The sequence below is a fragment of the Eptesicus fuscus genome, chromosome 17, assembly GCF_027574615.1.
Source record: "Eptesicus fuscus isolate TK198812 chromosome 17, DD_ASM_mEF_20220401, whole genome shotgun sequence".
Lineage (NCBI taxonomy): Eukaryota > Metazoa > Chordata > Mammalia > Chiroptera > Vespertilionidae > Eptesicus > Eptesicus fuscus.
The window spans coordinates 39,978,246-40,100,141 of NC_072489.1; the positions used below are offsets into that span (position 1 = coordinate 39,978,246).

Sequence of the window (121,896 nt, forward strand, 5' to 3'; positions counted from 1 at the left end):
TTCAGCTCCCAGAGACATCCAAGGAGAGATCTTGAGCGCAGGTGCCGGCCCAGGCAGAAGTGACCTGATTTGGCCTCGGGCTTTCACAGAGGAGATGCAGGAGCTACGGGCTGCCACTGATGAAGGTGGTGGGGAGGGGTCTAAGAGAATTCTATAAACCTGGCACTTTGAAGCAGTGCTTTTCCAGTTGTGGTCCCTTGACCTTCAGCATCAGCCTCCCCTGGGAACTTGTTAGCCATGTAAGACCTAAGACCTCCTGAATGAGAAACTCTTGCGATTGGGCCTCCCACATACACAAACTGTGTTTTGTTAAGTCTTTCAGGTGATTCTGATGCAAAAGTTTTGAAACACTGCCTAACACGATACATAATTGAAGGCAGTCCTGCCTCCATCCCAGGCACCATCTTAGTGGCTACATGTATAGCTTCAGCAAGCCTCTGGGAATGATTATTAGAAGCATTCTCATTGTCTGGCTTTGCCAGCATATTTTCCTGTGTACAGAATGCTGCCTGTGCTGGGCATCAGAAAGAACACACAATTAACCACAGCCCTTGTTGTTCAAGATTGATGTTGTAAAGCCCAGCACACAGTAGTTGCAATAAAATAAGATGTTATATCTATACAGTGCTATACACATTGAATCTCATATACACAACATTGAATGAAAAAAAAGCCAGATACAAAAGATGACATATCCTGTGACATCATGTATAGGAATACCAAGAAAGGGCAAAACTAACCACGATAGAAGTCAGAAAAGAAGTTACCTTTGATTGGGCATTATTGACTGAGGGGAGGAAGTATTGACTGACAGAGGGGTAAAGGGGTGTCTGGGATACTGGAATAGGTTGCATGGGTGCATAGGCATTTTCGAAAGCCATTAGGTGCTACACTTAAGAAAAAAAGAAAAAGCAAGTCTTCCTACTTAGATGATTGAAAACATATTCCGAGGAGAGGGAGTGAGGTGAGGTGGGAAGCTATGGGCCTGTACAGAGAGTAATGACACACTAGTTTGTTGAGAGTAGAGTATGGGTGAAGAGGAACAAGCAGCAAACAAAAATGGATATGTCTTTAAGTCTACTGCAAGAGACTGAGACAAGAAAAACAAACCATAATAAGGATCATATAAACATAGGAATGAACAGAAGAGGGGACCTAGCACCCAACTCAGCTTGGCTGGAGGTAGGGTGGGAGGGTTAAAGAAACTTGGGAAAAAAGGTATTTAGTCATGAGTCAAGGAGCTGATCTGCCATTTGTTCTACGTCTGCACAAATCCCCAACAAATGGTTGTGAAGTTTCCTATGAAAGGGAATCCAAAAATCTAGAAACTGATTCCAAGATCCATCAAGGAGCAAAGAAGGGGTTAATGAAGCAGCTGTCTGACCCAGGAGGGAAGGAACTATACAGAATAGTGGAGTTTTGTGCCCTAAATGGTTATCCACTGGTCCTTTGGAACTGAAGCAGCAGAAATTTAAAGGCTTTGGCATCAGGCTTGAATCTCTCAAAATTTAAACTCTTACCAAAATTTATATATTTTTCTTAATGTGGCGTTCTTTATGTAGTAGATCAAAACCTTTGAATATATCATTTATAAAAACCTACTTTTTTTTTAAAGAGAGAAAAGTAAACATTGCAGATGAGAGCTTAGCTGGAAACAAAGGTAGGAATACAACTATAAAAAAAATGAAAATAAGATAAAGAAAGAAGAAAGAAAGGGGAGGGGTAGAAATAGAATAAATGCAAATGACAGTCATTTATATAGTTGGGTCCCCAAGAAGAAAACAAAGCAATGAAACACAACCAACATTTAAGTGCTCCCTTTGGCAGCACATATACTAAAAGTTGGAACAATATAGAGATTAACATGGCCCCTGCACAAGGATGACACACAAATTCACAAATCACTCAATGTGTGTGTGAGTGTGTGTGTGTGTATCCTATATAATAAAAGGCTAATATGCAAATCAATGGAATGGCAGAATGACTGGTCGCTATGATGCTCACTGACCACTAGGGGGCAGATGCTCAATGCAGGAGCTGCCTCCTGGTGGTCAGTGTGCTCCCACAGGGGGAGCACTGCTCAGCTTATTGCTGGCGGGCGTAGCAGCTGAGGCAGGAGCCTCTCCCGCCTCCACGGCAGCGCTAAGGATGTCCGACTTAGGCCCATGGGAAGCGGGCCTAAGCCATCAGTGGGACATCCCCCAAGGGCTCCTGGACTGCGAGAGGGCGCAGGCCAGGCTGAGGGACCCTCCTCCCCTAAGTGCATGAATTTCATTCCCCGGGCCTCTAGTATAAAAATAAAGCCCTGGCTGGGTAGCTCAATTGGTTAGAGTGTCATCCTGATATGTCAAGGTTGCTGGTTTGATCCCTGGTCAGGGCACACATAGGAATCAACCAATGAATGTATAAATAAGTGGAACAACAAATATTTCTCTCTCTCTCTCTTTCTCTCTCTCATCAATTTTTTAAAAGGAGGAACTAACATTTAAAACTCTAATTAAGAAACATTTTCAGAAACAACTGAATACCTGAACCAACATATTGAAAAGGCCTATGAAGTATCTGAAAAAATTAACCAGAAATGATTACATCTGAGATGTATCTGGGCAAAACTATCAGATTTTAAAGTTAAAGAAAAAAATTCTGAAAGCCTGCAGGCAAAAAAAGGACTTAATAACTTGCAAGTGCAAAAGAATGAGGATAGTATCACACTTCTCAAAAGCAAGGCAAAAATGGAGCAGCATTTTCTAGAAACTGAATTAAAAAAGTGTAATCCAGGGCAGCCTAACTATTATTCAAGTGTCAAAACAAAACAAAACAAAACAAAACAAAAAAAACAAAAACCCCACATTTTCAGCATATGGGAACTAAGGGCCTTTCTTAAAGAATCTCTTAGAGCTTAAGCTTTATCCAACCAAGAAATGACTTGGAAAATTTTAACAAAAGGACTGATGGTGAATATTTCAATATAGATAACTTTAAATCAAAGACTAAAAAAGGTGAGAATGAGGTAGAAGACCAATGTACAAATGTAATATATTGTGGCAAAGTAGAAATAATACACCTGAAAAATGGGGGAAGAAATGGGAAAGAGGAAAGTAGAAAAAGCTGATTGTTGCATTGGCAACAGGTAGGAGTTAGAGGATGACATAGAACCTGATGATCTTATGGATATATATATATAAATATTTATATATATATAAATTTTCCACCCTGAATACACCTTCTCGTGTATTAAAAAAATTCTTAAAAATTGATCACATAGGGCATAAGAAAAACTTTAGTAAGTTCTATGAGGTGCACATTTCACAAACAACACTCTCTGGTCACAATGCAATAAAACAAAACTATTAATAAAAAAATTTAAAGGATCCTATACCCAGAAATCTTAAAAACTTTATATTAAATAATGTAATGGTTTAAGAGGAGATGCAACAAGAAGAAAACTTTTTGTAAGTATGTGTGGTGATGGGTGTTAATTGCTTTATATATGGATTGTAGTGGTGTTACACTGATATACACATTTGTCAAAACTCATCAAACTGTACACTTAACATAGGTGCATTTTCCCCAGATATATTGAGATAATTGACAAATAACATTGTGTAAGTTTAAGGTGAATAATGTGATGGATTTGTACACATATATTGCGAAATGATTACCACAACAAAGTTAGTTAACACATCCATAACCTCACATAGTCACTTTTTCTTTTTTTCTGGTGAAAACATTTAAGATTAGTCTCAACAAATTTCAAGTATACAATACAGTATTATTTAGGTACATATTTTATTCGGATCATATATCAAAATTGATTAAAAGGAAAAGAGGCCCAAATAAAAACCAACCCTTCCTCAGATGTCTGGAGGTCTTCATTGTCTGCTCATATCTAAGAAAGGAGCAATGAGATTGTAAGTTCTGTGTGAGGAGGGCTTTTCAGCTGGAGGTTTCATTGTAGAGTGATCTGGATGGGCTGTTTTGTGGGAAATTCTTGATATAAGTATCTTTAGATCTTTCCTAACAAGAATACAGTAAGGCAATTATTAAGAGTATAGACTGAGACTAAAAGAAAAGAAAAGAAAAGAAAAAAGAGTATAGACTGAGGCCTGATTACTTAGGTTCAAATAAAGGGTCTACCATTATTTGCTAAATTCCTAATCTTTGGGCCTTAGTTTGTCTATAAAGTGAGGATGATTATAGAGCTTACTTCATAGAGTTAATGTGATAATTAAATGAGTATATATATATATATATATATATATATATATATATATATAAAACAATATCTGACACGATAGTAAATACTAACTAAAATTAGCTATTGTTGCCGGAACCGGTTTGGCTCAGTGGATAGAGCGTCCGCCTGCGGACTCAAGGGTCCCAGGTTCGATTCCGGTCAAGGGCATGTGCCTTGGTTGCGGGCACATCCCCAGTGGGGGGTGTGCAGGAGGCAGCTGATCGATGTTTCTCTCTCATCGAGTTTCTAGCTCTCTATCCCTCTCTCTTCCTCTCTGTAAAAAAAAAAAAAAAAATCAATAAAATATATATATTAAAATTAGCTATTGTTGCTATCCAATCTGGCTAAAGAAACATAAGGAAAAGTCTCCCAAAGAACTTGTGGGAAACTTTTCTTTCCTAATGAAAAGATCAAGCACTGTCTTTATGCTTTCTTCCTGCTTTAAGCACAGATACAATACCTATGGATGAGACACTTTGGACTGTCTTAACTCTTGCAATTCCTTGGGATTTAAAATATTTTCCCTTAAATGCAAACCTGTAGTCCATTTAACTGTATGTCCTAGGGCTAATTGCTCATCCACACAAATACTGAATTTTTTTATATCTAAAATGAAAGTCCTAATAATACCTATTTCATAGTGTCAAGAGCACCACATGAGAATCTGCATATGAAAGTCCTTTGTAAACTGTAATAAAACTACATTAAGGATAGCTGGGTGTTTATTTACATGTGCTTTTGTATACACTCATTTTTTTTTTTTTGTAGAATGAGTAGGAGTTAATTGGCAAAGAAGAGAATATATGAGTCAGTATGTGGGAAAAATGGTATGATATGGTAAAGAGCAATTAATCTAAACTAAATACAATTAAAAGAGAAACATGAGGCATTCCTTTCAAAATAATGATGTCACCATTATTATAATTATCTACTGTTTTGAAAATTCTTCCTAATGCAGTAAGATATGAAATATAAATAAAAGGAATGAACATCAAAAGGAATAAACAAAATTTATTATTTGTAGATGATGTCCTTTTGTACTAGAAAATGAAAAAGAACTAGTCAAAAGTATTGAAATTAGTAAGAAGTGGATTTAGTAAAATAGCTAGAAGCATATTAACATTTAAAGAAGCAATAGCTTTTCTCTACCCAGTTGAAAAGGAGTGAAATTTTGCCTACATGTGATTCTAAATACACATAGCCTTGACCTTCCAGACAAGTTCATTGTCCAAACCAGGTCTCCCCATTGTTCTCCTTCCTTCCCACCACTGGGATATCCCCTTTAACCCACACTGACACTACCCTGAGGATAATGTCATGAATTATATATATTCATGTTCATTAGTACTAATGAGAATAAATTTTATTTTAAAGATTCTGTGTTAACAATTTGGGTGCACCAGAATTCTGAGAAGTATGCTTAAGAGAACCCCTTTATAAAATGGCTTGTTTGGGGTTTTGGTTGCTTTTGTTGATGCTTATCTCCCTTTCAGTTTCTTTTAGGTCTCACTCCTTCCATCCCTCCAATAACTGTTTGTTGTGAAATATAATAACTTGTGGACTTTTGTGATAAGCTTGCAATAAATGCCAGTCTGTCTGCACATGGAAGTAAGTAATTACTTCTCTCTCTTCTCCACCCATTTATCACCCAGACACAGGCTCTGGGGAGGCACCACATCCTCTCAGCTGAAACATTCCTCTCCCCCAATCTATCTGCCTTGTCCACCAACACCTGCTGAGGATTTTATGGCCATAACCTGGGCTGCCTGCAGCTCTCTGCACTCAGGTGAGCACGCTCAGCTCCTTGGTATAGAAAACTGTGCCCTTTCTGGCCCCAAGGGGACTTTGGCCCTAAATTTAATTTGAAGTCGAGGAATGTTATAGGGGCTAAGCTGTGATTGAGAGATCTGAGTAGCCAGAACAGAATGTAGGAGGTGGGGGCAAAAATGCCCCTCCTTTCATTGGGCCAAAATTCATACCAACAAAGATATATGGAAGGGCCTAAGCAAGGGTTTGGTGAGGGAATGTGATTCCTCTTTCTCTTGAGTTCAGCTAAGCCTTTGTCCTTTTATGCTGAGCGCAAGCAAAAGAGTGGGTAGGAAATTTACCAGGCTTGGTGGATATGCCACTGGGCGGCATAGCTCCATACACTGCCTGCTGACACAGCTCCTGACCCCAGCACCTATCGTTAACATCTTACCTCACCATGATGCAATGCCAGAACTAAGAAACCCACCTTGGTATATTATTATTATTAACTAAACTCCAGACTATATGTCATTAGTTTTAACTAGTATTAACTAAACTCCAGATTAGATTTCACTAGTTTTTTCTAACTAATGTCCTTTTTCTATTCCAGGATCCAATCCAGTATACCACATTGCATTTAGGAGCTAATGTGCTTTTTCTTCATCATCTCCTCCCCCTCCTCCTCCTCCTCCTCCTCCTCCTCCTCCTCCTCCTCCTCCTCCTTTTACTTCTCACACCTAGTTCTGATGGCTCTCTGCCTTCTTCCACTCCAGGGGGAGAACTTGAATTTGATTCTTTGTCAAAGTAAACAGGTACAAGTGTTTTCTGATTCCCAGCTATCATTGCTGCCTACACTCCAACTCCTACCCACGAACCAGGTATCTGCACTTTGTACAGTTCTTCCTAAAGTCATGTTATTTTAAAATTTAATTATATTTGAACAAAAGGGTGTGGCAAGAGGGGTGCCTGCTGTTAATGAGTAATAGAGAGCAACAGATAGACAAGGTGCTTCCAGCTGGGCCAGGTACTGCTCGGCTCTCAGTTCTCTCCAAAATGGCCTCTGAAACATGAGTTCTTGGTTCAACTTATGCTCTTGGCAGTCTTCTCATCCCAAAAGGCCACGCCACAGGTACCACTCTCCTCCATATGGACAGTTGCTTAATGCCTTGAGTGGATTAGACGACATAATGCTCACTAATCCCACCCAACTGTTTTCTTTTCTTTCTTTTAAAAAAAATATATTTGTATTGATTTCAGAGAGGAAAGGAGAGGGAGAAAGAGAGATAGAAACATCAATAATGAGAGAGAATTATTGATCGGTTGCCTCCTGCACGCCCCACACTGAGGATCGAGCCCACAACCCAGGCATGTGCCCTGACCGGGAATTGAACTGTGACCTCCTGCTTCATAGGTTGAAGCTCAACCACTGAGCCACACCAGCCAAGTAAGGTTGTGGGTTTGATTCTCATTCTGGGCACGTATAAGAAGCAACCAAAGAATGCATAATAAATAAGTGAACAACAAATGGATGTTTCTTTTTTTTTTCTCTCTCTCTCTCTCTTCCTTCCTCTCTCTCTAACATAAATTTTTTTAAAAATGTTAAGGCTTACTATGTTCTTTTCCTGAAAGTCAGTTCATTTAATTTGGATTCGCCTGATCTTGTCAGAGATAGATTTATTTATTTATTTATTTATTTATTTATTTATTTATTTATAGGGTGGTCTAGGGTTCCTTTATTCAAACTAAAATTGTTCTGTTCCTAAGGCATGGAACTTTTGGGATCAAGCCCCAGAGTAAACATCAAGGTCTCTCTACTTTTTCTGGTCAGAACTTTAATGTCTCCCAGTACCCTGTGACTCCAGGGATCTCTGTTCTTACAACACACAAGTAGCTGTTTTCTCCCAGGCCTTGTTGGATGTTTTCCTGTGCACATGAAGCCTAGCATTTAGCCAAAGACTGAATTTCCATGAATGGAATCCCTTTGTATATTTTTTGGCTACTTTTTTTGTGCATATCTCTCTTCTCTTCTATCCTGCCTCACAAATTACAGCCACTACAGTAGTCTGGAACTCTGACCACGGCCTCTTCATCTCAGCAATATCTTCAGCTCTGCTTAGACTCCACCTCCTTTTCTCCCTGTCAGGGGGTAAATGATATCAATATGACGTATCATAAGAGGATGGTAACTTTGATCACTTCATTAAGATGACATCTGCCAAATTTGTTTATTCATGTATCTGTTGATAGACATGTAAGTTATTTCCAGTGTGGGGATTACTAGTGTATTCATTTGCTAGGGCTGCCATAACAAAATACCACAGACCTGGTGGCTTAAACTACAGAAATTTAATTTCTCAAAGTCCTGGAGGCTTCCCACAAATTTTGATATGTTGTATTTTTAGCTTAAGTTCAAAGTTTTCTAATTTCCCTTTCAATTTCTTTTTTAACCCATTATTATTTAAAACGAGGGTCAGACCAGCTGGTGTGGCTCAGTGGTTGAGCGTAGACCTATCAACCAGGAAGTCATGGTTTGATTCCCCTTCCAGGCATATGCCCAGTTTGTGGGCTCGATCTCCAGTGTGGGGCATGCAGGAGGCAGCTGATCAATGATTCCCTCTCATCATTGATGTTTCTCTCTCTCTCTCTCCCTCTCTGAAATCAATAAAAACATATTTTTAAAAAATAAATAAAATGAGGGTCAGAGACCCTGGCTGGTGTGGCTTAGTGGTTAAAGTGCCAGCCTACACACTGAAGGGTCTTGGGTTCCATTCCTGGTCAAGGGCACGTACCTCTGTTGCAGGTTCGATCCAGGCCCCGAATGGGGGCCTGTGCAGGAGGCAACCAATCAGTGTGTTTCTCTCACATGGATGCTTTTTTCTCTCTCTCCCCCTTCCTCTCTTTCTCTCCCTTCTACTCACTCTAAAAAAAAAAAAAAAAAAAAGGAAAGAAAATAATGATGGAAAAAATATCTTTGGCTGAGAATTTAAAAAAAAAAAATGAGGGTCAGAGAATTGAGTGATTTGTTGAAGGTCATAAAACAAATTGATTACCAAGAAAGATGAAGAATTGATTTCAAAGGTTTAATGATGACTGGTATCCTCAACTTTCTGAAAGGGTGATAGATCTAAGAACTGACCGATAGACTTTTTCAGAATTAATAGTGTCAGACAGTATGAAAGAGCATTTCCACAGCAACATCATTATCTGTTTGGAACACCTAGAGTTTATTGGCATCATTAACACTGCATCTAGGAGAGCGTCTGTCAAGAAGAATCTGACTGAGAGGATAAAAGCTTTCAGAGAGATCTACAGCGTAATTTTCAAGAAAAGTTCTACAGGGAAATTTTTTTTATGCCAAGGTGACATCCACTACAAGTAACATGTGAAGATTATGTTTTCTTTTTTTAAACTGAATGTGAGAAAAAGATTGAGATGTCATTCATCACTTTAGTGTACTTATTTTTCCTCTTCTGAATATGAGATGTCACCCATTCCACAAAGAGATGAACTGTTCTTTGTCTTATGTTGTACTGTATCTACAGTATTTCAAGTACTCCACAGTGTGTGCCTTGTTATTGCTGCATTTCGATTGATTTGGGAAAAACTGTTATTGGATCAATAAGATAACGCTTGAGAAGAAATTATAGAACTGTGCTACAGGCAAAATAATGAGTCGTAAGTATACGTAATTATACAAGACATTCAGTATAGCACAGTTTTAGTGACAAATAACAGTGCTTAAATGTTTGAAAAGGCATTTACTAGTACCTTGATCTTTGATGCACTACATAAAAAAGAGAAAAACCGCCAAAACTGGTTTGGCTCGGTGGATAGAGCGTCAGCCTGCGGACTGAAAGGTCCCAGGTTTGATTCCGGTCAAGGGCATGTACCTTGGTTGCAGGCACAACCCCAGTGGGAGGTGTGCAGGAGGCAGCTGATCGATGTTTCTCTCTCATTGATGTTTCTGGCTCTCTATCCCTCTCCCTTCCTCTCTGTAAAAAATCAATAAAATATATATTAAAAAAAAGAGAGAGAGAGAAACCAAATTATTGGAATCTCTTGAGTTCAAATTCTTCCAACTATCTGTTTGTGTGAATTTGAGTAAGTTATTTAAACTCTATGTGCTTTCTTTTTCCCATCTCTAAAATGAGATTTAAAATAGTACCTATCTTACAGAATTGTTTTAAATATTAAATAATATATGAAAGGACCTGGCTGGCGAGGCTCAGTGGTTGAGCATCAACCTATGAACCAGGAGGTTGAGGTTTCACTCCCGGTCGTGGCACCTGCCTGGGTTGTGGGCTCAATACCCAGTAGGGAGTGTGCAGGAGGCAGCCGATCAATGATTCTCTCTCATTATTGATGTTCCTATCTCTCTCTCCTCTCCCTTCCTCTCTGAAATCAATAAAAATATATTTAAAAAATAGTAATATAAGGAAAGTAAAGTGCTTAGCTCAGGACGTAGCTTGGAGTCCCCACTCAATAAATAGTAACTCCTATCATTATTCCACAAATTCATATGTTACTTTGATTCCCCCCCCCCCGCAAACTGATAGGTACTTAAGATGTCTGTATTATTTTTTATAGTAATAGTTACTATGTTATCTACAAGGAACATAATTAAGATTCACTCACAATGATGAAACCACTCTTTATGATAACCTAGTATCATATAATATTCAATACTCCGAAAGGCCAGCGTTGGAAGACCATTGCGTAAAGAATGAGCAGATGTGAATTCTGTGCCCAGCTCTATCTGCTCTGCTTCCAACCTTGATCTAAATCTCCAATGACTCTGCACCTGCACCTTCAGACCCTTGAAAATTACTTAGTCTTGGAGTCTTAGGTATCACTTCTGGTCACAAGTAGTTCATTGACCAGAACCAGTCACCCATTTGTTTGTGTAGCTGGCACATAGTAGACTCTGAATAACCAATCTTTTAAAAGATTAAATGAAAACAAGTTTGGGTGGTTGCTCAGTCGGTTTTGTTAGATGGGCAAATCAGATATAAACTGTGCAATGCCCACTTTGCTAAAGCTCAGCAAAGATATAGTATAAGTACTTTCTGTGATTTTACCAAACTTTCTTTTACTTATTAAAAATTTTCCTAAGGACTTCCTTTGGTTTTAAACACTTTCATTTTCCCTAACTCAGATGCATTTTATACCTTTTCAGGTTTCAAAATGAAAATACATTTTCCATGGAAACATCCTTCGTTTGCTGCCTACTTATAAATAACTCCTTTCTGGTGATTCTCTCCCCCACCCCCACCCCCCTTATAGTCTCCTAACAAAGATAAAAGTGAACTGCCTGTTTGTTTTTTCCTGAAAATCAGATGAACCAAATACCATTTGTTCAGGTAAATATAGATCAGCACAGAATATGATATCAAGGGCTATGGAAAAAATACTTTTTAAAAATATCCCTACATCCTCTTGAAACTGTTAATATATATATTTAATTTTTTTCTAAGTAATACATTTCAACTTTAAGCTTTCTTTCTTTTTTAAATTTCATTTTATTGTATTTTTATTGATTTCAGACAGAGGGAGAGAGATAGAAACATCAATGATGACAGAGAATCATTGATTGGCTGCCTCCTGCATGCCCCACACTGAGGATCGAGCCTGAAACCTGGGCATGTGCCCTGGCCAGGAATCGAACCGTGAACCTCCTGGTTCATAGGTCCATGCTCACCCAAGGATATTTTCCCATTGATTTTTAGAGAGAGTGGAAGACAGAGGGAAAGACAGAGAGAAATATTGATGTGAGAGAAACACATCCATTGGTTACCTCCTGCAGGAGCCCCGACCGGGCCCCAGTGCGGGAGGAGCCTGTAACTGAGGTACATGCCCTCCTGGGACTCTGGTCCACAGGCCGTGGCTCTATCTACTGAGCCAAACCGGCTAGGACACTAAAATCCTCTTAATCTCTGTGAGACTAAGAGATTATGTTGGAAGTATTACCATTGATTTGATTACTTTTAAACAAAATATATGGGGTCATTGGAAAATACATTCATTATTAATTTATTTGATAGTTACATGTTGTTCATTTATTTCAAACTTTGTGAAACATAACTTCCTCCAAAAACCATAGAAATTTGGTTAAAAGCTACAAAAGACACAAACCTACCACCTAGCGGTGAAGAAAGGAAGTTTCAATCTTTTATCTCATATTTGTGCTCTCCCCTCACCACTTAGGACAGTTGTATGTACACAGAAATTCAATACTTCACGACTTAATAATAGCTTGCCGAAACCGGTTTGGCTCAGTGGATAGAGCGTCGGCCTGCGGACTGAAAGGTCCCAGGTTCGATTCCGGTCAAAGGCATGTACCTTGGTTGCGGGCACATCCCCAGTGGGGGGTGTGCAGGAGGCAGCTGATCAATGTTTCTCTCTCATCGATGTTTCTAACTCTCTCCCTCTCTCTTCCTCTCTGTGAAAAATCAATAAAATATATTAAAAAAATAATAGCTTGTTCATTTGACAGTACTCATAAGTTAGTGAAGTATTGCGGTATTCTGTGAACTGGGGAAAAGTCACTGCTTTTTAATATTGGGGACCAGAAAGTGCTTTTCTATTCACACATCTCAAACCACTCCAACCCAAGAGGCTCACTCTCTTTATGGGACAGACATCCCATTCCACAAGTTCCTGGTTCGGAGAACCAAGACCATAACCCTTGAAGAGACATAAATCGATGCACCAATGGGATTCCTGATGCCAAGTACTTAAATTTGTTTTACCTACTACAATAATTAAAATTAAGTCTTCGAATTTAAATTTACATATCTAAAAGCAGGAATGCACCGTCTTTAATCTTAAACCCCAAAGGCGAGGAAGAGCCGGCATTCCAGGGTCCTGGGCCTATTGTTAAAGAGGGACCTGTTTTGCGTTGTTTCTCCTCCCTACCCCCCCTTTCTCCTTTCCCCCTTTCATTCTTCTCTTTTCACTTTCAAGTTAACAGTCAAGTAATTAAGGCCAGCATTGTGTTTGCATGGAATAGCCAGTGCCCTACCCAGGATTATTTAACTATTTCCAGGTTTCCACCTGAAAACCCCCCTTCGAAAATACTTCTTTTCCAGTCTTTCCTGGAAGACGGAGTGGAGTGTTTTCCAGTATTGTTAAGTAAGCCTTCTTTTCACGTGCCATTCTCACTTTCAGCACAATTCTTCTTAAATCGCTTTCCACACAACACAGAAGGGGGTTCTTAATCTGTCAACCCGAGAATTTTACCTATGATCAGGCTTGCTAGTAGAAACCTCTTGATTTTTTAATTTAAATTAAAACGCTTGATTTCATTTTTTTTTTTTTACCGGACTTACGAATGTTGTGTAAGCCTCCCAGAGACTTAATAAAATGTATCCTTTTATCTTTTAAAAAACGTCAGGGCTCAGGGCCTCCACGGGCATCGGGTATTTATTCTGAATTTTGCTTCTTACACAGGCTCATGGGAGGAGCAGTTTCCGCCCGAGAAGTTCAGAGAACCAGTTACACGGAACTTGCAACAGTTGGTGCCTGGCCATGGGCAGGCTGGGAGCGATCGCTGGGGCCGGTCCGAGACCCCCGAAGCCTCGGGGCGGGGAGGGAAGGGGCAGCGGTGGCCGTGGAGGACAGTGCGGCGGCGGCGCGGGGTCGCGGGAGCTGCGCTCCGGCCGCAGGACGGTGCCTCGCTGGGCTGCCGGAGGCGGCGGCGGCGGCGGCGGCGGCCACGGCCAAGGACCGCGGGAACGGCAGCCCGGGCGGCCGCGCGCGCGCGCGCCGGGCGGGCGGGTGCGCACCCAGGTCGTCTCCCGGGGCCACGCCGGGGCCACCGCGAGGTGAGGCCGGCCCTGCCCCCGCGCCGCCCCCGGCGGGAGGCGCGACGCCCAGGCCGCGGGTGCGTGCGCGGCCCCGGGCTACGCGGCTGGGCGTGCGCGGGGCCGCGGCGGAGGCTGGGCCGGGCGGGCGGCAGAAGATGGCGAGGGTGTGTAGGCGGCAGCAATGCTCCGTTGAGAAACGCGGCTTTCGGCAAGAACTGGACTCCTGGCGCCACAAGCTCATCCACTGTGTAGGTGAGCGCCTCCTCCGGCCGCCCCGGGCCCTCGGGCCGCCCGGCCACCGGCCGCCCCGGACGTGGGAGGGAGCCGGGGCAGGCATTTGCGGCTCCGGCCCGCCCGCCCTCTTTGGCTCGGGCGTCCCCCCTCCCCCACCCCCCGGAGTGCGGGCGCGCGACCTCCGGGCGGGCTCCCCGGGCTCGGGCCGGAGCGCGCACCCTCCGCGGGGCGGGTTCTCGGGCGGCAGAGCTCGCCGCGCTCCCTTCCTCGCGGGGCGGCCCGGCGCCGCCTGCCCCTTATTGTGGAGACTCGCCCCGCGGTGCTGACACTTGACGGGGGTCGCCGCCGCGCGTCCCGCCGAGCCCAGCGCGGGGCCGGGCCGGGCCGGACCGGGCCGGGGGGTGGGGGGGGTGGGGGGGGAAGACATGCTGGGCCCCAGCTCAGCCCCATCCTCCGTTCTCGTGGGCGCCTTCCCCGTCCCGCGCCGCCCCTCCCCCACGCGCCCCAGCGGCGCGCGCCCCCGGCCCCACGGGCACGCGCGGCGGGCTGGCGGGCGCTCGGGCGTGTGCGAGGCGTGAGGTGGAGATGGGGGCGGAGGGAGCCGGAGCTGTCACAGGCCCGGGGTCCGCCTGACCGAGCCAAGTGGGGTGTCATGGCCGCGGGGGGCAGCGGCTGCACTTCCTCAGCGGGCGGCGGCGGCGGCGGCGGCCGGGGCGTTCATCCTCGACGCTCGGGTCGGTGTGTGTGTGTATTTGTGTTCGGTGTGTGCACGGCGGGGAGGACGGGGGTTGGGGGGGGGGGGCGGTGGGACCGGGTCCGACGGAGAAGACTAGTCGCTCTTGTCCCCTCCCGGGGGATTTGCCGGAGCCGCCGCCTCGCCGAGAGCCTCGTCCTCCACACCCACCACCCCCCCCCCCCCCGCCTCCCGGACCTCGGGCCGCCCGGGGTGGCATTCTCCCCGCGGGGTCGGAGGGAGCGTGGACGGGGGCGCCCCGGGAGGGGCCGCGCGGCCGCGCTGCGCCTCTCACACTCTGTTTTTGTCTGTTTTTCTCTCCCAAGGTCCCGTTTCCCTCTGTGCGGCGGCCGGCGGGACCATAAGGGCTTAACTCATATATTTAACCCCCCTCCAAAAAGTAAGTGGCCCGCGTGGTGGCTCCGCTCCGCCCGCCGCCCCCGCGCCCCGGTCCACCCCCGTGTCGGGCTCTCCCGTCCCCCAGTATTGTGATTTCCCCATCTTGGCTTCGGCGGTGCCGCTGCTGTGCTGGGGGGGGAAATGCGCTCTCGCCGTCCCCCGCCGTCCCCCACGCCCAGTCCTCGGGGAGGCCCAGAATTCCAGCCCCCACCCCGCCCGTGGGGAGCACTCTTGGGAGCCGGGTCTCCCCCGACAGAATCCGGGAGAGTCTCTGTGCGTTCGCTGGGGCCCCCTCATCCCCTCCTTCCCGGCTGGGTTTCGTTGGAGGAATTATGCAAATCCTGCTTTCTGGTGTCCATTCAGCGGCAATTTCATGCGGTGAGAAGTTCTCTTTGTTGTGTGAGGGGGAGAACAGACACTGATTTAATAGACATATCTGCTGGGGGGGCGGGGGAGGGTGAGGGGGTGTCGGAGAGGCTCAGTTTGGAAGAATTACTGCACTGGGTCCGCTCGGTGTCTTTGTGTGTGAGCTTTCTGGCTTGACAGGAGGGTATGCCCTTTGACAATGTCCCACAAGGGATGGGTTCCAGAATAGATTATAAAGCAAAACTGAAACTTTAAACAAGTAAAAAAAATAAATAAAAATAAGGCAGCCTTTACTTAGAGGATGTAAGCCTTTCCATTTCTGTAGTGTTTCATTATGAAAATGGATGTGAATTTTGTTCAAGATTGGGACTGGAACATGAAACATTGTTAATATAAGCAGTGCTTTAAGGTGTCTGATATCACTTTGGTTGTCCAAAGGTTAAAAGTGCCTTTTAAAACATATGCTTGTGTCAATAACAAAGGCATGAATCAGGGTTTTGGTATAATTTGTCGTATGAATGTATTTTAAAAATTCCCTCCTGTCATTCCAAGTCCAGCTCTGCCCTCCAGGAATCAGCCTTTGGTTTATCAGTTTTCATTTACTCTGCTCTGTCTCTGCTTGTTTTATTCTTTCAAACCTATCTTAACACTTGCTAAAATGTTATGTCTGCTTTAAACACTTTTTGAATTATATATTTGTTGTAACCATCATATAGCTTAGCTTACAAAAGGCATTTGGAAGGTTTTGAGATGCATTAATGAGTTTTCTGAATCGTGAGTTAATACAAAATCCTGAAATTATTGTGAAAAATTTTTAGTTTTTGTATTTGCTTCACTTTTTTAGTGATTTTTTTAAAGTAGGGCTTTTTTGTTTTTAAAAGATTTTGAAACTGATGACTATAATTCTAAGGATTTCTTAAGTTACTGTTAACTTTAGATGGTTTCAGTGAGTTGTTTATCTTATTTTAATTGTTTGCTTTGAATCCTAACCTTCTGCCTCAGGCCCCCTTTTTGTCAGTCATTGCTAGTGTTAGTGATTAGTTGCTGCTGCTTTACAAGGCTTTTTAAAAACTTGACTAATAAATCCTTCTGTAAATTATCTGAATTGATTATCAAATTTTAGATTCATTTTTTGAAGGAGGATATTAATCTGGTGATCAGTGTTCTTAAAACATACTTTTGACTCCCAAATTTCCACTTTCGAGGTAGTAAAGTTCAGGAGATATTTAGAGTCCAGAGTGCAGAGCAGTATTTTAATCTGAACAGTAATATGTAGTTGATAGTATCCCAATTAAAATCATTTGGGCCTCATATTTTCTCTTTTATTATGCAGGGTGTGGCAAAAGTAGGTTTCCAATTGTGAGTATGTAAAATGCAGAGTTTATTCTTGTACTTTTATTTATTAATTATTATATTTTCCATACGAACAACTATAAACCTACTTTTGTCCCACCCTGTATGTAATTTAAGGGGAAAGTTATAAGGAAATCAATTGTAGTGTTAACTTTCTGTATTTAAGAGGTCTGGCAGTGATCCTTTTGTACAGTCCAAAAGATAATTATGTATGTTGTTTGTCACTAGCAGATGTAATAATTTCTCTTTTATTTTAGTGGGGTTGGCTCTGAGCAGTTAACATTCTATTTGATTCTGTTGACTCAATGATTATCTTAATACTTTGGGGTCATTTGGTTTCTATATTTAAATTATAGCAGTCTTAGGATTAAAAATGAATTCTTTTTCCAAAATCTAAATTTTTTTTGTGGGGGTTGGGGGGAGGTGGGCATGTCTGTATTGTGGAGGTGGAAGTGTCGGTGTCTCCATTAATTATGAGGTTTTAGTTGAATTGGAGTTAGCAGGTTCACGCAGTGATTATGATCAAGATGAATATTTGGTCACCTGGTGTTTATTGAGGCATCCTCTGGGAAGTCAGTTCAGGTTCCAGGAAGATTGAGCTTCTCTACCCTGCCTGGTGTGATGTGACCTATTGCTTAGCTGCTCCTCATCCTTGCTGTATTCTTAAGAAGCTCTTCCCAATATAGGGGAAAGTTGTGATTTCAGCTTGGTTCTAGCTTGGCTGAAGGATAGCAAGATAAATCTCTTTGACTTACACAGCGTTATTATTTCAGATTGGCCTAATTTCCTCAGATATGCTTGTAGCTGGAGCAATTCTAGGCAGCATCTGAATAATACTATTTAAAAAAAATTTTTTTTTTAAGTCTTATGGACTGCATAGTATGACCTGAAATTTTTTTACAGAGTGAGGATTAGGTGTTCAGTGTCTGTGGGGACTTGCCATTTCTGAGTACTTGCCTAATCACTTAGTTGTTTAGTAGTGCTATTTTTAGGAAGGAAAGGCAATTAGGTAAGTACTTCAGTTAAATATTTATTAAGCATCTGCTTTGTACCAGGCACTATGGGCAAGCAAAGATATTGGGGAAGCTGCCCCAACCTTCAGGAACCTTTTAGTCCTTAGAGAAAATATAGTGTGTTCAGTTACAGTACAAGGCAAAATGTGCCTCCCCATGGTGCAGGCGAGTGGTTGGGGTATTTAGAAATGAAAGAAGTCTCTCAAGATGATGAAGGAAGACTTCATGAAGAATGTGGCAGATTTTTGCTTCATTTTGATGAATATGGAAAAGGCATTCCTGTCATGAAAAATGAGTTGGGGGCAGCTCCCGCCCCCAAGAGGCGACCAGTGGTGGCAATGGGGCGGGGGGGGGGGGGGGGGGGGGGGAGAGCAGGCTGTGCTGGGGCAGTGCCAAGCCACCAGCCAGGGCGGGTGGGGGTAGCCGATCGCCCTGCCCAAAGATGGCCCTGATCGCCCGCCAGGCCTAGGGGCTCTCCCCTATATATTGAGAACAGTCTTTTAGATTTAAAAATTAAAACCTACTCTGACTGAAAAAACAGGATGATGCAGCAATGATATGCATGGACTCTGGCTTGCACATTTTGTGGTCAGCCCTGATTCTGACACTTATAACTGTGTGACAAAGCCAATTACTTAACTTATCTCTGCTTCAGTTTTTCCACCCATAAGATGGGGAAAATGGCACTACTGCCTCAGAAGGATCATGTTATGTACTACTTTTTATAATTGGCAAAAAAATGGAGCTGCCTATACAACAGCAAGATGCCTTTCACCTGTATGAAAAGTATGGTCACTGGTGCATGCCGCATCCCGGATTGTGAGAAGGATGTCCGACTGCCGGTTTAGGCCCAATCCCCCCTAAGCCAGCAGTTGGACATCCTTAGTGTTGCTGTGGAAGCGGGAGAGGCTCTGGACGCCACTACCTCGGCGCTTGCCAGTCGTGAGCCCAGCTTCTGGCTGAGCAGCGCTCCCTTGTGGGAGCATACTGATTACCAGGGCACAGCTCCTGTGTTGAGCATCCGCCCCTTGGTTGTTAGTGCACATCATAGTGACTGGTGGTTCTGCCGTTTGGTCGATTTGCATATTAGCCTTTTATTATATAGGATTAGTTTCAGGTAGTTAGACAAATCATATTTTACTGACTTATCCTTTCTTCTGTTTCATCTAGTCTGTTATTGAACCCTTCTCTTATACTTTTCAATGCACTTCTTGCATTAAACGTGTAATTAAATCTTCATAATAATTGTACTAGGTGGGCATTATTTTATTTTATTGTTTTGTTAATCCTCACCTGAGGATATTATTGACGAGAGAGAGAGAGAGAGAGAGAGAGAGAGAGAGAGAGAGAGAGAGATATCAGTGTAAGAGAGAAAAATCAATTGGTTGCCTCCCATATATGCCCAGACTGGGAATCGAACCCACAAATATTTACTGAGCATCTAGGTATGTGCTCTGACTGGGAATCAAACCTGCAATCTTTTTTCATGTACGGGATGACACTCCAACCAACTGAGCCACTCAGTTGGGGTCTAAGTGGGTATTATTTTAATGTATAGATAGAAAAATAACTGTGTGGATTGATGCTACTATCAATTTATGGTGTTCAGCCTAAACTGGAGTCTCAGCACTGGGAGTTCTTTTGTGTATTCTTGCTCAGTTCCTGCAGTTTATCACAATGGCTCTCTTTTAGCCCCTGTGTACTCCTACTTCTCTCTCAGCTGATGATCTTGTCACCTATAGAACAGTGGAAATTGAGGCTATTGAAAGGAAGTATTTTTCCAACATTCTCCTTTTCATCTCTAGGACTACTTGGAAAACTTGAGGAAAATATTTTCCTCTAAAACATTTTTTCAAATATTGACTGGTTGAACAAAACCACTGAGATGTTTGTAAAAATTGAAAATGTGGGTCCTACCCCAGATCTGCTGAATTAGAATCTTCTTAGGTGGGGCATGGGAATCTGTATTTTAAACAGCGATCTCAGGTGATTCTTGTATACACTGAAGTTTGAAAAACACTCTCATGTAGAACAAAGTTACTTTAATCAACATGCAAAACCCTCCAAGATATTTGAGCCCAGTCAACTTCTTCAGTCTCAGCTCTCTCTATGTCCTGCCCAGTTCTCACTCTTGAATCCTTCAAGTCCTCTAACCACAAAATATAGGACACTCTTCTTCTAGTGTGCAAGTATTATTATACTACTTTACTTACCTTCTTCCCTTTGTTTCTCCAGTTCTACCCCTCCTAGTTTGCAAGACACTTGAAGTCAATGCTCATGTCATGTTTTTTTATTTTTAAGTATTTCATGTTTTTATTGTTTTTACTTTTTAGTACTGGCACACAATGGATGCTCAGTAAGTATTTGTGGAAAGGTAGAAAACAGTACTTTGAAATATTACAGACTAAACAAGTGACTGAAATTAAGAGACAGTGTTCTATTTATAGTGTGACTCAAGTTGCTTAAGCAAAATAAAAATAAAATCAAAATTAGTGTAAGAAAGAGGGAATGTAGGCATTTTGGTCACAATTTGTGGTATCCTTAATGGTTTTAACATAGTGATTTTTTTTTTAAGGGAGGTTGGTGGGGCAAGTTACCTTTTTGAGAACCACTATATTAGAAGTACTGAGAACTCGTTTTCTATGCACATGAATTTTATGGAGACACAAGTAAAACCTGACCTTTAACAGGTAAAACATTATTTTGTCTTGTTTCACCTCAAAATGTAATCTTTTCATTCAGAATATGTGTATTAATTTGAGGTTTCTGACGTACCATTAAAAGCAATAGGAATGGACTAGGAATTTTCCAGAGACAAATGGTTAAAAGTTGCAGGTGGGCAGTAGGTGAAGGAAGAAGAGTGCTTCGATTGTATGTGAGTATAAAATTTGTGTTCTTTTCAGAAACTCAGGGACATTTATTGGCATACCATGTGTGTGACAAAGTTTGCTTGAAGTAGAAACAAATGAACCGTGAACAATGATAGCCATATTAAAGGGCAAGATTGTTGTGAATGTTCTTGATATGGAAATTTCAGTGTGACTTTGTCACCATTCCAGACACTGTGTAGTGATGTTGACCTAGTACTGTCATTGCTTTAGGGATGGTGGTGATATGGCATGTAACTGAGGAGAAAAATATTTTATGAATGCTTTGTTTTTAGGTATTGGTACTTAGGTTTTTATAACTCTGAGAGTTCCTGGTATTGTTCATATTTTGCTATCAGGAGCTCACAGAGTCATACTTGAACAAGCATAAATGAATTTGAAAGTTTAGATTCTAAAACCTTTCATGGCAGATGGCCTGGTGGTAAGAGAATGTATATGAATACAAACTATTCTTTTTCTACTATAGCTTCATGTCTCTGCCAAGTTTGAGGAAAATAACTGGGAAAGAAAATGAGGCCCTGTTTTTAATCATATGGCACATTGCAATATTCTGCCTTTATTTATCAGGACTCTTCAGAAACGCAATTCAAATTAAGTTAAGTCAAAAAGATCATTTTGTAGGTTTATGAACTGGGAAGTTCACAGAGTAAAAAGCTAAAGCTAGGTTCTGACATGACTGTATTTAGAAGTTTGACTTGTGTCATCAGGAATGTCTTATCTTCACCTTTAAACATTCCTTTCATCTTTTGGTTTCCTTCTTCGGCAGATATGATGGTAAAGATGATCAGTGGCAGCTCTAGATTTATGTGATTCTTAAAATCCACGTCTCTCTTTCTTGTAGTAGAACCAGCCAAATTGGGTGTATGGAAGGACTCATTGGCCAGGCTTGGGTCATGTGGCCTATCCCTGAACCAGTCCCTAAGGCCTGTGGAGGGTGATTCTCTGACCCAACCTGGGGGCAGGTACTTGGTTTTGGAGAGACACTTTAAGGAAGGGCAGATTAATTCTTGAAAAGAAAATTGGATGCTGTTATCTAAGAAAGGGAGATGGATGCTGGTTAGGCAAAATTTATAAATATTCCACATATGAAGAAATTGACTGATTTGGACCAGATTATGATTATATCCCTCCAAAAGATATGCTGAAGTCCTAACCCCAGGTATCTGTGGTAGCTTTATTTGGAAATAGGGTCTTTGCAGTTGTAATGAAGTTAAAATGAGCTCCGTACTAGATACGGGGTCCTAACCCAATAACTGGTGTCCTTATAGGAAGAGGGAAATTTGAATACAGACAGGGAAGACAGCTATGTGAAGACAGAGGCAGAGATTGGAGATACACTGCCACAAGCCAAGGAATGCCAAGAATTGCTAACAATCACCAGAAGCTACCAAGAAGCAAGGAAGGATACTTCCTTAGAGCCTTTAGAGCAGGGGTGGGGAACCTGTTTTCTGCCAAGGACCTTTTGGATATTTATAACATCATTCGGGGGCCATACAAAATTATCAACTTAAAAATTAACCTGGCCGGGCCGGCGTGGCTCAGTGGTTGAGTGTTGACGTATGAACCAGGAGGTCACGGTTTGGATTCCTGGTTAGGACACATTCCCAGGTTGCTGGCTCGATCTCCAGTGTGGGGCATGCAGGAGGCAGCCAATCAATGATTCTCTCTAATCACTGATGTTTCTCTCTCTCTCTCTCTCCCCCTTTCTGAAATAAATAAATAAATAATTTAAAAAAGTTAGCCTGCCATATTTGGTCAAACATTTAATTTACTCACCCCTAATGCCTTGGCAGGGCCTTTTGTGGCCTGCGGTTGCATGTTCCCCACCCCTGCTTTAGGGGGAGCATGGCCTTGCCAGTGCCTTGATTTCTGCTTTCTAATATCCAGAACTGCGAGCAAATACGTTTCTGTTGTTTTAAGCCACCTAGTTAGTGGTAATATGTTACAACAGTTCTAGGAAACTAATATAGACCATATGCGGTACATATAAAATTTATTTTTTTATCCGTCCATCCTCTTAAAATAAAGTCCTGACCATAAAATTTCCCAATAAATATCTTTTACATTTTAAATAGATTTTGTAGGGATTTGGAATGACTTTGGAATTTATGGGTTTGGCATTTAAAAATACAGTATGGGGCAAAACTAGGCTTATAGTTGTGACTGTGAAACCCAATTTACTCTTGTATTATTAGTTATTAATTATTGTATTATTTTTCATATGAACAACTGTAAATCTACTTTTACTCCACCCTATATATACTATTTGGTTAAAATTTTCCCCTAGCCATAATAATTTGACATGATATTTTATGATTGACTAGAGGTCCAGTGCACGAAATTCGTGCACAGGGGGTGTGTGTGTCCCTCAGCCCAGCCTGCACCCTCTCCAATCTGGGACATCCCTCTCACAATCCAGGACTGCTGGCTCCCAACCGCTCGCCTGCCTGCCTGCCTGCCTGATTACCCCTACACACTTCTGCCTGCCAGCCTGATCACCCATTAACCACTACCCTGCCAGCCTGATCGACACCTAACTGCTCCCCTGCTGGCCCGATTGCCCCCAACTGCCCTCTCCTGCAGGCCTGGTCCCCCCCAACTGCCCTCCCATGCAGGCCTGGTCGCCCCTAACTGCCCTCCCCTGCCAGCCTGGTCGCCCCTAACTGCTCTACCCTGCTGGCCTGGTCACCCCCATCTGCCCTCCCCTGCAGGCCTGACTTGCCCCATCTGCCCTTCCCTGCAGTCCTGATTTCCCCCAACTGCCCTCCCCTGCAGGCCTGGTCACCTCTAACTGCCCTCCCCTGCAGGCCTGGGTCCCCCCAACTGCCCTCCCTTGCACAGAAGATGGCCGGAAGATGGCTGGTTGACCTGGTCTAATTAGCATGTTACCCTTTTATTAGTATAGATGTGTTTGACTCCCAAATGGCACAGTGCCACGTGAGAATCAGTGGTAAAAATAAAGTGAAACACCCAGAGTAAATATATTCCAGCAGCCTGAGTATAAAAGAAAAATATGTCTAGGGCAATTGGTTACTGAGATGGGAAAAATTAGTATTTTGGTGAGACTAACCAAAAATAAGAATAGCTTGAACAGTATTTCTGGGTTCTTACTCATTTTCTGCAAACTGAGTCAGTTAATATACCTACAAGGTTTGGTTAAACTTTGAAAAAATGTGATCTTACGAATATTCTTCTAGTTTCTAATTTATAGGAAGTGGATATTTTCTATAAGCACTATAATTCTTACTCAAAATCTTTGTAGTAGAGGAAATTTTGTTTTTAAGGAGCTTAAGAATTTATTGGAAAATAGTTTGGGGGAACTATGCAAGCACTTTAAAATACATATACCCTCCCATTTTCACTAGAGTGAAATAGGAACAATAAAGAAAATGTCATATCTTGAATTAGTAATGATAATAGCAATACAGTTTTCATTATAAATATTTTTATAGTATTTTGTTTTTATTACTTTTAAAAAATAAAGATTATTCAGAGAGGAAGGGAGAGGGAAAGAGAGATAGAAACATCAATGATGAGAGAGAATCATTGATTGGTTGCCTCCTGTACTCCCCACACTGGAGATCAAGCCCACAACCTGGGAATGTGGACTGATCAGGAATCAAACTGTGACCTCCTGGTTCATAGGTTGATGTTCAACCCCGAGCCACACCAGCCGGGCGATAGTAGTGCCTTTTAAAAAAAATTTAGTAATAGTTTTTCAGTTTAAAACTCAAAATTAATCTAAAAAATAAAATAAAACAAAATTATATTTAAGTGTACAATGAGAAGTCTTGCTTCCACCCTTGCTCCTTCTGATCTAGTTTTACTTTCCATCCTGTAACCACTTTTATTATGGACTAGAGGCCTGGTGCACGAAATTTGTTCACGGGGGTTGGGGGGTGTCTCTTAGCCCACCCTGCACCCTCTCCAATCTGGGACCCCTCGAGGGATGTCCGACTGCCCGTTTAGGCCCAATAAACAGGCAGTCGGACATCCCTCTCACAATCCAGGACTGCTGGCTCCCAACTGCTAACCTGCCTGCCTTCCTGATTGCCCCTAACCACTTCTGCCTGCCAGCCTGATCACCCCCTAACTACTCCCCTGTCAGCCTGATTGATACCTAACTGCTCCCCTGACAGCCTGTTTGGCCCTAATTATCCTCTCCTGCAGGCCTGGTCACCCCTAACGGCCCTCCCCTGCAGGCCTGGTCACCCCTAACTGCCCTCCCCTGCAGGCCTGGTCCCCCCCAACTGCTCTCCCCTGCAGGCCTTGGTCCCCCCCAATTGTCCTTCCCTGCAGGCCCAGTCGCCCCCAACTTCCCTCCTCTGCCGGCCTGGTCACCCCTAACTGCCCTCCCCTGCAGGCTTGATCACCCCCAACTGCCCTCCCTTGCAGGCCTGCTCCCTCCCACCTGCCCTCCCCTGCTGGCCTGATTGCCCACAACTGCCCTCCCTTGCAGGCCTGGTCCCTCCCAACTGCCCTCCCCTGCTGGCCATCTTGTGGCGGCCATCTTGTGTCCACATGGGTGCAGCCATCTTTGACCACATTGGGGCAGCATCTTATGTGTTGGAGTGATGGTCAATTTGCATATTACTCTTTTATTAGATTAGATAGGATAGAGGCATGGTGCACGGGTGGGGGCCAGCTGGTTTGCCCTGAAGGGTGTCCCGGATCAGGGTAGGGGTTCCCTTGGGGCGTTGGGCGGCCTGGGCGAGGGGCCTGTGGTGGTTTGCAGGCCGGCCACGCTCCCCCTGGTGACCCAAGTGGCCCTGGTATCTGGGATTTATTTATTTTCTATAATTGAAACTTTGTAGCCTTGAGCGGAGCCAAGCCTCCTACTTGCTCAGTGGCCGCAGCCATTTTTGTTGGGATTTATTTATCTCCTATAATTGAAACTTTGTATCCTTGAGTGGAGGCCTGGGCCAGCCAGGGTGTGCGGAAAGCTTGGCTTCCTTCATTGCCAGGGAAACCCAAGCCTCCTGCTCGCTCCATGGCTGCAGCCATCTTGGTTGGGTTAATTTGCATACTTGCTTCTGATTGGCTTGTGGGCGTGGCTTGTGGGCATAGCAGAGTGATGGTTAATTTGCATATTACTCTTTTATTAGATAGGATTCTTTCAGTGTTTCTTTATGAAAATAAAAGCAAATGTTAATATTTACTTTTTCCTTCATTTCATACATAGAATAATACATAGAAATATCCTTGTTCTTTACCTTGCATTTTTCACTTAATATACCTTAGCTATCTTTCCATATCAGTATGTAGAGGACATTCACAGTTTTTCACAGTTGCATTGCATTCCGTTGTGTTGATGGAATAATATATTTAGCTAGGTGGTTATTGAATATCTGAGTTGTTTTCACTTTCCACTATCACTAATTGTGTTGCCATGAATAATATTGTACATAAATTAATTTTTTAAAATATGTCTTTATTGATTTTAAAGAGAGAGAGATGGAAACATTGATTTATCAACATCTCTATTTGCTGCCTCCTGCACACCCCTATTAGGGATCGAGCCCACAACTTGGGCATGTGCCCTGACTGAGAATCGAACCAGTGACCTTTTGATATATGGGACAACACTCAACCAACTGAGCTGTTATACTAGCTGGGCTCAACATGGTTTTTATTAGCATTTCCTATGAGTGAGGTTGAGCTTCTTATTTTTAAGGCCATTTCTGTATATGATCTTGAATTGACTTCCTGCAGTGAAGATCATGATACACTAGAGGCCCAGTGTACGAAATTCGTGCACGGGTAGGGTCCCTAGGCTTGGCTGGTGATCAGGGCCTGTTGGGGCCTTCCAGCTGCTGGCCGGGGCCTGCCTTCCCTGGCTGCCGGCCGCCAGCCGGGACCTTCCTTTGTTCCACGCTGCCCCTTGGTGGTCAGCACACATCATGGCACATGATCAAACTCCTGGTCTCCGAGTTGAACTCCCAAAGGGACACTTTGCATATTAGCCTTTTATATATATATATATTGCCAGTGGTGAAAATAATGTTTTTTAAAATATTTTATTGATTTTTCACAGAGAGGAAGGGAAAGGGATAGAGAGTTAGAAACATCGATGAGAGAGAAACATCGATCAGCTGTCTCCTGCACACTCCATACTGGGTATGTGCCCACAAGCAAGGTACATGTCCTTGACTAGAATCAAACCTGGGACCCTTGAGTCTGCAGGCCGACACTCTATCCACCGAGCCAAACTGGTTAGGGCTGAAAAGAATGTTTTAATGGGGGAGGAAAGGCAGGATACAATTGTTATTAGAAAAAGGACTTCTGGATTCTCTTCTTCCGATTCATGAATTTTCACATATTCAGAATTTATTCTTATAGAATCGATTCTGAAAGTTCATTTGTTTTGTTACTGTTTTGGAGGCCTGCAGTGTGTGATTGATACAGTCAAGGCATCCAGGTTTTTCTACCCTCATGCCTTTTCCACCTTTTTCAAGAAAGCATAGATTGTTATTATGCATTCTCTTTGAACTGCTTCAAAGGATTTTAGAACATTGCTCAAATTTTGCCCAAAGGCTTGGTCTTATATTTACTAGGTATTTGCTAAACTAGTCTTTAGTTGGTATAAGTTGATTTCTAGAAATGTTTTTGCTTTCATTTAGCATGTTCTACAAAATGCTAGACCCTTTCTTTCATGATGCTGTTTTTTGTCTCCAACTTACCTGTTGTGTCTGTTCTTTTTGGCACTTCATTCTTTTTGTGTCATAAGCATTCTGTTTACTGAAGGTTGGGAGAACTGTTTTGAGCTTTTTGGTAGTAATGACAGTTTGTTTGCATTCTGAACTAAAATGCCTCTCCTTAAGCAGTTATGTTTATACAGCTATTAATGCCATTAAATATTGTGTTGGCAATAGTTTGTGAACATTATTAATTTCTCAAAAATCTCATATCTTGGAAACTACAGGAGAAGCATATCCTATATAATAAAAGGCTAATACTCAAATGTCCCCTCGACTGGGAGTTTGACCAGGGGGCGGGGCCAGCCTTCCAACCTCCAGTGTCCCCTCCCCCTGGCTGGCCCGGACTGATCGGCTCCAATGAGGCGGGCTGGCTGGACCCCACCCATGCACGAATTCCTGCACTAGGCCTCTAGTAGTAAAATACCAGAGAATAAAGATAAAAGTAAATGTGCCTAGTTATAAGAACAACAGACAGAATGAGAGTAGAAACTAATTACTCAGAGGACAATGCTATATTCTGAAAGCCAAGTTGACAAGGAAGTAGATACCCAGTGACTCATAAATACAGACGCAAAATGTTCTCTGTCAAATAATAATGGATTTTTCAAACAAGAACAACCTCTTTGCTTTCGGGACAATCTTTATTTAGATGGTTTGGCTGACTTGCATTTTAATTTATTAATTGAGCCAAATGTTCTGTGAGTATTTAGGCTAGCTACCCAGCACTATGCTAGATGCAGGGATACAGTGATGTGCATAGCAGACTCTTCCTGCTTGCATGGCACTTAGATTCTAATGAGAGCAATTAGTCACATGAGGGACCTATAACTACACAATAAAATAAGAACTCTGAAAGGAGACATTGTTCTCTGTGTATGTAATTGTGTTTTTGGTGGGAGCAGATTGGAGTAATAGAAATTCAGAAGAATTTCTAAGAGAAATTTTCATTTGAGAGGTGCAGGATAAATGAGAGTTAACCAAGGGAAGGTAGAGGAGAAGAGTGGTAGGTGGAAAGGATTTTTCCAGGTAGGGTATCAGAATATGTTTTCAGAAGACAGAAGAAGAAAAATTAGACTTTGGTTTCCCTTTTAGAGCTCTGGTTTATGTAAATATTTATATTTCCTTTTCCATACTTGGTGATACTTAAACATGCGTAACTAGGCCCAGTTTGAAATATTCTTGCACTTTTTTTAAAATTAGGGAAACTGATATGTGTGAAAATTTGAGGCAAGGGGAGCACTGAATGAGTTTATTAAGTTGTATGGGAAGAAAAGACAGAGTGTACTCAGGCACCAGATATTTCTGTAAATGAACAGCTGTGTAATCACTCCATTGGGGAAGCATGAAGGCATTCTTTGGCAGGCTTATTTATTTATTTATTTATTTATTTATTTAATTTTTATTGCTTTCAGAGAGGGAGAGAGAAATGGAAACATGAGTGATGAGAGAGAATCATCAATCGGCTGCCTCCTGCAAGCCACCCCTGGGGATTGAGCCTGCAACTCGGGCATGTGCCCTGATTGGGAATCCAACTGTGACCTCCTGGTTCATAGGTCAGCACTCAACCACTGACCCACACTAACCAGGCTGACAGGTGCTTTTCGTTCTTACCCTCTTCTTCCTAAATTCAAATAGGAATGTGTTTTTTAACCACCTTTCTTGTTGTGATATAATTAAAGTGTACTGTTCTTAGTTTTGACAACTGTATGCACCCCTGTGACCTCTACCCTAAACAAGATATGGAACATTTCCAGCCTCCTAGAAAGTTCATTCATGTCCTTTTCCAGGCAGTTGCCCACCACCACAATAACTGATTTTTATCACTATACATTAGTATTGCCTGCATCTGGATTTCATATGAAAGGAGTCATACAGTTTGTACTCTTCTGTGTCTGGCTTCTTTTGCTTAAACATAGTATTTATGTGTGCTGTTACATTAATGGTTCATTCCTTTTTTAAGTGGATTTATTGAGATATAATTCATATAGCAAACAGCCCAGGTAAAGCAAATAGTTACGTAATTTTTACTATATTCAGAGTTATGCCACCATTACCATTCAGATTTTAGAACATTTTTATCACCCCAGTGGGTATCATATTCAGTTTACCGATGAGAAACCATGCCCATTAGCAGCTCCTCCTTATTCTGTTCCTTCTCTTTTCCCCCCTTCAGCCATAGACAATTACTATCTTACTTTGTCTCTATAGATTTGTCTATTCTGGACATAAGTTTATTCTTTTTCTTTTTTCTTTTAAAAGTAATTAAATATTAGAAAACTCACCATTTTGCACTCACAGCTCTGTGGATTATGGATCCAGGCAGATTATTATTGCAGGCTAAAATTATTAGGAGAAAGGTGACAAGTGACTTTATCATGGTGGGATTGACTTAATATCCTGAATTCACTGATCAATTTTCACATCATTAAAAGTCGACAGACAGCCCTGGCCGGTTTAGCTCAGTGGATTGAGCGTCAGCCTGTGGACTGAAGGGTCCCGGGTTTGATTCCGGTCAAGGGCACATGCCCGGGTTGCAGGCTTGATCCCCCAGTAGGGGGTGTGCAGGAGGCAGTCGATCAATGATTCTCTCTCATCATTGATGTTTCCATCGCGCTCTCCCTCTCCCTTCCTCTCTGAAATCAATAAAAATATTTAAAAAAACAACAAAAAACTAGGGTCAGCCCTGTCACTGGGCTGAAACAGTCTCTCCAAAAGCCATTTTGGTCATATTGTTGCCCCAACCAACAAAAAGGTTAACAATGCTCAACCACTGAGCCACGCCTGCTGGACTCAGCTGCACTTTAGACAGTTAAACCTTTCTTCTTTTAAAAAGAAGACTTTTTTTTTCTTTTTCTTTTAGGCATGTTAAGGTTCACTGCAAAGTTGAGGGGAAGGTAGGACTTCGACTTTACTGTGAAAAAATCAGGAGCATAATAGGCTTTTGAGCAGGAGAGTGATGTGATGATTGGGCTTAGTTTTAACAAACTAACTGGCTGCTATGTTGAGAATAGGCTGGGAGTAAGAGGAGCAGGAGTATTAGTACAAATACCAAGTTGGAAGCTGTTGCATTAGTCCAGGTGAGAGATGAAGGTTGCTTGAACCGGGTACTAGTAAGTAGAGGAAGGGGAAAGTGGTTTGGACTGTGACTATTTTAGATTGGTAGAAGACTGTAGGATTGGTAGATCCAACATAATTTCCCGAGGGATTAATGTGGGGAGTTAGAGAAAGGAAATGAAAACTCTATAGTTTTTAGTTTAAGCAATTCAAAGTACAGCGTTAATTACCTTTACCCAAGATGGGAGAGACTGTGGGAGGAGCTGTTTTGGAGAATATAAAGAATTCAGTTTTGATATTTTCCTCATAGTAGTACTCATTGTGACTGTAGTACTGCTGAATGTTAAGAACCAAGGATATGAGACAGCTGCCCTGAGAAGAACTTCCCTTGTCAGGCTCACATTGTTTATTAATTGTGTGAGTTCTCACTTCATCAGCTTGATGTTTCTATGTTGTTTGTATGTTTTCTTTTTCTTCCTTTTTAAAAAAATATACTTTTATTGGTTTCAGAGAGGAAGAAAGAGGGAGAGAAATAGAAACATCCCTCCTACTGGGGATGGAGCCCGCAACCTTGTCATGAATTGAACCGGGACCCTTCAGTCTGCAGGCCAATGCTCTATTCACTGAGCCAAGCTGGCTAGGGCTGTTTTTCCATTTAAGATGTGTATATAGCCCTAACCAGTTTGGCTCGGTGGATAGAGCGTCGGCCTGTGGACTGAAGGGCTCCAGGTTCGATTCCGGTTCAGGGCATGTACCTTGGTTATGGGCACATCCCCAGTAGGGGGTGTGCAGGAGGCAGCTGATGGATGTTTCTCTCTCATCGATGTTTCTCTCTATTCCTCTCCCTTCCTCTCTGTAAAAAAATCAATAAAATATATTTTTAAAAAATATGTGTATATAGTATCTGCTTTATGCCAGGAACTGTTTTATCTAATTTTTCAAATACTAATTTATTTAATCCTCATGAAAACCTTGTAAGTATATTATTATCATGCATGTTTTACAGATTAGGCACTGAAAAGGAATTTGTCCAAGGTCACATAGCTAGTAAAGGTAGAATTAGGACTCATATCCACAAAGTTTGGTTCCAAAATTTGTGTTCTAAACTGCTATGCGATGGTGCTTTCCTTTTTATTATCCCCCATTGATTTATTGTAGTCATAAATGGAGAGAGAGGATTCAAGCAAAGGTCCAAAAGCTTATTTCAAGGCATTTACACATAGAGGTTGTCTGTAGCTTTAAAAGTTATGGTTATTTTCATATTATAAAGTAAAGTGAGTAAAATAAAATAACATGAACCTATGAGGCTGCAGGTGCTGATACAAAAGCCCTAGAAATTATATTTCGAGGTGCTCTTAACTTAGGCAGGGTTTTATGTGAAACCTTCTGGAATGTAATGGTTATCTAAGTTGGAAAATATCTATCAATACTACAACTTTATGATCTGTTTACATGTCTGCTATGTTGCAAAAAGTATTGGTTTGGGATTTATGAACTGATGACATTTGGGGTACTCCATATATTCTGTTTAATATTGCTTGAGCTGCTTGACTGTTAATGTTGAAAATCCTTAAGGAGTTGTCTGGCCTTTTTGCATTCAGGTATTGGTTTTGCTCCATTTGGCTTAGATTGTCATTGCCCCACAAGGCAGGGTAGCTTTTTAGTTCAGAGTCCTCTTCAATAACCTGTGACCTTTACAGCTGTCGTTTTGAGATGATATATCTTGTAAAGTGTTTTAATCATTTGTTTTTCCCTGAGGGTATAATTAGACTGTACAAGGTGACTATGATAGTGGCTGGTCTTTGAGCATTGAGAAAGTAAGTTTTAAAGATAACTTTTTTAGGTTATCAGTATTCTTGGTGAAGACCACCACAGTGCAGAACAACACTGTATTTCTACTTCTCTTTGTTGGTGTTTGTGAGTCATCAACACAATTCTTTAAAAAAGCTCACAGCTTTTTCTGTTGGAGATAGATAAGATGCAGCTGTTGGTATTTGTTTTACTGAATGCAGGTGAAAGTTAGCTGTCCCAAAGATCATATATAACAAATACTATTCCAGATATATAAGAGAGAAGTAAATTTATGACAAACAAGAATGCTTAATTCTCTCATAGAACCTACTTGAGAAAGGCTGGGCTCTAGTCTGTTTTTGTAAGTCCCAAGAGCTAAAAAAAATATATATATATTTTTTGTAAAAGGTTGTTTTTTGTTGTTTTTTGTTATTTGTTTTTTTTTTTTAAAAAGGCAGGGGCAGAGGCTGTATATGGCCTGCAACACCTAAAATATTTACTGTCTGGACTTTTACAGAAAAGGTTTGTCCAACTCTCCTAAGGAGAATACCCAAATTTGAAACCCAGATTCTTATTTTTATACCTGTTTGACTCAGTATCTGACTGTAAATGGGACATAGTAATAGTACCTATCTCAGAATTATTGTGAAGATTACATATAATATTGTCGTTTTACAATATAGCTTAATGAATGTTATCACAGTAGATTTATGCAAAATAAGTGATAATGGTATTTACATATGCTGTTATGAATATGGTATGTAGCATATATCAAATCTGTTCTGTTGTGATGTGATGCCGTGGCATTTCAACTGAGAAGACTAGCTAGTATTCATAGTACCATAATTTATAGACTCTTAGAGTGGGAAGGTCCTCTTAAAAACTAATTTGTTACCCATTAAATGTTAGCGCATTTTAATGTTTGGTAAATCATTTCTCAAGGTAGTCTCTCTTTTTCTCTTTCTCTTTCTCTTTGAATAGCACTAATTTGATTATTTTTGTTTCGTGTACTGACTTTGTATTCCTATAGAATTTTCTCTTACTGAGTTTTGATGTCCTAGAGAAGCAGTTCTCAAATTTCTGGTCGTTGAGAATGCTTTGAAGAGTTACTATATTAAAAATTTCTTTGAAAATAACAGTCAGCCTATTACATATATTTTATTTATTTTATTTTATTTTTCAATTAAGTTGACATTGAATATTATATTAGTTTCAGTGACATTGAAAATTATATTAGTGGTTAGACACTTATATAATTTATGAAGTGATCCCCCAATAAATCTCATACTCACCTGGCACTGTACATAGTTATTATAATATTATTGTCTATATTCCCTATGCTATACTTTATATCTCATGATGATTTTGTAACTGCCAATTTGTACTTCTTAATCCCTTCACCTTGTGTTCACCTGCCTGCCAACCCCACTCCCATCTGGTTATCATCAGCCTGTTCTCTAATCTATTACATTTTAAACATTTTAGTAAGAATCATTGTTTTCCAAAACAAAAAAAAAAAATTAAGTGAGAAAGGAACATTGTTTTTACATTTTACAAATATGCAAATATTTGTTCTAATATTTCTTGATCTAATATGTTCCCCTTAGTGATATTTATTTATTTATTTATTTATTTATTTATTTATTTATTTATTTATTGTTAATTTTCGCCCGAGGATATTTTTTCATTGATTTTTAGAGGGTGTGGAAGGGAGGGGGAGAGCCAGAGAGAGAGAAACATTGATGTGCTAGAGAGACATCGATTGGTTGTCTCCCCCACACACCCCAACCAGGGTCAGGGATCGAGCCTGCAACCCAGGTACATGCCCTTGGCCAGAATCGAATTTGCTTTCCTTCAGTCTATGGCCAACACTCTATCCACTTGAGTCAAACCAGCTAGAGCATCCCCTTAGTGATTTTAAAGACTTTGTCATGTGTCATTCTAGTCCTTTATACTACTGTTCTTGAATGACACAGAATTTCAAGGATCAATTCATTACTGTATAGTAGGGATACCATTTAGTGTACAATTCTCTTCCCAAAGATATCCAACTGTTTGGGTGTTCTTTTAGCTGTAATAAACACACTTTTAGTAATTGTAGAGTCAGAAGATTATACAATGACATTTGATACTTACTGATTACTTTAGGTCATTATATAAAGATATTTTTTTCTTAAATGTATTAACAAGTGCTTATTCACTTGAATGTACTGACATCTATTTTGCACAGTCTTAATAGATTTTACCTGAACTGTTTATGTAGTCTTATGCCATCTGTAAATTCTCCTCTGCATCTCTCTCTGAGCACTTGTAATAATTAGACTAAATTTTGCTGAAGTATCCTAGTGCTTACACTTCTCCTGTCAAAAGTACCCGTTTGAAAAAAAAAAAAAAGTACCCGTTTGTTTACTATCTGTAGCCAAGTAACCCTATATTCTTTTCCTCAGCAAATTGAGAACCAAAGAAATGCAGCAGTATTCTGAAAATATAACTATTAATTCCAGCTATAATAGACAGGGCAAGAAAATTGTGACAAAAATGAATTGACTTGATCATTCCAGTTCATAATGTGGTTCATGGATTCCACTGGTGGTTACTGAGACCCTTTCAGGGATCTGTAAGGTCAGAACTATTTTCATGATGATATTAAGATATTATTTATCCTTTGCACTGTGTTGATATTTGTACTTATGTTGCAAGAAAGTGGTGGCTCAAACTGCTGATGCAGACAGCTGGTGCACAAATCAAGGCAGTGGCACCAAACCACTGGAGTACTCATTATAGTCTTCCACTGCCATACACAATAAAAAATGCCATTTTTACCTAAAAATGCCCTGGATGAGGTAGTAATAAGTATTGTTTTTACTAAATCTTGACCATTGACTACACGTCTTATTAGTATTCTATGTGATGAAGTGGAAAGTATGCATAAAGTACTCATATGATTGAGTGTGAGCTCAACTAGGTGTTTTTTTTTTTTTTCATGGAATACCATTTTACTTGGAAAAAATGTTTGACAAACTATGGTTATAAGTGATTTTTTTTTTTTTTTGTGGGATTCACATAACTCAGTGAACTTTCCAAATGGCCAATACTTGATGTCACAAATCAAGTATTGGTCAGGGATCCTTTCCAAGGGCAATATAGACCAATGGATTATTTTGTAGCAAAAATTTTACTTTTAAATTAACATAGAAAATTGACTATTTTGTGTATAATTCTAGGAATTTTATTACATGTATAAATTTGTGTATCCAGAATAGCTCCATCACCTTCAACAACTCCCTTGTGCTTTCCTTTGTAATCATCCTTCTCCAAGCCTCTGGCAACCTCTCATCTTGTCATCATCACTATGGTTTTGTCTTTTTAAGAATGTATATTAAATGACTCACATTTGAGACTGCCTTCATTCTCTCAGCATAATGCCTTTGAGAGTCATCGAAGTTGTATCTTTCAATATTTGTTCTTTATTTTATTTTTTTATATATTTTTATTGATTTCATAGAAGAAGGAGAGGGAGGGAAAAAGAAATAGAAACATCATTGATGAGAATCACTGATTGGCTGCCTCCTGCATAACCCCTACTGGGGATTGAGCCCACAACCCTGGGGAAGTGCCTTGACCAGGAATGGAACAGTGACCTGGTTCATAGGTCCACGCTCAACACTTGTTATTTTCCTTTATAGCCATCCCAGTGAGTATGAAGAGATACCTCGTGGTTAAATTCATTTTGCATTTACCTTGAGCCACACCGGCCAGGCTCAATATTTATTATTATTTTTTAAATTAAAGTAAAATTTACTGTTTTAATAATTTTACATTTGATCATAGCCAAAAGGACAAGAAAGGATATTTTAACCATTTTAAACTGTGTAAATCAGTAGCTTTTAGAACATTCAAATGTTGTACAGTAATCATCACTATCCAATTTCCTGGCATTTCATCACATCAAAGAGATATCCTGTACCCATTACAGGCATACCTTGGAGATATTGCAGTTTTGGTTCCAGACCACAGCAATAAAGTGAAACCGAGCTGCACAAATTTTTTATTTCCCAGTGCATATAAAAGTTATAAGCTTACTCTATACTATAGTACAGTGGTCGGCAAACTGCGCTCTGTTGACTAATGAGTTTGCCGACCACTGCTATAGTCTATTGTCTAATAGCATTATGTTGAAAAGAGCAATGCACATATCTTAATTTAAAAATACTTTATTGCTAAAAAATTATAATCATCAGCTGAGCCTGTTGGAAAAATGACGCTGATTGACTTGCATGATGCAGGGCTGCAACAAACCATCAATATGTAAAAAAACAACAGCAAAATGCAGTATCTGTGAAGCACAGCAAAGCATAGTACAGTAAAGTGAGGTATGTCTCTACATAGTCACTCCTTATTTTCCCTTACCCATCAACTAATATTCTTTCTGTTTCTATGGATTTGCCTATTCTGAACATCCTATATAATAAAGAGCTAATATGCTAATTAGACCAGATGGCAGAAGGACCTTCCAGAATGACCTTCTAGAAGACCAGTGTGTGGGGGGGGGGGGCGGGGCCAGTGAACCTGCACTGCCAGGCCAGCCATGGTGGTCTGGGTGCCTCTGCAGAGGCAGGATGGAGCACAACTGCGGCGCCTGAACCTCTCATGGCCCCTCCCCCGGCTGGCCTGGCCCCCGATTGGCCCCCCCACACACACACACCCAGTGGGGGTGGGGGGGGTGGGACCACGCTAAGGAGCAGGGAGCCCGGCTTCTGGTTGAGCAGTGCTTCCCCCCAGCTCAGCCAGAAGCTGGGCTCATGGCTGGTGAGCGCAGCAGAGGTGGCGGGAGCCTCTCCTGTCTCTGTGGCAGGCAGGCGGGTGGTAAGGAGCGAGGGGTCCTGGACTGTGAGAGGGATGTCTGTGTGCTGGCTTAGGCAGACATTCCCCAAGGGGGACCCCCCCCCCACTCCCCAGTGCATGAATTTCATGTACCAGGCCTCTAGTTTCATATAAACAGTCATACAATATATGGTCTTTTGTATCTGGTTTCTTTCATTTAGCATAGTATTTTTGAGATTCATCCATGTTGTTGTACACATCAGTACAGTAGGTCCTCGGGTTACATTGGAGATCCGTTCCTACAGTGCGACATATTTTTGCCATAAATCGGAACCCACCTACATAGCACTTATGTCCCTTACTTGGAGCACATACACAGCAGTAATGAAGTGAAACAACAACAAAAATTTAAAAGAAAGATAACAATTCCTGACATTTACTTGTGGTAAATAAATAATAAAAAAAATAAAGCACATATGTACATACGTCAAAATGACGAAACTTTTTTTTTTTAATAAATAAATGGGAGATGGTGACGTAACCATGAAACGACATACGTTGAGTCCGACGTAACCTGAGTACTGTCTGTATTTCATTACTGTGTTAATCAACTCAGGCTGCCATAACAAAATGTTGGATGACTTAAACAGCAGGTATTTATTTTCTCAAGCTTTTGGAGGCCGTAACCCCCAGATCGAGGCTCAGCATGGTTTGTTTCTGTTGAGTACTCCTTTCCTGGCTTGTAGATCCCACCTTCTCACTATGTCTTCCCATGGCCTTTCCTCTGTGGTTGGGCAGGGGAGCTTTTTCATTGTTCTGTAGTTATTAGTGTGCAAGTCTTCTACCTTCTTGGTTAAATTTATTCTAAGTACTTTATTCTTGCTGTTATTCTAAGTGGAATTATTTCCTTAATTTCAGATGTTCATTGTTAGTGTATAGAAATATAACTGATTTTTGTATGTTCTTGTATCCTGCAATCTTGTTGAACTTATTTTATTAGGTTTAGTAGTTTTTCTGTGGACTGTCTAGGACTTTTTTTTTTTTAATCTTCACCCAAGGATATTTGGGGATGTTTTCGTTTTTTGTTTTTAATTTTTATTTTTTAAATTCTCATCCAAGGATATTTTTTCCATTGATTTTTAGAGAGAGTGGAAGGAAGAGGAAGAGACAGAGAGAAACACTGATGTGAGAGAGACACATCGATTGGTTGCCTCTGTCATGCCCCCTATCAGCGCCAGGAGTCTGCAACCAAGGTACATGCCCTTGACCGGAATCGAACTTGGGACCCTTCAGTCCGCAGGCCAACGCTCTATTCACTGAGCCAAATCAGCTAGGGCGGGATATGTTTTTTTGAAATATTTTGGAGAGAGAAGAAAACATTGATTGGTTGCTTTTCCTATGTGCCCTGACCAGGAATGAAACCTGCCACCTTTTGGTGTATGGGACAATGCTCCAACCAACTGAGCCTCTCAGGCAGGGCGAGGATTTTCTGTGTATAAGATACTGACATTTGCAAAAAGAGTTAGGTTTAGTTTTTGCTTTTCAATTTGGATGCCTGTTATTTCTTTTCCTCTTACCTAATTGCCCTGTCTAGAACTTCCAAACAATGTTGAATAGAAATGGCAAGAGTAAATATCCTTGTCTTGTTCCTCATCTTAGTAGGAAGCTTTGTGTTCTGCCATTGAGTATGTTGAGTTTTTCATAGATGCTCTTTATTAAGTTGTGAAAGCTTCTTTCTATTTTTAAATTGTTGAGTGTTTTTATCATGAAAGGGTTTTGGAATTTGTGAAATGCTTTTCTGTCGTTTGAGATAATCATGCTATTTTCTCCCCTTCATTCTATTAACATGATGATTAATTCTTTTCAGTTGATTGATTTTGTATGTTGGACCACCCTTGCATTACTGAGATAAATAAATCCATGGCCTGTAGTTCTCCTAATATGCTGTTGAATTTGGTTTGCTAGTATGTATTTTGTTGAGGATTCTTATATCTATATTAATGAGGGGTAATGGTATGTAGTTTTCTGTTCTTGTGAAATCTTTGTCTTTGGTATCAGGGTAAGGTACCCTCATGGAATGAGTTAAGGAAATATATTTTCCTCTCCTACTTTTTGGAAGAGTTTGAGAAACATTGATGTTATTCTTTAAATGTTTGTCAGAATTCATCAGTGAAGCCATATGGCCCTTGGCTTTTCTTTGTCAGGATTTTGTTTTCTTTTGTTTGTAATCCTCACCCGAGGCTATTTTTTCCATTGATTTCTAGATAGATTGGAAGGGAGGGGGAAAGAGAGAGAAACATCATGTGAGCACACAACATCAGCTGCCTCTTGCACACCCTCTACTGGAGATGGATGCCCGCAACCCAGGCATGTATCCTGACCCAGAATCAACAGGCAACCTTTCAGTATACAGGAGGACTTGGTCAGTTTTTAAAAATTACTGTTTTAATCTCTACTTGTTACAGGTTCATCAGGTTTTTTTTACTTCTTGTTGAGTCAGTTTGGTAGTTTGTTTCTAGGTATTTCCATTTCATCTGTGTGACTATATGTTGGCATATACTTGTTTATAGTATTTTTAAAATTAAATATACTTTCATTGATTTCAGAGAGGAAGGGAAAGGGAGGGAGGAAGGGAAAGGGAGGGAGGGAGGGAGGGAGGGAGGGAGGGTAGGGAGGGAGGGAGGGAGGGAGGGAGGGAAGGAAGGAAACAGAAAAACAGAGAAACAGAAACCTCAGTGATGAGAATCATCTATCGGCTGCCTCCAGCACACCTTCTACTGGGGACCGAGCCTGCAACCCAGGCATGTGCCCTTGATCAGAATTGAACCTGGGACCCTCAGTCCGCAGGCCGATCAGTCTGCAGGCCGATGCTCTAGCTCAGTGGTCGGCACACTGCGGCTCTGTTGCCTAATGAGTTTGCCGACCACCGCTAAGGCATTACCCTTACCCAGAAGTTTTGACTTCAGGTTAAAGACATTAGTACATTACTAAAATGTTTTTTAAGTGTTTTTCCCTAAACAGTGGTCGGCAAACAGTGGCTCGGCTCTCGAGCCGCAGTTTGCTGACCACGGCTCTAGCTACTCAGCCAAACAGCTAGGGCTATAGTATTCTTTTGCAATCCATTTTATTTCTGTAAGTCAGTAGTGATGTCTCCACTTTGATTCTTGATTTTAGTAAGTTGAAATCAATCTAGCTAATGGTTTGTCGATAGTGTTAATCTTTTCAAAGAAATATTGTTTTTACTGATTTTTCTTTATTTTCTACTCCCTTTTAAAAATCTTTGCCCTCTATTATATCCTTTTTAAAAATTGCTTTGTATTTAGTTCTTCTTTTTCTAGTTTTTAGGGTAGATGGTTACGTTTTTTATTTGTGATATTCTTATTTAATGAAGGTATTTACAGCTATAAATTTTCCTCTGAGCACTGCTTTTGCTTCATCCCATATGTATGTTTTAGGTTTTTAGTTTTTTTCATCTCAAAGTATTTTATATTTTCATTGTGGTTACTTCTTTGGCTCATTGGTTAAGAATGTGCTTTTCAATTTCCACATATTTATGAATTTTCCAGTTTTCTTGTTAATTTGAATTTCATTACATTATTTTTTGAAAGGTACATGGTATGATTTCCAAATTTTTAAAATTTTTGAGACTTATTTTGTGATATAACATGTGGTCTACCCTGGATAATGTTCCATGTGTACTTGATAAGAATGTATATTCTGCACTTACTGAGTGGAGTGTTCTATGTATGTTTGTTAAATATAATTGACTTATAGTGTTGTTCAAGTCTTTTATGTGGTTGTTTCATCCATTATTGAAAGTGGGATGTTGAAGTCTTCAACTATTAGTGTTGAGCATTTCTTCCAATTCTGTCATTTTTTGCTTCCCATATATTTTGGGGATGCGTAAATGTTTTAGGTGCGTATATGTTTTTAATTGTTAAATCTTCTTAATAAATTGACTTTTTATCATGTAATGTTCTTCTTTGTCTATTGTCACAAGTTTTATGTTAACACCTATTTTGTCTAATAGTAGTATATCCATTCAATTTCTCTTTCAGTTTCTATTTTCATGGACTCTTTCTTTTCCTTCACTTTCAACCTCTTTGTGTCCTTGGATCTAAAGTGAGTCTATTGGATATAGTTGGCTTATGTTCCTTTTTTCCATTCTTCCCATCTCTGCCTTTTAATTGGAAAGTTTAATCCATTTAAATTTAATGTAATTATTGATAAGAAAGGATCTTTGCCATTTTGCTATTTGTTTTTTTACATGTCTTATGTCAACTTTGTTCTTTAAGTCCTTCATGTTGACTTTTGTGTTACATAAATATTTTCTGGTATTTTCTTTTTATTTCTATTACTATACAATTTTTAGTTATTTTCTTAGTATTTGCCTGGGGGATATATAATTAACCTCTTAACTTTTAAGAATCTATTTCAAGTTAATAATTAGTTTCAATAGTATATACAGTACTTTGCTCTTATGTCTGTCCCCCTACTTTATGTTGTTATTATCACAAATTACATCTTTATACATTATACTAGAGGCCTGGTTCACGAAATTCATGCATGGGTGTAGTCCCTAGGCCTGGCCGGCGATCTGAGTGTGAGCATCTGGCGTGGAAGGGCCCCTATGCACCCTCCTCTGCCCGAGTCCCCATGCGGAGATGCGGTGAGCGTGGCTGGACACCGTGGACCAGGACGCAGCGTGGGCCTCTGGGCCACCTAACGGCGCCACACAGAAGCCAGTCGGGCAGCGTGCTCTCTCCCGGCTGGCCTTGCAGACCGGCTCCTACGCGAACCCACAGGGAGCCCGACCAGTCCCTGCGGTCCTGGCGGCTGTGAGGCCCGGTTTACCCGGAAGAGGGCACGCGAGTGAGGGCAGGTTCCTCGTGGGCACCTGGCACCTGAGCATGAGGGCTTCCCCTGTGTGTGAGCCCTGGCGTCCTGGGGGAGGGTAGCAAGGGGAGTCAGAGTGAGCTTGGTGGACACCCCTCATTCCCACCGCACCTCCGTCCCTGTCACCCTCACCTCTAGGTAGTTGGTAAGAGGTCGCAGCCCCAAGTCATAGCGAGCAGTCAAACTCCCGGTTGAACGACCACCTGAGGGGACAGTTTGCATATTAGGCTTTTATTATATAGGATAGGATGCCCAACATAGATTTGTAATTGTTTATGTAGTTGTCTTTCAAATTATATATGAATAAAAGGAATTACAAACCAAAATACAAACTCCTTCCTTTTTTTCCTTTCTCAAACACTTTATAATATAGTGCTTCTGTTATGCTTTCAGATACTATTCTAAACACTTTGCAAATATTTAATAATTAAACTTTTGAGATCAAATAATTGTATAGCCAAGGAAGATGAGGCATAAAGAAGACAAATAACCTGCCCAAAACTATAGAACTATTAAAAGGCAAAGTTAGAAATTTGAACCCAAGTAGTCTGGCTCCAGAATCAATGCTCTTAACCACTAGTCTCTTTACTTTGTAGAGTACTAGTGTTTCTTCTTTACATTACAACATTGAGTGTAAAATTCAGTTAGATATGTAAGACATACACATTCACGTTTAAAATTCAGAACAGATAAAGTGAAGGATATTGGAAGTCAATTGAGAAGAAAGATAACAGTCAGAAGGGACTTTTGATCTGTGGCCTTGAAGACCGAGCAGGATCAAGAGTCAAGATTTGTGAGAAGGACATTTTAAGTAGAAGGAACAGAGTGAGGAGAAGAATAAAGAAAAGGAAAAGCATGTTATAGTCAAGAAACAGAATAGTTTGAGTTGAATGTAGTTGAAGGCAATTGGACGAGAGACTGTTGAAAAGGTTCACTTTTGGAAGGATTTAAATGCCAGACCTCATAGTTTGGATTTTATTCTGCATGGAGTAGGTAATCATTGAATGTATTAAGAATTTACTTGATATGTAAGTATGTATATAAATCAGAAGGCTAACTAAAACTTTGGTGTAATTTAAATATTTCTCAACAAGCTGAAGCTTATTCTAGTGGAAGCCAGATTCAAGTTTGTTCTTGTGTACAGCCATGTATTAAAGTATATTGGCGGCATGTTATAAAATAATGATTTTAATAATGTAAATTAGATATAGTTAAAGAAATGTGTTTATTATATCCAAAATGATGTGCTTCCTTTCAAAATCATCTCTTGTATGAGGTTGGGGGTATGATTTACATTTTAATTACTTACTCTCTATCTATATAAAACCTAATATGCAAATTGTCCCCTTGGGAGTTTGGGAAACCAGGAGTTCGATTGCTCGCTATGACGTACACTGACCACCAGGGGGTGGTGCGGAACAAAGGAAGGCCCTGGCGGGCAGCTGGGGAAAGGAGGCCCCAGCAGGCAGCTGGAAGGCTCTGATCGCCAGCCAGGCCTAGGAACCCTACCCGTGAACAAATTTTGCTCACCGGCCTCTAGTATACAATAATACAGATCAGCTAGTAATTTTTGAGTGCTTACAACCAAGTTTTTTGTTAGATGCAAATAGACCTAGTCATATTTTTCTGTCTTTTTCTTCCTAATCAGTAAACATTGCAATGCTCCAGTAATCAGTCCTCTACCCTCCTCTCCTTTTTATCTCCTTTTATTAACTGAATATGATCTCATCTAAACCTGTCCTGGATACCTACATGGTTTGCTTCCTCACTTAATTCAGTATCCTTTATTTTGTAAGGCTTTATTTTACCTCTTTTGATGATTTCTAGTTTTATATCACTGATCCCGGTATCTCCTTTTAACTTCATATTCACCTATTCAGTTGCCTCCTACATATAATATCCACTTTGATTTCTGAGATAAGTCAGATTTAACGTGTTCAAAACTGAACTAGATATATCTCTGTTAAACCTTTCTCCTCCAGTCTTCTCTATCTTAGAAAGCTATTATTACCATATACCCATTTCTCAGACCAAAAGCCTAAGTATTGCTTCCAGCTCCTTTCCCTCATATTCCACATTTAAAGCATCACCAAACAAGTTGGTTTTATCTTCAAAATATACTCTATATCCAGCCACTACTCTCTACCTCCATTACAGCCACACCAGTTCAAGTTACCAGTATCTCTTGCTAAAGCTGCTGTAATATAGTAGTCTCCTAATAATGCTTTCCTCATAATTAGTTATCCATATATTCATCTGGAAATCTTAAATAATATAAATCTGATCATATTGCCTCCACTTCCACCTAAATGTAAACCTAGTGGATTTCTATTACATTCAAAATCCAATCTCCTCACCATGATCTTGTTTCTAGATCTCTGATCTTATCTCCTACTTTCAGTCTTAGTTATTTTGCTCAGGTCTTACCAACTTTCTTGCTGTTTCTCAAATGTACCATACTTCACACTATGTATTGCTTTAGTGTTGTGCCCTCTGCCTAGAATGTTCCTGTCCTGGATACCTACATGGTTTGCTTCCTCACTTCATTCAATATCCGAAAATGTTGCCTCCTAGAACCTTTTTTGGGCCTTTAAAAATTCTCCTTACTCTGTCCCTACCCAGCAGTTCTCAGAGTTCTCAGTCAGTGTTTATCAGGGTTTGTTGTTACCCCTACTCTGCTATATTCTTCTGCTTCTCCTTATCACACATTTATCATCATCCTTATTATTTGTATCATTTCTCTCCCCTGCCATAAAGTTTACAAGATAGGGACTTTTGTCTGTGTTATTCATAGCTGCATTCCTAGTGCCTGACTCATAGTAGACACAGTATCTGTAGTCCACCAAGGAAAAGAGTCTTAGAAACAATAGAAATTCTTTTTGCTTCATTAATCTAAAAAACAAAAAAAAAAAAGGCAAAAGAATATGCTGGTCTCCCATATTGTATTGCATTTTTAAGTATCTTTGAGAAAATATAATAAAAGGATATTATGAATTCAGTAATGCTTTTAAAAGAAATATGTATTTTGTTCACAGCAAAATGCGTTCAGTAGAGTAGAGGTTGTATATGCAAGCACATTTTTACTTAATTTACAAACAGTGCTCATATGGATTTACTGACCTTGTAATGACTTGAGTTTCTCTAAGGAATTTTGGCCCATAGATTGTGAACTCCTGGTATAATTGACTCATTCCTAATCAACTTTAGATTTGCATTTAAATGGCTTCTTTTTAGCATAATTACTCTGCTGAAGACAGTTTGATATCACTGGAAAAATGAACCAAAACTGCCCTCGGATTTCCAAAGAACTAAATTCATCTGACCTAGCTATTTACTATTTGTATGATTTTGGATACTTAACATCTTAGAACCTCATTTATGGAATTAGGTATGTAGACATAATTATATTAAATTATTTTGGTAATGTTCCAGCTACTCAATACATACTTCTTTTTCTCCTTAATCTATTAATATCACTGTTGTATAGGACTTCATCTTTCCTAATTTATTTCTGTCTTTGCTGTGGTTACAGCTTTGCACACACACACAAAAGTATCCTGTCATCTCTGTTGATGGGCCAGCAAAGCAAGCCATTAATTATGTTCTGGTTTTAGTTCATAGATACAGGAAACTTGGTTGAGCTGGAGCAGAAAACCATCCTTTTTCTATCAGATATCAATTACCCTTCTGTTTTATTTCTATTTCTGTGGGTTTTCAACATGACAGATACACAAAATGGAGTCATTATGGAATTTCAAACCACTCGTGTAAATATAAGCATATAGGAATTAAGAAAGTTGTGTTTGCATTCATCCAGCAAACAGTATTGACTGCAGTTTAAGGAACAGGCTGATGTTAAAAAAACATGAATAGGCTTCATTTATTTGCTCAATATCTAGTGGATAAAATGCCCCCAAAATTATAGTTTATAAACAGTGCAACTTCACCACTGATGATGTTCCTAACTTTGCCTGGGGCTTGTGGGATGAGATAAAGGATGCCTTAGAATTAAGTAGATTGAGGCTTTCAGGAGAACATTCTAGTCAGAGGACATGCTATGCTTAAAAAGCATGGAAATATTGATACGTATGTAATGACTAGAGGCCCAGTGCATAAAATTTGTGCATGGAATGGTCCCTAGTGGCTGGGGCTTCCCTTCATTCTGCGCCGCCCTCTGGTGATCAGTGCATGTCATAGTGAACATGGTTGGTCAAACTCCCGAGGGGACACTTTGCATATTAGGTAGGTAGGTAGGTAGGTAGGTAGGTAGGTAGGTAGGTAGGTAGATAGATAGATAGATAGATAGATAGATAGATTAATCAGTCTGGCCAGAGCATAGTTTATGTGACAGAAAATAGTGGTAGGGGAGACTGTAAAAGTAGTTTGGGACTAAGAGAACTTGGTGATCTTGCATGTCATCCAGGAATGTGAAGTTTTCAATATTGTCAGTGGAAAGCCATAAAAGGTTTTGGCAGGGCAGTATTCCATTATTTGGATATATTACATTTTACTTATCCTAGATTGCTTCTTAATACAAAATAATTAAAAATTTAGTTCTCTGAAATCATCCTATACTTTATTCTTTGTTAAAGCAAAAAAAAAAAAGTAAGTGAACCAAGCTATCATAACTTAAAAAAAGGATAATAGGTCCACCTGGAGTGGCTCAGTGGTTGAGCATTGACCTATGAACTAGGAGGTCAGGGTTCAGTTCCTGGTCAGGATACGTGCTCTGATTGCAGGCTTGATCCCCAGTAGGGGGCGTGCATGAGGCAGCCAATCAGTGATTCTCTCTCATCATTGATGTTTATATCTCTCTCCTTCTCCCTTCCTCTTTGAAATAAATAAAAATATATATTTTTAAAAAGAATAACAGAATAAATCCAAAGAAAATATAAAGATAATGAAACTTAGAATGAAAATTAATGAACCAGAAAACAAAGATATGATAGAGAAGATTAAAAAAACAGTCAAAAGTGGATTTGGGGGGAAAAAATAAAACCTTAGAAAACAAACCTGGCAAGATTGATCAAGATTGATTAAAAAACACACAAATAATATTATCAAAATGAAGATTATAACTATAGGTAAAAGAGATTTAGGAAATATAGGATTTAGATAGAGGTCTGGATTTGGATGGGTTCCTTTGAGTATCAAAAGATAAGGGATTTATAGCAGCATTATTTGCAATAGCCAGAGGTGGCTGGCAACCCAAATGTCAATCCATGGATGAATGGATAAGCAAAATTTGATGTATGCATCAATGGAATATTATTCAGCCTTAAAACGAAAGGATATCCTGCCCTAGCCAGTTTGGCTCAGTGGATGGAGCATCGGCCCATGGACTGAAGGGTCCCGGGTTTGATTCCGGTCAAGGGCACATACCTCTATTTCACGCTTGATCCCTGGCCCTAGTTGGGGTGAATGCAAGAGGCAATCAGTCAATGTGTGTCTCTCACATCAGTGTTTCTCTCTCTGTCTCTCCCCGTCCCTTCCACTCTCTCGAAGAATCAATGGAAAAAATATCCTCAGGTGAGGATTAACAAACAAACAAACAAAAAGGGAAGGGTATCTGTGGCATGGTACAGCATGGTTAAACCTTGAGGACATTATGCTAAGTGAAATAAGCCAGTCACTAAATGACAAATACTGTATGATTTCTATTTAAGAGGTACAGCAGTCACACTCACAGAAATGGGAAGTAGAATGGTTGTTGGCAAGGCAGGGCGTGGGGAGAATAGAGAATTATTGTTTAATGGGTATAGAGTTTCAGTTTTGCAAGTTGAAAAAAGTTCTGGTGATGGTGCAATGTAAATAGTATATTTAATGGTACACTTAAAGTGATTTATTTTATGTATATTTTACTACTATTTTAAAAAAGATAAGGGAAACTACTATCAACAACCATATATCAATAATTTTGAAATTCAAGAAAAATAACACTTGCCAAAGATCAACTCAAGAAGGAATAAAAAGTTTTAATTGTTCTATAAGTATTAAATAAATTTAATAGTTAAAACTCTTCTCTCGAAGAAAATAACCCCAGATGGTTTTGCATGTGAGTTCAACTCATCTTTTAAGAAAGAGAGAGCTTCCCAATTTTCTGTCATCTTTTCCAGAAAATAGAAAAAGAGGGAACACATACCAAGTCTTTCTAGGAGGCTAAATGACAAACCCAAACAGAAATATAAGGTAAAAATGATAGGTCCATTCCACTCATGAAATAGATTACCCCTTTAGTAATGGAAAAATTCTTTTTCATTTTGTTTTATGCTTTTATCTTCGAATTTTTCTTTGATACTCATTGCCACCTATTGTTTTTTTTTTCTTTTTCTACATTTTTCTTATATCTTTGCCTATACTTCAACATATCTGTCACTTTTATAAACCACATATTGTTTAGCCCTATCTGACAATTTTTTTCTCTTCTACTTAGTTAATTCTGTCAGTTTACATATAAAATATACATGTTTGATATTATTCCTGAAATTATTTTTTGTTTTTTTCTATTTAGTATGCCTGCTTTTTGTTTAATTTTATTTTATAGTTGACCATTTTTACTGTTATGTCCTCTGGTGATTTAAAAATTCTTCTACCTACCCCCCCCCCCCCCCAAAAAAAAAATTTCTCTACTTTACCCATACATTTTAAGCAAATGCATTTTAAGCCCATTTTCTTATCAGTAAAAAAAACTATATAGAAGGCTAAGTGACAGTCTGTCCGACTGGCCGGCTGACCAGTACATATGATGCGCACTGGCAATTGACGCGCACTGGCAATTTAAAAATAAATGTTGACTTGCGCATGCGCAATACATATCTTTCACTGGTGCCAATCTCATGTGATGCCAGAATGTAAATGGAGTCTTTGTAATGGTACTAGATTTATTATCAAAAGATTGTGACCTAACATAATCGCAGCTGAAGTATTAACAGGATCTGCGGAAGGAGAGGAGGTTCTGATTCCAAGAATTGATTTGTCCCCATCTGATATTGGCCTCCCATTTAAATTAACTTGAAGACAGCTTCCTGTGATGCCAGCATTTGTGATGACTATTAGCAAATCATAAGAACAAACTCTAGACAGAGTAGGTATATTCCTACCTGAACCCGTTTTCAGACATGGTCAGTTATATGTTGCTTTCTCTTGAGTTCTAAGAGTGTGTGATGTTAAAGTTAAAGTTGTAAATACTTCATCACAAGGGAAATTAGTCAAGCACTCTGAAAGTGTTTTTACTCTTAATGTGGTGTACAGGGAGATAAGTTTAATCAATTTATCAGTCATTGTTTTTATCAATGTTGTTTTTATATCATGTTTTGTTTTTATATCATGTCTTTGTTGTTATATTAATCACTTTATGTTTATTAATCAATTTATCAATCATTGTTTTTATCAATGTTTTATTTTTATATCATGTTATTGTTTATTAACCAATTTAAATATTATTTTCATATACATTTTACTAATTTTCTTTCATCTCTGACACTTCTATTGTAGAGAAAGGGCGAATAGCGATATTAAAATATTTTGTATTTTAATTTTATAATACTTCTAGAGGCCTGGTGCACGGGATTTGTGCAGTGGTGGGGGGCATGGCCTGCGGGGATCAGCCCACTGTGGGAGCACTGCTCATCCCGGTCAGCTGAGTGGTGCTCCCACTGTGGGAGTGCACTGACTACCAGGGGGCAGCTCCTGCATTGAGCGTCTGCCCCCTAGTGGTCAGTGCACATCATAGCGACTGGTCAAGCAGTTGTTCTGGTCGTTCTACCATTCAGTTGCTGGGCTTTTATTATATAGGATTTTATATATACTACTAGAGGCCCGGTGCATGGATTCGTGCACCAGTGGGGTTCCTTGGCCTGGCCTGCAGAGATCAGGCCGAAACCGGCTCTCTGATATCCCCCGAGGGGTCCCGGATTGCGAGAGGGCGTAGGCCAGGCTGAGTGACCCCACCGGTGCACAATCGGGGCTGGGGAGGGATCACGGGAAGGCTCCAGGGAGAGTCTGGCCTGTCTTGCCCAGTCCCAATTGTGCTAGGGGGGGACCACAGGAGGGCTCCAGGGCACGTCTGGCCCGTCTCACCCAGTCCCGATAGTCTGGACCCAAGCAGCAAGCTAACCTACTGATCAGAACGTCTGCCCCCTGGTGGTCAGTGTGCGTCATAGCAACCGGTCGCATGAATGGTCAGACACTTAGCATATTAGGCTTTTGTTATATAGGATATTTATTATATAGGATGTAATTTTTTGCAGTAACATAATTACTGCATGAATCTTCTAATTTCCTTTCTTTTTAAAAAAATATATTTTATTGATTCGCTAATTCTGTTTCAGTTTGTGCATTAGTTATAATTAAATTATTGTTTCTCTTCAGTATATCTGGTCAAGTTTTTTTTTTTATCACTTCTCATGCTGGGTTATTTTGAGGGTAATAAGTGAGCCAGGTCAGCAAATGGGTTTCTCAAAGTGCCTGGGCCAGGAACAGATGCTCAGAGAGAGAGGAAGAACTCTAAATGAATGTAGTTGTCCAGTGGTGGGATGGATTGCCTAAAGCAGTGGTTGGCAAACTGTGGCTCTGTTGACTAATGAGTTTGCCGACCACTGGATAGGGGCTTAATCACAAGGAACAACAACAGCCTGTAATTATTGGAATCGAGAGTCTAGGTCAGTGGTTGGCAAACTCATTAGTCAACAGAGCGGCAAACCGCGGCTCGCGAGCCGCATGTGACTCACGAGCCGCAGTTTGCCGACCACTGGCCTAAAGAGAAGAGGAGCCTGTTTTTTTTATCATTACCTGTAGAAGTTCATCCACATTTCTTTAGTTACATGACATACTGAGATAGCTGGAACATCAATGAAGAGTTAATTGTCTTATATTATCTTGGATAAAACAGAAAAGATTATAAAATCTGGTGCTTTTTAATTACTTTCATTTTGGGGCTCACTTGGAGTTCAGTGTGATGTCAGAAAGTAATAGCACCCTGGAGTTTTAAGCAAAGAACTCCAGATAATGTCAGTGCCATCTTTGCTTATTAGGACACTAGAGGCCCGGTGCACGAAATTCATGCACTGAGGGGGGGCTCCCTCAGCTCGGCCTGTGTCCTCTCGCAGTCCGGGAACCCGCAGGGGATGTCCGACTGCTGGCTTAGGCCCGTTGCCAGCTGCGCTTGCCAGTCATGAGCCCAGCTTGCCAGTCGTGAGCCCAGGCACTACCCCTGTGGGACCACGCTGACCACCAGGGGGCACTCTTGCGTTGAGCGCCTGCCCCCTGGTGGTCAGTGCGCATCATAGCGACCAGTTGTTCTGGTCATTCCACGGTAATGGTCTCTTAGGCTTTTATTATGTACTAGTAGATTAGTAGGTGATTGTTACTAGCAGGCACCTTTGAACTGATATTTTATAAAGTAACAATACCCTGTTGAAAATTGAGCTCTTTTATACCAAGCATCAAATTGTACAAGGTACCCAAGGGACCTTGATGTAAAAATTGCTACTTTTCTGATCTCCTAGTTTTTCTTCAGCACCCTTTTGTTTCTCAAATTGCTAACCTGGTATCTCAGAGGAGAGGTTCCTAAGACCCAGGAACCATTTTTCATTCAGTAATTTTTTCTTTATTTCTAAAGTACAGGCTGTGTTGCTTACCTTAGTTAGCTTGCATATGATATGTTCCTATCCTGTTACTTTTCATGACCTGCTTTCCCCCCTCTAGTTAGAAATGGAGAAGAGATTCTGATTTAGATTGAAGAGGGAAATATGTGAGAAATTTTAATCTTTTATCTTTCCCCCCCCCCAGAGTTTTCTGATTAAACCAGAAGCTCAAAATCAGGCATATAGAGCCCTAGTATAAGAGAAACATTGTGGAAACAGGAAGACCTTTCCATCCTTTCTGGAGCATTAAATCTCCGTGAGGAGATGAGATACAAATGTATGAAAAATAAAACAGGGTTTAGATAGCCTATAACAAATTTTACTTTACAGAATACTACTTATATAGACAGTACTTCGCACATGACAGAAAACATAAGGCAACTGACATTTACTTAAAAGGAGGAAATGATATGTGAATTCTGAAGATGAAAAAATTAGAAACTGAAGCTCCACGAGGGCAGGCATCATGTCGGCTCACCACTGCTACTCAGTGCCAGCCACTGACCCTTGTTGGAAGGCAGGGTCTTAGTTAATGTATATTGAATAAGCGAGTTGAAGAGTGCCTTGAAGAAGATAATTTATTTGGGCAGAGATGAGATGCAAAGGCTTGAGAAAATATTGGGAGGTAGAAATGATAACTGACTATATTAGAACACCAACCTGACTGAAGCTGTGAGAATGAGCAGGAAGGTTCTGTGAAACTGGCTGCTTTTTAACAGTAGGTTGGGGTCAAATTATAAGCTGCTTTGATTGCTGGATTTAGGAATTTGGGATTTATTTTTTAAATAATGTAGAATTTTTCTGAATAGATGGTAGCATTGTTAAAGCAGTGCTTCAGGAATGCAACCTGAAGACACAGTGCAGGCTGCAGTGAGGAAGAGTCTGGAGACCAGCTTTGAGACCAGTTGTAATGTTGGATAGGAATTCTTGGATAGTGATCATGTTCAGTAAAATTATTAATATTTCTTTATATGTAATATATTACATAAAAGTGCTTTTTAAATCCTAGTGATTGAACATAATGACATGGTTATCTTTTTCAGCATTTATTTAATTTTCCATGACATTTTGTTATTGATCTTGATGGCTTTTCTATGAGATCATGGTATAAATTTTGAATACATTTGTTCTTCCCTTATTTGCCTTTTGTTAATGTCAAGCATGGCACATGAGACAGTCTTTGTTGCTATGCAACTGCTAAATCCAATATTTAATATTAATAAAACTGAGTGGCATTAAGTTCAGTTAACAGGGTAGCAAAATATGGCTTTACAGTGTTAAATCAATAATATTTGTGATGTTTAATGTATTGTTGTAGATATGAGCAAAAAAAAAGTGACTTTTTTAAGTTAGTATTTTGATCAAATACTAGCTTTATGACCAGATTTTTTTATTGTTTCATTTCCGTCTTTCCCTTTCACTGCTTTTTGCTCTGTGATTTGGTTTTTATTACTGTCTGTTGTGTTATTGATGAAGTTTTTTTTCTGTTTTCTTATTCTTTCAGGTTCCATTGTCCTTTGTAATTTTTAAAATTTTATCTTCTAAAGCTTTGTTTTGTTTCCCAATATTAGTTCTTGCTGTATTTACATTTTTCCTTTTCAAGAATTTATGGTTAGCATACAAGTTTAGAATTTGTTATGATTTCTTATAAACCCAGGTGAAAGCAAATTAGATTTGCTCTTCAGGATAAGAGCCACCTATAATCTCATTTAGCTATTTGCAGTGTGTACTTGGTACTTTCAAGATACTGAAATATTTGTAAAATCAACTCCTTTTGGGGGGGGCGGTAGGAGGGTTTTAGAGTTGGAGGCATCCTGTGGGATTTTTTTTTTAAGGCTAGTGTTGTGAATATCTAGTTTGCAGAGATAGATTATATCTAGCAAGTCCTTTTCATTCTCTTACCTACCACTGCCTCTTCACCCTCAAAAACCTCAGTGCAACCCTTTCTCCTCTCTTGTGTGGGGGAGAAAGATCATAGTAATTTAGTACAAAATGTTTTAATTGTAGCAGGCAAATAATAAATAGGCATACATACTTCCAAGTTTCTTAAATGGGTAGTTCGATCTTGCAAATATTCCTGGAATAATTTTGATGGGAAAGAACTAAGGAGAATTGAAAAACAGTTGCTCGTTAATAATAAGTGGAAAATCTAGAATCTAAAAAATAGTGCAGAAAAATCAATTCTCTAACTACAATGTAGATAACACAAACTCTAGAGATTACTCTTTAATTATGGCTTAATGCTAAGGACAAAGAAATTACCAAAATTACAATGTTATTCTTATAACCAGATAAAATACTGTTCCCAGGGACCATCTTATCTGACCCCTTACCTTCCAAACCTTTTATGGTAATTGAATTTGTGGTAAGGAAATGCAACATGTGTGTGAACCTCAGGTATTCCCTGGCTATAGTAATTAACTAATTTCTGAGAGAGGAAGAAAGGGAGAAACAGAGAGGGAGGAACAAAGGGAGGGAGGGGGAGAGAGAGAGGAAAAGAGAAAGAGGAAGAGAGAGAAACATCATTTGTTTGCCTTCCACATGGACCCTGGACTGGGGACAGAAACACAACCTGGATATATGTCCTAACAAAGAATTGAACCCACCACTGACAGACACTTCAACCAACTGAGCCACACCAGCTAGGGCCTGGCTATCCTATATAATAAAAGCCTAATATGCTAAGTGTCTGGTTGACCAGTCGGCCATTCAACCAATCAAAGCATAATATGCTAATGATATGCTAAGGCCACTCAACCACTCACTATGACATGCACTGACCACCAGGGGGCAGGCAGTTGACTTGTCGACCAGTTGCTGTGACGTGCACTGACCACCAGGGGGCAGACGCTCTGGTAGGTTAGCTTGCTGCTGGGGTCTGGCTGATTGGGACTGAGTGAGATGGGCCAAACACGCCCATGGTCCCTCCCTGGCTGGCCAACCTCCCGTGTCTCTCCCTGGCCCTGATTGTGCACCAGTGGGGTCCCTCAGCCTGGCCTGTGCCCTCTCGCAATCTGGGACCCTGTGGGGGATGTTGGAGAGCCAGTTTCGGCCTGATCCCCCAGACCAGGCTGAGGGATCCCACTGGTGCACGAATTCGTGCACCGGGCCTCTACTAGTATTTTAAATTAGTACTTCACTCTCTTTTGAACATGGGAGTACTTTTTAAATATTAAAAATTATAAAGCCTTAGGTGATAGTAGATTGTGACAGAATACATAGTGCCCCTAACTACTAGGAATTCAGTAACACTTTTTATGTTTTCTTAATCATAGTAACATTTCTATGCAATTGAAAAGTAGTATGTACATTGAATGCACAGTACATACTAATTTTTTCTAAAGGTCACACTTAAAGTATACATGGATACATTGGAGCTCCCAGTGAGGCACACAACACGTAATTTGGGCACCACTACTCTAATCCATTGTTTCTGTCATGTTGTATAAAGGTACAGACTGATTCCCTTCCTCTTTTTCCTCCTTACTCTCTTAACCCATAGAAAACAAGATGGCAAAGATATTTTTAAATTGCTTTTTATTGCTTTGATCATCAATATTTGATTAAATCAGAAACTTTTTTGTGTGTGTTTCATTTTCTACTTTATACTGGTACAAGATGATGCTAGTTTAAACATTTATGTATAGATATATTTAATTTCTTTTCTTATTTTAAAAAAGTATATTTTTATTGATTTCAGAGAAGAAGGGAGGAAAGGGAAACATCAATGATGAGAGAGAATCATTGGTCAGCTGCCTCCTCCAGGCCCCACACTGGGCATCAAACCCGCAATCCAGGCATGTGCCCTGACCAGGAATTGACCTCTGGTTCACAGGTTCACACTCAACCACTTAGATACTCTGGCGGGGCTCCTTTTTAAATTCTTTATTAGAGTGGAAGAGAGGGGAGAAAAACAGAGAAACCTCAGTATGAGGCAGACACATCAATTGGTTGCCTCCTGCATACACCCAACTGGGCTGGGGATCCAGCCTGCAACCTAGGTAGGTACCCTTGACTGAGAATCGAACCCGAGACAGTTTGGTGCATGGGCCGATGCTCCAACCACTGAGTTGCACCGTCCAGGGCTCTCATATTTTTGTATGTATAATGAGTGGGTTTTAACTTTATAAAGGAACCAGTAAATAGTTAATTGTAGCAATGTGAAATAATCACAATGGTGTTTTTCTGTTAAAATGTTATGTAGTTGCTTTTTTTCTGTAGTGATATATATTGGTGTTCTCAGTGAGGATTTTCCTTCTTCAAAAAACTATTAGCTTGGCCCAGCCGGTGTGGCTCAGTGGTTGAGCATATCAGACCTGTGAACCAGGAGGTCACAGATCGATTCTGTCAGGGCACATGCCCGATTGTAGGCTCAAACTCCAGTATGGGGCTTGCAGGAGGCAGCCCATCAAGATTTCCCTCTCATCGTTGATGTTTCTCTCTGTCTCCCTTTTCCTTCCTCTCTCTGAAATCAATAAAAGCATATTAAAAAAAACAAAAAACTATTAGCTTGAAAATATGTTGTCTCAGTTGATTTTAGAAACATACTATTTGATTAATCCAGAATGTTGTGGAAACTTTGAAGCAGTTTGACTCTTATTGGGAAAGGTACCTTTTAACCTAGACTTAGAATGTTTTTATAAAGAAGTATTTGGGATTTTGGAAGATGGTAAGAGAACCCATGAGTTTCCATTCCTTTATTAGTTATTTCTAGCATTGTCTGTTTTATGTAGTTCTTGAATATGCTCTGAATTTGTATTGAATGTTAATCATTGACAAAAATGCAAAGCCTTTTTTTAAGATTTGTCATTGACACTCTTCCCTTAGCATCTCTTCAATAATAATCTATGGATCCTTGAGAACTGGAGGAAAACCCCATCATTTTTTCATGCCATAGATTAATATTAAGTTACAATAGGGAATATTATAATAATGGATTTTTTTCCATCCTTTCAGGGTTTGAAAGTATTCTTGAAGGGCTGTTTGGACCTGCATTTTTAAAAGATCTCAGTTTATTTAAAGGTATTCAAAATATTTTTTTGTTATTTAAAAATCATCCTGGTGACATGATACCTTGGTGATTTAAGCCTGTGTCTTCTCCTTTTTATTCACAGTTTTGTGGGTTAAAGCTATATCAATGTAAGCATCTTTTTGTGTTTAGTTAATAATACAAAATATATGTATGAATAAGGTATATTAACTAGTGAGCAGTTATTATTAAGATTTTACATAAATAGGAACCTGTCTATTAAGTAAAGAAATTTTTGTTAATATTTTTGACATTCTTACTTGTTTCCTGAAAAATCCTCATTTGTGACTATTAATTTGTTATTCCTACTATTTTTGCAGACTGTGAACCTGAAAGCATTTCTGATTGGACTTTTGATGAAAATTGTCTATTCTGTTGCTTGAGAAGAGATAAAGTAAAGGTAACCAAGAAACTCAATGAAACTTGTCTAGTGCATTTTATAGTTTTTATTTTTTCAAAATTTGATTACTTTGGTGGAGACCTGTAGGAAAAGAAATGTATGAGCCTGTATCTATATATATAAAAGGCTAAGTGACCGGCCAACTGGCTGGTATGTATGACACACACTGACCACCAGGGGGCAGACGCTCAATGCAGGAGCTGCCGAGCTGCAGTGACTTGGCACCCCAGAACCAGAGAAGTGGGAGCCTGACTCCTCATGGTGCTGCACAATTCCACCTTTGGCCGTGGGTCATGTTGTTGCTGGGGCACTGTCGCCCAGAATCTGGTTTACTGCTGAGCTGTGGTGACTGCAGACGCCCTTCTTGCTGTGGCACAGTGCTGCCCCAGGTGCAGCTGGTCGGGAGGGACCAAGAGAGGCTGGCTCCAGGTTGTGTTCAGCCCATCTCACCCAGTCACGCTCCACTGGCCACCTTCTAATCAATTTATTTTCAATGTGCACAAATCCATGCACCGGGCCACTAGTCCTATATAATAAAGAGGGAGTATGCAAATTGACCATCACACTGTCACAAAGATGGCGGTGTCCAGTCCCCTCAGCCCCGCCGGAGTCCCCAGTCCTTTTAGCTCCGCCGGGGGGACGGGGGGGGGGGCAGGTGGTAGTGCATGGTGTGGCGGGTCCTTGCACCTGCCGCCGGAGTCCCACAGTCTTTTCAGCCCAGCCGGGGGGGGGCATCTGGTGCACGGTGCGGCCAGACCCGCCCTCAGCCCCCCACCCGTCCAGGGCTGGCCCAAGGCGTAGGCAAGCCTCGGATGTCAGCTGCCCAGCCGCCCAGAGCCACCTGAGGCTCACATAACCAGAGCCGGCGGAGGCTTGCACTGCTGGCAGTAGCAGCAGCAGAGGTGTGATGGGGGTGTCGCCTTCCCCTGATCGCCAGGTCACCTCCCACCCCTGAGGGCTCCCGTACTGTGAGAGGGAGCAGGCCGGGCTGAGGGACTGCCCCCTCCAGTGCATGAATTTTCATGCACCGGGCCTCTAGTTTATTTATAAAAGATTTGATAGTAACTCAGTTTGCAATTTAGTGTTTCTAGTCTGCTGATTAGCCTTTTGAGAAATCCATAGTTCAGCATGTGTTGCTTTTATTCATATAGTTCACTAGGCAGAATAACTGACTGGGTGTCAGTTAATTATTCTGCCTAGTTATTTATTTTAAATATGAAGTGTATGGTAATTCAAGTAATGGGAGTCATTTGGACAAAAAGAATAGCAACATGGATCTGGATCAAGTAACTACTAATTTATGTAGATTTATGATAGATTGTAATTTATTCTTTAGTATAAGATGTTTCTTCATAATATTTGAGTATGATTGCTTTTTGTATTAAACTGCAGAAATTGGCTGTAGCTTTGGGTTTGTGTTTTGTTTTGTATTAAATAAAAACAAATAGAATTTTGGTTTAAAAACATTTCAGTTGTTGGAAAAATTTATTAGTAATGGTTTTCTGTCTTACGTTTCTTTTCATGGTACTTCTGTTCCCAGTTTTAAAGTTTTGGAAACATTTTTAATTCCTTCCTCTGCCTTGTACATGTCTAACTTTACCAGATTATATCAGTTGTTCCCTCACCAGATTTCATCCCCTCCCCCACCCCCTTTCATCATTGTACTTCAAGCTTTTAGCATTATTTCTGAACTCCTGAAATAGCATGATTCGTCCCTCAGTTGTCTTCAGTCTGTTAAACACTGCTACAGCCTTGACCCTCACCCCTCCGTAGTGTGGGAATGTGACCCTATACTGAGTCTCCAGTGATTTTCTCATTGTCTTGTGGGTACATTAGCCTAACACTCAGTGACTCAGTACCCTCCACAGTTCATTTTTCTTTCTAATGCTGTGTCCCATTCGTGTTCTATATATTTTTCTTTTAGCTAAACTGGTCTGATAATTTGTATTAAACAACACACTTTTACTATTTGGACTACAGCATTGCACGCCTGTTATTCTCAATAGCTTGAATCCCCTTGCTCTTACTCTTGCCTAAGGCCCCTCCTTTCCTATGAATGGCAAACCTTTGCTCTTACTGCTGTTTCAACCCTTCACGCTGTTGCAGTAAATATGATCTATACCAATTGTTTGTCATTTGCTACTCAGTATTATTTCGTCCATCCTTTTCTATGTTTGAATCTTGTATTCCTGATTATATTGTCAATCTCTGAAGACTGTGAGCCATGTTGTATGCTTCTTTTTACCCTTCCATGTAGCCTTTACCGCCATTGTTGACAAGTGCATTAAAATCTGAAAGCAGGTTTAATAGCTTCTTACTGTTCTTTTGTGGCATCTTTTTTTCTGCTACTACATGAAAAACTTGTTGTGACTATTCATGGTGGTCTGTTTTCATTGAATTAATGAGGAAAGTGTTTTGAAATTTAGTGTGGTTTGAAAAAGAGAGACCAGAAAATTAAGCAACCGCCAATGAAGTTGAAGTTCATAATTTTAAACTGTGTGTGTTTGTGTTGGTATGTTGTGACTATTTACTGAGCAAGTCATTTAAATTAATAAGTGTTTTGGTAGAATAGAAATAGCAACTATTAGTTACCTTTTTTTCAGGGTGGTATTGAGCAGAAAACCCTTCTATGTTTAGTAGTTGAGTACAGTACATTCTTGTAATGTGATTGAGTTTTCCATTGCTATATGAGGATGAAATATTGACAATATTTTTAGAAGAAAATACATAAATAGCAAAGTATGGAATCCTGTAGTATTTAAAACAGCTGTTCTTACTGTTCTACAATTTTTAGTTGGTTTTCTAATTAGAATATTTCCAGTTGACAACACATTTAGTTTTGGGAAAGATGTTTTTCGCCCTTAGACACTTCACTACCTGTACTTGGTTTATTTTTTTTTTCAGAGACAGCCATAGCATTTATAATGGAAAATAGGAAGAGAAAGAGCCTAGCCCTAGCTGGTTTGGTTCAGTGGATAGAGTGTTGGCCTGCGGACCCTAGGGTCCCTGGTTCGATTCCAGTCAAGGGCATGTACCTCGGTTGCAGGCTCCTCTCCGGCCCGGGCCCTGGTCGGGGCACATGCAGGAGGCAACCAATCGATGTGATTCTCTCACATTGATATTTCTGTCTTTCCCTCTTTCTTCCCCTTTCTCTAAAAATCAATGGGAAAATATCAGGTGAGGAGAGAGAGAGGAGAAAAGAAAGAGCCTAGGGAATGAATTGTCAAGCACATATCTTTAGTTTTGTTAGATTTAAAGTGACTGTGCTGGAACTCTTTGCAGGCACTTGGAGCATTTCATCTGAGAAAGACTGTACTCCACTGGCTTGAGGCTTGCACTTTAAGGCTGCTTTAGGATTCCAAAAATAAAAAAGGAAATATCTGGAGGGTATATGGTAACAGCCAATAGGTGGCAGCAGAACATGCTGTTGGAATCTTGTGTGAGGTTGGTATGATGAGAAAACCTAGATAATGTTTGGAAAACTATTAGAAATATTTGATATTTGGGAAAGAGGAGGGAGCTGAGCATTTTTTTAGTTATTTGACTTTTTAGTAGATACTGAAACTGTTAAAATGGATAAAAAATATATACTAGTATTATTTATATTTTTTAAAAATGTAGGTGAAAAATACAAATTCACTTCTTAGGAAAACAGAACCAGGGATTCACCTACAGATTAATAAAACAATTGTTGGTTTGCACTTCAGGATCCTGCAACAGTTAGAAAATACAGTTGACTCTTGAACCACACAGGTTTGAATTGCGTGGATCTACTTATATGTGTATTTTTTTCATTAAAGACCTATACTGTGTGTGATCTGTGATTCGGAGTCCACTGACTATATGCATTGATCTACATCATTTTATATAGAGGACTTAAGCATCTGTGCATTTTGATATTTATCAGAAGGAGAAGCATCCTGAAACCAATTCCCTGCAGATACCAAGAACAACTTAAGTTTGAGGGGAGTAAAAAGTTATACATGGATTTTTGACTCTGCCAGTGGGTCGGTGCCCCTAACTCCTGTGTTCAAAGGTCAACTGTATAATTTTTAAGGGAAAGGTAACTTACATCTTTTGAGCATCTACTATGTGCCTGTTACTTATATTTGTTCCCATTTAATTCTCACAACAATCCTATAAAGTTGGTTAAAGTCATCTGTTTTATAAATAAAGAAATAGGAAGGTTAAGGGTGACTAAATTATGGGCAAAGTCAAATACCTGGGACTTGATTCGTGTTTTTAGAAAACATGCATTTTGATAACAAAGCTAGGAACAGGAATATGGAAAATGGAGAGCAATAATTAAGGACGTAGAATTGCTCAGTTTGAAAGAGTGGGAGAATATAAGTGTAAATGGACATGAGTTTATTTTAGATAGATACTCATCTGTATAAGAATCTCTTAGTAAGTGAATGCCTGCCTACCTGCCTGGCTTACTGTTTTCTTTCTTTCCTTTCTTTTCTGTTTGTTGGGCACATAGTAGGCACTCAGTAAAATATTTACTAAACTAGTGACCCAGCGTGCGAAATCGCGTGAGACCCAGGACCCCCGAGTCATGCCAGCGCTGCAGGACTCCCCGGAGTCCCGCTGGCGCCTCCCGGCGGCGCTGGCTGGACCCAGAGTCAAGTCCCCACCCACCTGCACGTGCCTCACCGCACACGTACCCCACCCGCGCGTGCCTTGCCACGCACTCACGACGCACGCAGCCTCCTGGTGACCGGTCTTTGGTCGTTACAGCATTATATCCGCAAGGTTTTTATTATATAGACTAGAGGCCCGGTGCACGAAATTCATGCATGGAGGGGGGGGTCCCTCAGCCCGACCTGTACCCTCTCAATCTGTGGGATCGGGCCTAAACTGGCAGTTGGACATCCCTCTCGCAATCTGGGACCTCTGGCTCCTAACCGCTCACCTGCCTGCCTGCCCTAACCACTCTGCTGGCCTGATCCCCCTAACTGCCCTCCTCTGTTGGCCTGATCCCCCTAACTGCCCTCCCCTGCCAGCCTGATCCCCTTAACTACCCTCCCCTGCCAGCCTGGTCACTCCTAACTGCCATTCTTCTCTATTTACTTTCACTGTTTTAATATCTATCTACCTACCTGCCTAATTATTGACTATCATTTATCTTTTTTCTTTTCTGATTCCTACTTTTAAAATCTGTCCCCAGTACACAACTATACTTGATTTTCATTATAGCACCTACAGTTCACTCATACATCCTCTTTCCTTCTTTAACTCTGTTCTCTACTGACTCTTTTGTAAAGTTCTTCACTTCTTTCTCATCTTCCTCCCTCCTCCCTCACTCTTTTACTCTTTTTACAAGCTAACTAAAAATTCTGTGCTTTTAGTCCTGTCTTAGTACTGACTTCTTTCCTCTCTGGGACCTGTAGCCACCTCTGTTTGGGCACTTGGGCCCCTCTCGCACTGGCTTTGAGGGGCCGAGCAACGACGCAGCAGTGTCTTGCCTACCGAAGCCCGCGCTGCCCCGCTCTGAGTTGGGGGCGGGTCCATGCCCCGGCCAGCGGGGTCTTCTAACGGGGGTACCGAGGCGGCGCACCTAAGAGAATGAGACAGACAAGGGACGCAAAGAATGGAAGCAAGACAAAGGGGATTCTGATCAAGCCTCAAAATTTTATTTTTTACAGCGTTCTTTATATGTGATTTCTAGAAGGGTGGATGCCTAGGAGGGGTGGGGGCTGACCTAGATAATCGGCTAAAGTCGTAACTATAGATAAAGGGTGTGGCAGTTGAAGGGCGGCTACAGAAGAAATGCTTTGTCCTCAGGCAAGAGGAAGTGGGCCTAGTTACAGTAACTTACTGAAGGTCAGAGTTAATCCTTTGACCGACTCTTGGCTCCTGACAGGTCCAGCCGGCCCAGGTCGGAGTCCATCACTGAGACCGCTGCGTTACATGGGCGCATGTGTGCATTCATGCGTGCACAAGGCTTTTCTCCAGTTGAGTGCTGAAGTGGGGGGACGCGGAGGCCTTTCCCACCCCCCGGCATGCTCACTCCCACGCCTTGAGCGGCTCTCTGTCTGCTCCCCCCGGAATTCGCAGGCGACGGGCGTGCTTGCGCAGGCACATTCGGGACCCGGCGTGTTCTCGGGGTGTTCCGCCAGGATGCGAGCCCCCATCTGGGTTGGAATGGGCAGATGAATAGATGGACGGCTGGAGAAAGCCGTGGCAGCTTCCCTTTGGTGTGAGGGTCGCCTGTTGTCTCCACGGTGGCGTGGCCGGGGCCGCATGGCGGGAGGAGGCTTCGAGGCTGTGCGCTTGGGAGGATTGACCGGTGTCCTTGGCGTCGCAGGGCCTTCCTGTGTGTCTGTGGTGGTGGGATCCCGTGTTGTTTACCCGGTGGCCCTTCCAGGTCCGGTGCCTTACCTCGACATCCACTCTCTGTCGTCGCACCCTGGCCCTTCGTTCGTGTTGGGTCCACACCCTCTCGATTTGCGTGCAGGACCCTTCCCGGGGATCACCGGCGATGCGCGCACCCACCGGTTGGCGTGCCCCAAGAACCGGCCTTCTGCCATGTGTGTGTCGTCCCTCAGCCCCCCCCCACCACCACCTTAGTGGGGACGTTGGTGGTGTCCCCGGGCAGAGTGCTCTCAGACGGGGTGTGGTGTCACAGGGGTGTTTGTCAGGCACGTGCACTCGGGAGAGAAAGAGGACTCCGGCACCGGGGGCAGGGAAGTGAGCTGCATGCAAGTCCCCCCCACTGCGCGCACAGCCTCCTGTTGGTCTGTCAATATGCAAATTGGTCGTTACTGTGACATCGTTAGGACCAATTTGCATATTACCTCTTTATTATATAGATGAGTAACAAAAAAGTCAGGAGGCTTACTATACTGGAGAATTATAATATTTTTAAAATATTTTTGATTGATTTCAGAGAGGGAGAGAGATAGAAACATCAGTGATGAGAGAGAATCATCTATTGGCTGCCTCCTGCACACCCCACACTGGGGATTGAACCCGCAACCAGGGCATGTTGGGAATCGAGCTGCGACCTTCTGGTTCATAAGTCACTGCTTAACTACTGAGCCACACCAGCTGGGCAGAATTATAATATTAATAGCTAACTATTTTGAGTGCTTACATGTGCCAAGCATATTTACTCATGTCTTTTATATGTTTTTTTAGCCTTTCAAAAATAATTTTAGGTTTATAAAACACTTGTAAAAATAATTCCTGTATGCCCTTTACTCAGAGTCCCCAAATGTTAACATCTTATGTAACCACCCTACAGTTATAAAAGTAAGGAAATTAACATTGATGCAGTACTATTATCTAATCTGCACACCTTTTGAAATTTGCCAGCTATCCCAATAATGTTATTTTTCTGGTCCAGGATCCAATCTAGCTCATGTTTTGTATTTAGTTGTCATGCCTCTTTAATCTCCTTTAGTCTGCGATGGTTCTGTTTTTCTTTACCTTTCATAATATTGACACTTTAGAAGAATACTGGCAAAATGATTTGTAGCGTGCTCCTCAATTTAGGCTTGTTTAATGACTCCTCATTATTAAATTCCACTTAAGCATTTTTTGGCAAGAATTTCACAGAATTGATGTGGTGTCATCCTTAGTGCTCTATATCAGGAAGCATATGGTTGATGTTTACTTTAATCACTTAGTTAAGGTGGTGTCTGCCAGTTTTTTCTCATGTAAGGTTTCTGTTTTTCCTCCCTGTTGTACTTAGAAGGTATCTTGTGTGAAGCACTTGGAGATTTGGTAAATATCTTTTTGTCATCATACTAGTTTCTCCTCCATTATCAGTAATTTTAGCATCCATTGATGAATCTTGCTTGAAAAACTTAACTGTGGTAATAATGATTAATGATGATTTCCTATTTCTTATGCCTCTATTAGTTGCAATTCTTCTATAAGGAAGAGCTTTCCCTTCTCCATTTATGTGTTTATTTGTTTACCTACTAGTATAGACTCGTGGATTCTTATTTCATTCTATGGACTATAATTCATTACAGTTATTTTTTTAGTTTACATTATCCTAGATTTGGCTATTGAGAGCCCTTTCGGGCTGGCTCCTTATCTTTTTTGACATGTTTCTATAATTTGTTTTTAACACTTGCTTATTTTTTTGGCACCAAAAAATGTTCCAGGCTTATTTTTGCTTTTCCTGTCCCAAACCTGGATTTCTTCAAGGAACCCTAGTTTCTTTATTTGGAGAGTTGTATAAGAAAGCAAAGTTTGGGCTAGTGATGGCGAACCTATGACACGCGTGTCAGCACTGACACGCGTAGCCATTTCTGATGACATGCGGCCGCATGCTGAGGATGAAACATTTGCTGCTCCTGAGGATGAAACATTTGCGACTAGAGTCTTGGAGTTAGTTTTTTCCTCAAAGTGACACACTACCCGAGTTATGCTCAGTTTTTTGGCGAAGTTTGACACACCAAGCTCAAAAGGTTGCCCATCCCTGGGGGCACTGGGTGTATTCATTGCTTCTAAGTCACCATGCTGTGTCCCCTGGACTTATTTTAAAACTGAAAGTTTGTACCTTAAAGATTACCCTCGCCCTAACTGGTTTGGCTCAGTGGATAGAGCATCGGCCTGCGGACTGAAGGGTCTCAGGTTCGATTCCAGTCAAGGGCATGTACCTTGGTTGTGGGCACATCCCCAGTAGGGAGTGTGCAGGAGGCAGCTGATCGATGTTTTTAACTTTCTATCCCTCTCCCTTCCTCTCTGTAAAAAAATCAATAAAATATGTTTAAAAAAATAAAAAGATTACCCTCATCCATTTTGCACGCCCATCATGGCAACCACCAATTCATTCTCTGCATCTATGAGTAGGTTTGTTTGTTTTCAGATTCCACATGTGAGATCATAAGTTTTTTGCCTTTCTGTCTTGACTTATTTCACTTAGCATAATGTCCTCAAGTTTCATCCATGTTGTCACAAATGGCAAGACTTTTTTTTATGGTTGAATAATATCCCTGTGTTGTGTGTGTGTGTGTAGATAGATAGAAAACTTTTTCCTTGTCTATTCATCTATCTGTGGACACTTAGGTTGCTTACATATTTTGGCTATTGTAAAGAATGCTGCAGTGAACATGGCAGGGGGGGTTCATATATTTTTTTGAGTTAGTGTTTTTGTTCCCTTCAGATAAATACCCAGAAGTGGAATTGCTGAATCATATGGTATTTCTATTTTTAACTTTTTGAGAAAGTTCCGTATTCTTTTCCACAGTGACTGCACTAATTTACCTTCTCATCAACAGTTCACAATGGTTCCCTTTTCTCCACATCCTAGCCAACACTTATCTATATATATAAAACCCTAATATGCAAATAGACCGAACGGCGGAACAACCGGTCGCTATGACGTGCACTGACCACCAAAGGGCGCGTGGGAACATGGCGGGCGTCAGCAGCAGGCGGCAGAGTGCGGAACATGGCGGGCATCGGCCATGGCGGGATGGTGGAGCAGGTGAGCAGGGGTGCCAGACCAAGGCGGGACGCTGGTCACTGTCATTGGGGTGAGCCTCTGGTGGTTACTGAAAATTCTTTGCTCCCGCACGCCACGGTCCCACCCGGCACTTGCACCTGCTGCCGGCGCTGGCCCTGCTTGCACCCGCTGCTGGTGCTGGCGCCACCACTCGCACCCGCTGCTGGTGCCCAGCGCTGGCCCCGATCACTCGGTGCTGTCAGCATGTACCGGCCCCAATCACCCCTCAGGGCTTCTCCACCTCCCCCTGCTCGTGAGGGGCAATTGGGGCTGGCAGCCGCCTCTCACACCCATTGCTGGTGATGGCCCTGCTCGCACCTGCTGCTGGTGCCAGAGCCGCTTCTTGCACCCACTACCGGTGCCATCCCCACTCGCACTTGGAGCTGGTGCCGGAGCCACCGCTTACACCCACTGCGAGCACCGTCAGCGGGTACGAGTGGCGGCTGCTGGCTCCAATCGCCCCTGGGCGCTTCTCCACTGCCCCCTGCTCCTGAGGGGCAATCAGGGCAGCTGCTGCATGCACCCTCTGATGGCGCCAGCCCCGCTTGCACCCACCACTGGTGTTGGCCCCAATCGCTCTGTTTCAGTGGGTGCAAGCAGGGCTGGTGCCATCAGCACGTGGGAGCAGAGGCAGCGGTAGTGGGGCTGCCGACAGACAGGGGACCAGGGGCCACGGCATGATGGGCTGAGACCCGCCCCTGTGCCCACCGCAACCTTGTGGCCCACAGCTCCTTTTAAGGTGCACAAATTCATGCACTGGCCCCTAGTTGATAATAGCCATTCTAACAGGTGTGAGCTGATATCTCATTGTGGTTTTGATTTGTATATCTCTGATGATGAGTGATGTTGAGTGCCTTTTCTTGTACCTATTGGCCATCTGTATGTCATCTTTGGAAAATTTATTCAGATTGTCTTTTTTTCTTTCTTTCTTTTGAAGAATAGTTTATTTGATCATTAAAATAAAACACCTACCTAATAAAAGAGTAACATGCTAATTGACTGTACCTTCACGACGCCCACCAGCCAATCAGGAGTGAGTATGCAAATTAACCCAACAAAGGTGGCGGGTTAATATGCATACGCAGGCGCCGAGTGGCTGGGGGCGGGGCAAGGCAGGACACAGGTTTTCGCACAACCCCAGCTACTCCAGGGCCTCTGAGCAGCGTGGGAAGGCAGAAAGGTGGTTCCGGGCTGGAGCGGAAAGGCGGCTCTGGCCAGAGTGAAGGCGGTGCCAGCAGCCAGGGGAAAGAAGGCTCATTCTTGCATGAATCTTCGTGCATCGGGCTTCTAGTATTCTTTTCTTTTTATTTATTTTTTTATTGATTTTTTACAGAGAGGAAGGGAGAGGGAGAGAGAGTTAGAAACATCGATGGGAGAGAAACATCGATCAGCTGCCTCCTGCACACCCCCCACTGGGGATGTGCCCGCAAACAAGGTACATGCCCTTGACTGGAATCGAACCCGGGACCCTTGAGTCCACAGGCCGACGCTCTATCCACTGAGCCAAACCAGTTTCGGCCTAGTATTCTTAATAAATTCTAATTTAAAAAAAAAACCCAGTGGTACGTCTACACAATGGAATACTATGCTGCTGTAAAAAGGAAGGAACTCCTACCATTTGCAACAGCATGGATGGACCTAGAGAGCATATGCTAAGCAAAATAAGTCAGAGAAAGATAAATATTACATGATATCACTCATTTGTGGAATCTAATGAACAACATAAACTGATGAACAAAAACAGATCCAGAGACAGAGAAACATTGATCAGATGCTCAAACCTCAGAGGGAAGGTAGGGGTGGGTGGGGATAAGAGGGAGAGATGAAAGGACTTGTATACATGCATATAAATATAACCAATGGACACAGATACCAGGGGGGTGAGGGCATGAGTGGGGGGGGGGAGGGGCGGGGCAATAGGGGGGTAAGGACACATATGTAATACCTTAATCAATAAAGAAAAAAAATGTAAAAAAAAAAATGTCTACAGAACCTAAGGCCCCCGATCCTCCACCTCTGGTGTGGGAAGGCTCATCAACTAGAGAAAATGGGGCTAACAGTCCTTTTACAAAAGGACTCCTTAATGCTTTGTCTGAAAATTATCGCATGACGCCTTGGGACTGGCAGATTTTAGCTAAAACGACTTTAGACGCCAGTCAATGCTATGGAGAACAGAATATGATAAGATCTGTGAACAGCAGGCTGAGATCTAGGCCACAACTGGCTGTAAGTCCCAGACAATGGAAAACATCTGAAAGATCCAATTAAGTCTTGTTTATGTGTTATGTGCACTTGTAAATATTGTATATATGAGTGTTGATTGTGGTTTTATCTGTCTTTGTTGTTTGGTTTAATTTGTTTATTGTTGGTCTGTTAAGCAGGCCTCTGATTTACCTTCATAGAAAAGAAACAGCAGGTAGTCAGGACCATTACTGACTTTCCCCAGAGCAAACAGAATGTGGGGATGGGGAGAAAGAAAAAGAAAAAAAAAGAATAGTTTATTAAGTGAGTCTATCATTTCTTTCTGGCCATGGGTATAGGTCTCACTTCTTTTGTTCAAATCCAGTGTAATATTCCCACCTGAGCCCATTGTGTTTTCTTCTAAAGGTTTTAGAGTTTTAGGTCTTTGGTCCATTTTGAGTTGATTTTTATATATGGTATAAGGTAAGGATCCAACTTCATGCTTATGCATATGGATATTCAGTTCTCTCCACATCATTTATTAGAAAAGAATGTCTTTGCTCCTGGCACCCTTATCAAAAATCATTTGGCTATTAATGTCGGGGTTTATTTCTGGGCTCTCTATTCTATTCCATTATTCTATGTGTCTGTCTTCTTGCCATAATCATAATTGTTTTGATTACTGTAGTTTTGTAATTAGTTTTAAAATCAGGAAGTGTGGTATCTCCAATTTTGTTTGCATTTTCAAGATTGTTTTGGCTCTTTGCGGTCCCTTGAAATTCCATATGAATTTTAGGATGGATTTTTTTTTTTTCTGAAAAAAAATGTCATTGGGATTTTGATAGGGGTTGCATTAAATCTGTAGATCATTTTGGGTAGTATTGACATCTTAACAAAATTAAGTCTTTGCCTATTGCTTATATTTTCTGTTTTAAAAAATTTCTTCAGTTTCTTATTTCTAAAGTTAAAATCAACAACTATGTATTTCACTGTTGGTAGTATGTCAAAAGTGCCAGCTACTGGTGATTGAATTATTTCAAGTGATTAAAAAGATGTTTTAGCCAGATGCTATTTTCAAGAAATTTATAGTGCAGTGGAGGAAGTTAGAAATATATACATATCCTATGTAATAAAAGCCCAGCGACCGTAATGGCAGAACAACTGCTCGACCAGTCTCTGTGAGGTGCACTGAACACCTCTTGGTCCCTTTCCCCAGCCGGCAGGCTCCAATCACCCGATGGCGAACAGGGACCCAGGGTCGGTGGCAGGGGATGTGGGCGGCGCCAGGCCAAGACCCCCATGGTGGGGGCGGGGCAATGAGCAGGCGGGATCAGCTGATCTCTCGGTCCCTCCCCCCTGGCTGTCAGGCTCTGATTGCCTGATGGCAAACTGGGAACCTGGGTGGGTGGCAGCGGGGGGCGGGGCCAGATGCCGGCAGCAGGAGAAGATGGCCCTGATCGCAGGCTAGGCCTAGGGACCATACCCGCGCACAAATTTTGTGCGCCGGGCCTCTAGTCCTATATAATAAAGAGGTGATATGCAAATTAACCTTCACACCCTCACAAGATGGCTGCCTATGACCCGGCCGGCAGGGGGTTAGTGAGGGATGACCAAACGACTGAACAAGCAAGGCTGTGTGGGGCCACCAGGCCAGCGCGGAGGCCTTAAGGGGTGACCAGGTTGGCGGCGGGGGGGAGGTGGCAGTTGGGAGGCGATTAGGCTGGTGGAGGGGTACTAAGGGGTGACCAGGCCGGCGGCGGGGGGGAGGTGGCAGTTGGGAGGCGATTAGGCTGGTGGAGGGGTAATAAGGGGTGACCAGGCCGGCGGGGCGGAAGTTAGGAGCAACCAGGCCAGCAGGGAGGGGGCCGTTGGGGACGACCTGGCTGGCAGCGGGGGACATTTAGGGGCGACCAGGCAGGCAGGCAGGTGAGCAATTAGGAGCCAGTGGTCCAGGATTGTGAGAGGGATGTCTGACTGTTGGTTTAGGCCCAATCTCCAGGATCGGGCCTAAACCGGCAATCGGACATCCCCGAAGGGGTCCCAGATTGGAGAGGTGCAGGCTGGGCCGAGGGTACCCCTCCAGCTCCCTTCACGAATTTTGTGCACTGGTCCTCTAGTATAAATATAATAAGGATAATAAAACCACTGCTGTCAGAGCAGTATGAAGTGCTGTAGGAGTTTTGTAAAAGGCAAGATTACCCTCAACCAGGCTTTATAATACTGTTGCCTCAAATATGCAGTTGGATATCATTGGGCATCTATGTGTACATCCAGAGTCACTATGAAGAACAGATAGATACTCAGGAAGTCTTCTGATTGAGATTGGGTTGTGGATGAGAATTGAGATAGTATAAACTTTTAATTTCTAACCACTGGAAGGATATAAAAAACCATTGCTATTGACTGTGGGGTTGGCTTGCATTTGTCTTTTAATATTCATAACAATTTGTACATGTATAATGTAAGAAAAGCTATAACAGCAGATGCTGATTATAGAGACTGGTGAATTAAAGATAATGTTAGTAAGAGTCACTTTGCCACTTACACTTTAGGCTTTATTTTCATCAACAGTAACAGCAATTAGATATATTGAGTCATTCATGGCCATTTGTTGTGCATTTTGAATACCATATTTAATTCTTGATGTGCATTCAGACTTCAACTTTTATTATTTTCTTACTAGAAGCCTGATGCACGAAGATTCGTGCAAGAATGGGCCTTCCTTTCCCTGGCTGCCGGGACGGCCTTTCCGCTACGGCCCCCAGAGCCACCTCTCTCCTCTCCGGCCCTGCCTTCCCACGCTGCCCAGCTGAGTGGCTGAGGAGGTGCGGAACGCCTGCGTCATCGCCATGGTGACGATGCAAGCGCCCCGCCCCCAGCTGTTTGGCGGCTGTGTATGCAAATTAACCCACCATCTTTGTTGGGATAATTTGCATACTCCTGATTGGTTGGTGGGCGTTGTGAAGGTATGGTCAATTTGCATCTTTCTCTTTTATTAGTGTATATTCTTTAATTTGATGATTTGCTTAACAAAATTTAAGGTAACATTGACATACAGTAAAAATTGCGTTAAGCACAGTTCATATTTGTTAATGTAAAAAGTAGTAATTGACATGGAGTAAGAAGGTTTCCTTTTACATCACTGACCTTAAAGAGTATGAGCATTTTAAATGGTGGAGCCATTTTTCCTAAGATTTGCCAGCATTTAAAATAAAAAGATGTTGGAGAGTGGCATTTAAATCAATGAGTTGCATCTTGTCTGTTCTTTTTTTTTTTTTTTTTTTTTTACAGAGAGGAAGAGAGAGGGATAGAGAGTTAGAAACATTGATGAGAGAGAAACATCGATCTGCTGCCTCTTGCACACCCTCCACTGGGGATGTGCCCGCAACCAAGGTACATGCCCTTGACCGGAATCGAACCTCGGACCCTTGAGTCCGCAGGCCGATGCTCTATCCACTGAGCCAAACCGGCTTCGGCTTGTCTGTTCTTTTTAGTTCATTGCTTGAAATGTCAGTAAGTCATGGGCAGCAGACTTGACTGTAGCTGTATGCCCATGATCTACTCAGGTAGGCCTTTATAACGAAGTTATTATAAGCCTTGCATACATACACATGCTTTTGATTCTCAGATTTTCTATACCATATGGTATGAATTTTTAAATACCATTTAAATAAATTCAGTCACAGAGTGGGCATGGTCTTGAATTTAGACAGGAATGGCTCTAAAATGTCACCCCTTAAGTTTTGTGTTATCCTACTAAAATCTAGGCCATCTTGTCTTTCCTAAGTGAAACTTGTCCTTACTACTTCCATTTCCTTTCCTGAGGTGTTACCTCTAAAAAAGAAAATTATCAACTGTGTAAGCGTCCTCCCCCATTTGTTTCCTCCAAAACACCCACACTCATAAGATGACAAATAGTAGAGTTACAAAAGAAAATTTTTAAAGTTTAACTTTATTAACTGTTTATTGCCCTGAGGTCTAACTTCCATGCCAACATAATTTTGTTGCTTTATTCAATAATGTCCTTGCTATTTCAGGAAACACTAGAGCTACTTTTGTTATAGTTCTTGGAGACCTTTAATAATTTTCTCTCACCAGGGTTAGCAAACTATGGTCTGTTCCCAAACCCATCTCACAGCATGTTTTTATAATACTGTAAGCTAAAATACTATTTTTAAGAAAAGGAGAGATGCAGCAGAGACTATATGTGGTCTACAAAGCCTAAAATATTTACTATCTTGCCCTTAACAGAAAATTTATTTCCTTTTTTTTTTCTTTTTTTGCTATCTTCATTAGGTCATTGAAATATTAAGAGAAGCCTGAAAATTAACTTCCATATCCTACCTATTATTCTCTTTGCTCTTCATCTTCCTGAGACTGTGTATCAGAGCAACTCATAACACAAGCAAATATAATTTAATGGCAAGACAGCGGGGATTATGGAGGAGACGATGGAAGGAGAGACAAGGGAGATCTGTCTTGTGGGAGAAAAGTAGGGGTCAGCATTTACCCACTATATAGCTTTTTCTTTGAAATAACTTCACATCTATAGAAAAGTTATAAGAATAGTATAAAAACTTTTATGTACCCTCCACCTAAATTCACCAATTGCTAACCTTTTGCCAAATTTGCATTATTATTTATTCTTTCTCTTAGATATTACATGTAGCACACACATTCTCCTGAACCATATGAGAATAAGATATAGGTATATCCCTCATACCTCTTTATTCTTAAATGTTTTCATGTATATTTCCCTGTGTCCTAAGAATAAGGATATCCACTTCTTTAACTACATAGTATAGTTACCAAAAATTAGGAAAGTTAACTTTGATATGTGATTACCTACAAATCTTATTCAGATTTTACCAGTTGTCCCAAAGACTTTGTAGTTTTTTATACCCTCCTTTAGTTCAAAATCCAATATAGGATCATTCATTGAATTTGATTTTCACTACTCTTTAGTCTCCTTTTATCTAAAACTAGTGGCCTGGTGCATGGATTCATGCATTGAAAGGAAATTACTTAGAAGAAAGATTCGTGCGGTGAATGTTTATTTTTAAATTGTCAGTGCCCATCATATGTACTGGATGGTTGGACCATCAGTCACTTAGCCTTTTATATATATAGATATATAGATGTCAGTTCAGTAGGTGGTATTAATGATTGGGCAACAATAAACCTACTTATCACCATTTATATCTAAGGATATAGCAATAATTGTGAAATGCCATAAATTATGGCTACTGACAGTATATTCAGAATACTATGCAAATAAGTGCATGGCAAATAAAAGATACTGTTTTATTTTTCAACTTAAGAGTATGCTTGCTTGAAGAAAAAGCACAAGAGCTTTAAAAAAAATAAGTGTCATGTTACTTTGTAACTCTAAAATGTAAGACCATTTTTTAAATTTCAAGTAGTTAATTCAAAAATTGAAATTCAGTGATACATTCAACATTTAGCATCTTTAGTATCCTGAGCCTGTTTTTAATGATTTCTTGACTGAGCTAATATTTATTTATATACAATAAATTTTTTGTATATAAATAATACACTTAAGAATACAGATTAATGGATTTTGATAAATGTATACAGTTTATAACTACCAGGACAGTTAAGGTGTGGGACAGTTCCCTCACCCTAAAAATGAAAATATATGTTCAAAGACTTATATTTATATGTAAATAAGTTTAATAGCCAACATCTGGAAAAATTCAAAAGTCCATATTTGAACTTTGTAGTCAGTCAGTCCCTTTACCAGACTCCCAGACCCAGTCAGTCAGTGTAGTTTTACCTTTTCTAGAATTTTACATATTAGGATCATTGTATTTGACCTCAGTTAGTATAGTTTTTTTATATTCCTTCTTGTATTTGTATATAATCTTTTGTTTCTTTTGTGATGCCACTGTTTGCTTATTCATTCATTTATTTTTTTATGGACTTTTGAATTTTTCCATATTTGGCTGTTAGACTTATTTACATATAAATATAACCCTTTGAGCATACGTTTTCATTTTTCTGGGATACAAACCTAGAGTTGGAATTCCTGAGTATTATTATAATTGTATATTTAACCTTCTAAGATACTACCATGTGGTTCATCAAAGTGACTGAACCATTTTGTAGTCTATCAGCAATGTTTGAGAGTTCCATTGTTCCACATCTTGCCAACATTTGATGTTGGTCTTTTTAACATTAGGCATTCTAGTGGATCTGTAGTGGTATCTCATTGTGATTTTCATTTTAATTTTCATAATGAGATGTTGAGCATCTTTCTGTATATATATCCTATGTGAAACATTTGTTTAAAATTTTTGCCAATTTTTTAAAACTTTTTAAGCTGTAATAGTTTTTATGTAATTCATACAAAACCCTTTGTCATTTTTTTCTCTTAAAAAATTTTATTTCCTATTTAAGAAATCTTTGCCCAATCCACTGACAAACACAAGAAAATCTCATATTTTCTCTAGTTTAACTCCTATTTCGATATCTGATTCATTCATATTTTGCTATATGGTGTGAGTTAAGTGTTGAGATTTATTATAATTCATAAGGTAATCCAATTGTTTTAGCATCATTTCTTGATAAGGCCTCCTTGCCCCCATTGAATTATCTTGGCATCTTTGTTAAGTCAGTTGGCCATATACATGTGGGTGTATGAACTGTATGTCTATTCTTATATCATTACCACAGTGTCTTGATTAATATCTCTTTATATCTGGAAATCAAGTAGTTTTTTTCAAAGCTTGTTTTTCATACGTGTTTTGCTAATCTAGGTCTTTGACCTTTCTATGTAAATTTTTAAATCAATTTGTCAACTTCAAAAAGACTTTTAGAATTTTGATGAGGTTTGCTTGAATCGATAGATCATTTTAGAGAGAATGGCTACATTAACAATATTGAGTCTTCCAATTTCTGGTTATGGTTTTATCTCATCATTATGTATGTCTTCTTTAAGATCTCTTAGCAGTGTTTTATAGTGCCATTCCTCTTCAACCTGAATAATTTCCCTTAATATTTCTAGTACTGAAGGTAGCTACTTTAGGTTGTAAAGTATAAACTCTGTATTTGAAAACATCTTTTGGATATTTGTTTTATTGTCCATCTCAAAATGGTCATAAATGATGATAAAAGAGTATATTATATGGAGTATATATAGGTAGAGATAACCAAAAGCTTAGTAAAGTATTTGAGGTCTTTTCTAACCCATTTAATATTATATCTCCTTACCTCCTTTGGGTGATGGATCATCAGACCACAGTGTTAAAGACTTCTGCATTTCTCTTTGCTTCTCCTTTCTGCTACCCTCACAGTTCCCTTAAAAGAAATTACCTTAAAATGATATTGGAAAATTGACAAAAACTAGTGATGTTACCAGAGAACATAGCAAATGAAGACAGATGACCTACACTTTCCCTTAAAAGCTGTATGCAAAATTAAGTTTTACACACATTCTCTTCATTTATGCCAGCCCTAGTGGTTAGAAAATAAAGGAAACATGCTTTTCATGATGAAAAGGATCCTATATAATAAAGAGCTAATGGTTGTGACGCCCTCACACCGTAATGACCGTTCAGCAGGAGACTGTGTGCGTGGTGGGGCGGAGCAGCCGCATTGCTCCAGAGACAGGTCAGGTGCCCGAGGAGGCGGGACCATCCCGTGGCGGGGAGGATGGGGGTGAGAGCCCGTAGCGTCCCCCTTACCAGTCCTTCGCTACCCACCACTAGCTCTGAGTGCGCTCACTGCCCTCCTGCCAGGGGAAGGAGCACAGCACATGCACCACCAGGAAGTGGCGCTCAAAACTCCGCAGCAGGCGGGAGGCTTCCACACTCTCCTCCGGCGCCATGACGGGCAAGAGCCGCTGTGTTGCTCTGGAGATGGGGTGGAAGTGGGGAGGCGCCTGGAGGAGGCAGGACCAGCCTGAGGCGACTTGAAGAACCAAGGGTGGGGCTTGAAGGGGTGGGGGGCTGGTCCAGGCACGCTGGAGCTCTGGGTGGAGAGGTTAGGGTGTCAAGTCGGAGCAGCGTGTGGGTGGGCGGGGTGCGTGTGAGTGGGCAGGCTGCGCAATTTCGCGTGCCGGGTCACTAGTGTAAAATAAATGCATGGGAACAATATGAATAAACAACAGAATTTTAATTGAGATTCAGGAACACTCACTTAGATAAATAAATATAAAGCAAGCAATTCTATAAAAGACTGAATATTTTTAAGGATGTTGCTTATTCCTGAATTACTTTATAAGTGTAACTCTATTTAGATTTTTTTTTTAAATAAGAAAAAAACACTGCCATCTTTGAGGAGCTGGTGGTGGTAAGAACAGAATTTAAGTGATTTTAAGTATAATCTGAAAGAATAAAGCTAGAATGGCTGGGACATTTGAGAAAATTTAAATAACAAGTGGGTATTTGCCTTCCCAAGACTTACTGTAAATATAAAGTAATTTTTAAAGTATGATACTGATTTTTTTTTTTTTTAGTTATTTATTAAGGAAAGAGCATTTTAAAAAACATAATGACTATTCCCTACCCCAGAGCTACAGAATCAAAGCTCTGGGAGTATGTTCCAGGTATGTATATATAGGTGAACCAATTCCTGAATCCTGAAGGAAATAATTCATAGGAGATTTCAGTTCAAATCTCCAACTTGATTGCTTTTTAGTTCTGGATAATAAAGGAAAAGAAGAACAATTGTTTTTTATTATGTCACATCATTTTGTTATTTTTTGCCATACTGTATGTAATGATTCCTTCTGGAATTTAGATGTGGGGGATGGGAAATGATATTTAATGGTTTTTCTTTAACTTCCCATCTCCTAGTGATTGTTTTAGCTTTATAGCTCGTTGTCATATGAACAGTTTTGTTCTTTTTGGTTCATTTAATTTTGGTATATGTATGTCCAGTAAGGGAGAATGAGCTATATTTTGCATATACATCATTGCTATAACTATTTTTAAAAATATGTTCTTACTGATTTTTAGAGAGAGAAGAAGGGAGAGGGAGAGAGAGATAGAAACATTGATGAGAGAGAAACATTGATCAGCTGCCTCCTGCATGATCCCTACTGGGGATTGAGCCTGAAATCCCTGGCCATGTGCCCTGACCAGGAATCAAACTGGTGACCTCTCGGTGCATGGGATGGACTCAACCAGCTGGGCTTTTGCTATAAAATTTTAAAATGGTGAACAGATGCAATTGAAGAAGGTATATGATTTTGTGTTATCCTACCTAATAACAGACAAATATGCAAATTGACCATACCTCCAACACGCCCACAAGCCACGCTCACCATCCAATCAGAGCGAGCATACAAATTAACCCAAACCAAGATGGCTACAGCCACAGAGAGCAAGGTTTCCTAGGTAACAGAGGAAGCCAAGTTTTCCGCCTGCCCTTGCCAGGCCTAAGCCTCCACTCAAGCTACAAAGTTTCAATTATAGAGGTAAACAAATTCAAACAAATGGCAGCAGAATGGAGCTTGAGAGAGCAGGCCAGGGTTGCCGCCGGCAACAGGGGAAGCAAAGCTTTCCACACACCCTGGCTGGGCCCACCCGCTTAAGGCAACAAAGTTTCAATTATAACCCCAACAGAAATGGCTGCCGGCCTCGGAGGGAGCCCCAGGCTTGGCTCCGCTCCAGGCTACAAAGTTTCAATTGTAGAAGGAAAATAAATTCCAGATACCAGGGCCTTCGCTTGGGTTGCCAGGGGGCGTGGCCGGCCTCCAAACCACCACAGGCCCCTCACTCAGGCCGCCCCATGTCCCAAGGGAACCCCCACCTGATCCAGGACACCCTTCAGGGCAAACAAGCTGGTCCCCACCCCTGTACCAGGCCTCTATCCTATCTAATAAAAGAGTAATGTGCAGATTGATCATCACTGCAACACACAATATAGTTGCTCCCATGTGGTCAAAAATCCTGCCCCCATGTGGACACAAGATGGCCAGCAGGAGAGGGCAGTTGGGAGGCACCCGGCCTGCAAGGGAGGGCAGTTGAGAAGGACCAGGCCTGCAAGGGAGGGAAGTTGGAGGTGATCAACCCTGCAGGAGAGGGCAGTTAGGGGTGATCAGGCCGGCAGAGGAGGGAAGTTGGGGGCAAACAGGCTGGCAGCAGAGTGGTTAGGGGGTGATCAGGCTGGCAGGCAGAAGCGGTTAGGGGCAATCAGGAAGGCAGGCAGGCAAGCAGTTGGGAGCCAGCAGTCCTTGATTGTGAGAGGGATGTCCGACTGCCCGTTTAGGCCCGATCCCGGGCCTAAACGGTCAGTCGGACATCTCTTGAGGGGTCCCATATTCGCGAAGGTACAGGCTGGGCTGAGGGACAACCCCCCTCCGTGCACGAATTTCGTGCACCGGGCCTCTAGTATATTTTATCTTTGGTTATTCTGGATAGAAAACAAGCTAAACAATCATTTGGTGAAAATTATTGTTAAACAATGGTTTGAACTCTGGAAATACTTAATCTTAAGAGCATATAACAGATGAAGAATCATTTACTTTTTAAAAAAATCTAAATCTCAGTAAGAACAACAAGAATCTGTGGCATTCGAACCGTAATTCACTCCCACCCACCTCCCATAGCTCAGCTTGAGAGAAGCTCTTCTCTAAGCAGGAGGAGCAGATTTGGGGCATTTCTCATACTTTCTACCTTCTTGTTGCAGATGCTTTCTTCTAGGGATTCCTTTCAGCACTCTGTCTTTACTGAGTGAAAATTTATGCTAGGTGCAGCAGGCTGAGAACATTGCCCTGGGCCATGCCTTATTCTTAAGGCAAAATTTCCCTGCCAGGAGGGACAAGTCATCCAGCACCTCCACCCATAGAGCACAGGCCTACAGCCCCCAGTTTTTGTGCAGTGGCGCAGAGGTTCTTCTGAAGGGAGAAGGAGGCCTTAAGAACAGAGAATTCTTAAGGGGACTAGCTCTCCCAAGGGAACTGACTTTATTTGGAATAGAGCTGGCAAAAAGATGTTGAAAATCTTTTTGGTGAATAATTAAGAGGATGCTGGTAGTTCCCCAATGCTAGAGCAACGAGTGAAATAGCAGACAAGTTAAATGTTTAAAAGAATGTTTTTAAAAAGATAGCAAAGAAGAGCCCTTCTGGGGTTGGAACAAGCCTCAAAGACTGGCAACACCTTACCCCTACAGAGAGGCCCCACTTTTATTGGATCAGACTGGTGCAATGTATGCCCCAGGGTGTGGCAAAAACAATAGAACAATTAGTAGAGGCTAACACCGGGCTGTATGATACCACTACGGCAGATCATCCAGAAGCTTATAAAGGGAAGACCAGAGAAAGACTGCCAGAGTCCAGCTGAAACCTCAGTCATTCCTGGTGGACAGAGAGACTGTGTATGCTCAAGACAGCATCCTCTGAGAAGTGATGTCAGAGACTGCACACTGCTGGGCAAGTAGACTTCAATGAACTAGAAGTAAAAAGGGACATTTTCTAATGATAAAAGGATCAGTTTATCAGGAAGACATAATTAAATCCACAACAACAGAGTCCTAAAATGGGTGAAACAAAATGCGACAGAATTAAAGGGGGAAATAGATAATTCAACAATAATAGTTGGACACATCAACACTCCACTTTCAGTAATAGGCAGAACATCAACAAAGATGGAAGACTTGAACAACACTGTGAATCAATAAGACATAACAAACATCTCTAGAGCACTTCACCCAACAGGATCAAGGCTGCTGAATAAAGCATTATTTAAAAATTTATTCTATTTCTATAAACTAGCAGTGAACAATCTGAACATGAAATTCAGTTTACAATAGCATCAAAAAGAATAAAATACTTAGGAATAAATTGAACAGCAGTGTAAGACATACTTTAAATTACAAAACATTGTTAAATTAAAGATCTAAGTACAGTAAGTGGGAAAACATGGCATGTTCATGGATTAGAAGACTTAATGTTATGAAGATGGCATTAATCCCCAAACTGATTTGCAGAATCTGCATTCCCATCAAACACCCCAGCTGGCCTCTTTCATATGAAATTTCAAGGGACCTGAAATAGCCAAAACAGTCTTATAAAATAACAAATTAGGAGGACTCACCCTTTGCAATTTTAAAACTTAGTATAGAATGACGGTAATCAACATAGTGTGTTACTAGCATAAGGATAGATAGAAGTATAGATTAATGGAATAGAATTGGATGTCCAGAAGTAAAATTATGGCCAGTGATTTTTCACAAAGGAAGTCGGATCCCTTTTTTTATACCCTATACTAAAATTTACTCAAAGGATCATAGACCTAAAAGTAAGTCCTAAAACTTTTAGAAAAAAACAGAGTAAATTTACATGACCTTGGTTTAGCCACTAGTTTTTCAGATACAATATCAAAAGCACAAATGATAAAAGAATATAGATAAATTATAATTCATTAAAATTAAAAACTTTTGTATTGCCAACAGTAGCATCAGTGAAATGATAGCTCACAGACGGGAGAAAATATTTTCAAGTCATATATCTGATAGTAGAGTTGTATACAGAACATGTCAAGAATTCTTACAGCTCAAAAATAAAAAGGTAAATAGCCCAATTAAAAACTGGGCAAAGCTTATGAATAGACATTTCTGCAAAGAAGGTATATTTAAATGGCCAATAAACACATAAAAAGATGCTCAATTATTCTAGTCCTTATAGGAATGCATATGTAAAACCATGAGCTACAACTTTTCATCTACTAGGATGGTGTAATAAAAAATAACAAGTGTTCATGAGTATGTGGAGAAATGGAACTCCTATTATTGCTGTGGGGAATATAAAATGGAATAGCTACTTTGGATAACGGTTTGGCACTTCCTCAAAATGGTAAACATAGTTAACATACAACCCAGAAATTCCACTCCTAAGTATAAATATCCAAGAGAAATAAAAATGTACATCCACACAAAAACTTAAACATATTAAAAGCAGCATTATTCATATCATAGTAGCCAAAAAGTAGAAACAACCCAAATGTTCATCAACTGGTGAATGGATACAATGTGGTATATTCATACATCGGAATATTATTTAGGAATAAAAAGGAAGTAAATACTGCATGCTACAACTTGGATGACCTTTAAAACATTATTCTAGAAGAAAAGTCATTTCTCCAAAAAACCCCACAAATATTGAGTGATTTCACTTATATGAAATCTATTTAATTATATCCTTTAACTGGGTAAATAGTATAGTATGTATATTATATCTAAATAAAACTGTTTAAAAACATACACAAAAAGATGTGACCATAATTGATATGCACCAGCTAAAAGTCATCTGTGTATTTCAGAGGCCAGGTTGATAAAATGGTTAATTGTTTGGTTCAAGAAAAAACATTTATCACCTGCCTTTCTGAATGCTCACTTAGTTGCTCTGTGTTGATTTTGAGAGGTTTGAGACGGAAAAGACAAAACACAGAGTCCAGGCGATTAAAAAGGGGGAGGTTTTAATCTTGCGCTCCCGGGCAAAATTCGCTGGTCCTAGGGTGGGCCAGGGGAAGTTCAAGCCAAAAAGAGGGCACAGGTACTTCTTTTATACAGCTGTTTAGTGGGGGGAGGGCGGAGGTTATGAGAGGTGTGGAATTCCTGCCTCAGGCCAGGGGTCTAGGAAGGCGCCAGTTATCTCTGTCACCATCTGCCTTGCAGATGCATGCATCAGCTCTGGACTCCCCCCCCCCCCCCCCCACCTAACAGATTTAGATTAGAAAGTAGCTTGAATGCTACATGAAACATAGTTTAAGGATAGATGTTTTGTTCAAAGTCTGACTGAATTGACTTACTGTAGGACTACTACGGAGTTAAGTTTAAGTTCAGTTTATGCCACTTAATGTCTTTTTAAAAAAAAATCTCTAAATGAAATGGCATCAACAGTTGAGGATTTTGTTGGACTGTTTAATTAATACAGACATACTTGTTTTATTGAACTTCGCTTTATTATGGTTTATGGATGTTGTGTTTTTTTTACAAATTGAAGGCATGGCCCTCCACCAACAAAAAAATTACAACTTACTTTATTGTGGTGGTGTGGAACCAAACCTGAAGTATTTCCAAGGTATATATATGTACCTGTTCCTAGTACCTTTGAGATGTTAAATCTATATCAAAATTAAATTATTCGTGATTCATTTTTAAAAGTCAATTTCTTAATAATTTTTTAGTCCATGAGAGAATGTTGGGAAGTGCAAATAATAAAGGTTTTTGTAATGATTTATAACACTTAAGATATTTTATTTAAAAAGCTTTAAACAATGTGGCAAACTTAGCATGTCTTTAATGGAAATGTTAAGTCATCATTGTTTAAGTTTGAGTATGCAAGAGAGTTCTTCATATTAAACTATCCTATATAATAAAAGCCTAATATAGATAGAAATCAACCGAACGGCGGAACGACCGATGGAATGACCGGTCGCTATGATGCACACTGACCATCAGGGGGCAGACACTCAACACAGGAGCTACCCCCAGCCCACAGACCCCCAGGCCAGCCAAGGTGGGTACCAGTGGGGCACCCCCCCCCCCCCCCAATCGCCTCACTGGTCGTCCCGCATAGGGAGGCAGGTGGGGCCGGCGAGCAGGTGGTGCCATGCCCGCCAAGGTTGGGTGCCAGCGGGGGGGCCCCCCTGAACACCCCACCAGTCGCCCCACAGATGGGCCCTGATCGCCAGCCAGGCCTAGGTACCCTACCCATGCACGAATTTCATGCACAGGGCCTCTAGTTTGTTTATAATTTGTAATTGATGCTAAATGTATCTTTGAAAAATACGTATTTTTATTGCACTGTTGACACAATTTGGGTGATGGGGAAATCATAGAGAGCTCGTTGCAAATATCACTAAATGTATTTAAAATCTTTGAGGAAATCATTTGTGAATTATAACATGCCTTTAGTGTCTTGTTTGACATTGTGCCAAGGTATTTCCCCATCTTCTTATTTAGAGCACTTTTACGTTTTCCGTTATATAACTAAATGCATGTGTTGATTCATTGTAGTAACTTGAAGTAAGTTACATGCATTGGTATTTTAAACACTGGTATTTAAAACACTGGTATTTAAAAACAAAATAGTTATTTCTAAGAACACTTAAAAGATGTACTTTGCTTTTCTTTATAATTTTTTTTTATTATCATAGTTTCCTCTTTATTTATTAGCTACAAGGGTGGAAGTGCAAAGTGTTGTTAACCAAGTTCAATATTTCTGCAGTTCTGAGAGCAGGTTTTGACAGTCTGTGGGATGACATATGATACTGAAGTGTTTCCCCTTAAGATATTGAAATGTTTCCCCTTAAAGAATGTGATGCACTCTGTTATTGAGTTCTTTTTTTCTAGTGCTAGTTTTGACCTATTAATTTCACAACCCATTAAAGATTTGAAAGCTTCAGTTTGTAAATTGGTATTCTAGGGACAGAATTGTGAATTCAAATACATTCTTCTTGAGTTTTACCTCCGAATGGCCCTTTACAAATTTTTGTTTTGTGTCTGGAGGAAACAGATCTTGTACTAGGAAGGCAGATGTGATTCACAAATGAGACTTGGAGTTTGAGATTTTTTTAATTTATTTTTTTACTGAGTTGAGTTGTCTGAACCTATTGCTGTAGTATACTAAAAACCATTATATTAAATGCTCAAGGAAAATTTCCCTTTAATAATTATAGATTAATTAGAGTTTACTTGTAAGTTTTAAACAAAACTCATAATAAAATAAAATAAAATAAAATAAAATAAAATAAAATAAAATAAACTTGTATTAAAAGCCAGAGAGAGAGTTGTTTTGTTTAATCCTCACCTGAGGATATTTTCCCCCTTGATTTTTAGAGAGAGTGGAAGGAAGGGAGGAGGGAAGAGAACTAGAGAGACAGAAACATCTATGTGAGAGAGACACATTGATTGGTTGTCTCCCCTACGTGCTCCGATCAGGGCTGGGGATTGAACCTGCAACCCAGGTATGTGCCCTTTAGTGGAATTTGAATCCACAGCCCTTTTGTGCACAGGATGATGCTCCAACCACTGAGCCAGACCAGCCAGGTCCAAAGTATATTTTTATATTCACTTTGCTTTTATACTTTTGTGGAGATAAATTTTATCCTGATTTGAAGTTTTAAAATATTGTAATTGTATTAAGCAAATTTGTCTTATCTGTTGTTAATGGGTTTTTTTGTTTGTTTGTTTGTTTTTGTTTTTACATCTATGCTTTTGATATTGAATGGGGAAAGATACTTGTGCAAATATGTCACCAAATTTTTTTCAGGGACATTTAGTCGGTCTGGATGAACCAGCTTCGGGAGCTGGGCGGGAAGCTCTGCTTAAACAAGAGCAAGCAAAAATCATTCGATTCGAGAAACAAGCAGAAGAGTTCCTCAATGCAGTCTTTTATAGAAAAGGTTGGTTCCAATAAAGAATGACATTTAGCACCTGCTTGTCTTGTATTAACCTTCTTAATTTCAATGTCATTTTTAAAGAGTTACTTTAAAAAATATTTTTCTTTATTGATAATACACTTTATAATTCTCCATGTTTCTTCTGTCAAGTTAAATTTGAAATAGGGTAAGGCAACCCCACTCCCTCCTTTTACTCTGAAGTAATAAGTTTTAGTTAAATAATTCTTAAAATTATTATGAAAATCTGAAAGTTGCAAGGTTTCAGTAGTTCTATATATTGTTAGTCAGATTTTCTTACATAAACAGTTACTGTTTTTATCACTGAAAACATAAAACTAACTGTAAATTTCTAGTAATTTTTCACCGAACTATTGTTTGCAGAGAAAAATGTAAAGTTGTGTCTTGAAATTAGATTTGCAAGCAGTTGTTCTCCTTGATGTAGTCTTATTTCACTAATTTTTTTAAGTTATTAAAATTAGAAAAAGAAATTTATTATTATAAAATAAAACTTTCCCCCATACATTTGAGGTGGCATTTAGTAGCTTCACCTCTTGTATTTTTCAATTTATCTTTCTCCTTGAAACTTTTGTAGGCTTGTTTTACATTTCTCTGTCCTCAAAGAATAATTGCTACCAGCCAAGACCTTCAGGAAGTTTCCATTCATGAGCCATTTTAGTGAAGAGTCTTTACCTTCAATATATTCTTTCTAAATAGATTTTTAATCTTCAGCAGACGCAATGATTCCATTTTCTTTAATATTTCTTCAGTGTTCTAGTTTACACCTGTCATTCCTCTGGAAATTCCTTTCTTCCCTTTTAAGTTTGAAAGCTGGTGTTTGCCTGTACATTGGGAAAAAGTCTGATAAGTGCTGATTCTAATGGTTTGGTTACATTTGGAGACCAGCTGGGTTTCTGCATAATGTAATTAGTATTTTCAAAAGGGTGTATGAGGTGAAGTGTATTAGAAAATTAAGGAATGCAAAAAAAGAAAAAGAAATTCACAAGATTACTGTTTTCAGTGGCATTTAAAAAAATTTTCTTCTATCAGTTCCCTAGACAAAATTAAATCTTTAGTATATCCTTTCTTCTCTTTTAAATAATACCTTCTTGCACTTTCTGACCTAAAGCTCCCAACTGAGGCTCTTGGACTCACCTTATTGTCTCAATAAAGTACCCTGAATTGCAAAATTATGTTCAAAACAGTAATATTATTTTGTTTTATGAACATTTGATTGTCTTATTAAAATAACTCACGTTTAAAGTATAAATGACAAATAGTTCTAGTAATTCACATTTAAAGTGTAAATGACTAATAGGCCTATCAGTTTATTAACTAAATAAAATACCTTGACAGCTCCTCTGCAATGTACTGAATCATGGGTCTAATGTTGCAGCAAATGTCATTATCTGAAAAGAGGAACTCCTCTGCCTTATGTACATGGAGCAACCACTTTTCATTCACTCTTAGCTTGGAGGGAGTTAGCTTACTTTTCTACTAGTCCCATTTTTTGTCATGCAGAAATAACTTACATTGAAGTTCATACAATTTTATTTAGAAATTAAACTTTTGAGAACATAACCTTTAAAGGAGGAATTATTACCTTGAAATCAGTCTTAGAATAAACTTCAAGAGATGAGAATTTCTTAAATTTGTATGTAAAGTTAAGTTTGTATATTTTTGTATACTGGCATATGATGCTCAGAAAAAGAACTATTACTTTGCATTTGGAAGTTCCTTCTGCCTTGCTTTATGTATTAATATTGTTATTTTTAGATATTTTATTAATCATCTTGGAAATATCTCAAAGATGAGCATTATTCTTCAAATTAATATTTAAAATGTTTATTATCCAGAATTATGACAGACAATTTAGTCTGAAGTGAATATTTTGTTTTTAATAACTACTTCAGATATTTGGATTTAGTTCTTTGTTTCCAAATATTGCAAATTGTATGTTATAAATAATTGAGTATGTAAAAATATCACTAAATAGAAACATTAATGCAATAAAAGTAGGCTTTTGTAGTACGGAGTTTATAATAAATTCCAAATTAAGGACAGTATACCTTCTGCAATTGTCATGATCATGTCTCTTTTCAGCGTGTTTTGTCACTTGTGTTAAGGAAATCTGATACTTGTCTAAATGTTAGATTTTCACTTTTGAAATATGCAGGTGGCTGTGAGACAGCATTTACATGTTTTTCTGTAGTTTTAATTTTGATCTGATTTGCTGTTTTTTATTTGACTCAATTGTGCATATTCACTGAGACATGACTCGATTTATAGATATATTTTAAGAAAGTGAAGGAATGAAAAGTGTTCAGCAAGCTTTCAAAAGACAAATTCAAATGCAAAGATGTCATCAATTCATAAACATGAATTGTGGTTTGTGATTGTTATTTATGCAACAAAAAGGTAAAATATGCTGCAGCCATTTAAAGCTCAAAGGTAGCAATTTGTGTTATTTGTCCTAAAACCTTTGATTCCTACAAATCTTTCATTACATTTATTAATCTAGTTAAACACAGAGACATTTCATAAATTACTTCTTTTTGCTTCCTGTTTGGAACCTTCTTTATGTAGTACATGTTCTCCAACTTTCCAGGGGAAAAATATACACTAATACATTAAAACTTGGAATTACAGTACATATATATATGTGTGTGTATATATATATATATATATATATATATATATATATACACACACACACACACACATATATATGTATATTCTTGCATTTAGAGGATTGTATGCTATGTAAAAAAATGGATCTTAATTGGAAAGTTTAATGAATATTAATAAGAATATTAATAAGAAAATCCATTCGGTAGAGAGATTTTTAAAGCAATGTATTGCTAAAATGTTTATTAAAAACATTTAAGGAACCATTGTTAGTGATTATATTAACTTCTGAATCTTACCACCTTAGCTAGTTTGGCTCAGTGAATAGAGTGTTGGCCTGCGGACTGAAGGGTCCTGGGTTCAATTCCAGTCAAGGGCACATTCCTGGGTTTCGGGCTCAATCCCCAGTAGGAGGCGTGCAGGAGGCAGTCGATCAAGGATTGATGCTTCAATTTCTCTCCCTCTCCCTTCCTCTCTGAAATCAATAAAAATATGTTAAAAAAAAAAAGCCACAACACTTCTGAATCTTACCTAATTGAGTATCTTTATTTCTACACTCTCTGCATACTCAGAGTTTTTATTTATAGAGAGGAAACTTAGGGTGGAAAATAATTTTTAGTAGAATAGAAATGTTATTGGTAGAACAAAACCTTGTTAAACTTCAGAGAATTAAAAAAATATTCTGACTTTAAATCATCCTCTGGTATTGAATATTGGCCTTCAGAAAAAATAATTGTCTGTTTTTAGGAGTCCTGTGAGGTTTTGAGGTGTGTGTGTGTGTGTGTGTGTGTGTGTGTGTGTTGTGTGTGTGTGTGTTTTGTGATAATATTAGATTTTAGTTATGAGTCATTTTTTCCTAAATTTGTAAATCAACCTAAGTTTCTTACAGCTCCTGGGTAACGTAATTTATCTTCTATAGTTAATCTTTAAAAGACCAAGGAAACTTAGGTTCTCCATCTTTTAAAACCTCACAAGTATGGTGGAGAAGTAAAGATCATGGTTGGAACATTAAGATAAGGGGAAGTTTTGTTTTTTTGTTTTTTGTAAATATATGGTGAGGCAGTGTACTGTGGTGGCCTCAGCAGCCAGATTGCCCCACTTTAAATATGTTTTTATTGATTTATTTTTTTAGAGAGAGGAAGGGAGAGGGATAGAGAGATGGAAACATCGATTGGCTGCCTCCTGCACCCCCTACCAAGGATCTAGCTCGCAACCTGGGCATGTGCCCTGACCAGGAATTGAACCAGTGACCTCTTGGTTCATGGGTCAATGCTCAACCACTGAGCCACACCGTCTGGGCAGGAGGAGAGGTTTAATCAAGGGTCTACCACTAACCATCTATACAGATTTGAAGAGGCCACTTGATCTTCAGAGCACATTTCCTTCATTTGTTAAAAAAAAAAGCAATTGAATGGCAATTGATTTGATTGATCCATTTATTACTTAACTAATATGAATGCATACTTTACAGCAGGCTATATTAGGTTCTGACTATATAGTGGTGAATAAACATAATCTCTGGCGAAGCTCAGACTCCCTGATGATGTGATCCTGATACAGATATGATAATATATGTATGCAAAACATTTTGCCTTTTGTTGTAACCCATTTGACCTTCAAGGTCTTTTTCCAGTGCTGAAAATAGAATCAATTTTTTAAAATTAATATTAATTACAAAATGATAACGTAGGTGTTTATTTTATTGCTTCCCTAGGTGTTGTGTTTAGTGGTTGGCACGGTGTATTTAAAGAACTCATAGGAAATATATGGTCTTAGGCTTTTGAGATTTGTCATTTAAACTTCTAGCTAGCCCAAGGGTTCTAAAGTTGTGGCCTTTCCACAGCAGGATCGAGAAGCCTGTTAGAAATGCCTTGGCCTCACCCTAGAACTGCAGAATCGGGCAGACCTGATTCTACAAGCCCTCAAAGTGATTCGGATGAATATTAAAGTATGAGAAGTATTGCCCTAGCCTATCATTGGTCTTAATATTAAGTGTCGCCTTTTATAATATTGGTATGCCTTCAGTCCTTAACAGAAAGTAAACACTCATGAACTGAGTAATCCATGCTTCAGCAATTTAGGAAGAAACTGCTGATAAGAACAACAGATATGATCTAGAGATAGTAAATAGGGTAGTAATTATTTTATAAAAGAAGTGTTGGGGGATTTCTGTATCAGGTAAGTGATTCTTGCCCCCAAAATAATTGTTATCCCTTTATTTGATTCATAATCTTGGGGAGATGTTTATAACTAATTTTATGAAAATGTTTTTTTTAAAAATCTGCAGCTCATAAGCTTAGAGATTAAAAATATAACTATGAGGAAATGCTATTTTAGGATACTGCATTTTAAGAAAAAATAAAATGAAATTTTATGTTTGCTTGAAAGCTGTCTTTTTTTTTTTTTTAGTACATTGTCCCACTTTAAAAGTAAATAAATCTTTGTTTACAGACAGTCCCTGGGTCTCCGACCCCAATATTCCCCTAGTGGCCCGTGAGATCATGCAGCGAATGATCCAACAATTTGCTGCTGAATATACCTCAAAAAATAGCTCTACTCAGGACCCCAGCCAGCCCAATAGCACAAAGAACCAAAGCCTGCCGAAAGCATCTCCAGTCACCACCTCTCCCACGGCTGCAACTACTCAGAACCCTGTGCTCAGCAAACTTCTCATGGCTGACCAAGACTCACCTCTGGACCTTACTGTCAGAAAGTCTCAGTCAGAACCTAGTGAACAAGGTATGGTTTGATGTCAAGGTCTCCTCTGTCCAATCGGAATACTTTTAATTTGGGGAGAAAAAAATAATTGGCAAGTAGGGCACCAGTAGCAATAATAGAATAAAAACTAATATGATTCTTAAATTGCTAACTATGCAGTGATAGAGAAGTTCATATAAAGTGGTTACCTTACCCATCAGGAGTCCATAGTCATGTTTTATGTACCACCCAGAAAAGTTAGGTAGTTACAGTTGTTACTAATCTTTAAGTTACTTGATATTTATATAAGCATTTTATACTTTCCAAAATGTTGTCATATCCATTGTTTGTTTGTTTTAAAGAAACACCTGAAAAATAATTTTTCCCCCTCCTCCATCAATGTTTTAGGATTAGCACCTGAGAAATAAACATGTTTTTATTTGTTAGGTAGAAGAAGTTATATTCTACAAATTAGATCATAAGACAAAAACGTATTATTGGCAGTTTTAAAAAAGAAGCTCTTAGGGTTAGAAATAATGAGAAAACAGTAAACATACTCAGGCTGTTAAGTGTATTCATTATTTTATTTAAAAAACGTATTTCATATATGCACTATATTGTGAACTAACCCACAAGCATTTCCAGATAATTTGTTGGTGAGGATCCTAATTAAGTAGCAGGTTAAGAGGTTATTTGCTTAGCAAATAATTCTTGAGTCTTTGAAAAGTTTACTTTCTTAAATAGATTAAATATTTCTGTTGCTTTGTGATCTCATTTTACCTTAATTTCACAAAGATGAAGTGAGCATTTTCACTCTGCCATTGTTCAAACAAGTAAAAATTTTAAGTTAGTAATGTCTGTACTAATGAGATTTTGTCATAGAAATTTCATAGGAGTATGCAGAAAGGTTATCAGATGTGTGAATTTATTAGTGAGAAATACACGTTTATTTTACAAAGTAAATTAAGTTTAATTCTTATAAAAACCTGTTTTAAAGGACTTTCTTTTGCTTATTATAAATTATTTACGAAGGATTTGCACTTAATGATGACTTTAGTTACTTTTTAAAGAATTTAAAAAATAATTTTCCTTTGCTTTTTTCCTGTTTCTGTATAGTGAGTAGCAATCAGAATGTCTGTTTTTCTAAGACATTTCCTAGCACAAGATCTCGTAGTTGTTCTGTGTTCACATTGATCAGTGTACCTTTGATTACCATATTTGCAAAGTTGTTTTTTTCTGTTTTATTGAGGATTTTTTTTCTTTACCAAATTGGTAGCTTTCATTAAAATCTCATTGCTCAAAATATTGCACTAAAAGCTTCAGATTTACAGTGGGAGAATGACAGCATAGAGATTGTATTTAAAGTATTAATAATGGAGATTAACATAAAAAGATAACCACTAGTCTAACTTAACTTCTTATAGCTAGTGGTATGCTTAAAAGGTGTATTATTTTGACAGCATGTACTTACAAAGAAAAATTTGGACTAGGTGATAGGATTTTAGTATACAAGCTCATTGCTTCACTTAAAATTATATTTCCTAAGTGAATTTGTTGCCTATTTGATTACACAGACTTAGAGGTCTTTAAATAATACTGTCTTTGGTTGGAAATATTCTAATGCGTATATTTGCTTGTTAAATATCTAATTGGGTTAGATGTGTAATAGGGATACTTGGTTTTAGAAAATTACAGTTATATATTTAGAAATATTAGTGACTCTGACAGGACAATACTTATTTTGTATGAGTGTGGGCTTTTTTGGTGTATAAACTCAATTGCATTATTATTTCTAAGAGCCTGAAATTGGAAGATACAGTGTCTTCAGGCACAAGTTCTAAGTGGGTTTAATATTGGGGCAGTTTTTAACATAACTAAATAGCTAAGCCTCTCTGCTGGCCAACTGAAAATCAGGGGTGCGTTGAGTATTATCTTACTCGGTTAATTTTGGACAGAATGGCAACTTTAAAAGTTGTCCAGACTCTTAAGTTTTCTTTTCTAGACATGTCTATAAGGGGAATAAAAATCTTTGTGGGAAAAGAAAGTTGTCTGATTTTCTATTCTAGTAACATGAATTTGGGATTTGGTCTAACTTCTAAGACGTTAAACCTCTAGGGCAGGGGTCCTCAAACTTTTTAAACAGGAGGCCAGTTCACTGTCCCTCAGACCGTTGGAGGGCCGGACTATAGTTTAAAAAAAACTATGAACAAATTCCTATGCACACTGCACATATTTTAAAGTAAAAAAACAAAACGGCAAAAACACCCGCATGTGGCCCACGGGCCGTAGTTTGAGGACGCCTGCTCTAGGGTTCAGTCATTATTAAGACTTTTTTTCTTCTTTCTTCCCTTAAACTTTCCCCATCAATTTATAATAGCTTATTAACAACAAAAAAACAACAACCCTTTGTCTTTATAAATATCAGCTTGTGAATTTTGAACCTCTGCAGATATTTTTCAAGAGATTGACAACAAATGTACAGTTTTTTACAGAGGGGTCCAAAGCGTAATTACAATATATGCACATTGTGTAAACCGTTAACAACTGATTCATTTTATAGAGTGTATATGTGTAATTTAACCATGTAAACTTATATTTTAAAATGACTTTTGCATTACTTATTACTTAAACTTTTATGTACTTTTAGTGCTTTGGTAAAGTTATTTAGAAAATGAAGTCTAATAGTTCTATGGCTGAACCTCAAACTGTATAAACTGCTATTTCTAATATCTCACTGTATCTTAACATCTATAGTGATATGCTTTACCTTTTATTTTGCCCTATTAATAAAATATTTTACACTTATAGATATTAGATATAACAAGCTTTGCTAAGTTTATGTTGCTTCAGGAGGACAAATATCCTGACTCTATTAATGAATTGATTTCATAGCTCAAATATATGATTAGTGTATCTGCTAGTTACTGACTAGGCCCACTGCTTTGTCATTTTTGGCCTGTTCAGATCCCATTTACTCCTAGTTTTTAATATCCTCAGGTGTTTCTTTGTGTCTTTACAGACGGTGTACTTGATCTATCCACTAAGAAAAGTCCATGTGCTGGCAGCACTTCCCTGAGCCATTCTCCAGGCTGCTCCAGTACTCCAGGGAGCGGGTAAGGGAAAAATATTTGTAGCCTTCCACAGTTTTATAGGGGACAATTATCAATGATGCCAATTTCTTTTGTATGTTTTAAAAATTAATCCTTCAAAGTAATACTCTTCTAGGTTAGACCTTTAGTAAAATTACTTTTAGTATACCAATCAAGTAAAAGCACAGTCTCTGATCTAGAATTGACTGGTATAAATCAATTGTGCCAGTTCATACAAATAGTAAATAATCAGAAGCATGGCAAGAATGTCTTTGGACTTTTTGTTGTTGAGTATTTGAGAGTGTGAACCCCAACCTAAATAATTTCAGAGTTCAGATGTAAAGGCAGTACTGGATTATGTGTGCTGAAGTTGTTGAATAAAAATTGGGCTCTAGTAATTAACTTGGTATCTCTAATGTAGTGTGTGGGTGTGTGTCAGCTGTTTGTTTTGGTTTGTTTTGTTTATTTGAACTGCAATTTTAACTTTGTATGGCAGTTCAGAAAATGTGATTGTATTTTTTGTTTTAAAGTAGATAAAGACTGGTTGTAAATATTGACAGATAACTATCTTATGCTGTCAAGACATTATATGCATAGTTTTGATAACTCTTTAGCAGGTTCAAGCGAATTTCCTGACCTCCTAATTTTACAGTATAAGATTGTCTAATTCTCCTATGTGTATATATTAACTATTTAGAGAAAAATGAGGTATTAACAAAGATATATAGATGCATATTGGGAAGAAATTTTCATAAAAAACTGTTGTAACCAAAAATCAACGTCATCTAGATATGAAAAATAACTTGAGTAAGTTAAATTAGTTAACATTTAGATTTATTTAAATTTTTGATCATCAAACATGGGGCGTTGTTTAGATGGTATTAGGAATAAGACACTAAATGGACTAACCGTTTCAATTTACACTTAATTATCTTCAAATTGAAGGATTTCTTTACTGACTTCTAAAATGTGCCCTTTATTTTCTCTAAAATTCCATCATTTTCCCTTTTCTCTCCTCCTTTATATTCAGTCTAAAAATAACATTTATTTAATCTATTTTGCATAGTTTACTAATCTTTTCTTTTAAGCTCTTCTTTTCACGTAGTTTATATGTACTAGGTAGATGCTGTCATGGTCCCAAATCATTGGATTCCATTTATATATCAAAAAATTTGAGTTGTGTAATTCAGAACACATGTAGAAGCCTAAGTGCAATTTGTATAAATGAATTCCTTGCTTATGATTCACTTTAAACTTGGCCATCAGGTTTCATGTATTATTATATGGTTGAACTTGCTGTGTTTATCCTTGTAAATGGAGTTTTCTCTGTGGTATTGTTTTCTGGAAGACAAAAGCACCGACAGTACTGCCCATCTTTTAGTTGAATTTTCATTGTTATCCTTGCTATTATTTACTGATAACAGCACAGAGTCCCTGTAGACTTTTGGAGAACAAAGCTAGTTTATCATTATTTCTGCAAAGTTCCACTTTTGTGCCTGTGTAATATAATTCCCCTTGGGCATGCTTTATCAGTTGCCAGTTTTATCAATGGTAATCTTTCTCTATTGTGAAAATGAAAACCTTATGAATTAATTTTGTGTAAGTAATTGACTTTTTAAACACTATTCAAGGGCTATTTACTTAAAATTTTAAAATTGATATTTGGTATTTTAAGAATTTTTTTTAATAAAGAAGACTACAAAATTGCTTATATTCCTGTGAAAATTATTTGATTAGAGCTTAAGGAACAAAGTTTTGGGGGAAATAAAGGATAGTTTCCTTAAAGCTTGGATTATTTCAAATGGAGAATCAGTGGTACTCATGTATCTGCAACTAATAGTGTTTTAAAATGAAGAAGTGTGGTAAGTTATAATGCGATTGGTATTTTGGTTTGGGGTACTTTTCCTTCTTGGAGCTGGTAGCCATATTTATTTTCCCAAACAAAATAAGAAATGTCATTTGGAGTTGTTTGATTTTTATAGTGAACATCAACTTGTTTGTGGGATAAATGAACAATTATCTATGGGTTCCACCAATGTAAATGGTTCCAGTTTTATGACTGGTTGTTATGAATGTTGGAAATGTTACATTACAATAAATAATTTGGCTTACTCTTTTATTACTGTACTTGTTTAGTGGTAACGTCACATTGATAACACAATTCTGTGTAGATCTATGGAGACTTGATGATTACTTTGTAATTAATAATTAAGGTGCTATTTTCAGACAGTTGCGCGAAACTTTTTCTCCGAAAATTTGTGAACCCAACCAGAGACCAGCTGACAGGTTTAATTTTTCTTTGCCCAAAAAGCTCCTGTTTTTTTTTTCTTTTTTCCTTTTTCTTTTTTTGTGAACACGTTTTAAAACTAACTGCTGAGACCATTTTTTTTTAATTTTAGAGAAAAATAAATAAATAACACAAAGTGATGTTACCCAAGCAAGGCCTTCTAATAAAGGAGTGGTCCCCTCACCCATCCCTCCCTACCTGTGCAAGTCCTGCTCACATCAGTTTCCTTCCATCCAATTAGGCGACCTGGGAGACCCAGCCAGTACCGCCCAGACGGACTTCGGAGTGGTGATGGGGTACCTCCAAGAAGCTTACAGGATGGAACCAGGGAAGGTTTTGGACACTCCACATCACTCAAAGTTCCATTGGCTCGATCCCTGCAGATTAGTGAAGAACTACTGAGCAGAAACCAGTTGTCCACAGCTGCCAGCCTTGGGCCATCTGGATTACAGAATCATGGACAGCACTTAATATTATCCAGGGAAGCCTCTTGGGCAAAACCACATTATGAGTTCAACCTCAGCCGTATGAAGTTCAGGGGAAATGGTGCACTCAGCAACATCAGTGACCTTCCTTTTCTTGCAGAAAACTCTGCCTTTCCAAAAATGGCACTTCAAGCAAAACAAGATGGAAAAAAGGATGTGAGCCATTCATCTCCTGTAGATTTAAAGATACCACAAGTTCGAGGAATGGATCTTTCTTGGGAATCTCGCACTGGTGATCAGTACAGCTATAGCTCTTTGGTAATGGGTTCACAAACGGAGAGCGCGCTTAGTAAAAAATTGAGGGCTATTCTTCCAAAACAAAATAGAAAAAGCATGTTAGATGCTGGACCCGATTCTTGGGGCTCAGATGCTGAGCAGTCTACCTCTGGACAGCCATATCCCACATCGGATCAAGAAGGAGACCCTGGCTCCAAGCAGCCTCGGAAGAAAAGAGGGCGTTACAGACAGTACAACAGTGAGATACTGGAGGAAGCAATCTCAGTGGTTATGAGTGGAAAAATGAGTGTTTCCAAAGCTCAGAGTATTTATGGGATTCCCCACAGTACACTGGAGTACAAAGTAAAGGAGAGGCTGGGCACTTTGAAAAACCCTCCAAAGAAAAAGATGAAATTAATGAGGTCGGAGGGGCCAGATGTTTCCGTAAAGATTGAATTAGATCCCCAGGGAGAGGCAGCACAAAGTGCAAATGAATCAAAAAATGAGTAGGAATACTGTAGAGTGCCAATTACTGTACAAACTGGGTGAGCACTACTGCTGTCATTGCTTGCACCTAACTTCATTTGCTGTGACGCTTGTTTCTCTGCAGATTTTGCATTGACTTGTGTGTACAGAGGTGAAAGGTGCTTTCTGAATGTTGCATATTTAAAATTTTTCATGTGCAGTATCACTCGGGACATTGTTTGGCCTTTTGCGTGTTTCTCTATAAGAGAATTGAGTTACCTCACAGAGAACAGATACATGGAAGCGGACTCCTTGCCTGTAGAGCCTGCATGCTTTTTTTTTCTTTCTTTTAAGTTATATTTGCCTTTATTTAAAAAAGATAAAAAGCCCCCTTTTAGAAAACACCTCTGTATACGGGGAGCTTTATCACTGAAAATTGGAAGCCATCTTATAAAATTATTCACATTTTTTCTTCTGCAATTCAACTAATTGAAGGATTAAATTAAAGAAAAATCTCTTAAGAACATGAACCTTTGAATTTAAGAAATTTGTTTATTCCATGATAAATAATTATTTGGGTCAATTTTACATGTTATGATTTTTCTCCTCACTGTTAAATTTACATAACAAATTAGCAATCTGTTTAGTGCTCACCCAGAGGGGAAGAAGGTGGAAAATGTGCACACACTACCTTCAGAAATGCTTCGGTTAATTACTTTGTAACACTACCTTTGCTGTAATTTCATTTGGGATTTTCTAAGGGTAGAATTTGGTCTCACCAACAAGTGAGGATATAGCCTTATCTCATGGAGGACGAGCTCCGTTCTTACTCAGGAGCAGTCAGGGTACATTACATAACAATAGAGGATGCCTCATTTTAGCAAACTCAGTTTCTTTGTATTCTTAAATCCTTTTATAGATTTGATCACATGCTAACAAATGACTGTCGTTGCAGCAACTAGTTTAAAATAAGATCTGTTTATTGGGGAATGGGAGAAATAGGAAAAGAAGTGTGTATAAGTAATTATAATATTGTAAAATGGTATCTAGATTGTACAGCCTCAGTAGTCTGCCCAAATATCCACATGAATGAAGGATCCATATTTGTGGTGAGAGAAAAAACACAGCCCCAAGGTAACCTATTATGATTTAGGTTGCATTTCAGTTCTAATAATAATTCAATCAGAAATCAAGATTTTCTTTTTTAACTAATGCAAATACTAGTACAAGGGGGGGGGTGTTGTTTTTAGTTTTTATTTAATTCATTGCTTTAAATCTTTTTTTGGCATCCATAATATCCCCTTTTTAACTTTTTCTGGTATTTGCTTATTTTTATGGTTGTTTAGCACACAGTTCAGGACCTTTCAGATCATGTTTGAACAAGCACTCCTTGAAGAATATCTAAGCTTTTTGCTTTTTTTTTTAGATGGACTTTAAAAAAATAATTTATCTTTATTATTGAAAGTGTTACAGGTCCTTTTTTTTTTTTTCTGAGATGGGCTTTTTACATTATACTAATTAAGTTGGGAACGTTTATTTTCCACTTTTTTTTTGCAAGAATACCTGATAAGTGAAGCCCATGAAATTTAATTTTGCATTGTGACCAAATTGAAATTACTGTTTGTGCAAAACAGAATCATACCACATTCACCCTTTATTCTAATCTGCTGAGAAAGGTGGTCTGGCTCTTCTAAACGCTTAACCAAAAATTTAAAAAGTCATTGGAGTTTTTGTATAAAATGAAATCAAACTTAGAGCATTAAAATTGAGGCTGATGATTTCAGGTGGATACTAACAGTTTGAGGAGAAGTAGGTCCAGATATTCCCAAGGCATAAATTCTTGCCTAGAAACATCAGAGCAGTTTATTAGGTTAAGGATAGTTTTCCCTCAGCAACCTATGTGTTCAAAGGTTAGGCACACCATTGCTGTTTTTAAAATACATGCACTGCTCATACTACGTAGTCTGGGCTTGGGTTCTTCTTTCGGTTTGGTTATTTATTCGGTGGATGACTAAGCCTGTTTCCTCTTAGCTTTCTAGTCTTCTCAACAGAAAGAGCAGGTAGATGACTGCAGTATTTTCTAGCCTAGCTGGAAGTTGCAATAAAAATACCCTGAAACATGGTTTTCATCTGCAGTTGAAGGAAGCAAAGGGCTAAGCTTATGAAGGAAAGCCTCCTTTGTTCCACACTCAATAATTTGTCGCACACAATTAATTGTAGCCGTGGTACCTTTTTGCATGATGTTTGGGGTATTCAGTAGCCCATGATTGCTGCAAAAAGGTACCTTGAGCAATTAATTTGTGCTTGCTTTTATCCTCTCTCAGAAAGTGGCCCATTTAAAAATTTGGCCGTAAAAGTTCAACTTTTGTAGAGTTTTACTGTTCGGAGAGGTTTTATCCTATGTGGTAGTCTATAAAGTGATGTATGAGTTGAGTTATGTAAAATTTGTCACAGTAGTGTACATGGAGTGATCATTTTACTAACATAAATATTTTCTATGTGTGTTTCAGTGGATGACAATCGAGCAGCAGAAGAATGGTGTGCCTACCCTTTAATGCTGCAGTTTAAATAAGAGAACTTGTATTATGTCATTTCAGATTGTAGGCTGAGAGTTGTAAATAGTGAAAATTTGAGTTTTTCTATTATTTGTTTTGGTTAGAAAGTGAATTTTAAAAACAAACCAAACTCTAAACTTTCTCAGATTAAAAGTCCTGAGACCTGAAGATTGTAATAATCATGTCTGTGAAGCTTTTAAACATTACACTTGAGATCAGTCATGACTTGATATTCAGGTAAATTTTCTTTTCCAAGAAGCTTTTGAATAAGTATATTTCCTCCAAAGGTCGGTCGGTCTCTCTCTTTTTCTTTTTTGTAGATTATTTTAAAGCACTAATTGCATTACATTGGTAACTGCAATATAAAATAGCCATTATTGTTTTGTGAAGCATGGTTGAAATTAGATAGTGGTCCCTTTTAAATTTCATGAGCCTCTCAAAAAAAAAAACTTTAAAAAAATACAGAAAGCTGCTGAATATTTCAAAAAATATATATTTTACCTTATTGTAGGTTTTGTAAAGTTAGTTTGTAATATTCAGGTGCACTTTTAATGTTAAATTTTGTGTTCAGAGTTCCATTATACCATGTATTTCTTGAAGGTGGCTCATCACATGATGGCTGGCTGTCAGTCTTGGTGCCGCAGTGATCCCTTAATATTTGATTTCTCTCTTGATTTGGCACTTTCAGTGTAGATATTCTAGTTTGGGGATGTCCTCATAAAGATGTAAAAGAAATTGGTCTGTTCGCATGCTTAATTTCTGCTAATCAGAGTTTTGCGTGGTTCAAACAACAGTTGACCATTTTTATGTTATGGGAAAGTATAGTTCACAACTGTTTGTGTCACAAAAGCCTTTTCTCCTTGCATTTTCCAGTAGGCAGATAATGACATTACTATATGATAGTATTCAGACTATGTTAGGAGATAATGTATTTAAGATCAGTTCTTGCATTTTTTATGAGAGAGCATTGACATTATAGAGTAGATAAGCTATCATGCTATAAATAAAAAACACTAATTCTGTGGAAGGATATCTAGTTGGTATTTTTATCATTAGTTTTTTCATTTCTGAGACAGTCATCAGACTTGACAGTAAAGTAGTATAATACTTTGTTCAGTAGCTTATAAGTGACTCTGAACTGTTTGTGATGAGCTATACATTTATTTCTGTCCCCCAAGAACCATGAAGGACAAGGTCTCTTTCAGGAAGAATAATTTATATTTGTGTATAATACTTTTTAATATTAAGTTTGTTGTTATTCTGAAGTTTAGATGTTGCTTGATAAACCTTGACTACAGCAGATCATGAATATGAGTAAGGCTTTGTGTAATAATAGGGGTCCTTATGTGAAGTTAATTACTGTTCAGTTCTGGTGAGCAAGCTTAACAAGTGTGAAGTGTGTTGTATTAGCTTTATTTGGTACACTTTTACTTTACAATATTGAAGTGCTTTTAGAACTCTGGTTATCTTATATAAACCATTACCTCAACCAATTGGCATTTCCATTCTTCAACATTTTACCTGAGCTATAAGATGAGCTATATGGGATCAGATAGTAAAACAAATAAGGCACGAGAAATTTAGTTCCCAGTTTTCTGGAGAGAACTCTAAATTAGATGAAAAATGACTGCCTGCAAAGGCCCGTATCATACATAACTACCTTCTCTCATTAGGCAGTACATAGCAACCCTGGAGCTGCTAGTGAGCTGTGTTCTCCCCCTACCCCAAGTAAGCACATGGTGCAAGGCCTGGTTCTAAGACTTTGTGATTCTCTTACATTTCATTGACCCGTGATAGTGAAGCTTGGATTCAGTTATTTTTGTAAAATTAATGAGTCACCCAGTGTCAGAACCTGAAATTATTTTTCATTATAGTAGATGTATGACAGTTCAATATCATTTTCTTTAACAGGTATTATCACCGTAGATTCAATTTTGAAGCCACATATTTTTGCTTTTGTAATTATTATTTCTTTAAATTCCAGAGGTGGTTTTCATATGAACCACCCTTTTCTATAATATTCAGGTTGCTGTCATTGGTAATAGAATATGGCAATAGACTGAATTGTTCCACTTAATCTTTTATAGCAGACATTGAAAGTTACAGGTTAAATTTTGACCTTCATGAAGGTATCAAAGATAATTTTCCTTGTTACTATTCCATTATAATTAGGTCTTCATTAATACTACAGTCAGGCCAGTGTTATTAAAAACTTAATGGCTTCAGCCAAACAGCCCATTTAGGAGACTATTAAGCTATATGGGGATTTTTTTTTAATGTAATTGCTTTGAAACTCTACTGAAATGGAAAAATTTATAATTGTGGTACAAGGAATGCAGACATCCAAAGTCATCTTAGATTTTTTGTTTGTTTGTTTGTTTGTATTCATTCTGTCCCCTGAGACTTGAGATTTGTTAATGTGGTGACTGAAGAGAAAATAGGAAATTCTTTGCATATCCTCTGTCTCTTACTCCCAGATAAACTCTCAGTTGCCTTTTAAATAGCAGATATCAGCCCTGTAGCTGTGTGCCCTCAGTGTTATGAAGGAGATTGGAAGAAAGGTTAGAAAGAAAGTAGGATGGGAAAGTATGTAGACTTGAGAAAAGGCTAAAGATTCTGTCCTACAATACTAAAAAGGAGTCACAGGAGAGATAATGTGGTGAAGTTGGGCCATCTTCATTTGATAGTCAGAAAAATCTTTTAGATTGTTTGAAAATGAGAATCAAGGCTAATGTTGATTTCACAAACAAAACATAACATTAATTCTGCAACTATTGGGGGAGGGGCGTAATTTTAAGGTTTCCAGTTCATTTAGATCTGTATCAAAAGCCGTAAAGCAAGCACTTTTAGTTAATCATAGATTTATTGGATAAAGCAATTATTATAACTATAATATTTAATCTTTATTGTTTGAATATGGAAATGAACTCTTTATCCTATCTTGAACTGTCATTGAACAGGCCAAGATGATCTTTTTAACACTGGAAATGACCCTACACACGAACCAAAAAAATCTAAAGCAGTTAAGACATATTTGAAGATCCATACCTCTTAGACTTTAGATTTGTCTTGGGAAAGAATTTATGAACTTATAACCAGTATTAGTACAGTCTTGGGTTCCTCGTTCTGCATAATTGCACCCTTTCTCAGGTATGTCCTGAAAACATAAATTTTAAAATAATCTCTTTAGAGATTAGATTCTCAGTGGATAGTGTGTAAGGGGACTTGGGGAGGGGGGCAGGGATAGGGGTTGGACACAGGACACTGACACAGTAGCGCAGGGATTTTTAACATTCAATAGCCAAATAGAATTTCAATCTAGAATATTTTTACCCCCTCAGAATGAGTGAAACATCATCTATTAATATCTATTACTCAGTAAATAACCGGTGCTACACTCCTAAAAATATTTTCTTTCATCCAGGTGACATGTTTTTCCTGCTTGGTGGAAGCGTATATAGTAAACTTGACTGTCACTAGGAAAGCACTTGTTTGAAATGTTTAAAATACTAGAAAAGGGATAATTTAGCACTTTTTCAGTTACAACACTAAAGTCTTAATTTATCTTCAGTCTTAGGTACTGTAAGTTTTAGAGTGATTACTTAAAAATGTAAAACATACTACATAATATGGGGTCAAATCACATTTCTATAAATCTTGTCTTATTTAAAAAAGACTAACATTTTGTACCTGTCAAGTAATTCTAAGCGATTGCCTCATTTTCCCCATTTTATTAAGCATTTCAGGCTTAAGAATTTGGAATTTGAGAGGAGGTGAGGGGAAAATTCCCCAATATGAAAAATTGTGTCAGACCATTTTAGAAAAATAAATCACTAGGAAAATGGGTAGGGATTCTCTCTCCCTTTAAGTCTTCAGGGAATGAGCAGTATTTAGAATCTTTGGCTGAAATTCAAGCCTTTTTACTGTGTAAATTTTTAATATTAATTCACTGACATGCTTTTTACATCAGAGGACTGAAAATGGATCTTAATGTTTTTAAGTTGTGGAAGGGTATATTTCTAAAATGGGGGAGGGTGGATGATTAACTAGGTTAGTATACCAGCATTAGTAAGTTTAAGGAATTTTAGTATGTAATAGCAAAGTGTTTGATTAAAAGTCTAATCCTATATTGCTAGTCGAAATTAGTTACATTCTGATCTAGGGAAGATATAGTCATTGGATATTGATATGCTGTGCTGTCAGAAAACCAGACTAAGATAGAAACCTTTATCTGACTCCCACATGTTGCTTGTTCTGATGGGATGTATACGTACAGCAGCTTACTGCTGCTTCGTGAAGAAATGTATAAACTATACATTTGGAGTATTTGCATATAATTCTTTATAACCTCCACTTTAAACTGTCAGACATTGGTATTTTATCAGTCCACACTGTTGATTAAAACTAATGTTCTTTAGGAATCCAACTTGTACACACTGTTTAAAAACCCTCAGGGACAGTTTACACACTATTCTCACTCAATTCAGGTACTTTGATGCTATTCTTAAACCTAACAGTGACTTGTATTTTTCTGTTTTACTTTTATTTCGACGTGCTGGTAGCACATCCTTGATGAATGTCAACTTAAAAACTCAGTTCAGGTATCCAGGTATAACTCAGCCAAACATTTTAAAGCTGCATATAACTCTCCAGCACACGGTGCCTCACACTCTTATAGTGGCATTCTATATATTCAGTTATTACTACTGAGCAGATAATATGGGGGTTCCTGTTAACAGTGTATTTAAAAGACAAAACAGAATGTGCAAAAATGTATAGCCAGCACATGGAACACACACATAGTTAAACTATATATTTTTAAATGCCACTAAATAGCCAGCACAATTAAACAACATTCCTTGCTGCTTCTGAAACTGTAACAGATGCAGTTCCTTCTTGATGTGGCTCTTCGTTCTTCACCATACTACTACTAAATTCAAGCACTGGTCCTTGGGTGTCTGACCTCTACATTCTAGTTTATGCAATGTCTTTAGAGAATTCTGTGCACTGGCCACTGTGATGGAACCATTGGGCCAGGAGTGCTTTGAGTTTATTAGTAGTGATTCTGCCAAAGTTGGTGTTGTAACATGAGTATGCAAATGTCAAAAAATTAGCAGAGGTCTGGGTCTGCACAGCGGCAGACGATTCTGTCACTATATTTTGTAGCCTCGAAGTCCTCAGTGACAAGTTTCTTCTGATGTGAAGTTCTAATTCCAGTGTTTTAGCCCTTTGCATCTTTAATGTTAAGACTTGTCTACTAGAGGTCTTTATTCATTAATATTCCTTTTGTTTTCTGCAGCACTATCTGTGGTTAACAAAATAGATTATTCCTCTGCTTTAATATTTGATATTTTACATCTAAAAGGAATTCTCCACATACAAAACCCACAACCTTGAAGATAAGGAAAATGGCATCTTTCAAATTTCTAGAAGTTCCAAGTGTCACTCAACAAAACAGGAACCCCCTTACTCTTATGGACCTCATTTCAATATACTGTTTACAGTTTGACGGAATTGTATAATTTAATATTTCTCTTGTACTGTAGTTTATATTTATTTACAGATTTTTTTGTACTGTGTGATTTGAACTTTTTGTTCCTTGCTATGATTAATGTTTATGTAGTAGAGCACTTATGATCACAAATTAAGTTTTTTGGTTTGATTGCACTACATTAAATTTTTTAATGCAGTTCTGATTTTTGACTGGACTAAAATAAGCTGTGTCTTAATGTATGTGATGAGTACTTAAAACTTTAATCCATGTGATCCCCCCCCTTTTTTTTTTTTTTTGCATTGTATGTCAAAAGCGCTAGTTATTTCGTGCATGTGTAAGATTTAATGGTTCCATTGTATTATTTGACCATGACATTTTGGAGAAACATTCCCAGCTGTAATGTTGTGTATGGTAGTTCTCACTGGATGCTAGACTTTTCAAAACCACTATTCTTCTAATAAATTTGTTGTGAAAAACTGTTTTAAAAGCTTGGTATCTGCTTCTTAAGATTTTAATGCTGTTTGTTTAAAAATCTACAAAGGGGGTGAAATTTTGAAATGTACTGTAAATGCACATAGTAATCAATGTCAGTAATTTTTTCTGATAAATTCTTTCGAAATGAAGTCTCTTAGATAACTAGAAGTTGCAGCTTCAAAATCATGCTTCAGTATTTGTATTCAATACTGCCTTGGAACTTTTGGCCTTTATTAATTTGATACTTCCCTACCTCAGTTTTCTTCATTGAATTATTCACTTAAAAATATTTTCAGCTAAACAAGACCTGTTTGCTATGCTTAGTTTTTCATAATTTTTTTAGAGTAAAACTTTATATTGAGATTGCTTGTTAAAAGGAATAACGGTTTGCTAATTTTTGTTTGCTCTTTTCTTGAGACATAAGTATGAAAATAACTGTCCGTTAATGAAAGTTATCATAGCAGTTCTGATTCTTGGGAAGGTGCTAGTACAGTATTTCCTTTTACCAAGACAAAGAACAGCATATATAGGTTAGGACAAAAGAAGATTTATAGTTGTGAGTACGGGAAACAGTTTATTTTTGTATTATTATTTATTAAATGTAGTATTTTCCATTCAGACCACTGTAAACCTACTTTTGCCCCACCCTATATGTTGCTCAATATTTATGTTGTGGTTTTTAGAAATTAGGTGTATAAGGAAGTTTCATATTATAAATTGATACCTGTCGTAAAGTGGATAGGGGAAGAACAGCTGGATTATAATGATAAAAAGTAGAAATGATCTCAATATATTTTAGAAAACTTGTCAAGCTCATAATATACATGTAATTAAAAGCGATTTCTGGTCATTTCTAATGAAATTTTATATTTAAAAAATAATGCTATTGTTGGTAATTGGCCTAGACTGTATTCTAGTTGATTTTTTTTCTTCTTTGTCTAGCTACTTCTGCCTTTTGGTCTGGTATTTATAAAATTGGAAAGTTATGCCACACGTTTATAGAACATTTTTCTGGAAAACTAGTTATTATTCCTTACTTAATTTCAAAGCTATAACTACTTGTTTTTTTGTAATGTTTTCATTGATTTTGTAGGGAGAGGAAAGGAGAGGAAGAGAGAGAGAGAAACATCAACGAGAGAGAGTCCTCGATTGGCTGCCTCCTGCCTTCCCTGTCCCGGGGATCAGGCCTACATCCGGGGCATGTGCCCTGACTGGGAATTGAACCGCCAACCTCGTGGATGACACTCAGCCAACTGAGCCAAATCTTGTAATCTATTCTAAACTGGTGGCTTGATCGGTGTAATAGTTTTATAATCTAGCATCTCACAAATGAATTTATTTTAGTTATCTTTTCTTCAAATTGATACTTATCTCTTCAGTTGTTATGACCTTATTTTTAGAAAGCAGTTACTTCTGCTCTGGCTGGGTGGCTCAGCTGGTTGGAGCCGCCTCCTGTGCACCAAAAGGTTGCGAGTTTGATTGCTGGTCAGGGCACATACCTAAGTTGTGGGTTCGGTCCCTGGTTGGGCATATAAAGAAGGCAACCAATGGATGTTTCTCTCACATTAATGTCTCTCTCTTCCTCTCTTTCTAAAAAATCAATAAAACATATCCTCCGGTGAGGATTAAAAAAAACACAACAACAACCTTTATAAAAAGGAGTAATTTCTTTTAATCCAGAATTTTCTTCTCTGATTCTCCTGATATTCGAATTATTTCAGGCACCCTTACTCTTAAAATAAAAATACAGGAATCAGGGAAATTGCATAAGGGAAATGGAGTGGAAAAATGGAAAATGGTATTGCTTTCTGCCATTTTCTGAGTTGTGGAATTATTTTTTCCCAAGGACTGAATTTTTCTCACCAGACATTTGTATTCAAATGTAAAAACATATACCCAAGTCATGTAATGTTAGATTTTGTAGCTGAAAGAAGTGAAAAAATCCTTTCTTTAATAGAAAATACTTATTAGGTAACATAGTAGATAACCTTTCTTGTATTGAGTGTTCACATTATCATTATGGTAAAATGCTTATCATTTTCCAAATTCAATTTATAAGTTGTTGACTTTTTGTTGTTTTTGGGAGAAGTGGTAGTGAGTATCAAACTGCATTTACAGCTGAAATAGATAGGCTTGTTTTCAGAAGTTTGGAAAAGATGTTCTCAAAACAAGACATTTTTAAACGGTTGATCACTATATAATTAAGTTTAAGCCATTATTTAGTTAGAGTTACTTGAAAAGTAAGCAAAAATATATCAGAATTTCCAAGTATTAAATCTTGAGTCTGGAGCTTTTTATAGGCATGTAAGAATGCTATGGTTTGTTGACTAGTAGTTTTAGAATGATAATTGCACTCTTCTTACGAGCTTTATTTTTTGATCAGCAATATGAAACGATAAGGGATTATTTGGTACTTGAAATTTCTTTCAACTTGGTATATACTAGAAAGATTACTTAGCTAAGTGTAGAAGTGTGGGGATTTGTGCATGCACAGTGTTGAATCATCAGAACTTTAGTTTTCCAGTGAAATAATTTGGGGTGTCTTCTGCCTATTGAATGTGGTTTTAGTTGCACTCTTATCTAATGGGAGCTCTGCACATTTCAAACAGATAATTCGGATCCTAGCTAGCACAGTTCGAGGTGTTCATGCCAGTATCTACTAAATTGACTTGAGACAGTTTGTCAGGAAAACCTGGCACTGTAACTTTAGACAGAGATGGATTAAGAAAGTAACCAGAATAGCAAATTCTTATGAGGTGCTAGGAATTGGTGAGTCTTAGACCAGGTTTTCAAAATGGATCAACCAGTTGCAACCTATTGGTAGTAAGATCAATTTTGTGGATCCTAACCATTTTAAAAAGAAAAAAAGAGATCAGAGTACATAAGGATAAATACTATTTCATTGAAAGTTGTGTGTTATACACATACAAAACTGGGATATACATACTGGGTCACTTTATAAAAAGTATTTATTGTTCTGGGTTGCAGTCAAAATCAAATTGCTTTTGAAAGCCATTATGTAAATCATGGCTTTCATCCCCGTTTTTCTGATACCTTGGAGAATATTCTAGCACGCCTCCTATGTGCTTGCAGTTAGGACTGTCGGACCTTTAAGATTCCCTCTTCTTTCCCTGCCTCATTGATTTGAATTCATTTTCATTGAAAATTTCTTCTTTTCCTTTATGATTATGTGTCAAAATATTTCCTCTGCCCTTTTCAATTCCTTTGAAAAGTGTCTTAGGAAAATTATTTTCACTCCGTAGTAATTTATTGGGTTAGCTTATTCATTATTCCTTATGCCTGAGCTGAGCTAAGCCCGAAGTTTTAGGCAGCGAAGCTACCAAGTCCTGGACCTAGAGAGATGGTTCACTATCCAGTGGAGGAGACAGCCAAGTCATACCGTTCAGGTGGAAACAAAGCATGAGAACAGAGAAGTATCTAACAGCCCCCGGGGGAGAGGTGCTAAGGAGGATAGAGTGTGAGCAGTAGGAAGCTGATTTTAATCTTTGAGAAGATGGCTGTTCTGGATAATATGAAGCAAAGTCTAAAATGAGGGAAGATAGTGGCAGGGAGCTTAGAATATAGTATTCTCCAAGGGGAGTCGGAATCAGTGTAATTGAACTGGGAGCAGGAGAGGTCATGGAACTAGGGATAAGATTGAGGTATAATAAATACCTAAGTTGAGTATATATACTAGTATATGTGTGAGTGAGTGTGTGTGTGTATATATGACATATATACACACACACTAAGTGGCCAGATTATTATGTGTTCGGAGATCAGAATAATCTGGCCATTCAGTGTGTGTGTGTGTGTGTGTGTGTGTGTGTGTGTGTGTGTGTATCTATCTATATCTATATATCTATATCTATATAGATATAGATATATAGATATATATCCTCTAACATAAATGAGGTGAACAAATGGGAAATAACATTAAATCTTGTAGAAGGTATCCTAGGAATCCTTTTAATGTTTTATGTTTTACAAAGTGGTGGTCTGGGTCCTTTAATTACAGTTATTTCTTAAGAGTGCCATCATTGTGTCAGTTTTAAGTGATTTTACTATATGACGACACAGGTAGAACTTGCCACTTTTAAGGATCATGCCACAGATGAGTATGGTTTCAAGAATGGAGATGAAGAACCTCAAAAAGATCCCATAAAATCATGAAAAACTCAGGATACTATCAAATACCTGCATGTTTAGATATATAATATGCTAGCTACCCTAAAAGAAACTAGGAATATTTGACTGTTAAATGTCTCTTTATTGGTTTATGCTCCCCATGCCTCCTTTAGGTCCCCCTTGCCCCCCTGCACACACACTGCCCTGCAAGATGGTGGTGTGCGTTTTTGTTTGAGTATATTTTTGTTGTCATCATCATTATTATTTCAAAAGAAGTGCATTCCCATTGCAATGGGAATCTTGTCTGGACTCTGACTTCTCTCAGTCCCACTCCAGGGAAATTGTGCAGTCCTTGGCCTCTATTAGATCTTGGCAAATGTTTCTTTCCCTCCGTCCCCTTTAAAAGAGCATTGTGATATGTTGTGTTTTCTCTCGCTTGGAGAGTGAGCACCTCTATATTCTGCTTAAGCAGTAGTAGTATTTTAGTCTATCATGGTTCTGGTCATTTAAATTGGGAATTAAAGGGAAATTTCCCCCAAAGAACAACATAGATTTTTAATCCCTCACCTGGTGTGTGTGCACGCACACACACACACACACACACACACACACTCTTCTCTCACACAAATAGCCAGTCTTACTAACTTGTCATGAGCTCCCATGTAAGCCTGACCTTATAAAATGTCAGTTATGCCTTTAACATCCAGACCTCTCTTTAATCTGGTTCCACTAATTTAGGCAGGCTAGTGATAGACACTCTTTTTCTGTTCAATTCAGCCCTGGGCAGAGGTCTGTCCCCTTTGTCTGAAATCATTATCTTATTTCTTAAAGAATATTTCAGTGTTTTCTAAGAATTCTTATAATACTCATTAGATTAATAATTTAGGTTTGTGCTCTCACCAAATCAGTACTTAGTTATATCAGGGATATTCCCCCCCCCCCCCCCCCCCCACTTTCAACAACTATAATTTTTTAAATGTATGCCATCTGGTTCAAAATTCCATGTCTTTCACAGCCTCTGAACCCTCCCCGCAAGGGTAGATGCATTTCCCAGTGTAGGGCAAAAACTTGTCAGCAGACTTATTCAGGCCCTTGAATACATTTAACATTTTTGGTGCTTATTTAAAAGAACCAAAAGTAAGGAATTAGAGAACATAATTTCAGATTACCGTTTGGCAAAAAACACACTAAACAATAACATTTATTGCCTTGAAGGGGGGCTGATGACGCATTTTTATGTTTATGTTTTCTTATATTTAAAGAGAAGACTTAAACCAAATTTACAGCTCTTGACTATTGGGTCTACTCTGTCTAATGTATTCTCTTGCTTTCTTTCCCCTTCTCGTTTACTGCAACTACCGTTTCCTGCTACTAAGACTGGCTCCCATCCAAATATCCTTCACTGTCTCTAATGATCTTTTTTAGTCAAGAAGAATATATTTTGGTTATTAATGATGTTAATCTTGCCATCAAGCAGTTTTATTGGTAAAGAACAGATAGTGACTACCTGAATCCACCAATCCCAAATTCTTAAAATTGTCGTTTCAGCTCTCTGCCACATCTCTATTTGATCTGGGTTTTACCCTAAATAACATAGCGTTGACGATCCACCATTTATATTAACCACAGGAATGCTTTCCTTGGGGTAATTTAAGTATTGCAGTATTGACAAAGTAGGTGAGTTCTGCTGTGTCTAACCTCTGATCTAGAAAAACATCGTTGAGTAAATCATTAAAGATAGGATTGTGAAATAACATCATTCTTAAACTATGCCTTTCAAAGTTTTTATGAATATTATCTTATCCTTTTACCACACCCTTAAGAATTTGACATTTAAGGCCTTGAAGGCCATTACTCACCATAAGAAACTCAAAACTAGTCCAGGTAGTTGGAAATGAAGTTCCCCTCTTCCCACAGCCCTTTTTTTCGTTTACCAGTCCCTAGACTCTTACTGCTCTTCAGTGGTGGTGGTAAAGTTATTTCTGATTCATAAATAACCACTTAACTCTTACAGAGAGTCCTGTTGTTGAGGGGAAGAAACATGAACTCAAACAAGTGATTTCAAAATCTGGGATGAACTGTTATTCTTATAAAGATATGATATAGTCAGATGTGAGGGACATACTGTGGTATTGACTATAATCCCTGAACTGAAACATGGGGCTTCCCCTTTGGCTGATTGAGTGAATGGTCTGCAGGACAGAATCTCACCCCCTCTACTTTTCCTGCTTACTGCCTAGAGGATTCTAAATCAGGGTAAATAATACCTTTGGGCTCTATTAAAGGCCCAAGGCTATTGGAAAAATTGAATAACTAGAAGCAAAGGTAAAGACTAGCTGTGTAAAACTAGGGCACACCTGGCTAGCACCCATTGTTTAAACACGAAAAAAATTGTAATAGAATTAAACTTCAAGAATTGAGGTTAATTTTTAAAATTAACATTCAAATGATATGAAATTAAAATTCATCTGAAACTATTGAGAAAATTTCTAGAGAAATATCAAACAAGGTAGGAAGCTGGATAATGTAGAGGCACAATCAAAAGTGATTTTATTACTATAGTTATAAAGTTAGCTATTATGACAGGGCCATTGAATGACACGGTTAGCATTAATGTCAAGACCCAATTGAAGCTACTAGTGGGCTCATGCCTGTGTGTCCAGTTGCCAACCAGACATCTCAGATTCAGAATCTTAGAAACACTTCCACTCAGTGTGTACAGAACAGAACCCATCAGGCACAACACGCCCCAACGACCACCAGCCGCCAGCTCCATTGCCTTTGTTCCTATCTCACTAAATGGTGCTGCCCAGGAAGAAAACCCAGAGTCATCCTTGATGCTCCCTTCCCATCCCTTCTTTCTTGCTAAGAGGAAACCAAAAATGTGGTCCCTATGTACACACATACAGCTTACATCTGCTTGGGAAGCTAAGACAAAGATAGACAAATTGAGTCAGTAAAAGATATAAATTATAGAATAAATATACAAGACCCTTTATAATTGCCAGTGAATTTTTAAAATATATTTTATTGATTTTTTACAGAGAGGAAGGGAGAGGGATAGAGAGTTAGAAACATCGATCAGCTGCCTCTTGAACACCCCCTACTGGGGATGTGCCCGCAACCAAGGTACATGCCCTTGAGCGGAATTGAACCTGGGACCCTTCAGTCCGCAGTCCGACACTCTATCCACTGAGCCAAACTGGTCAGGGGGATTGCCAGTGAATTTTATGAAACCATTATGGCATAGGATTTCAGGAACACATGCAGTCACTCCAGGCGGGATCACTTTGTGGTGGCCAAGGGTGTAACTAACTGGTAAGGAGCATCCTATGGCTTGCTCTGATGACCTGTGGTTCACTAGTACATCAGCCCTGATCCTTCCTACCAAGAAAACACACACGCAAATAACCCTTTGTTGAAGTCTCTTTCTCTCTAGTCAGGTTGCCATTTGCAATTTTAATATTTTTATCTCCTGAGGTTCCCTAAAGCGCTGCTGTCAATGCCTCTTAAGGCTGGTGTAGCCTGTGCCTGCCTCTCTGGTGCTGTGTTTCAGCCTCCAAGTGCTGCCCTGCAGTGTTCAGGGTAGACAGAGTTCAGTGGGTACTAATGCCTTGTTGTGAAGACACCACCTCCCCTTACTATGACCTTGCAGATTAGTTCATACCTACCTATGGCTGTCTGGTCTGGTCTGTCCTAAACCACATTGCCACAGCTATTGCTTCAGGGTTGGTTGCATGGCTCTTTGGGATAACTAAATATTGAAGCACTATTAAATTATTGAAATATGTAACAGCAGCAGATCCAAGTCTTACAACCACAAAGGAAGTTAGATATCACTTGAGGCTTATTATTCAGTTTTTTTTATTCTATGTGAGCATCACTTTAGAAGAAAGTACTTCCTCCGTTTTCTTCAGAGCACTCTGTCCTCTTACTGGGCACATGCCTTGATTTCATTAATCTCAGGCGTATTGTTCTGTTCATCCCAAGTGCTACAGCCTGCTTCCAGAGCAGTGTCAGGCATGAGGCAGTGTCCCAAAGATTTTCACAAACTTGGTGATGACTGTGCTTCTTGAGTTGGGGACAACCATTTCTCTTCAGTTTTTCCTACAATAAGATTCCAGGATATTTCTTAATCTGTCTCATAGACTGTTACCAACCTTTTTGCCTTCTTTGTGTGTTGCTAAAATGCATTTAGAGTACCTTTGATGCATTGAAAAGGTAGAAAATCCCCCTTATTTGTAGTCACGTATTCAGAAACACATCCAAGAGCCAAAAACTGAGGAATAAAGGCCTCTGAGCAGTTGAAAGTTGTTGTTAGAAAATCTACATACTTTACATATAAAACTGTTCCTCAAACCTTCATTCAGAGCCTATTTATTTTTGCTTGCAGTGAGCAGAGGTATTCTACAGAAGGTATGAGTGGGGCTCCTACACATAGCTTCTATTTGGAAGCCAATAAGAAGAAAGATTTTCATAAAATACGGACTGCCACTGTGGCTTTTCTGTATTTCGGCAGACAAACTCACTCAATTAAGTAGCCCCCAAAACTACCAATATAGTTCATTTTAGAATAATAAAAAGCATGACTAACTTTAATAATAATGTACATGGTAATGACCCTAGTCTTTCAGATGGACTAAATTGTGTTCAGAGGAGGATATACTTTTTAAGACTTCCATCAAAAAGATTTAAATTTTTTAAAATATTGGATACTTGAAGGGAAAACAGAAAATTCATTTAAATTGGGAATGAATTTGTAAGGAAATGTTAATATGCTTTCCTGATGTCTAAGTTATTTTTACTGAAGCATATTTAATGTGATTGGCTGACAATGGTGATAACTGGTATTGGTATAAACTTTGCAGGCTTTTATTTGCAGTAATTCTATGTGGTAGATGGGGCAGGTTAACCAAAATGGTTAAGTGTTTTGACCAAGATCACACAACCATAAGTGGTGACTACTCTCCACCATCTCACAGTGCTATATCCTGTAACAAATACAGGCATACTTTGTTTTATTGTGCTTCACAGATACTGCGTTTTTTTGTTTTTACCAAGTGAAGGCAAGACCTCCACCAACAAAATGATTAGGACTTGCTATGTTGCGACACTTGCTTTATTGTGCTATTTCTGAGGTATGCTTGTATTACTAGTATACTATACTGTTGGTACCATCTGATCGACATACTCACAAAGTACCTTCTGGGTGGGGTCCTTCAGCAGGGGCCCTCTGACTGTTCCTCCAGCTGCAAAGTCTGCAGCTGCATGAGGAGTTAAGCTCCTGTGTACATCTCGTTGAGTCCTAGAGTTGGAATGACTTAATAGCCCCCCACCTAAGGGTGTCATTGGTGTCTCCCCTGTTCTGAGGGAGGGAGATTATTGCCATTCTCACACAGCAGGAGGAAACTCTTCCTGTTGTCCATCCAGATGTTGCCTTTTAAAAACTTTTTCCTGAAGGACAATATATAGAGAGAAAAATACACATATCATAGGAGTACTCAATGAGTTTTTTCTAGTTGCTTTTCTTCTTTTTGTTAGAATTTTGCCCCATTGCCATCGTGTACTTTAAAGTTCACCATCCCCTACACCTGTGATAATATTTCTGTAATAATATTTTTTCGTGGTTTACTCACAATTCCATGATCAGTTTCAAGTTTGAGGTGTAGGCAGTTTCCAAGACATGCCCATCTAACCCGTAGCCTAACGTAGACCCGTTCAGATATCCATGGAACCGCTGAAGAAAAGTGCTCTCTTGCTAGTTGTGAACATAAAACACAGTCTAATCTTTCGCTTGTAAAAGTTTTAACAAAAGATTTCACTAATAGTTTCTTGATTTCATTTTGTTCTGTATTTAGACATGTGTCAGCAACTTTTCACCACTTGGTCCTAAAATCTCCCTGAGCCAGGAACAGAGAAACTAAAATGGAGACTTGCTTTTGGTGCTTTGTGCTTTATGTTCATTATCTAATATCTCACAACAATCCTTTGAAATACTGATATTCAGCTGCAATTTACTGACGAAGGAACCAAGTTCAGAAAGTTTAAGTTGCCTCAGATTCTGTAAATAGTAAATGTCAGAGTGAGAAGTAGAATGTAGGTTTTTCAGATTCCACAATCTGTGCTCTTTCCAAGAAAACCCTACTGCTTCAGAGGCGAGAGGAGGATGGGGAAGTAGGAGGCTGGTGTAGGTTGGCTAGGGTAAGCCTTCCTATAAGCCACCTCATGGCTTGGAGACAGTGTCACAGATTGAAGAAAAGAAGAGTTATCTTGGAGATATTATCAAACAACATCTGTTCAGCACATTTATTAAGCTGCCCTCAGTGCTCTGCCATGTTACTTAAAGGGTCAGATAATAGGCTCCTGAAGAAATGTAATCCAGAGAGACAGAGAGAGATTGAGAGATTGTATAAAACTCCAGAGCATTGGAGCACTCCAGCTGCATGGGCTTAGTAAGACCCAGACATCCAGAAACACTGAGCTGCCCTTGCAAACTCTTGGCTGTCTAACCAGGAATTCCCTTTAGCCTGTTTTGAATCTTGTATGGTCTTTTCCTGCTGCCCCCAGTATCCAGGTTAAACTCTAAGAATTGTCCTGGATGACTTATAAAGTGTGAAAGGGGTTCTTTAATGTAGAATGACTTCCGGTGGATTATTATAAAATGGTTATTGAAGGTCTAAGACAATGCCACAGTTGGGGTTTGACTAAAGCCATAATACCGACTTGCACTGACAAAGCCCTACAGTTTACAATGTCATTTCACATCTATTTTCTCACTTAGAGGCCAGGAATCAGGAATGGCTTGTCATTCCATTTTTCAATGTGTATGAAATGTGAAATTATTCATCTCCATTCATCCATGCCCCAGGAAAGGGGTAGAGGGTTCCTGCATTATTATTTGCAGAATTAAAAAGTCTAGCTAATTGGTCGTGCTGAGAAACCATATTAAAATTATAATTTCTCAAAGTGTTTCTACACCAAGTTTTGTAAATGTGCCTGAATTTTTGTCAGTGTTAATTATTTAACAGGAGTACCCAGATCTAAAACAAAAGTATATATTGACTAACTGGAGTTAATAACGTGACCAAAATTTAATTTTTTGAAAAAACATTGATTTTCAATATTTCTTCTTTAGAAGATAAAAATTATTTTGAGTGATCACTTAAAAAGTATGAAGGATGTTGTCACTAAAAATTGAGAGTAGAACAGCCTTATGCTTAATTAGATAAAGATTCATTTATTGAAGCAAAAGTATATAGGCATTTAGAAGCAGTTTTGGCTTCAGTGTTCACTCTCTTTACAACATGAGTAACATCTGGTTAATTTCAGAATATAAAAATGGCTTTTTTTAAAATGACCATTCTAATTCCTTCTTTCTCTTTGTCTGTCTAGTGAGAACTCAACAGAGGCAATAGCAGTAGATTCTAACAATCAGTCGAAGTCCCCCCTGGAGAAGTTTATGGTCAAATTGTGCACTCATCATCAGAAGCAGTTCATTCGTGTTCTGAACGACCTGTACACCGAATCTCAGCCAGAAACCGAGGACCTGCAACCTTCTGATTCTGGAGCAATGGATGCATCCACTTGCAATGCTGGCTGTGCCCAGCTAGGCACCAGACATAAGGAAAATGATGCTCTGTGTCTCGATATGAAGTCTCCTCATTCTGTAGATTTGATAGACTCATCAGGCTCTCACAGTCCTCTACCCTTGGCAGAAAAGGCCCTGAAGGAGCCTCCTCCTGAGACGAACTCTGTAGATGGAAGAGAGAATGCCTTGACTAATGTACAGAATGATTCCTCTGAACTTCCAACCACTAAACCTAATTCTGGGAGTTCAACGGATAGTTCCACTCTGGGATACCTTAGTACATCTAATTCTTCCCCGTTCAACCTCCATCACACCTCTAAGAGTGTGGAGGGGCAAACCACTGGACAGGAGCAAGACACAAATGTGAAAGCATGTGAGGGTGGTAAAGACCATATGCAGAGTTCAGCTTTAGTAGAAAGTCTAGTTGCAGGAAAATCGGCAACTGAGACTAGTGAGGAGAACAGCACCTGTATTGTTTCTCAAAGACATTCATTCAGAGCTTTATCAGAAGAGGCTTGGGACTCGGGGTTTACAGGGAATTCATCTAGAACTGCTGACAAAGAGAATACTTTACAGTGTAGCTCCAGAATGCCTTTGCGCCAGGATTTAGAAGCAATTGAACAAGATTCAAGGCCAAAGCAAGAGAACCATCTTCACTCACTAGGAAGAAATAAGGTGGGTTACCATTTGCATCCCAGCGATAAGGGCCAGTATGATCATTCCAAAGATGGTTGGTTAGCCCCCAGCCCGATGCCAGCTGTGCACAAAGCATCCAATGGACACTCTCGAACCAAGATGTTATCAGCCTCCATCAAGACAGCTCGGAAGAGTAAAAGGGCATCGGGGCTGAGGATAAATGATTATGATAACCAGTGTGATGTCGTTTATATCAGTCAGCCAATAACAGAATGCCACTTTGAGAATCAGAGGTCAATGTTGTCTTCTCGGAAAACAGCCAGAAAAAGTACTCGAGGTTACTTTTTCAATGGTGATTGTTGCGAGCTGCCGACTGTTCGCACACTGGCCAGAAACTTACACTCCCAAGAAAAACCAAGCTGCTCGACACTGGCATCAGAGGCAGTGGTCACTCCCAAGCAGACCCTCATCATTTCAGCCCCGAGACCTACGGTGGATGTGCAGCTTCCCAGAGAGGACAACGCTGAAGAGCCTCGTGAAGAAATAACCTCCCCCAAGGAAGGAGACAGCGATGCTTCATCTGAGAAGAAATCTCAAGAGCCTGAGGTTTGCCCCACAGTGAACCAACCCAATGCCACCAGCTCCCCAAGGTCAGAGGAAACAATAGCCTCCAGCCTGGCATGCCCTCTGCCAGCTCACCTTCCGGAAGAGGACATGCCCGAAGGCAGCTCCATGGTCGCAGCTCCCACGGCAAGTGGGATAGCTTCCCCTGAACGAGACCAACACCCAGCTGAACTGCCTGATGCAAAGGGGACGAGTGAACCTGAAGATTGCCCCCTGGTTCCCTCTACTGAGAGCTTTTCGGAGGGAGACAGAGAAGATGTGACTAGGCCTAGTTCTTCTCCTGAAACAGTCAGAAGGGCAGAAAGTCCTCTGTGCTCAGAAAATCAAAGTGCCCCCGTAAGCTTGGAGCCTCCCGCAAGCCTGGGAAAGGCTGAGGATGAACAGAGCATCAGTACTGAGGCCGAGACTGAAGATGCCCAGGAGCTAGATTCTGACCCGCTCCTGAAGGAAAGCAGCACTTTGACTAAGAAAAACCCCAGTGACACTGAGGAAAGTAAGGCAGCAAGTAGTACAGGAAAATTAGAGGAGGAAGGTGATGATAGAAAACATCCTTCAGAAAAAGATATGTGCGAACAAGCCATTGACTCACCTGAAGAGAACTCGGACAAGAAGAAAAAGGGTAAAAAATGCCCTGAGGCCTCAGATCGGTGCCTAAGAAGTCAACTTTCAGATTCTTCCTCTGCCGATAAGGACCTAAGAAATCAAAGTTCAGATTCTTCCTCTGCTTGCCCTGAGGTCAAGGTTTCTAAAAATCCTGGTGAGAAATGTTCTAAAAAAGAAGAGTACCCTGGTGAAACAACACCTGAGGACTTGCTGACCGAGGGTCTCCATCCAAAAGCTCTGGATGACACCGAAAACCCAGATGTCAATGAAAATCCCTCTGAGAAGGATGCTGAGCAGGAGGGCGAAGAAGGTGGGATCATCACTAGGCAGACTTGTAAAAACATGCTGGCCAAAGAGGCCAAAAGAGAAGAAGAAGGAGATATTTTCCCCAACAGTGATCCTGTTACCACAGTTGGCCAGCCCCTGCCTGGAGAGAGACTGGAAATCTATGTCCAGTCTAAGTTAGGTGAGAAAAATGCCCATGACCTCTTAGAAAGTGTTCCATGTCCTTTCCCAGAGCAGTCAGAAGAGAAGCCAGGACCTGCTCCTGCACACGACGTGGAGGAGGTTGTAAATGAGATGGACAGTGCAAACGCCCAGCATAAAGGTGATGATCATGAGGAGCCAGCCATCGTGCTCGCGTTGTCAAGTAGTGATGATGATGCTGGGCCCTCAAAATGGGCACCAAGGCTCACGAGACAGACATCTTCGAACTACAACCTCAGACATGCTCATTCTCTGGACTCCTTGGATACCACAAAAGCGACTTCAGAAAAGGAAGCAGCACAAGAAAACCTAATACCCAAGGACAATGAAGCTTCAGAGAGTGAAGATCCCGTAGATGAGGATGATGGGGAAGCAGTGGTCGACGACCAGCCCAAGTTTATGGAGTGGTGTGCTGAGGAGGAAAACCAAGAGCTCATTGCCAACTTCAATGCCCAATACATGAAAGTTCAGAAAGGCTGGATCCAGCTGGAGAAAGAAGGCCAGCCAACACCAAGAGCACGGAACAGGTCGGATAAGCTGAAGGAGATTTGGAAAAGCAAGAAAAGGTCACGGAAATGTAAGGGTCCATTGGAAGCTCAAAAGTTTTCTCCTGTTCAGATGCTGTTTATGACAAACTTTAAATTGTCTAATGTTTGTAAATGGTTCTTAGAGACAACTGAAACCCGGTCTCTGGTCATTGTGAAGAAGCTCAATACTCGTCTTCCGGGAGACACACCTCCTGTCAAGCATCCTCTTCAGAAGTTCTCACCTTCCAGCCTGTACCCCAGTTCACTGCAGGCTGAACGCTTGAAAAAACACTTGAAGAAATTTCCCGGAGCTACTCCTGCTAAGAACACCTGGAAAATGCAGAAGCTCTGGGCCAAATTTCGCGAGAATCCTGACCAAGTGGAGCCAGAGAATGGCAGTGACCTCAACCGTGGCCCCATGTCTGAAGACAGAAAAGAGGAAGTCACAGAAGGTAGAAATAGCCACCCTTCTACAAGCTCACCGACGCCAGCCAGCACCCGGATCCTTAGAAAGTATTCCAACATTCGAGGAAAGCTCAGAGCTCAGCAGCGCTTGATTAAGAACGAGAAAAAGGAAAGCCCTTTTGGTCTGGCTGTGGAAGGCAAACAGAGTTGTAAAAGTGTGTGCATCCACCCTCTGATGTCCCCCAGGCATGCCCTGCAAGTGGATGCCTACGGGTTTCCCATTAAACCCAAGAGTGCTGATGGAACGAAGGGAAGGAAAGGGAAGCAGATGTCTGAAATCTTGCTGAAAGCAGAAGCTCAGAATAAACGCAAGAGGACCGAAGGTGGCAGCGCTCAGGACAGGAAGGACAAGGGACCGGTGATGAAAGCCAGCAAAGAAAAGCATATCGATGGAGCCACCAAAACCCTTGCTGCCAAGAAGCCAGCTGCAAGGGACAGAGTCAGCCAACTGCCCAAAAAGACCTCTTTGAAAGAAAATAAAGTGAAGATCCCTAAAAAGCCCTCTGGGAAGAGCTGCCCTCCCTTCAGGAAAGAAAAAGAGAACACAAACAAAAGACCTACCCAGTCCCCCGCCTCAGAGACAGTGGCTAAACCTGCAAAGCAAAAGGGGGCAAGTGAATCCTCTTCAAGGCCACCGAAAGCCACAACCAGAAAGCAGAACAGTGGGAAGGCTGCGGCCAGGCCCTTGATGAAAACCCCAGAGAACAGTGCCGCCCAGAGAAAGCGAAAGCTGAAGGCAAAGCTGGACTCTTCCCACAGCAAACGGCGGCGGCTGGAGGCCAAGTGATCCCAGGGCCGGAGCCAGGAGTAAAACTGTTCCACAAAAGGAACCCTTTATTTTGCATTAACTAAACCCGCTTTTATAAGCTTATCAAGCCTTTCAAACCTGCAGTTAATGGAGGACACCCCAATTTAAGATGTCAGAAAATGCATCTCAGATGGAGAAGGAAACTTGCAGTCTTTCTCCGAGGCTGAGTAAGGGAAGTTATATATTATATTCTGGTTGTTCCTTGGGTTTTAAACTTGGAACCAAGCAGTTGTAGTTTTTAAAAGTACAGTGCCTTATTTATCCCTTTTGTGTTTAAAATTTACAAAAGCTAAAAAGCTGATCTATGTGATAAAGGCTTGTATTTTATACTTGATGCACAAGCACTTGTACTGTAGCCGAGAAGACCACCGTCATGCACATAAAGTAGCTTTCCAGCAGCTCCCTGCAGTCCGTACGTGAGCAGACGCTCCTCTCTACAAACCCCAGCAGTGAACTTCCCTCTCTGTCTGCTTTGTCTGTTTAAATGATATTTGAAAGCTAAACCAAATCATTT

At 39.5% G+C, this 121,896-nt stretch overlaps 1 protein-coding gene and 1 non-coding gene across 2 annotated transcripts; both read left to right on the top strand.

The window, feature by feature from the left end:
* Positions 1-1,811: 1,811 nt before the first annotated feature.
* On the top strand, positions 1,812-1,916 carry LOC114232562 (U6 spliceosomal RNA). The gene has a single exon (XR_003618635.2). It is a non-coding gene; the product is annotated as a U6 spliceosomal RNA (small nuclear RNA).
* A 12,693-nt stretch (positions 1,917-14,609) lies between these two features.
* LCOR (ligand dependent nuclear receptor corepressor) lies at positions 14,610-121,553 on the top strand. The gene is made up of 8 exons (XM_054728711.1): positions 14,610-14,763; positions 15,085-15,158; positions 56,641-56,706; positions 57,034-57,113; positions 85,001-85,133; positions 90,207-90,494; positions 93,472-93,565; positions 117,038-121,553. Exons 1-8 carry the CDS (start codon positions 14,678-14,680, stop codon positions 121,359-121,361), a joined length of 5,145 nt encoding a protein of 1,714 aa, XP_054584686.1. The 5' UTR covers positions 14,610-14,677; the 3' UTR covers positions 121,362-121,553.
* The last annotated feature ends 343 nt before the right edge of the window (positions 121,554-121,896 follow it).

What these genes read in the sequence shown, in the direction of transcription:
- LCOR (XM_054728711.1), top strand. Translation starts at nt 14,678, where the DNA reads ATGGCCGCGGGGGGCAGCGGCTGCACTTCCTCAGCGGGCGGCGGCGGC. An exon ending in CATCCTCGACGCTCGGGTCG is followed by an intron (nt 14,764 to 15,084) that starts GTGTGTGTGTGT and finishes TTCTCTCCCAAG; the next exon opens with GTCCCGTTTCCCTCTGTGCG. An exon ending in TGAGAAGAGATAAAGTAAAG is followed by an intron (nt 57,114 to 85,000) that starts GTAACCAAGAAA and finishes AATTTTTTTCAG; the next exon opens with GGACATTTAGTCGGTCTGGA.